The sequence below is a fragment of the Sparus aurata genome, chromosome 19, assembly GCF_900880675.1.
Source record: "Sparus aurata chromosome 19, fSpaAur1.1, whole genome shotgun sequence".
NCBI lineage: Eukaryota > Metazoa > Chordata > Actinopteri > Spariformes > Sparidae > Sparus > Sparus aurata.
In genome coordinates this window covers 12,301,606-12,445,784 of record NC_044205.1, presented here as the reverse complement: position 1 = coordinate 12,445,784, position 144,179 = coordinate 12,301,606, and the positions used below count along the sequence as shown (strand labels likewise).

General features: G+C 40.1%; 5 protein-coding genes and 2 pseudogenes across 6 annotated transcripts in view; 6 read left to right on the top strand and 1 right to left on the bottom strand.

Annotated features, from left to right (window-relative positions):
* Window positions 1-14,033, top strand: part of LOC115570316 (sialic acid-binding Ig-like lectin 12) — a 19,230-nt gene extending 5,197 nt beyond the window's left edge. The window contains 6 exon segments of the mRNA XM_030398808.1: window positions 11,759-11,964; window positions 11,966-12,065; window positions 12,179-12,427; window positions 12,626-12,701; window positions 13,052-13,091; window positions 13,462-14,033. Coding sequence (XP_030254668.1) covers window positions 11,759-11,964; window positions 11,966-12,065; window positions 12,179-12,427; window positions 12,626-12,701; window positions 13,052-13,091; window positions 13,462-13,701 — 911 coding nt within the window. The 3' untranslated portion in view covers window positions 13,702-14,033.
* An 8,219-nt stretch (window positions 14,034-22,252) lies between these two features.
* LOC115570315 (myelin-associated glycoprotein-like) lies at window positions 22,253-39,299 on the top strand. Its single transcript, XM_030398807.1, has 7 exons — window positions 22,253-22,325; window positions 22,459-22,842; window positions 23,171-23,476; window positions 23,591-23,839; window positions 24,310-24,388; window positions 24,499-24,535; window positions 39,149-39,299. Exons 1-7 carry the CDS (start codon window positions 22,253-22,255, stop codon window positions 39,200-39,202), a joined length of 1,182 nt encoding a protein of 393 aa, XP_030254667.1. The 3' UTR covers window positions 39,203-39,299.
* A 2,624-nt stretch (window positions 39,300-41,923) lies between these two features.
* LOC115570476 (B-cell receptor CD22-like) lies at window positions 41,924-51,527 on the top strand (annotated as a pseudogene).
* A 13,867-nt stretch (window positions 51,528-65,394) lies between these two features.
* LOC115570475 (B-cell receptor CD22-like) lies at window positions 65,395-68,154 on the top strand (annotated as a pseudogene).
* A 20,223-nt stretch (window positions 68,155-88,377) lies between these two features.
* On the top strand, window positions 88,378-108,182 carry LOC115570312 (sialic acid-binding Ig-like lectin 7). Its single transcript, XM_030398803.1, is given in 9 exon segments — window positions 88,378-88,386; window positions 88,577-88,652; window positions 88,786-88,944; window positions 88,947-89,168; window positions 89,490-89,795; window positions 89,910-90,155; window positions 106,370-106,454; window positions 106,731-106,770; window positions 107,677-108,182. Coding segments are annotated over 8 exon segments (1,371 nt in total). The 5' UTR covers window positions 88,378-88,386; window positions 88,577-88,579; the 3' UTR covers window positions 107,917-108,182.
* Window positions 108,183-119,000: 10,818 nt separating this feature from the next.
* LOC115570313 (sialoadhesin-like) lies at window positions 119,001-122,993 on the top strand. Its single transcript, XM_030398805.1, is given in 8 exon segments — window positions 119,001-119,077; window positions 119,242-119,505; window positions 119,508-119,594; window positions 119,835-120,140; window positions 120,255-120,503; window positions 120,701-120,776; window positions 121,127-121,166; window positions 121,537-122,993. Coding segments are annotated over 8 exon segments (1,335 nt in total). The 5' UTR covers window positions 119,001-119,004; the 3' UTR covers window positions 121,777-122,993.
* Window positions 122,994-125,005: 2,012 nt separating this feature from the next.
* Window positions 125,006-136,133, bottom strand: LOC115570310 (phosphoenolpyruvate carboxykinase, cytosolic [GTP]). Of its 2 annotated transcripts, none has more exons than XM_030398798.1 (11): window positions 135,708-136,133; window positions 130,427-130,639; window positions 130,144-130,328; window positions 129,340-129,410; window positions 129,002-129,137; window positions 128,684-128,871; window positions 127,731-127,893; window positions 127,418-127,633; window positions 126,942-127,079; window positions 126,679-126,774; window positions 125,006-126,469 (listed from the first exon to the last, which is right to left on the bottom strand). In XM_030398798.1, exons 1-11 carry the CDS (start codon window positions 135,737-135,739, stop codon window positions 126,000-126,002), a joined length of 1,908 nt encoding a protein of 635 aa, XP_030254658.1. In that variant the 5' UTR covers window positions 135,740-136,133; the 3' UTR covers window positions 125,006-125,999. The 2 variants fall into 2 exon arrangements, with proteins under 2 accessions (XP_030254658.1, XP_030254657.1); XM_030398797.1 differs by lacking the exon at window positions 135,708-136,133 and adding an exon at window positions 134,513-134,562.
* Between the last annotated feature and the right edge of the window lie 8,046 nt (window positions 136,134-144,179).

Here is a 144,179-nt window from a genome sequence, read left to right as displayed (position 1 = left end):
TATTGAAATGTCTCTTTTACCATAAGATATTGAAGAAGAGTGATGCTTCATCTTACAGTAAGGTGGGTTTCTTAATACATGAGCCGGTGGTAAAAGGGTTACATTTTTGGGGGCTCGTCCGGGATTTATTTTTGTTATGACTGACCTGTTTTTCCTGGAAAAAATTTTTTGAGACAACTTATGTCTTTTGCTAATAACGAGAAGTACTAAGGTAGCTACATTTACTGTGAAGTTTTTTTTTTTACTGTTTTGAGTTAAGAAAAATGGAAGCAGTTGAAATTGAAGCCTGGTGTAAAAGGAAGCAGTTGGCTTATGGAAACACTGTCGTTTTAAGTGGTGTTAACCCAGATGCCACCGATGCAGTTTTGCTAACAGCTTTGAATCAAGTTAAAGCATTTGGTAATCCTGAGATAGTTGATCGCTGTCTTGATGTAGCTTCTAAAACACAGTTTATACTGATTAGGCCTCTACTGACTTGACTAATCAAACCGTTCCTAACGTTGTTGGACTTCCTGGGGAGGCTGGTCCATGGCCTGCTCATGTGCTCACTGCTCCTGCAGACAGTGGAGGGTTTCAAGCTAAACTAATGTCATTTCTGAAGAATGAAGGTAAAACTCTCACTGATGTCAGTGGCATACTCAGCCCTTCACCCCTTGACATGAACACTGCGCTAATACATGCTATCAGCTCCCTAGTGGATAAATGTAACACTACATCGGTTGATTCCCAGAGTTATCGCAAGCTCCGCATGTTCTCTGGTGTGAAACCTACGCCCAGTGGGGAGGAAGAGTATGATGCTTGGGCGGAGCAGACAGCGCATTTGCTAGAAGAGTGGCAGTGCAGTGACAACATAAAAAAACAGAGGATAGTAGAAAGCCTGACAGGTCCAGCTGCTGACATTGTGAGATTTTTGAGAGTACAGAAGCCCACTGCAACTTCATATGACTACATGCACGCTTTGGAAACAGCTTTTGGAACCACTGAGAGTGCATCTGATCTCCTGGTAAAATTTAGACACACATATCAAAATGTTGGTGAAAAACTGTCTACTTACCTGTTGAGGTTGGATAAACTGTTGCACTGTATTTTCAGGAAAGAAGGTGTGGCACTCTCTGACATGAATCGATTACGCATTGAGCAGGTTGTAAGAGGGGCACTGCAACAAGACATGATTGCTCTCCGCCTCCGTATGACCCACAAGCTGCGAGAATCTCCTTCTTTCAATGAGTTGCTGAAAGAGGTGAGGGAGGAGGAAGATTTGCTCCAGAGCAGAAATGATGTCAGGAACCCAGTAATGTCACAGTCTGTAACTCCTGTTGCCAAGCCTGCACCTGAAACGGAAGTTGATTCTGAAGTAGAACAGCTAAGAAAAGAGATCAGTGTCATGAGAGCTGAAATGATTAATCTTAAAGCTGCTACAGTTGCATCACATTCAAACACCCAGAGTCCACCACTCGAAATCCCTGCCAAGACAAAATATAAAACAAATGCTACCCCACAAAGGTCTGGATATCGAGAGGATAGACCTGGGATATTTTGCTATAGATGTGGGGAGGATGGACACTTTAAGAGAGAATGTGGAGGTGAAGAAAATCTCCTCAAAGTCAATAAGCGTCTCATTAAACTGTCAAAGAAATCGGGAAACTACCGCGGGGTCCAGTAGAGGAACGGCCTGGTATCCCGGTGGTTGCAACACGTTCCACCAAGTGCAGAAACACAGATAGGAAAGTGGATGACACTATACCTGAAGGCTTAGTGGGCCCTAGCTCTGTCGTGTCTGTACAGATTGAAGGCATCTACTCTAAAGCCGTACTCGATTCTGGTTCTCAAGTAACTTTGCTGTACAGATCCTTCTACGACAGATATTTGACACACCTGCCATTGACATCCATCAGCACTTTGCAGATATGGGGTCTTAGTCCTGCTGAATACCCTTATTATGGCTATTTGTCACTTAAGCTGGAGTTTTTGGAAGCTGACGTAGGAGTGAGTGAGACCATTGATGCACTTGCGTTGGTGTGTCCCGACCCAGTTTCGAAAGGCGAAGCTTCTATGCTTGTTGGCACAAACACACCCACTGTGAGACGACTGCTTAGCCACTGTAGAGAAAAGGGAGGAGAAAACTTTGTGAGAACTCTGCGCATTCACCCAGCTTTCAGAAAAGTTTTCGATGAGATCTCATATCTGCCACCGGACTCTGACAACAACAAGAGAGGAACTGTGTGGTTCACTCAAACCAAACCTGTCACCTTACGGCCAGGAGGAGTCGCCAAGGTGACAGGTGCGCCAAAGTTTCAGGGAGTGCCAAGCACTCAGGCCCTCCTTGTGGACTCACCTGATGACCCTGCAGATGAACCACGGTTTCCAGAGGAGCTCCTGGTAAGACCAGAGTTGCAGGCATCCACTGGTGTGATGGCTAAGAGAATCACTGTCCTAGTCAGAAACATGTCAGCACGAGAAATTACTTTGACCAGAGGAATGCCGATAGCTCATCTGTTTCCAGTCGACGTTGTGTCATCACCTCCTGGAGAGAAAGAGTTTGATGTGGAGTCACCTGGAAGGTTGACCCCGTCCTCTTTCAACTTTGGAGACTCACCAGTCCCTAAGGAATGGAAAGAAAGATTAGTGACAAAAATGATGGAAAGGAGCGAGGTTTTCTCTCTGCATGAGTTTGATGTAGGATGCAGTAAAAGCACCCAGCACACTATCAAAACCACAGATGACAAACCATTTCGTGAGAGATCTCGTCGACTGCCACCTGCCGATGTGGAGGCAGTGAGGCAGCATCTGTCGCAGTTGAAAAATGCTGGTGTCATTACAGAGTCACGGAGTCCTTATGCCTCACCCATTGTGGTCGTGAGGAAGAAGAATGGGAAAATAAGGATGTGTGTGGACTTCAGGACTCTAAATCGCCGCACTGTTCCTGACCAATACACAGTGCCAAGAATTGAAGATGCTTTGGCCTGTCTCAGTGGAAGCAAGTGGTTTAGTGTGCTCGATCTTCGCAGCGGATACTATCAAGTGCCTATGGCAGACTCCGATAAAGAGAAGACAGCTTTCATCTGCCCGGCTGGATTCTTCCAATTTGAAAGAATGCCACAAGGAGTGACAGGGGCTCCCGCTACGTTTCAGAGAATAATGGAACAGACTGTCGGAGATATGAACTTGCTTGAAGTCTTGGTCTATCTTGATGATCTCATTGTGTTTGGAGCTACACTAGAAGAGCATGAAACCAGATTGTTAAAGGTGCTTGACCGTTTGAGGGATGAAGGACTTAAGTTATCACTGGATAAATGCCAGTTTTGTCAGCCATCAGTCACCTATGTAGGACACATTATATCTCAAGAAGGGGTATCCACTGATCCAAAAAAGACTGAAGCCGTGACTACATGGCCCAGACCAAGCACTGTGACTACTTTGCGTTCATTTCTTGGATTCTGTGGGTACTACAGGCGCTTTGTAAAGGATTATTCCAAGGTGGCGCACCCGTTGAACCAACTGTTGTCCGGTTACCCACCAGCTGCAAAGACATGCAAAGGGAAGCAGGAGAAACCTTACCTGAACCCCTCAGAGCCTTTTGGCAGTCGGTGGGACGACCAATGTGAAGCAGCGTTTGAGGAGTTGAAGCGACGGCTTACTCAAGCCCCTGTGCTAGCTTTTGCAAACCCTCAGCTACCTTATGTGCTGCATGTAGATGCTAGTCGAGAGGGGCTAGGAGGAGTGTTGTACCAGGATCAGGGTGAAGGATTTAGACCCGTGGCTTTCATCAGTCGAAGCTTGACTCTTTCAGAGAAAAATTACCCTGCCCATAAATTGGAATTGTTGGCGCTGAAGTGGGCGGTAGTAGATAAGCTGCATGACTATCTGTATGGGATCAAGTTTGAGGTGCGGACAGACAACAACCCATTGACATACGTATTGACGTCTGCCAAGCTGGATGCAACGGGTCACCGTTGGCTTGCTGCGCTGTCTACCTATGACTTCAGTCTCAGATACAGATCAGGAGTCCAGAATATTGATGCTGATGCTCTCTCTCGTCGCCCACATCCCAGCCCAATACAAACATCAGAGTGGAAAGACATCCCTGCAGCAGGTGTGAGAGCCATGTGCCAGATGTCTGAGGTGGCAAAACAGAGAAGCCCACAGTCTGGAAGAGCCATTGACCTTTTGGGGATTTCTCCACAATCTATTCCACAAGTCTATTGCAATCTGGCTTCTTTGAGTGTCAAAAATATGCCTGTTTTGAGTTTCATGGAGTTGTCAATCGCTCAGCAGGAAGACCCTGGCATAGGACAAGTGTGGTCAGCTCTGAGAAATGGCAATATCACCCAAGTTGACAAGACAAAACATCGAGATTGCTCTTTGCTGTTAAGAGAGTGGCGTAGATTAAAGATGCAGAAGGGTGTGATGTATCGAATTGTAAATCCACCAGGAAAATCCCGCTGTTCTCAGTTAGTACTACCAGCAAAGTATAGAAACACCGTAATGAAATCACTGCATGATGACTCAGGTCATCTGGGCCTCGACAAAACGTATGGCTTGATCAAAGATCGATTCTACTGGCCTCGGATGAAGTCAGAGATTGAAGAGTATTGCCAGTCTTGTGTCAGGTGCATAAAAAGAAAGACTTTACCCAAAAGAGTTGCCCCATTGTCTCATTTGCAAATTGATGGGCCATTGGACCTTGTTTGTATGGACTTTCTGTCTATTGAACCAGATTTGAGCAACACAGAAAATGTCCTAGTCATCACTGATCACTACACCCGCTACGCTCAAGCTTTTCCAACAAAGGACCAAAAAGCCTCTACAGTGGCAAAAGTGTTGCTGGAAAAATATTTTGTCCATTATGGATTGCCCAAGAGGATGCACAGTGATCAGGGGAGAGATTTTGAGAGTCGCCTTGTCCATGAGGTATTGAGTTCACTGGGAGTTGAAAAATCAAGAACGACGCCCTATCACCCTCAAGGGGACCCCCAACCTGAGAGGTTTAATAGGACATTGTTGGACATGTTGGGAACTCTGGAGCCAACCAGGAAGAGAAAATGGAGTCAGCACATTGCACATTTGGTCCACGCCTATAATTGCACTCCGAATGAAGCCACAGGGTTTTCGCCCTATTTTCTCATGTTTGGGCGTGAAGCCCGACTACCTGTGGATCTATGTTTTGAGACTTCCAGTGATGGCACACAACAGAAAACTTACCTCAAGTATGTTTCCGACATGAGGAAGGAGTTGAAGGCTGCCTATGAACTAGCAGAGTCCATTGCTGCCAAGCAAAATGATAACAATAAGCAGAGGTACGACAAAAGAATCAGATTTTCACAGTTGTTGCCTGGAGATAGAGTCTTGCTACGGAACCTTGGATTACAAGGGAAGCATAAACTGGCAGATCGCTGGACATCAAACCCATACATTGTGGAAAGCCAGATGCCAAACTTACCAGTGTTCCGGTTGAAACCAGAAGATGGCAAGGGTCCAATCAAAATCCTCCATCGAAATCACCTCCTGCCTCTTGGGGAGAGGATATGTCCCAATCCTGTATCTAATACAGATCCTATACCTACAAGGAGAGTGCTTCGACGGAAAAGACGAAAAGAGTGCGCAGACGAGCCTGGAAAGGAAAAGGCATCACGGAAAGCGCCGGATAAAGACTTTGAGAGAGGGGAGGTTGGACCCAGAGATTTTGTTGAAAAAGAGAACACAGACTCAGAAGATGAGGGCTATGGACTATGTTATGATCCAACTATTGAACCTCTCAGGAATAACATGGATGATGATTCGCTGGAACCATTCAGCCTGGATTTGGATATTTCCAGTGACCTGACTGGACAACCAGAAGTGGTTGAGCCCGCAGTAACACCAGAATCTGTGGAAGAATCTGAAATGGACAGTAGAAAGGAACCAGAGTCTACTGAGACAACAGAATCTGAGTTGCAAGAGACAGGTGGGAACCATGAAGAGACTGAAAGAGACAAAACACTGACTGATGACATTCCCTTGCAACAAGAAGATATTGACCCTGACTCTGAGACTGACGCTGACTTTGACACTAAGACCCGACGACCCCAGACACTAAAGAGGGCTCCTTTAAGGTTCACTTATGACACCCCAGGTTATCCAAGTGTCATAGCAGCCCCTAGAGTGAACTATGTTTCTTGTATTTACAAGGGGCTAGGTACGCCCATTATTGCTTGATTATGTGTTTTTTTTGTGCTTCAATCACCAGATGTGCCATGGTTGGTTATGTTTTTTTCAACGGTGCAAAGTCATGAGGGCATGCTTTTATTTTGGTGAGGGGAGAGTGTAATGCTCTGATAAATATCAGTTGTATTTATTTGGATTTGTGTCCTGGGAAGTTAAACTTTGCATAAATAATACTTTGAGACTAATAAGATGTTGAAATGTACAAATGATTTTTTGGTTCAGATGTTCGATTTTGAAATATGATTTCATGTTGTCTGAATGCATTTAAAGTTAAAAGGTCATTCTCATCACGTGTGAAAGTTCATGAACTTTGAGAGTTTTTTTGCACTTCCGGGTTCCCGGTAAAGAAGGAGAGAGCGGAGCCTCGTGGGCTAACCGGGGAGAAGCTAGCGGACGAGGGTTTGTTGTTGCTGGAGAGAGAGACAGAGCTTCTTGCTGCTACTGAGAGAGACAGAGCATCTTGCTGCTGCTGAGGGTGACGGAGTTCTTTCGCCGCTGCTGAGTGAGACGGAGTTCTTGCTGCTGCTGCCGTAGGGGACCGGAGTTTCTCGCTGAGAGCTGCTGGGTGCGGAGACGGCCGCCAACGCGACGAGGGAGCGAGTCATCAGCCGCAACCGGGTCCGGCTAACTGCACAGATACACGGAGGTACTGCTAGCAAGAAGGGTTTCTTTCATGAGCTCCAACTAAGCGTGCCAACGAACTAATTAAGAGTGCACTCAAACAAAATAGACAGTTGAGAAATAAGAAAACTTATTATTACCTGGGTCTTTCCCCCCCCCCCCCCTTTTTTTTATGTTTCTCTGGTTCATACCTAAGATGTATGTGTTATCGTGCACATGTTTAATACATTGGCTGAAATCGCTAATCTGAGTTTGTGTGATTCAATTGTGTTAATTATTTGAGTATTTGAGTCTGTATTGAGTGTTTTCAAGTCAAGGTGTGTTCCCACTTGTCTACACATAGTTGCTATTGAGAGTGAGGATCATACGTCACCCTAGACAGTTATTTACTATTGAAATGTCTCTTTTACCATAAGATATTGAAGAAGAGTGATGCTTCATCTTACAGTAAGGTGGGTTTCTTAATACATGAGCCGGTGGTAAAAGGGTTACAATAACAACCAGCATAAAGGTCATATCAATACTAAATGAAAATGAAATAGGATGATTAGTTAGTTCAATGTTGCTGAAAATGCTAATTTCAATGGGCCTCATTCATGAACCGTTCTTACGAACAAATTTGTTCTTAAGTCCCACTTACGAAGATTTTACGAAGATTGTGGCATTCATGAATTTTTTTCTTATCTAGGATTTTTTCTTAGGCAAGAACAAATCCTACGAACACTCAGGAGTACTCTTACGCACATTTCAGTGCTGAAATGTTGGCATGGTTGTGTTCTTCTCTTGTGTAGTTCAGTAAAATGCAATATTAAAGTGATAATTCTCTCATATTTATTCATTTATTTATTTATTTCATATTTTTGGTAATTTACAAAGAATTTAAACTCTAAAATAAATTTAATGTGCCAATGATAAAATGATTACTGAAAAATTCATGTAAATTGGAAACATGCCATCAATTAGTAACCCCCCCAGCCTATTTATACGTGGCATTTCTCCATCCAGGGCCCGCAAAACAATGGCATATATATTGCTCCTGTGGCTTTCATCAATGTAAGAACACAGCTGCGAACAATTCTGAGGCTTACGAACGAGTTGGTGAATCTGACGTAGGGTTTTCTTCAGGAACCTCTTAAGAACAACTTAAGAAAGAATCTAAGAGGATTCTTAAGAAGATATTGGTGAATGAGGCCCAATGTTATTATTATTTATTAATATTTATTATTATTATTCAGTCAAACACTCTTGGCTACATGAGGCTCGTGGTCATTCTATCATGTGTGTATGGTTTACATGTGGAGACGACTGCTGAATTAGAAGCAGTCATAGAATTTCGTGGCTGATGAATTAAAGTTATTAAAGAGGAGTGTTGGACAGTAAACTGATGATGTCATGAACGGAGTGCTGAGAAAACACTGAGAACTTTTACTAAACAGGAAGTTGATCATTTCACTGTCAGTAAGGACATGGATTAATTATTAAAGTAGAACTGTAGATCTATGTAGCTGAAACATTATGATCTCTGTGTAAAGTTTCAACTCATCCTTTTTATGATTTAACATGAACACGGCTTAAAAGCTGTGTGCTGCAAACACAAGTGATCAAAACTGGGTGATACCAACATGCATGAGACCATCTTTGTCTCATTGTTAACACTTTAAAATAACCAAAAGCATTTGGTGTGAGGTTGCATTTATACATATATATGCAGATGAAGGAGACCTGTTTCTGTGTGTGGCTGATAAACCAAAGTGACAATGCTAAAGAGAAGTGGTGGGTTGAACCCGATGAAGTCATGAACAGAGCTCTGAGAAAAACCTGAGAACTTAAAGTAAATAGGGAAGTTGGTTTGCTGCTTCTGTCAACAAGTCCTCCACACAGCTCTCTGAGACAAAATGTCTTCATCATGTGTTCCACAACTGTGTTTATTGTCCATGTATTGACTATTTATTCTTTGACTGGGACACTTTCCTTCAGTTACTCTTTGCTAACAGATCTTTACCTCCTGTGACTCAGTTTCCATTAAAATACCTGATCACTGCAGTATTTAATCCAACAATCCCAGCTGGTGAGATGTCAGCTGTATGAGAAGCAGCTCTGTGTGAAGGTCCAATTTAAAAAGGTAAAATACATGTGATCAGTACATGAAGTTGTCATGGTGCTGTGGTTTCTGTCTCCTTTTATTTGAGTTTTATTGAGTTTTTGTGTTTTAATCTTTGTTGTGTTTCCTCCTGTGTTCCTGTGCTCCTCCTCAGCCTGATATTTCCTCCACACCTGCCCTGCATCAGCTTTATTAGTCCTGTCCTGTTCCCAGTGTTGTTCTCAGCCCATCAGCTCCTTCCTGCTCTCTTGCTTCCTCCACTCATTCCTCTCACCTGTGTTTCTCCACCTCTCTCCACCTGCACCTCTTCCCCTTGTTACTTTAGTTTGGATTAAGTCAGAAACCGCTTCTATCAAGTCCCATCCTTGCCAACCCCTTTTTTCCTCCCTCTCTCATAGATCCAGCATTTAAGCTGTGGAAAAGTAGAGGTCTCATATGTGTAAAGGATTTCTTTAAAGATGGCCTTTTTATTTCATTTGACTATCTAAAGGTGCGTTTTGACATTCCAAACACCCATTTCTTCAGATACCTGCAGATTCGAAATTACACTAAGACATGTTTTTCACTTTCCCTAGTAGCCATAGAGGAAGATTGGATCCATGATTGTGTTAACAGGGATCCACAAACAAAAGGCTTTGTTTCATTCGTATATGATACAATCCAAAATGTAGCTGCTCCTTCACTTCACCATATAAAGACCAAATGGGAGGAGGATCTTAATCTGCAGATACCGGATGTGACCTGGCAACTAGCAATAAATCGATGTGAACGCATCATCTATCTGTATCAGACATGGTCTAATTCAGTTTAAGATAGTTCATAGGCTTCACTTCTCCCGGAGCAGACTGGCTAAACTATATGCCGATGTAGATCCAAGATGTGAAAGATGTCACCAGGTGGAGGCCACCCTTGGCCACATGTTTTGGTCGTGCCCGGTGGTGAGCTCCTTCTGGCTGTCTATCTTTGATGACATCTTCTATCTCTGTAAGAAAAGGATCAGCCCCAACCCAATTATGGCAATTTTTGGTGCCTCACCGGAAGGGATCACACTCTCAGCAAATCAAGCAAGTATGGTTGCTTTTGTCACACTCCTTGCCAGGAAATTAATTCTTGTTAATTGGAAAAGCCCTAATGCTCCAACACATAAACGCTGGCTTGAGGAAGTACTTGCACATTTAAAGCTGGAGAAATTGAGATACTCCTCTCAAGGCTGTACTCAGAAATTTTACAATGTGTGGCAGCCATTTATTGACTATTTCAATGAGAAATTTTCTGTGCCTGCACAAGATAACAAGAACCCTGACGCTTAAATCCTCCACTTTTCTGACCCAGTGTGATAAAGTACGTTTTTTTGTATCATTTGAAATATGTTGAATATCATCGTTATTAATAAAATATGTACTGAAGCAGAAGTTAAGACATACAGGCTCCAGTAAGTTTCCTGATCAAAATCATATTTAAGAATAAGTCATCTGCATTCTGATAAGGTGAAGACTTCCTCACTCACAGAGTGTGAACAGGAAGGATGAAGACTTCTCTTATTTCTACAGTATCTTAGTCGTGTAAAACCAGAAGTCTGTTTGCTTTTATACTGCGTCTTAGTATGGACGTCTGTTACTGGGTCTGTTGGGGCTCTGCTCATCTGATGTTTAAATTGGTACGGTCAAATTCTACAGCTTTTTATATCTTAACTTGATCATTTCAAAAACATGCTCACTTTGAATTCGTATTCAAACTGTTTTCAGAGCAACTCTGCAGATATTATTCATCACTACACACACAACACTTGGTGACAAGTTTATGATTTGAATGTTTGACTTTAAGGTTGAAAGAACATCAACGATCAGTATAAAATGTGTTTTGATTAAAATTTTGTTTCAAATCCAGGTGATGAGTGTCCTGTCAGTCCTGTGTGTGAATCTGGTGACAGCCAACATGTTGCTGAGCCTCTTCTTTCTCTCAGGTGAGCTGTTTGTTCTCTCACTTTTATTTGGAGACATTGATTATTCACACTTTGGACTTCATTTAGAAACAAAGCAGAAAGAGCAGACTGAGTTACTTTATTCAACTGTTCATCTCCAGACTGCAAAGTGAAATGTTTTCTACTGATATCATTAACAGAAGAGGGAAAAAGACCAGCAAACAACCTACTGCTGCTTCAGTTATCATCAACTTTACATTACAAATTGTGTTAATCATGATTCTTAATTTACAGGGGCTTTGGCTGTTTGTCCTGAAGTTTCAGACCTCTTTATTACTGCACCAAAGAAGATGGAAGCACTAAGTGGATCTTGTTTGCAAATCCCATGTAACTTTAGTGCTAAACCAGGAAAAGGGTTTGACAGTGAAAGCAAAATCTTTGGAGTGTGGTATAAAAGTAATCCCTTCAAACCAAATAATGTGATTTTCATCAGCAGTAGGACAAATAACATCTATCCAGTGAAGATAACTGGAAACCTGATTGAGAAAAACTACACCACTTTATTTTCCCGTTTAATCACTAGTTACACAGACACATACTACTTCAGGATTGAGACCGACTCATTCAAGGCAACAGCTTATTGTGATCCTCTTCAAATAACAGTTGAAGGTAAGAAAGTTTAGTTTCTGTCAGTCAGTCTATAATGTTATTGTTCGGAATAAAAAGGAAATCAGTTACACTTAAACACATTTTATTTCTATCATTACAGTTTGACATTAAATGGTCATATTATAGGGAAATTGTGTGATTGTAAGATTCTGTTTCAGTTTTGGCATTTAAAAACACAAATTAATGAATGTAACATGATTTCTTTGATTTTTAAAAAATATGTGTGTGATTTGAACCCACAGATTCTCCTCGTCGCCCCACAATTGAGATCTCAGGTGATCTGAAGGAGAAGGAGTCTGTCACTATAACCTGCTCAGCTTTCACTCCCTGTCCACACTCCCCTCCTAAACTCACCTGGAATCTCCAACAAGACTCTCACAACAAAATAGAGGAAAACACAGATGGAAACTTTACAACTAAAATCCAGGAGACCACCACTCTGTCAGACCAACAATGATGGATACAACATCAGCTGTTCTGCCACATATCCTGTGAATGAAGGAAAACATGTCAAGACAGCAGAGGAGACAAAGACTCTCAGTGTTTCATGTAAGACAACCAGAGTTGTTATTGGATCCTGTCAGCACATGATACAAATAAAGGATCTTGTTCAGGCTCTGATGTTACTCTCATATCTCACATCTCTGTCACATTTTCCTCAGATGCTCCTAAAAACACCTCAGTGTCCATCAGTGCATCAGCAGGTAGCTGGGTGAACCTGACCTGCTCCAGCAGAGCCAAGCCTCCCGTCAGCAGCTTCACCTGGTTCAGGAACAGCAAAGATGGACTGATGAATGTAGCTGAAGGACACATTTACAGCTTTAATGTGACAGATGGAGGAGATTATTACTGTGTGGCCACAAATGATCTCGGTAACCAGACGTCCTCACAGATCTGTTTGAATGTTGCAGGTAAATGTAGAACTGGACTGAATCTGCTCATGTAATCTAACCTGCTCTCTTTTGTTTCAGTTCCCTGTAAAGCTCTTTTAAGTGCAAGTGTATGAAATGATTCTATCCAAATAATAACTACATCAATATTGTCACATGTTTACATCCAGCCTTTTTTTTTGTCACCATTGTTTACTGTATTTCCTTTTTGTTGAACAGAGAACTCTGTAGTCTGGGGTTCAGCTCTTGGAGGGATCATGGTTGTCATACTCATCTGCCTTGCAGTCTGTGTTTGGTGAGTATCACAAACCTTCATTCATGGTGAAGACATGGATAAAGATGTGATGTGTTTATTAATTCCTTTCTGCACCAACAGATTCCTCATGTTTACATTTTTATACTAATTAAAGTGACTTATTCCCAAACTCTAAAAAAAACACGGGGAACAAAACTATTATTCAAGCTTTTCTGTGACCTACCTTCAGCAAACTTTTTACTTTCAACGCTAATATCTTTTTAGTGTAAATTGATCTAGATTGATTTTGTTTTTTCCCCACTGATGCACCTCAGATAATCCCATCAGTCCATACACTCCTATCGTCCTTTTAACCTAAAACCTGTAGAATTGTTCATTATGTCTTCCAGGTGGTTTCAGACTAAACATCAAACTACTCAACAAACTGAGGTGAGTGAAGAAACTTCATTGCACTGTACTAAAATGTTTGTCTCACATCTGTTCATAGTGATTGTGTCCTCTATTTTATGTGAAAACATTCCTTTAACAGTACATAGAATCTGCCAAGTAACAGCAGATGTAGCTGCTAACTGAGTGAAGCTATTGATAAAGCTAACATGAGCCTCCTAGTATATGACCTGTTTAAAGAGAAGAGCAGCAGCTGAGAGGGACAGACACATTCTCCAAGTCAAATATTTACTACTGACTGGTCACCAGCAAGACCAGCATATGTTGTGCTTTGAGTCCAATTTATCAAAAAGACCATTTAGTAAACTTTAGTATCCAGCTGACAACATTTCTTGTTTGACTCATTTTTCAGAGTCAAAGAGACGACGAGCTGGCTCCTCAACTTCCATCCAGCATAGCAGCAGAAAACATCCACTATGGAGAGATCGACTTCTCCAAGCGCAGACCTGAACCGTCCTCTGACTCAGTGCAGGACAGTGGACAGCAGCAGGACACAGTGTATGCACAGGTCAATGTGTCCGAGCCAGCAAACACCTCGAGACAGACTGCTGACAGGCCAGAGGATCTCTACGCTCAAGTGAAGAAAAAATGAGTATTGTCTTGAAATCATATTTGTCTTGGATTCATAACATAGATTCATTTTTTACGTATGCAAGATGTTTTATGTCAGTTAATGCAGAAAAGACACTGGAGCCTAGACAAGAACATGTCATCTTCACTGCCTACAGTTAAATAAAGGGAAGTTAAAGACCTCCACACCCTGCAGCTCAGCCCATGTAAGATTACATTGAGTAGTTCAATAGATCTATTAAATCCTGATATAAACTGTATGTTCACCATTCTAAATAAATGCGCTATAGCCTAAAAATTAGTGGCACTGGCATCCGCTGGTTGCAGAGGCCTGGATATTAGAAATTATCTTTAATTTACACAATAGATGTATTTCAGTATTGAAGTGAATTGCATATATTTGCATGTAAGTACTGTATATACTGTATAATATGGTTTATTAGATCTGAAATTCAGCATTTTAATTATTATCATATGTAGATTTTCTTTTTTTTATTCTGATAAAATAAATACATTTAAACTTTGCTACTTGCTCTGCTGCAGCTGGCACTCTGTAAAGTTACTAGTAACTAAAGGTATAGAATCAATGTAGTGGAGTAAAAAGTACAATATTTGTCTCCAAAATGTAGTGGAGAGGAACTATAAGGTGGCAGAAAATGGAAATACTCAAGTAAAGTACTTGAGTTCATGTATTTAGTTTCATTCCATCACTGTTTAAAACTAGTCAAGAGCATCTAGAAGACACTTGAACTTATAATTATTTACAATTCACATCTGTGATAGTTTATGACTGTTGATATAGAGCAACAACCCAAAGAAAACAAAATTACAAAACGTACAGATTTGGTTTTCATACAAAGTAAGGACTGATGAACATTTTAATGTAAATTCCTCTTAATATAAACGTCTTTCTGCCTGGTGGGCAGATGTAAGAGAACAAATCCAGCTCTCTGTACAGTCGGGTTGTTTTCAGACACTTTTTCAAGGAAACATTATTCTTCTTTCCCTCGCTGGTGTTTCTTCGAGTGCAAAAATATATATTCAAAAGTTACGAAAAAGAGAGTCTAAGATATCTAAGATGAAGCACTTTTATAACTCATCCTGTCATTTGTTTTTGTATATAGACGACTGAAGAGTTCAAAACATTCAAAGCATGTTGTGGTTGATGACTTTAAGTGTGTATAAGAGAAGTGGTGGATGGTAAACTGTGGATGACGTGTGCAAAATAAAAGACTTGGAGACTTAAAGTTTCTATTTCATCTTCTTTGTGACTCGACACAAACACGGAACACTTTTTACAGCTGTGTGCTGCAAAAAGTGAACAAATCTGCCCCTTTTTTCAAATCATACTTCTGATGTGCACCTATTTGTTTGATTGTAATTTGAAAATATCACAACAGGACTGGTCACCTGATCCAACAGAAGGAGCCCACCGGCTGTCTGTTGCCTCCATCAGTGTTTATACATTGACTCTGTAAACTGTACATTTGTTTAAATGTCACTATTGTATCATAGTATGATGGTGATGCTGCATTCGAAGCACTGCAGAGCAGCAGTGAGAAACACCCAAAATGAGTTACCAGAACTCAGATGGTAGTTGAGGCATTAGGTGTGAAGAAGCAAATCAAATGTGAGAGGCCTGCGTCTGTGTGTGGCTCATAAACCAAAGTGAGAATACTAAAGGGGAGTGGTGGGAGCTATAAACTGTTCTGAGTAAAACAGGGAAGTTGGTTCGCAGCTTCTGTCAAAAAGTCCTCCACACAGCTCTCTGCAGAAAAACGTCTTCATCACGTGCTCCACAACTGTGTTCATTGTCCATGTATTGACTATTTATTCTTATTGAGAAGCATCTCTGCATAAAAGGCCCATTTCAAAACAAGACAAGGTCTCACTCAGGAATATTATTATTAATGAATATCAGAGTGGCACACATTAACCCTCAAAGTCAGTCACGGCTGAGCAATAAAACTCTGTAGAAATTGTTTCTGTCAGACTATTTCCAAAAGACAGATGTGGTAATTTTGACATCTAGAAAGTGTTGGTAATCCAAGATCTTATCCGTTAGAGAAGACGGTACATGAATTTAAATATGAGAAAGACCTTGAAAGCGCCTCTTCATCGCCTGATCACATCATAACAAATGTAATCAATGAATCTGGAAAAATGCTCCATATATTGACTGTTCCTGTTGTTTCTGTGAATGAAATCTTCCTCAAACTTGCCCATGAACAAGAAATCTACACTTTTTAAGGATCTTCAAAGGTCTTTAAAGTTGACTTTTCCTTCATTGTTCATGAGGTTTTCACACCGCTCACAAAGAATGACACAAACAGCCTTTTTTACTCCAATAAGTTTATATTACAGCTGTAGTTGATCGTCACATGTTTGCTTTAGTTACCTTGTGTGTGATTATGTAAATATAATCTCATTATTTGACCTGTATGAGGGCGCTTGTCACTACTAAAGTCTCAAAGACCAAGTAATAGCAAATAAATTAGAAAGTATTTTGATGCAGATCAATCAGTGCTGTTTTTTTTTTTTTTTTTTTACATTTCTCCGTGCTGCAGGAATGACTTTAATAAAATATGAACTTGTGGCTCTGAGTCTCTGTCTGAGCTCTGATTAGCAGTGAGCTTTTTGTACTTTAAGTCATGAGTGGTTCATACACCACTAGCTGGTCATGGTGACACTTTGAACTGCTCCTATTCACAACTCCTCTGATCTAAATTCATCACTAGTCACCACCACAGACATGAACAGTGATGCAGATTTTTGTGTTTGTGTCAGAGCTTTTAGAATTAATAGTTTGTGTCAAAATCATCTGACATCCTCAAAAAAGGCTGAATATCTCATTCATCACATTCATCATACTGTTGCTCAGTTTATCATCAATTTTATCTTCCACAGTTTGTTAAGCATGAGTCTGCTTTACAGATGTTTTGGCTGATTGTACTAACAAAACAGCCCTCTTCATTACTGCACCAAAGAAGATGGAAACACTGAGTGGATCTTGTTTGCAAATCCCATGTAACTTTAGAGCTAAATCAGTACAAGAGTTTGACAGCAGCAGAGAAATCTTTGGAGTGTGTATTAAGAGTGACCGCAAATTTGAAAAATATCCAAACAATGTGATTTTCAACAGCAGTAGGACAAATACTATCTATCCAATGAAGATAACTGGAAACCTGAGAGAGAAAAACTACACCACTTTATTTTCCAGTTTAATCACTAGTTACACAGACACATACTACTTCAGGATTGAGACCGACTCATTCAAGGGAACAGCTTCTTGTGATCCTCTTCAAATAAAAGTTGAAGGTAAGAAAGTTTAGTTTCTGTCAGTCAGTCTATAATGTTATCATTCAGAATAAAAAGCGAAATCAGTTACATTTGAATAGATTTAAATTCTGTCCTGTCATTAAAGTTTGACATTAAACGGTCATATTATAGGAAATTGTGTGATTGTAAGATTCTGTTTCAGTTTTGGCATTTAATAACACAAAATACTGAATTCAACATGATTTCTTTGATTTTTTTTAAATATGTGTGTGATTTGAACCCACAGATTCTCCTCGTCGCCCCACAATTGAGATCTCAGGTGATCAGACGGAGAAGGAGTCTGTCACTATAACCTGCTCAGCTTTCACTCCCTGTCCACACTCCCCTCCTAAACTCACCTGGAATCTCCAACAAGACTCTCACAACAAAATAGAGGAAAACACAGATGGAACCTTTACAACTAAAATCCAGGAGACCATCACTCTGTCAGACCAACATGATGGATACAACATCAGCTGTTCTGCCACATATCCTGTGAATGAAGGAAAACATGTCAAGACAGCAGAGGAGACAAAGACTCTCAGTGTTTCATGTAAGACAACCAGAGTTTGTTATTGGATCCTGTCAGCACATGATACAAATAAAGGATCTTATTCAGGCTCTGATGTTACTCTCATATCTCACATCTCTGTCACATTTTCCTCAGATGCTCCTAAAGACACCTCAGTGTCCATCAGTGCATCAGCAGGTAGCTGGGTGAACCTGACCTGCTCCAGCAGAGCAAAGCCTCCCGTCAGCTTCACCTGGTTCAGGAACAGCAAAGATGGACTGATGAATGTAGCTGAAGGACACTTTTACAGCTTTAATGTGAAAGATGGAGGAGATTATTACTGTGTGGCCACAAATGATCTCGGTAACCAGACGTCGTCACAGATCTGTTTGAATGGTTCAGGTAAATATAGAAACTGAACTGAATCTGATCATTTTAATTCATGCGTTTTTCATAATTTCTTCTTTTGCACTGCTTATTTATTTGTTTGTGTATTTGTTTAATTACCCTGCACTGATTTTTATGAATTGATCGTGATTAATAAACTCTTACTTGGAGACAAAAGAGCTGCTCAGCATCTCGTGGTGGCTGGAGAGCATTTGTTGTTGAATAAAGTTTGTTCCATTAATGAAATTCAGCTTTGTGAGAACTCAGTCATGGAAAGATGCTCTGAAAACATTTCAGCTGAGTCACTTTGACTCTCAGTGTTTTATGTAAGACATTTTATTTTGGTTAATGAAGTGTTGAAGGTCGTGTTTTATGATGTACAAGTTTACATTTGAAGTTAACAGAAGGAATTAAAGTTCAGGATGTTTCAGAGTCATAACATTTTCCATTAAGGAGAAGCTGACCGTGCTGTCTTGTTACAGAGTTTGGGCTTTCTGTCTACATTACAGTGAAGATCCTGGGAGTCATCATGCTCTACAGTACAATCGTCATCTTTGAGTGGTGAGACCAACTTCTCTATGATGTGATCATTTCCAGCTACAGACTTATTGTTCTCTTTAAAATGTTTCACTTGTATTCATGTTTATTTATTCCTTCTCCTTTTCTTTCAGCTGCTTCAGATCAAGATGCTGCAACAAACCAGTGAAGGTAAGCTGCTAGATGAGGACAGCTACATTATTCTGTCAACAGTCAGTTGTCTTCATCTCATTAAGGAGAGCTAATCTCACTTTATATCAGACTTTGATTTACCAAGACAAGCTCAAGGTGCTGCTGGCATTTCTCTTTGAGCTGCATTAAACTCACTGCAGAGAACCAACATCTCTCATATTTTTTTTTTCAATTCAAAGGGGCTTTATTATATAAACAACAATATTGCCAAAGCATCTTGTCCAAACACTCGGAGTCGGCTTGCAGCTCAAACAGAGAAGTCACTCACTCACTGTCCCTCAGGTTGTAGCATGTTGATGTATATTGGGCAGCCAGATATGCCCTGTCTCCTTCTCCCAGGAGTATCTTTAATTTTTATTGGTCATTCAGCTCTTTGAAATCTGACATTATAGAGCTGGATTTGTCAAAATAAATGTTTCTTCTTTTGTTGAATGTTTCACATTGTAGGAGAAAGTGCATCTCTTTCTCAACCTCAGTCTTCCTGTTTGGATTGTCAGTTTGTGGTCACTGAGCCTGTACCTGGTCAGGATCTGTCTCTGCTTTCTATCTCTGACACTAGAGAGATATTCTGCTAATTCATAATTTCTTTTTAGGTCTAGATGACATTCTAATCTACTTTGGCTTTTAGTTTCTTCTTCCCAATGTTCCAGATAGTTTTCTTTACATTGTGTTATAAATTGCATCCTAAAGGAGAAGAGGAAGACTTCATGTTCACCATGAATTGAATATTTCTCTGTTTCATCATTACTTTGTGTAAGATTGAGCTGATTTCTTGCATTTTTATCTTAATTCTTGTTCTTTGGCTGAATGGTGTTTTTTCTTATGTGCAAAAAACTTGATTATGTGAAACATTTGAGATAATTAAGAGGCAGAAAGTGTGAAGGAGTTGTATTTATTCTAACAGCTTGTTTTAATGTAGCAATGAATCATAGTAATGATCATATGAATGTAAAATCTTTCTACAGAGTCACTCTAGCTGCCACAGAGGTAACAGAGGTCAAGGCCTCATGTTTTGGTGTCCCCTGATGAGAACTTTACCTTCTGTGACTAACATTTACACTTTTTAAGGATCCTCAAAGGTCTTTAAAGTTGACTTTTCCTTCATTGTTCATGAGGTTTTCACATCGCTCACAAAGAACGACACAAACAGCCTTTTTTTACTCCAAGAAGTTTATATTACAGCTGTAGTTGATCGACACATGTTTGCTTTAGTTACCTTGTGTGTAATTATATAAATATTATCTCATTATTTGACCTGTATGAAGGCGCTTGTCACTAATTACTAAAGTCTCAAAGACTGATGTAATAAAAATTAGATTAGAAAGTATCTTGTGTTTGTGAGGATTTGAAGATTTCATTTGAATCAGTGCTGTTTTTATTTTTTACATTTTTCTGTGCTGCAGGAATGACTTTAATAAAATATGAACTTGTGGCTCTGAGTCTCTGTCTGAGCTCTGATTAGCAGTGAGCTTTTTGTACTTTAAGTCATGAGTGGTTCATACACCAGCAGCTGGTCATGGTGACACTTTGAACTGCTCCTATTCACAACTCCTCTGATCTAAATTCATCACTAGTCACCACAACAGACATGAGCAGTGATGCAGATTTTTGTGTTTGTGTCGGAGCTTTTAGAATTCATAGTTTGTCTCAAAATCATCTGATATCCTCAAAAAAGGCTGAATATCTCAATATAACAACCAGCATCAAGGTCATATCATTACTGAAGACTAAATGAATACTATGATTTGTTAGTTCAATGTTGCTAAAATGCTAAATTCAATGTTATTATTAATATTTATTGTTATCATTCAGTCAAACACTCTTGGCTACATGAGGCTCGTGGTCATTCTATCATGTGTGTATGGTTTACATGTGGAGACAACTGCTGAATTAGAAGCAGTCATAGCATTTTGTGGTTGATGAATTAAAGTTATTAAAGAGGAGTGTTGGACAGTAAACTGATGATGTCATGAACGGAGTGCTGAAAAAACACAGAACTTTTACTAAACAGGAAGTTGATCATTTCACTGTCAGTAAGGACATGGATTAATCATTAAAGTAGAACTGTAGATCTATGTAGCTGTAAAATGATCATTTCTGTAGACAACTTAGACATTTAAAGTTTCAGCTCACCCTTTTTATGGTTTAACACGAACACTGTTAGAAGCTGTGTGCTGCAAACACAAGTGACCAAAACTGGGTGATACCATGTATGAAATGATCTTTGTCTCTTCATTAACACTTCTGAATAACCATAAGCATTTGGTGTGAGATTGCATTTACAATGCTAAACAGAAGTGGTGGGTTGAACCCGATGAAGTCATGAACAGAGCTCTGAGAAAAACTTGAGACATTAAAGGAAACAGGGAAGTTGGTTTGCTGCTTCTGTCAACAAGTCCTCCACACAGCTCTCTGAGACAAAATGTCTTCATCATGTGTTCCACAACTGTGTTTATTGTCCATATATTGACTATGTATTCTTTGACTGGGACACTTTCCTTCAGTTACTCTTTGCTAACAGATCTTCACCTCCTGTGACTCAGTTTCCATTAAAATACCTGATCACTGCAGTATTTAATCTAAGAGTCCCAACTGGTGAGATGTCAGCTGTATGAGAAGTAGCTCTGTGTAAAGGTCCAATTTAAGAAGGTAAAATTAAAATATTTTATTTGTCTTATGAAACACTGTCTTACTGTCCTGATGGTCTCACGTCCTCCTTTGTCCCTCTGATATGTGTCTTTGTCTACATCTGATATCTACTGATCACCTAAATCATGACTACATGTGATCAGTACATGAAGTTGTCATGGTGCTGTGGTTTCTGTCTCCTTTTATTTGAGTTTTATTGGGTTTTTGTGTTTTAATCTTTGTTGTGTTCCCTCCTGTGTTCCTGTGCTCCTCCTCAGCCTGATATTTCCTCCACACCTGCCCTGCATCAGCTTTATTAGTCCTGTCCTGTTCCCAGTGTTGTTCTCAGCCCATCAGCTCCTTCCTGCTCTCTTGCTTCCTCCACTCATTCCTCTCACCTGTGTTTCTCCACCTCTCTCCACCTGCACCTCTTCCCCTTGTTACTTTAGTTTGGATTAAGTCCAATCATTAGTTCAGTCTTTGTCAAACTGTCGTGTTCTTGTTCCTGCTGTTACTTTGATTAAATGTGCTCATCATGTGCTAAAGTAGAAGTTAAGACATATAGGCTCCAGTAAGTTTCCTGATCAAAATCATATTTAAGAATCAGTCATCTGCATTCTGATGAGTTGAAGACTTCCTCACTCACAGAGTGTGAACAGGAAGGATGTAGACTTCTCTTATTTCAACAGTATTTTAGTTGTGTGAAACCAACGTCTGTTACTGGGTCTACTGGAGCTCTGCTGACACAAATTATCAGATTTTTAAAACAAATTATTTCTCCGTTTTAGCTGCAAGTTGATTTGGTAAGGTCAAATGTTACTGCTTTTTATATTTTCAATTGTTTAGATATTCCTGCTTTTAAAGATAAAACATGACACATTCTATTTGTTGGTTACACAAATTAGAAGTTGCTTCAGTGACATTTTATTACATCTATGATATCAATCTAACTCACAATGGTACATTTTGATTGTTCTTTTTCTTCTGTCAAATCCAGATGATGAGTGTCATGTCAGTCCTGTGTGTGAATCTGGTGACAGCCAACATGTTGCTGAGCCTCTTCTTTCTCTCAGGTGAGCTGTTTGTTCACTCACTTTTATTTGGAGACGTTGATTATTACAGTTCAGACAGCATTCATCATACTGGTGCTCAGTTTATCATCAATTTTATCTTCCACAGTTTGTTAATCATGAGTCTGCTTTACAGGTGCTTTGGCTGCTTGTACCCAGAAGTCAGGCCTCTTCATCACTGCACCAAAGAAGATGGAAGCACTGAGTGGATCTTGTTTGCAAATCCCATGTAGCTTTAGAGCTGAACAAGAACAAGACTTTGACAGCAGCAGAGAAATCTTTGGAGTATGGATTAAGAGTGACCCCAAATTTAAAGACTATCCAAACAATGTGATTTCCAACAGCAGTAGGACAAATAACATCTATCCAATGAAGATAACTGGAAACCTGAGAGAGAGAAATTGCACCACTTTATTTTCCAGTTTAAACACTAGTTACACAGACACATACTACTTCAGGATTGAGAACAGCCCATTCAAGGCAATAGCTTCTTGTAATCCTCTTCAAATAACAGTTGAAGGTAAGAGAGTTTAGTTTGTATCCGTCAGTTCATAATGTTGTCACAGCTGAAGGCTTAAAAAGCCATGAATCTTAACCTGACTGGGATTTTTTCATTGCTATTAATCGCCCTCATATGTGAAGACATGTTTAGAAAAAAGGGAAGTCTCCTGTGGTGAAATTATTATAGGATAAATTCTACAACAAGGTATAAATATCAACAATAACTTTAATGTCTGATGATGAAGCTGACTGAATTTAATGTAAAAGGCTCAAATTTGAACCTATGTAACAAATTGAACTGTACTGAATTTTTCAATGTAAAATATGTGTGCGATTTGAACCCACAGATTCTCCTCGTCGCCCCACAATTGAGATCTCAGGTGATCTGAAGGAGAAGGAGTCTGTCACTATAACCTGCTCAGCTTTCACTCCCTGTCCACACTCCCCTCCTAAACTCACCTGGAATCTCCAACAAGACTCTCACAACAAAATAGAGGAAAACACAGATGGAACCTTTACAACTAAAATCCAGGAGACCATCACTCTGTCAGACCAACATGATGGATACAACATCAGCTGTTCTGCCAAATATCCTGTGAATGAAGGAAAACATGTCAAGACAGCAGAGGAGACAAAGACTCTCAGTGTTTCATGTAAGACAACCAGAGTTTGTTATTGGATCCTGTCAGCACATGATACAAATAAAGGATCTTATTCAGGCTCTGATGTTACTCTCATATCTCACATCTCTGTCACATTTTCCTCAGATGCTCCTAAAGACACCTCAGTGTCCATCAGTGCATCAGCAGGTAGCTGGGTGAACCTGACCTGCTCCAGCAGAGCCAAGCCTCCCGTCAGCAGCTTCACCTGGTTCAGGAACAGCAAAGATGGACTGATGACTGTAGCTGAAGGACACTTTTACAGCCTCAACGTTAGAGATGGAGGATATTATTACTGTGTGGCCACAAATGATCTCGGGAACCAGGCGTCATCACAGATTCACTTTAATAGTTCAGGTAAATATAGAACTGACAGAATCTGATCATTTTAATTCATGCTCTTTTCTTCTTTTCTGCTTCTGCTTTGCTTCTTTGTTTGTTCATTTGCTAATTTGTTTACCCTGTACTGAATATTAATTGAATGATTCTAGATTAATGAACTATATCCTCGAGAGAAAAGAGCTGCTAAGCATCTCATGGCGGTTGGAGAGCATTTATTGTTGAATAAAGTTTGTTCCATTAAAATTAAAATTCAGCTTTGTGAGAACTCAGTCATGGAAAGATGCTCTGAAAACATTCCAGCTGAGTCACTTTGACTCTCAGTGTTTCATGTTAGACATTTTATTTTGGTTCATGAAGTGCTGAAGGTCGTGTTTTATGATGTACAAGTTTACATTTGAGGTTAACAGAAGGAATTAAAGTTCAGGATGTTTCAGAGTCGTAACATTTTCCATTAAGGAGAAGCTGACCGTGCTGTCTTGTTACAGAGTTTGGGCTTTCTGTCTACGTTACAGTGAAGATCCTGGGAGTCATCATGCTCTACAGTGCAATCGTCATCTTTGAGTGGTGAGACCAACTTTTCTATGATGTGATCATTTCCAGCTACAGACTTATTGTTCTCTTTAAAATGTTTCACTTGTATTACTGTTTATTTATTCCATCTCTTTTTCTTTCAGCTGCTTCAGATCAAGATGCTGCAACAAACCAGTGAAGGTAAGCTGCTAGATGAGGACAGCTACATTATTCTGTCAACAGTCAGTTGTCTTCATCTCATTAAGGAGAGCTAATCTCACTTTATATCAGACTTTGATTTACCAAGACAAGCTCAAGGTGCTGCTGGCATTTCTCTTTGAGCTGCATTAAACTCACTGCAGAGAACAACACCTCTCTCTCTCTCTCTCTCTCTTTGAGTGAATGACGGAGTGAGTGTGCTGAGTGGTGTGAGAACGACTGTTTTGAGTTGTTTCAGTCTATTTCTAATCCTTTTGCTGTCTTTTTTCCTTTTTTTTATGGTTTAGTGTAGTCGTGTTGGTGTGTTTTTTGGGGTTTTTTAGGGTGTTTTTGTGAGTTTGCCGGTCAGGCTTTGTCTGGCTGGTTGGCGCCTCACACACAACGGTGGTCGGCGGCGGTGATCTCTCCCGGTTGTCGCGGAGACACGGCATCAAGGTGGGGGCTGGGTCTCCGTACACCGTGGAGGAGGTCGCCTTAGCTGTGGGAGAGGTGGTCGGATTTGAGAGCATCAAATCGGCCTCTCGCATTAACAGCGCCGTGGTTATGTTTCTGGATGAAGTGAGGAAAGTGGAGCAGGTGGTTGAATGTGGAATTGTTGTTAGAGACACTTTCACTCCGGTGTTTCCACTAGTGAGTCCTGCCAAAAAAATAATGATCTCCAACGCTCCGCCGTTTATAAAAAACGAGGATCTGTCCACAGCGCTGTCCCGGTACGGACAGCTGGTGTCCCCCATAAAGATGGTTCCGTTGGGATGCAGATCACAGAAGCTAAAGCACGTCGTCTGTCACAGAAGGTCTGTTCACATGCTGCCAAAAGATGCTACTTCTCTCCTGAACCTGACTCTAACTTTTAATATTGAGGGGTTTAATTATGTCATCTTTGTAACTTCAGAGACAATGAAGTGCTTTGGGTGTGGGGCTGAGGGGCACGGCAGGAGGCCGGCGGTTCGGGCTCGGATCGGCCGGCGGCTCGGGACGGGCTCGGATCGGCCGGCAGGGGAAGCCGGCGACTCGGGACCGAGTCCGCCGGCGGTGGAGGCCGGCGGCTCGGGACCGGGTCTGCCGGTGACAGAGGCTGCTGTCTCGGGTTCGGATCGGCCGGTGGCGGGGGTGGTGGCGGATCGAGCTGAGCAGGAGCATCCAGGTGAGACATGCTCACCTGTTGCATCCCAGGATGCAGAGAAAACTGGGCAAGATGGGTTAAACATGCAGGAGGGTCAGACTGTAAAAGGAACGAGCGATAATTCAGTGAAAAAGAAACAAATGGAAGAAAAGGAAGGGCAGAAAGTGTACAGTAATGGTGACAGTGTTTTATATAACGTGGTGATTGAGGACATCTGTGATGACACAGGTCTCACAGTAAAAACGAACAAACGGAAAAAATGGGGTGGTAGAAAGACGCAGAACGAGGCTAAAACAAGGAGGGTGCTCCAAGCTGCCTCTGAGGAGGAAGAGGAGGAGGAAGAGCTGACTGCCTCTCAGGCAGCGCAAACTGCCTCATATTCTGTAGAGGCCATCAAACAGTTTTTAGCACAGACTAAAGGTCAGAGGCATGTTCAGCTGCAGCACTTCTTCCCAAATCTCACTGGTTTTATTGGATCTGTGGCTCAGTTCAGGAGACAGGATGCTTTTGATAAACTGGAGGTGTTCAGGCTAAAGAAACTGGTGACCAAAGCCAGAGCTATCTGCAGTGGTACTGGTGTGGATGGTGTTGCTGATAACGATGACGGTGATGATGATGATGATGAAGAGGAGTATTATGAGGATTTTTAAATACATCCTCCTCTTAATTGTTGTCTGTCTCTCTGTTAGAGCCGCAGAATCAAATAAAACCATGGCAGATATTAACATTGGGTCCATTAACATTAATGGAGCACGTAGTGCCGCAAAGAGAGCCTCTGTTTTTAAACTGTTCCAGTTTTTAAACTGTTCCAGTTAAAAAACCTGGATGTGGTGTTTGTCCAGGAAACCCACAGTGACTCTGCCAACGAGGGGGACTGGAAGAGGGAGTGGCCAGGGGAGGTCTTCCTCAGCCACAAGCGGTCCAACAGTGCCGGGGTGGGGATCCTCTTCTCCAGAGCTTTTACTCCTCGCTCTGTGGAGGTGATGGACATCATGTCCGGACACATTTTAAGGGTGAACGCTCTATATGAAAATGTAAAAGTTGTTTTTATTTGTGTTTATGCCCCGGTTTTAAGTGCTGAAAGGATGAACTTTTTAAATGTTTTATGTGATGTTGTACACAAGTGTGCTGAAGATTATTTATTCTTGGGTGGTGATTTTAACTGCACTGAGGATTTTAAACTAGACAGGAATCATCTGGAGCCTCATCCTGCTTCCTCTACCCGGCTCAGGCGTCTCATGGAGACTCATGAACTGAAGGATGTGTGGAGAGGTTTTAACAGCACGACTAAACAGTACACCTGGACTCACTGCAGAGACAACGTCCTGTCTCTGGCCAGGCTGGACCGCTTTTACTGTTTTAAACATCATTTTAGTATTTTTAAAAACTGTCACATCACCCCAGTTGGTGTGTCAGATCACTTTCTGGTGCAGTGCTGTTTTTACATTCGAAATGTGAAGACCTCCAGCGCTTATCGGCATTTTAACACAGCTCTTTTATCAGATCGTTCTTTTAGAGAGGCTTTTAGTTTTTTATGGGTTTTACACAGGGAAAAGAAATCCTCTTTCTCCTCAGTGCAGCAGTGGTGGGATATTGGGAAAACCCTGATTCAACAATTTTGTAAACAGTATACTCGCAATGTCACCAAGTACATTACCAGATCCCTTCAGGACCTGGAGACTGAGGTACAGATGTTACTGGGCTGTACAGGAGATCAGGGGAATGTTGAAGTCCTTAAAAGTAAAGGCTGCTTTAGCCAACCTGTTGGGTGTAACCGCACAGGGAGCTCTGGTCCGCTCACGCGTCCTGAACGCCTCCCTGATGGACGCCCCCACACAGTTTTTCTTTGGCCTGGATCGCAGGAACGGCCAGAGGAAGATCATACATTGTCTGCGCTCCGGAGATGGCTCCTCTTTCACCGAAACCAACGACATCAGAAGGTACGCCACCCAGTTCTACAAAGGACTGTACAACACGGAGCTGGTGGAAGACCCAGAGCTGGACGCCTCCTTCCTGTCCGACGTACCACAGGTAGAGGCAATAACCAATAGCCAACTGGACGCCGAGCTGACCGTCGAAGAGCTCCATATGGCCCTCATGAGCCTAGCCAACGGGAAGGCTCCAGGCATCGACAGTCTACCTGTGGACTTTTACAAGGCTTTCTGGCCGATACTGGGTCGGGACATGTTGGAGGTGTTCCAGGACAGCTTTCAGGGCGGGCGTCTACCTTTGAGCTGAAGGAGAGCCGTCATCACACTGCTTCCAAAGAAAGGAGACTTACAACACATAAAGAACTGGAGGCCGGTCTCTCTGCTGTGTGGGGACTACAAGATCCTGTCCAAGGCGCTGGCGTTGAGGCTCAGGGAGGTGATGGCTGAGGTCATCCATGTGGACCAGACTTACTGTGTGCCCAGCAGGCTGATAAGTGACAACGTCACTTTAATTCGGCACGTTTTGGAAGTCTCCGGCTCATTGGCTGTAGATACTGGTCTTATTTCCACAGACCAGGAGAAGGCTTTCGACCAGGTTGAACACAAATACCTGTGGCGGACGCTCAGTGCGTTCGGGTTCAGCCCAGGTTTTATAGCCAGGATCCAGGTACTGTACCGTGAGGTTGCGAGCATACTGAAAATAAATGGTGGTCTGGCTGCCCCTTTTGAGGTCCAGAGGGGGGTGCGGCAGGGGTGCTCGCTGTCAGGAATGTTGTATTCTCTGGCCATCGAACCCCTGCTGCACAAACTCAGACAAGAGCTAACGGGAGTGGCAGGCTGAAGAGGTGGAGGTGGCTCTTGCCGAGTGTGTCATTCAGAGGACGGACACTGATCATTAATAGTCTGGTGTCCTCCTTTTTATGGCACCGGCTGGCTTGTGTCGACCCCCCCTCAAATCTGCTCTCAGAGGTCCAGAAGATCCTGGTGGACTTCTTCTGGGACAGACTGCACTGGCTTCCACAGGCTCTCCTCTTCCTTCCGAAGGAGGAGGGAGGACAGGGAGTGGTGCACCTGGCCAGCAGGGGCGCCGCTTTCAGGCTCCAGTTCATCCAGAGGCTGCTGTATGGACCAAAGGACCTGGTGTGGAGGCCTCTGGCTCGGCTGGTCCTGCAGCGTGTCGGTTCCCTGGGATTACAAGACTCTGTGTTCTTAATGGATTTTAAAACTGTGAGGTTTGCCTGGTTTTTACCGTGGACTTTTCACCATGTGGAGGCTGCTGCAGAAACAGAGGGGTCAACACGACTCTCTCTTCTGGCTGCTGCAGGAGCCGCTGGTCCACGGAGGATGCCTGAGCGCCCCCTGCTGGGTGGGAGCAGCAGTCACAGAGGCCTTCAGCAGAGCAGGGATTTTAACACTGGGAAATATGGTCACCTTCACTGGACCTGAGTTAAAGAATGCAGTGGGCCTGGCGGCTGGTCTGGGAGGAAGGTCGGAGAGGATCGTGGGCAGACTGCTGGACCACTGGAGGAGCTGTCTGACGGGGCATGAGCACCTCCTGCTGACGGACTACAGCAGTGGCGTGACCGTCCCTCGCCCTGACGACCCGTTCCCTCCTCTCAGTGCCCGTCCCTGTTGGATGGACGGTCAGAGCTGTGACCGCAGACAGTGTGAGGTGAACCTGCAGGAGGCAAAGGGCAAAGCTCTGTCTGTTCTGATGGTGGAGTGCTTGCACAGACAGAGGATACAGCATCGGGCCGACTCGCCCTGGAGAGCTCACCTGGGCTCAGGTGAGGAGGTCCGGCCCGAGAGGAGGAGCCTGTACAAACCTCCGCTCACAAAGAGGGGGGCTGACCTGCAGTGGAGGCTGATTCATGGGATTTTAGCAGTAAACGCATTCATTTCCATCATGAACCCTGCTGTCTCAGACAAGTGTCCCTTCTGTGGTGCCGTAGAGACAGTGTTCCACTGCTTCTCAGAGTGTGCTCGGCTCGGCCCTCTCTTCTCTTTGCTGGGCAGACTGTTCAGGAAGGCAGGGGAGGTCTTCTCTGTACAGACATTCATCCTGGGCTTCAGGTACAAGAAGATGACCAAATACAAGTGCCAGCTGCTGAACTTTATTCTGGGGCAGTCAAAGATGGCTGTGTACGTCAGCAGAAAGAGGAAGGTAGAGGACGGTGTCGATGCTGACGTTGTTTTATTGTTCAGCAGGATGGTCAAAGCCAGAATCATGATCGATTTTAAGTACTATAAGGAGATGCAGGACTTGGACCAGTTTAAGCTGACATGGACTCACGGACTTGTTCTGTGTGGTGTTAAGGAGCATCAGCTCACATTTTCAGATCAGTTGATCTGATCTGTTTGTGTTTTTTTATCTATTTATTCAGTTTTAATTAGTGTAACCGGATTTTCAGAAGACGAGGCTTTTAATATACTGGAGGTGTACAGGCTAAAAAAACTGGTGACGAAAGCCAAAGCTATCTGTAATGGTAACTGGTGTGGATGGTGTTGATGATGATGATGATGATGATGATGATGATATTAATATCGGGTCCATTAACATTAATGGGGTACATAGTGACGCAAAGAGAGCTTCTGTCTTTAAACTGTTCGAGTTAAAAAACCTGGATGTGGTGTTTGTCCAGGAAACCCACAGTGACTCTGTCATTGAGGGGGAGTGGAGGAGGGAGTGGCCAGGGGAGGTCTTCCTCAGCCACACAAGGTCCAACAGTGCTGGGTGGGAATCCTCTTCTCCAGAACCTTTAGTCCGCGCTCTGTGGAGGTGCTGGACATCATGTCTGGGCTCATTTTAAGGGTGAACGCTCTCTATAAACGCTCTCTGTGTTTATGCTCCGGTTTTAAGTACTGAGAGGATGAACTTTTTAAATGTTCTATGTGATGTTGTTCATGACTGTGCTGATGATTATTTATTCTTGGGTGGTGATTTTAACTGCACTAAGGATTATGAGTTAGACAGGAATCATCTGGAGAAAAGAAATCCTCATTCTCCTCAGCGCAGCTGTGGTGGGATATTGGGAAAACCCAGATTCAGCAATTTTGTAAACAGTATACTCGCAATGTCACCAAGCACATTACCAGATCCTTTCAGGACCTGGAGACTGAGGTACAGATGTTATTAGGCTGTTATTGAGTCAGGACATGTTGGAGGTGTTCCAGGACAGCTTTCAGGGTGGAGTTTTACCTTTGAGCTGTAGGAGAGCGATTGTTACACTGCTCCCAAAAAAAGGTGACTTACAGGAACTAAAGAACTGGAGGCCGGTCTCTCTGCTGTGTGGGGACTACAAGATCCTGTCCAAGGCGCTGGTGTTGAGGCTCAGGGAGGTGATGGCTGAGGTCATCCATGTGGACCAGACTTACTGTGTGCCCAGCAGGCTGATAAGTGACGTCACTTTAATTCGGCATGTTTCGGAAGTCCCCGGCTCATTGGCTGTAGATACTGGTCTTATTTCCATAGACCAGGAGAAGGCTTTTGACCGGGTTGAACTCAAATACCTGTGGCGAACGCTCAATGCATTCAGGTTCAGCCCAGGTTTTATAGCCAGGATCCAGGTACTGTACCGTGACGTTGCGAGCATACTGAAAATAAACGGTGGTCTGGCTGCACCTTTTGCAGTCCAGAGAGGGGTGCGGCAGGGGTGCTCGCTGTCAGGGATGTTATATTCTCTGGCAATCGAACCCCTGCTGCACAAACTCAGACAAGAATTAACAGGAGTGGTTTTCCCTGGATGTCCTGCAGCTGTAAAGCTGTCAGCATATGCTGATGATGTGGTGGTGGTTTTAAATACACAGAGGGACATATGTGTTTCAGAGGAGAATGTGGGGCTTTTTAACAGACTGTCTTCAGCTAAAGTGAATTGGGAAAAAAGTGAAGCTGTTTCAGTGAAAAAAACTCTCTGAGTGAGTTGGTTTTACCGGGAGGGTTGTGTTGGAAGACGGGTGGGATAAAGTATCTGGGAGTGTTTTTAGGAGATGAACTGTTTTTAAGGAAGAACTGTGAGGGGGTCCTGGAGTCCTACAGGGCAGACTGAAGAGGTCGAGGTGGCTCTTGCTGAGTGTGTCATTCCGAGGACGGACACTAATTATTAATAGTCTGGTGTCCTCCTTTTTATGGTTCCGGCTGGCTTGGGTTGACCCCCTCTTGAATCTGCTCTTAGAGATCCAAAAGGTTCTGGTGGACTTCTTCTGGGACAGACTGCACTGGCTTCCACAGGCTCTCCTGTTCCTTCATAAAGAGGAGGGAGGACAGGGAATGGTGCACCTGGCCAGCAGGGGCGCTGCTTTCAGGCTCCAGTTCATTCAGAGGCTACTGTATGGACTGAAGGACCTGGTGTGGAGGCCTCTGGCTCAGCTGGTCCTGCACCGTGTCGGTGGTCTGGGACTACAGGACTCTGTGTTCTTAATGGATTCTAAAAATGTGAGGTTTCACACCCTGCCTGGTTTTTATCAAGGACTCTTCACCATGTGGAGGCTGCTGCTGAAACAGAGAGCTCAACATGACTCGGCTGGCTGCTGGAGGAGCTGCTGGTCCACGGAGGATGCCTGAGCGCCCCCTGCTGGGCGGGAGCAGCAGTCACAGAGGCTGAAAGCCTCTGTGACTGCTGCTTTTTTTTTTTTTTTTTTTTTTTTTTTTAGTGAACAAGGGGTACATATATTCGACTCAATTAGAGGATCCAAAGGCTTTGTGGAGAAGATATAGTGGATAAATAAAAATTCACAAAGAGGATCTTAAGGCTCTGTAGAGAGCTACAGTCCGGATGGCCTTTCTGTGCGTTAGTCCTGATAGTGCATCAAAGTATATCCTCATTTCATTTTTAAATTGGTGTATATTGGGTTTTCTTTCAGTCCATTTGCATTTATGTACATAAAATCGTCCAAGTGATATAAAAAGGTTTAACAAAAATACATGACTTTGGTCCATAACTTTTTCTCCAAAGTGAAAAATAACATCCCTTTTTTGCAGGCTGATCTTAATTCCACATAGCAATTCAAACATATTTTCAACATCAATCCAGAAGAACTTTACATAGATACAATCAAAAAATAAATGTACAATCGTTTCTGTCTCAGCTTTACAGAATACACAGGAATCAGAGAGATCAGGTCTGTATTTTTTGAGAAAATGGTTCGTTGGGTAAATTAGGTGTATCATTTTATAATGAACATCTTTCACCTTATTGTTGATCAAATATTTTTTATAGTAAGTCCATACCAATTTCCAATTAATTCCATCCAAAAGACCATTCCAATAACTTTTGGCACGAGAATTAATAGAGCATTGCAACATATGTCTAAACAATTTATTATTGCATTTTTTATCTTTAATATTGATGCCATTCAGCAGGATATCAGTCTTCCAAATTGGTTGTTCAGTAAACACAATGCTGCCTTGTAATAGTCTTAAGAAGCATGTTGGTATCGCATCAAACACTATACAATATTCTCGTGCCGGTATTGGAATACCAAAGGTCTTTAAAAATTCTGCGTATGAAAGTAATTGACCATTCTCATTGAGCAATTGTGATATGAACAGAATCTTGTTTTTTATCCAGTTATCAAAAAAGATTGATTTATTTTTATATCTGATGTTTTTATTGTTCCAAATTAAGTGTTTGTGGGGAGAGAAATTATGTTTGTATATAAGAAGCCAATATAAAAGCGCCTGCCTGTGAAAATTAGATAGCCGAATCGGGAGTTTATTTATGTCAAAGTCACATTTGAGAAGAAATTCTATACCACCTATTTTTTCAAAAATAAGATTGGGAAATAAGTACCATAATTTATCTTTATTTTGGATGTAATGTTTAATCCAGTTTACCTTAAAGACTATGTTAGATGAATGAAAGTCCAGCATATTTAATCCTCCTTGACAGTCTGAATTACATAACACACTCCTCTTTAGGTAGTGAGACTTGTTTCTCCATAGAAAGTTGAATAAGGTAGAATCTATTTGTTTTTCAATTGATTTGGGTACATCTAATACTTTCGCTGGATAAACAAGACGTGATAAACCTTCAGTTTTGGACAAAAGTACCCGACCTTTGAGTGATAAATCCCTCATGAGCCACATGTTAAATTTATTTTTAATTTTTGGAATAAGGGCTTGGAAGTTTGATTCTATTCTGTTTGTTTGATTTTTACAAATATTTATTCCTAAATATGTTACTTCCTCTTTAACAGGAATACCTTCAATTTCTTCTGATTGAATATTGCCATCTTTAAGAGGAAAAAGAGTGCACTTTTTAATGTTTAGACTTAGACCTGTCACTTTAGAGAACAGATTAAGACAATTTATGATTTTCTTAATCTGCATTTCGTCCTTTAAAAAGATAGCAGTATCATCAGCCAGCTGGCAACATTTAATTTCTTTACCTAAAATTTGAATACCTTGAAAGGAATCATTATATATATGTAGGGCCATTGTTTGCATGACCAAAAGAAACAAGAAAGGGGCTGCTGGATCTCCTTGTTTTATACCCCGAGAGATGTTGAACCTGTGAGTGGTCCCCCATGGAAGTTTAACTGAGCTGTTGCACTCACTATATAAAGTTTGTATTGCCCTTTTAAAGTACTGACCAAACCCAAAGAAATCTAACACCTCCGATAAGAACTCATGCTTTACAGTGTCAAAAGCTTTATATATGTCTATGAATAATATATAACTGTTGTCTGCGATGTATTCATTGTAGTCAATCAAATCTAAGATCAGACGAATATTGTTGCTTATGTGTCTGCCTTGCATAAATCCAGACTGACCATCGTCTATAAGTGTGTCTAAACAAAATTTTAATCTTTCTGCAAAGATGTGAGACAATAATTTTGCGTCATTGTTAATTAAAGTTATTGGTCGCCAATTCTCAATCTGTAGTCGATCTTTATTGGGCTTAGGTATCAAGGTGATTAGGCCTTGGCACATTGTTGCAGGAAGCTTACCGATTTCTATGGCCTCCTTCAAAACACATAATAAAAATTCAGAAATGTGGTCTTGGAATGCCTTATAAAACTTGCTGGAAAGTCCATCGTTCCCTGGGGATTTATTATCTTTTAAGCATCTAATATTATTTTCAATTTCTCTTAGGGATAAATCTTGATCACAAAATTTTTTCTGCGTTTGGTCAATGCATCGTGCCTTGTTATATATAGAAGAAAAAAAATGAGATGGGCTATAAATGTCATTTGGTTCAGAATATAAGTTTTTATAAAACTCTTCCACAGCTTTAGAAATTTTTTGAGGGTTTTCAGAGATCTGCTGATCAACTTTGAGTTTATACATGTTATTCACAGAAGCATTTATTTTTTCTAGATTATGAAAATATTTGGTATTTTTTTCACCGTGTTCCATCCATTTCCGTCTGGAACGGATAAATGCACCACGTGCCATATTTTGATATATATTGTCCAAATCAGATTGTAGCTCAGCTAACCTGTTGATTTCAATCTGAGAGAGTGTGTTATTTTCATAAATAGAAATTATATCCTTTAAAATAGTCTCTTGTTTAGTTCTTTTTTCCTTAGCCAATTCCTTTCCCCTTTTAATTGCCATGTTACGAATCAAAAATTTTGTATATTCCCAGTGTTTGCCATATATTTTCTCTTCTTGAGCTTTCTTCCAATTATCATGTATGAATTCTATGACTTTTTCTTTGAAAGACTTATCACACAAAAGTGTATTGTTTAATTTCCAGTAGTCAGAATTACCTTTAACTGGAAGGTTCCTTATATACAATGTCAACGAAACAATTTTGTGATCCGTGAGTATTGAAGGTTCTATTTTGGTTTCCTTTACTTTATCTATTAAATCATTTGAGATAAGCCAAAAGTCAATCCTGGATCTCTTTGATAAATCTTTGTTATTCCAAGTGAACTGGATTTGAGATGGGTTCCTTAATCTCCATATATCACAACAGTTTAATTGTAAACATAGGTTATTAAATTCTCCACATGGGCTCCTCAAAGGTCTTTGTGGGTGACAGTCAATTATGGGATCATTGATGCAATTCCAGTCACCTCCAAATATCAATTTAGCATTCATGAAGGAGTTTAATAAGATAGTGATTTCTTCTTCAAATTCTTCAAAGAGGATTGTGTTTCTATGACTGCTGTTGTACCCATATATATTTCCCAGAATGAAAATTTCATTCATAAATTCAATAACTAAAATTAACCATCTTCCAGAGTTATGAGCAATGTTTTTGAGGATTTTTCCTTGAAAGGATCCTTTCAATATAGCTACACCAGCAGAATTACTATTGCCATAAGCCATCCAAATATTATCACCCCACTGATTTTTCCAAAAATTTAAGTCTGCAGCTAATGCATGTGTTTCTTGTAGAAAATAAAAATCTGCTTTCAAGCTTTTACAAAACAAAAAAACAGCCTTCCTCTTAGTCTGTTCTCGAATACCCCTCACATTAAATGAAAAAAATGACAAAGACATATGAATCAAAAAAACACTAGGTTATCTAGATAGTTTCGAAGTTTTCCAAAAACAAAACAATATGGAAATGACCCTTTTCACCCCCAAATATTAGTAAGCTGAACAATCAAGTATGGGCTAAATTAAACTGTGTATCTTTAACCATAACATTGCCCATATCTTCGAAATCTCTGGTTTAAGAGTAATACTATACTTTCAATGAACATATATAATAACAAATGAACGGTAGTGAGTAACCTGTAAGGCAAGGTATTATCATTTTAACTTTTTCTTTGTTTTAGATGTTAAACATGTATTACTGTTTCACACTCTAATTTCTATGCCATCAATGATGGCTTTGGCCCCTACAAAGAATGCTTTTTTCCCCTGCTTACGTGCCTCTTCGATTTGTGGCCACAGCTTGTTGCGTATTTCTTTGTCTTTTGTAGTTAGATCTTCTCCGAATTTCAATTTCTTAGCCTTGAGAAAGCCAGAGTCCTTTGCAGCTTTCCACAACATTTCTTTCGTCGATCTGCATGTGAATCTTGTTATCACCGGTCGAGTCTTGCCGCTCTCTTTTCTTCCAATCCTATGGCTCACATCAATGTGGAAGCGTAGGTCTCCTCCTGCGTCCGGGATGACTGCTCTGCAGACGTCTACCATGCGCTGTTTAACGTCCTCACCTTCCTGCTCCGGCAGACCGTACAGCCTCAGGTTCCATCTCCTGTGATAGCGCTCCATGTCGTTTATCTTGTCTTCCGCGGCCGTTATTCTTTTCTGATGAACGTCGCTGGCTTGCTTGACCGTTGCAACAACCATTTTCACGTCTTGGACTTCTTTATAGAGGAACTCTGACGTCTCCTTCAGGGCCTCAATGGTGTCAGTGTTTTTCTTTATCAGTAATGCAAGACTGTCGGCGTTTTCTTTTATCTTTTCCGCCACCAACCTCACAATGTTGTCTTGTAGTTCGGAGAGTGTCGGTTCAATTTTGCCTTTCTTTGTAACTGGGGTACTTGGCGCCGAATCCGGGCGCGGGTCGCCGCCCACCTCCATCTCGGAGCTGCCGGCATAAGAGTGCATGTCTCCCGTCTTCACAACTTCCATGTCGTTTTCAGTTGAATCTTCAATGAATGAAAGCGACTTGCATGCCTTGTTACCTTGATTTCTGTGTCTTTTCTCCGCCATTGTTATCAAGCTGTCCACTACCGTGTAAAAGTCCACTTCTTCCTATATGAGTTGAAATTTCAAATTGACGGTAGAGTTCAAAAAAGCGTCGAAGTCACTCCACGGTTGCTTATTCTACCAAAGGGCGACAAAAATAACAGGCGACAACTGTTCTGAGTGAGCAAAGTCCACTTTTAGGGTGAAAAAAAACATTTCCATCTGTTAGTGAAAAAGTTCTCCCTGCGCCTCGGCCGCCATCTTGCGCGCCTCCTCTCTGTGACTGCTGCTTCAGCGCACTGAAGTAGCTCCCCCGACGTCACCGCTGTAGAAAATAGTTCCCCTCAGAAGCAACGTAGCGTGCGCGTCACCGCTCTTTATAAGTTTGGCGCAGTGACTGTTTCGAGCACAGCAATGACGGCACCTCTAACTCATGAGCTGAGGGAAGTTGTACTTAAGTTGTGCATAATTTCTAAACAACTTCCTTCAATTAGGTTTCAGTATGATAATCAAGTGGCTTAATATGAGAACAGTTGTCACGTCACAAAACGTGTAAAACCATGGGTCTATCAAATCCAGTGTAAATGTTATTATGGTACAGTCGCCACTGACAAGTCTATTACAGAGCCTGATAGTTAATTAATGAGTGTTTTCTTTGTCAAAGTTTTGCACTGTTCAATTTGCAATGTTATGAAATGTAATTAATAATATTACATTTTATTTCTAAATAATACTTTGGCCTCTTTTCTAAGCATGTATTGGTATATAATAGTGTTATCTCCATGAAAAGTACTGAAACAGATGTATATGCAACAAAAAGAGGCAATTTATTATTTGGCCGGTAAAAAATTTACTTGGCCGGTAGATTCTTTCATCTACCGGTCCCCTTGGCAGGTGAGCCAAAAAGTTAGTTTACAGCCCTGCTTTCAGCAGAGCAGGGATTTTAACTCTGGGAGATATGATCACCTTTTCTGGACCTGATCTACAGAACACAACGGGTCTGGTGGCTGGTTTGGGGGGAAGGACAGAGAAGATTGTGGGCAGGCTGCTGGACCACTGCAGGAGCTGTCTGACGGGACATGAGCGCCTCCTGCTGACGGACTACAGTGGTGGCTGTCCCCCGCCCTGACGACCTTTTCTCCCCCTCAGTGTTGTCCCTGTTGGACAGACGGTCAGAGCTCAGTCAGACGGCGTGAGATGAACCTGCAGGAGGCCAAAGGTAATGCTCTGTCTGTTCTGATGGTGGAGTTTCTGAACAGACAGAGGATGCAGCGTCAGGCCGACTCGCCCTGGAGAGCTCACCTGGGCTTGGGTGAGGAAGTCCGGCCTGAGTGGAGGAGTCTGTACAAACCTCTGCTCACAAAGAGGGTGGCTGACCTGCAGTGGAGACTGATCCATGGGATTTTAGCAGTAAATGCCTTCATCTCCATGCTGAAACCTGCTGTCTCAGACAAATGTCCCTTCTGTGGTGCCGTAGAGACAGTGTTCCTCTGTTTCTCAGAGTGTGCTCGTCTGGACCCTCTGTTCAGGAAGGCAGGCTCGGTCTTCTCTGTACAAACGTTCATCCTGGGCTTCAGATACAGAAAGGCTGCTCAACATAAGTGTCAGCTGTTGAACTTCATTCTGGGACAGTCAGAGATGGCGGTGTATGTAAGCAGGAAGAGGAAGGTAGAGGACGGTGTGGACACTGATGTTGTATTATTGCTCAGCAGGATGGTCAAAGAGTCATGAATGGTTTTAAATGTTATAAAGAGATGCAGGACTTGGATCAATTCAGATTGATATGGACTCATGGACTCATTTTGTGTGGTTGATCTGACCTGTTTGTGTTTTATTATTTATTTAGTTTTAATCAAATGATGTGACCTGAATTTTAAATAGATTAATAATTCATACAGTTACTATTTAAAAATCAAAAATCTCTCTCTCTCTCTGTCTCTCTCTCTCAGGACACAGATGAAGCAGACTATGTCAACAGAGTGATTGAGATTGAAGCATCATGAAGGAGAAGAGGAAGACATCATGTTCACCATTAATGGAATATTTCTCTGTTTCATCATTAGTTTTTGTAACAATGAGCTGATTTATTGCATGTTTATATTAATCCCTTTTCTTCCGGTGTTTACTTATGCTTTCTTATTTCTTCTGTGACTAACATTTACACTTTTTAAGGATCCTCAAAGGTCTTTAAAGTTGACTTTTCCTTCATTGTTCATGAGGTTATCTGTATGTACTGTCTAGAGCTTGAATTCAGCTCTGTATGCTACTGCTGTAATATGTTTTGTCAAAGGTCATAACAAAAGAAGTTGTTAGGTAAAAAAAAAAAAAAAAAAAAAAAATGTAAAATGCAAAAGACAAGAAAAGATCAGGATGAAGATTTTATCCTGTGGGTAATGGGGGCGGGACTTGATAAGCTTTGGCTTCTCCCGCTTTTCCCTTTCGGCCATGTGTATTGTATTATTTGAACAATGATGAAATGTGATGTTTATGAATTGACATGCCCGAAATAAACAACATAAATAAACAACATAAATAAATAAATAAAAAAGAATGACACAAACAGCCTTTTTTACTCCAATAAGTTTATATTACAGCTGTAGTTGATCGTCACATGTTTGCTATAGTTACCTTGTGTGTAATTATGTAAATATAATCTCATTATTTGACCTGTATAAAGGTGCAATAGTCACTAATTACTAAAGTCTCAAAGACCAAGTTATAACAGTTAATTAGAAAGTATCTTGTGTTTTTGAGGATTTGAAGATTTCATTTGAAATAATTGGATCACTGTTGATGCAGATCAATCAGTGCTGTTGTTATTTTTTTTACATTTCTCTGTGCTGCAGGAATGACTTTAATAAAATATGAACTTGTGGCTCTGAGTCTCTGTCTGAGCTCTGATTAGCAGTGAGCTTTTTGTACATTAAGTCATGAGTGGTTCATACACCACCAGCTGGTCATGGTGACACTTTGAACTGCATCACTAGTCACCACAACAGACATGAGCAGTGATGCAGATTTTTGTGTTTGTGTCGGAGCTTTTAGAATTCATAGTTTGTCTCAAAATCATTTGATATCCTCAAAAAAGGCTGAATATCTCAATATAACAACCAGCATCAAGGTCATATCATTACTGAAGACTAAATGAATACTATGATTTGTTAGTTCAATGTTGCTGAACATGCTAATTTCAATGTTATTATTATTCACTAAAACACTCTTGGCTACATGAGGCTCGTGGTCATTCTATCATGTGTGTATGGTTTACATGTGGAGACGACTGCTGAATTAGAAGCAGTCATAGAATTTTATGGTTGATGAATTAAAGTTATTAAAGAGGAGTGTTGGACAGTAAACTGATGATGTCATGAACGGAGTGCTGAGAAAACAATGAGAACTTTTACTAAACAGGAAGTTCATCATTTCACTGTCAGTAAGGACATGGATTAATCATTAAAGTAGAACTGTAGATCTATGTAGCTGTAAAATGATCATTTCTGTAGACAAGTTAGACATTTAAAGTTTCAGCTCACCCATTTTATGATTTAACACGAACACTGTTAAGAGCTGTGTGCTGCACACAAAAATGACCAAAACTGGGTGATACCATGTATGAAATGATCTTTGTCTCATCGTTAACACTTCTGAATAACCATAAGCATTTGGTGTGAGATTGCATTTACATCGCTAAAGAGAAGTGGTGGGTTGAACCTGATGAAGTCATGAACAGAGCTCTGAGAAAAACCTGAGAACTTAAAGTAAACAGGGAAGTTGGTTTGCTGCTTCTGTCAACAAGTCCTCCACACAGCTCTCTGAAACTAAATGTCTTCATCATGTGTTCCACAACTGTGTTTATTGTCCATGTATTGACTATTTATTCTTTGACTGGGACAATTTCCTTCAGTTACTCTTTGCTAACAGATCTTCACCTCCTGTGACTCAGTTTCCATTAAAATACCTGATCACTGCAGTATTTAATCTAACAGTCCCAGCTGGTGAGATGTCAGCTGTATGAGAAGCAGCTCTGTGTGAAGGTCCAATTTAAAAAGGTAAAACTAAAATATTGTATTTGTCTTATGAAACACTGTCTGTCTGTCTGTCTGTCCTGATGGTCTCACGTCCTTCTTTGTCCCTCTGATATGTGTCTCTGTCTACATCTGATATCTACTGATCACCTAAATCATGACTACATGTGATCAGTACATGAAGTTGTCATGGTGCTGTGGTTTCTGTCTCCTTTTATTTGTGTTTTATGTGTTTTTTGGGTTTTTGTCTTTTAATCTTTGTTGTGTTTCCTCCTGTGTTCCTGTGCTCCTCCTCAGCCTGATATTTCCTCCACACCTGCCCTGCATCAGCTTTATTAGTCCTGTCCTGTTCCCAGTGTTGTTCTCAGCCCATCAGCTCCTTCCTGCTCTCTTGCTTCCTCCACTCAGTCCTCTCACCTGTGTTTCTCCACCTCTCTCCACCTGCACCTCTTCCCCTTGTTACTTTAGTTTGGATTTAAGTCCAGTCATTAGTTCAGTCTTTGTCAAACTGTCGTTTTCTTGTTCCTGCTGTTACTTTGAATAAATGTTCCTCCACCTTTTCTGAGCCAGTGTGAAAAAGTTATGTGTTGAATTCTGATGAGCTGAAGACTTCCTCACTCAGTGTGTGAACAGGAACGACTTCCCTTATTTCTGCAGTATTTTAGTCGTGTGAAACCAGAAGTCTGTTTGCTTTTATACGTCTTCGTCGGGACGTCTGTTACTGGGTCTGTTGGAGCTCTGCTGACACAAATTATCAGATTTTTAAAAGACAATTATTTCACCGTTTGAGCTGCAAGTTGATTTGGTAAGGTCAAATGTTACTGCTTTTAATTTTTCAAACGTTTAGATACTCTGCTTTTAAATATAATACATGGCACATTTTATTTGTTGGTTACACAAATTAGAAGTTGCTTCAGTGACATTTTAGTACATCTATGATATCAATCTAACTCACAATGGTACATTTTGATTGGTTTTTTTTTTCTTCTTTCAAATCCAGGTGATGAGTGTCATGTCAGTCCTGTGTGTGAATCTGGTGACAGCCAACATGTTGCTGAGCCTCTTCTTTCTCTCAGGTGAGCTGTTTGTTCACTCACTTTTCTTTGGAGACATTGATTATTCACAGTTTAGACAGCATTCATCATACTGTTGCTCAGTTTATCATCAATTTTATCTTCCCACAGTTTGTTAATCGTGAGTCTGCTTCACAGGTGCTTTGGCTGGTTGTACTAACAAAACAGGCCCTCTTCATTACTGCACCAAAGAAGATGGAAGCACTGAGTGGATCTTGTTTGCAAATCCCATGTAACTTTAGAGCTAAATCAGTACAAGAGTTTGACAGCAGCAGAGAAATCTTTGGAGTGTGGATTAAGAGTGACCCCGAATTTAAAGGCTATCCAAACAATGTGATTTCCAACAGCAGTGAGACAAATAACATCTATCCAATGAAGATAACTGGAAACCTGAGAGAGAACAACTGCACCACTTTATTTTCCAGATTAATCACTAGTTACACAAACAGATACTACTTCAGGATTGAGAGCAAACCATTCAAGGCAACAGCTTCTTGTGATCCTCTTCAAATAACAGTTGAAGGTAAGAGAGTTTAGTTTCTTTCAGTCAGTCTATAACGTTATCATTCAGAATAAAGATGGAAATCAGTTACACTTGAATACATTTAATTTCTATCATTACAGTTTGACATTAAATGGTCACATTATAGGTAAATTGTGTGATTGTAAGATTCTGATTCATATTTGGCATTTAAAAACACAAATTAATTAATTTAACATGATTTCTTTGATTTTTTAAAATATGTGTTTGATTTGAACCCACAGATTCTCCTCGTCACCCCACAATTGAGATTTCAGGTGATCTGAAGGAGAAGGAGTCTGTCACTGTAACCTGCTCAGCTTTCACTCCCTGTCCACACTCCCCTCCTAAACTCACCTGGAATCTCCAACAAGACTCTCACAGCAAAATAGAGGAAAACACAGATGGAACCTTTACAACTAAAATCCAGGAGACCATCACTCTGTCAGACCAACATGATGGATACAACATCAGCTGTTCTGCCACATATCCTGTGAATGAAGGAAAACATGTCAAGACAGCAGAGGAGACAAAGACTCTCAGTGTTTCAGGTAAGACAACCAGATCTGATCTTGGTAACCATCTGTTGTCACAGATCCATTTTAATAGTTCAGCTAAATGTAGAACTGGACTGAATCTGCTCATTTAATCTGACCTGCTCTCCTTTGTTTTAGTTCCCTGTAAAGCTCTTTTAAATGCAAGTGTATGAAATGATTCTATCCAAATAATTACTCAATATTGTTACATGTTACATCCAAACTTGTTTTTATTAGTCACTGCAGTTTGATGTATTTCCTTTTTGTTGAACAGAGAACTCTGTAGTCTGGGGTTCAGCTCTTGGAGGGATCATGGTCGTCATACTCATCTGCCTTGCAGTCTGTGTTTGGTGAGTATCACAAACCTTCATTCATGGTAAAGACATGGATAAAGATGTGATTAAAGTGACTGATTCTCAAACTCTATAAAAGAAACAAGGGAACAAAAGTATTTCATAAGCTTTTCTGTGACCTCACCACTAATCTGTTCCAAGTAGAATTTAATCTGGATTTTTCATTTTCCACTGATGCACCTCAGATAATCCCATCAGTCCTTACACTCCTATCGTCCTTTTAACCTAAAACCTGTAGAATTGTTCATTATGTCTTCCAGGTGGTTTCAGACTAAACATGAAACTACTCAACAAACTGAGGTGAGTGAAGAAACTTCATTGCACAGGACTGAAATGTTTGTCTCACATCTGTTCACAGTGATTGTGTCCTGTATTTCATGTGAACACATTCCTTTAACAGTACATAGAATCTGAGCAGCAGCTGAGAGGGACTGACACATTCTCCAAGTCAAATATTTACTACTGACAGTGAGCATTTAATCAAGAACTTAGAAGGACTTAAACAAATATTAGTAGTAACAGAATCATAAACAGCTGGTGAAAACCACTCTTGTTCTTGTGTTTAGTCTTTTTATTGTAGGCTGGTTCTTTAATCAAGTGGAGCAATAACTTTAAGTCGATCCAGCAGCATCAAAACACATTTTTATCCTGAATCAGTAATCAGATCACTGTGACCTTTACCAGCGCTGTGAGTCCAATTTATCAAAAAGACCATTTAGTAAACTTTAGAATCCAGCTGACAACATTTCTTGTTTGACTCATTTTTCAGAGTCGAAGAGACGACGAGCTGGTTCCTCAACTTCCATCCAGCATAGCAGCAGAAAACATCCACTATGGAGAGATCGACTTCTCCAAGCTCAGACCTGAACCGTCCTCTGACTCAGTGCAGGACAGTGGACAGCAGCAGGACACAGTGTATGCACAGGTCAATGTGTCCGAGCCAGCAAACACCTCGAGACAGACTGCTGACAGGCCAGAGGATCTCTACGCTCAAGTGAAGAAAAAATGAGTATTGTCTTGAGATCATATTTGTCTTGGATTCATAATATAGATTCATTTTTTACGTATGCAAGATGTTTTATGTCAGTTAATGCAGAAAAGACACTGGAGCCTAGACAAGAACATGTCATCTTCACTGCCTACAGTTAAATAAAGGGAAGGTAAAAACCTCCACACCCTGCAGCTCAGATGGTTTTGTGGGTTATCTCATCATCATAATTTGTATTCATGTGCTGACCTTCATGCAGCTGTTACCAGGTGATGAGTGATCTGTAGGTCAGATATGTACAAGAAAAAGTCCCAACGCTCTAAATAGATACAAACACATCACCAGTGTAGTACAAGATTACAGTCGATTTCATTTTTAATGTCTTTGTGATTAAATCTTTATGTTGCATTATGGTTTGGGTGAAAGATTTATTTAGATATAGCCTGTATATAAAATGAGCATTGGTTCAGATGGCTGCAGTCACCTCAATGTTCGAAATGAATTAATTTCATCAGATGAAAAAATGGGTGAATATATTAAGTGAATAAGTGAATATATTATTTACAGCACTGATTGTTATCCTTCAGTGCATCATCCTCTGAGCGCCACAGGATGGCGCCCGTAACACAAGCTGACTAAACTGTTCAGTGTTCAGTAATGAGAAAGGTGGGTAATCTGAGTCTGTGCCAACAAACACATGGACTATCATCTGTTAGTGAAAATCTTATTGATCTCTCACAGTCGTTCAGTTTGTTTCATAAAGTTTGTGTCTTGTTAAAATATTTAACATTAATCATTTCACTGTACTTGTCAATTGCGTTCATGCTGTATAGTGTGTGTGTGTGTGTGTGTGTGTGTGTGTGTGTGTGTGTGTGTGTGTGTGTATGTGTGTGTGTGAAGGCTGGTTGTAATGGGTGTAACTACTACAGCGGCTGCATACACTTGATGGTTTGTTACAACTCATTGTTTTAAGTCTTAGTGAGAATAAATCTTGAAAGATGTGTTTGTCTTTTTATGACTTTAATTATTTCATACAGGTTTTAATCTGAAAGCAGAGAATTTTAACTTGTAACTCAGAAACTCACTAATTCAGCATATTTTTAATGATCAGCTTTATTCAGACAGACATACAGTGGGTAAACAACACCTTCTGTGTATCTCCTGAGTCTACCATCACAAACAGGCCTGGGGGACCAAAAGTTGTAGCAGAAGTAAGATAAAAAGGAATCAAAATGAAAAACTAAAAGGATTCAAATAATTATGAAGATTTATAAAGGTGATATGTTGCAACAGATTTTCTGTGAGAACATTCAGATATGGAAAAAGTGCATTGTTTGTTAAAGCAGCCAGCTCCAAAAAGCTTTACTTTTTGTTTATGAATTTGAGAATATAAAATTTGGTCAAAATAGTTAGCAAATGAATCACATAGAACTGTGAACACAGACTGTCAGATCCTCTGTACAGCTGACTGTTGAGGTGTGTATAGGTGAGCACAGGTAGTCATCATGTATTATATAATACCCATCAGTCAGTCTCTAGTTTAAAAGTAGTCGAGAACATCCACGAGACGTCTGAACTTCTAATTCATTACAAGTCACATCTATATTTTGATACAGTGCAACAAAACTCATTATGTGTGTCTATGACTTTAGTCATGAAACATTATGAATGCATTATAATTCACTATGAACGCTCCCGAGGCTCAGGGAGTAACAGGATTACATAATTCGGATACACAGAAAAGGTAACTGTATTCCAGTAAAGTTACAGAAACAAAGGTCTAATTAGATTACAGATACATTCAGTAAACAGTTGAAGTCTGTAACTATGCACATGTGCACAATGACAACACTCTCTGTCCTGAAGTTAAACCAAATACATTCTAACAGAATACACACCTGTTATCAAGATGAACATCTTATTCATATTTATTAATATCTTCCTCTTAATATTCCTCCGAATTGTGAAATGTATCTGAGATCAGTTTATTTACTTGCTCTACACACTGACACATTTAATCTATCTGCTGTGGTTGAATAGTAGAGTGGCCCAAGAGTCAAACCCTGGTCTCATCTGCACTCTGATGAGCTGAAGACTTCCTCACTCACAGTGTGTGAACAGGAAGGGTGAAGACTTCTTTTATTTCTGCAGTATTTTAGTCGTGTGAAACAACAAGTCTGTTTGCTTTTCTATTACAAAGTCTGAGTGAGGACGTCTGTTACTGGATCTGTTCCTGTTCTGCTGACATTCACAACATTCTATGATTTTAAAACTAACGTCTTCTATGTTTAAGCTGCAGGATCGTTTGGTGAGGTCAAATGTTACTACTTTTATATCAAAACTTCATAATATCCAAAACTTTTCATTTATATTGAAGCCTTTTCCGTTCAACTGTACAGATATATCTGTATAGTTGATCTGAAAAAAGCTTGAATTCATTATTCATCCCTACACAATGATTTGATTAAAATATATTTTAATTAAAATATTAAAAAGTACCTTTTTCTTTCAGATCCAGATGATGAGTGTCCTGTCAGTCCTGTGTGTGAATCTGGTGACAGCCAACATATTGCTGAGCCTCTTCTTTCTCTCAGGTGAGCTGTTTGTTCACTCACTTTTATTTGGAGACATTACTTGAATCATTGGAGTGTTTGTGTCTCTGGGTTTGGTCACCAGCGGGGGTCAGACTTGTGTGGGATTAAGTGGAGATTGTTATCTGCTTCTTGTAAAGTGATAAAATGACCATTAACAGACTGTACAATGAAACCGGCCATTATGTAAAATATTACTGCTGAAGTATATTTTGTCTTAATAAAGATCTTCTTAAACATTTTGTTTATCATGATTCTGGTTTACAGGTGCTTTGGCTGCTTGTCCTCCGAAGACAGCCCTCTTCATTACTGCACCAAAGACGATGGAAGCACTGAGTGGATCTTGTCTGCAAATCCCATGTAGCTTTAGACCTAAACCAGGACGAGAGTTTGACAGCAAAAGCAAAATCTTTGGAGTGTTGATTAAAAGTAGTACCTTCATTCCAAACAATGTTATTTTCAACAGCAGTAGGACAAATAACATTTATCCAGTGAAGATAACTGGAAACCTGAGAGAGAAAAACTGCAGCACTTTATTTTCCAGTTTAATCACTAGTTACACAAACACATACTACTTCAGGATTGAGACCGACTCATTCAAGGCAACAGCTTCTTGTGATCCTCTTCAAATAAACGTTGCAGGTAAGAGAGTTTAGTTTCTGTCAGTCAGTCTATAATGTTATTCTTCGGAATAAAAAGGGAAATCAGTTACATTTGAATAGATTTAAATTCTGTCATGTCATTACAGTTTGACATTAAATTGTCACATTATGGGGAAATTGTGTGATTGTAAGATTCTGTTTCAGTTTTGGCATTTAAAAACACAAATTACTGAATTTAACATGATTTCTTTAATTTTTTAAATATATGTGTTTGATTTGAACCCACAGATTCTCCTCGTCGCCCCACAATTGAGATCTCAGGTGATCTGAAGGAGAAGGAGTCTGTCACTATAACCTGCTCAGCTTTCACTCCCTGTCCACACTCCCCTCCTAAACTCACCTGGAATCTCCAACAAGACTCTCACAACAAAATAGAGGAAAACACAGATGGAACCTTTACAACTAAAATCCAGGAGACCATCACTCTGTCAGACCAACATGATGGATACAACATCAGCTGTTCTGCCACATATCCTGTGAATGAAGGAAAACATGTCAAGACAGCAGAGGAGACAAAGACTCTCAGTGTTTCATGTAAGACAACCAGAGTTTGTTATTGGATCCTGTCAGCACATGATACAAATAAAGGATCTTATTCAGGCTCTGATGTTACTCTCATATCTCACATCTCTGTCACATTTTCCTCAGATGCTCCTAAAGACACCTCAGTGTCCATCAGTGCATCAGCAGGTAGCTGGGTGAACCTGACCTGCTCCAGCAGAGCCAAGCCTCCCGTCAGCAGCTTCACCTGGTTCAGGAACAGCAAAGATGGACTGATGAATGTAGCTGAAGGACACTTTTACAGCGTTAATGTGACAGATGGAGGAGATTATTACTGTGTGGCCACAAATGGTCTCGGTAACCAGACGTCGTCACAGATCTGTTTGAAAGGTTCATGTAAATATAGAACTGACTGAATCTGCTAATTTAATCTAACCTGTTCTCCTTTGTTTTAATTCCCTGTGAAATACCACAACAGATTTGTTACAAGTCAACATTCAACCTTGGTTTTCTTTCAGTCACTGAGTTTTACTGTACTTTTCTCTTTTGTGAACAGAGAACTCTGGAGTATTGGGTCCAGCTCTTGGAGGGATTATTGTCACTTTAATCATCTTAATCATCTGCCTCGCAGTCTGTGTTAGGTGAGTATCACAAACCTTCGTTCATGGTGAGGGTATGGATGAAGATGTGATGTGTCTGGTTTGATAATTTCTGCACAAACAGATTCCTCACGTTTACAGTTTTGCAGTGTTTAAAGTGACCGACTCTGAAACTCTAAGAAAAGGCAACAAACAAAGAAGTTGCTCTGTGACTTAATTTTAACGTAACTTTTTCTTTTAATTCTACTGATACACATCCAGAACTGTCTGCTTCAGTCCTTAGTCTTTATTATTCTGACTGCTCTCTGTTGCTTCCAGGTGTTTTCAGTTGAAACATCAAACTCCACAACAGACTCAGGTGAGTAAATACTAAACTTCATTGTACAGTACTGAACTGTTCCGTTCACAGTGATTGTGTTTTCTATGTGAAAGCAGACAATCTTTGACAGGTTACTGAGCGGGTTAATTATTAAAAAACACAAGAAATGGGACAAAACAATCTGTTAGCAACACACTGGTTGGATAATGTGAAGCAATCACCCTCCAACACGGTAAAACCGACACAGTAGACAATTTATGTTTGTTGCAAATTGGTTTCATCTGTTAACAGCACTGTAGCTAAAAACAAAACTCTAGTGGAGAAGAGCTGGTTCAAACCATTTCTTGCTGGTCTTTAGTCTTTTTATTGTAGATTAGTTCTTGAATCAACCAAATAATTGTTTCCTCCTCATTGTAAATGTGACTAATGAAAATGTCTCATTATCATCATCAACCACTTATCCATGAGGGTCGCGGGGATGTCACCACTTTATCCCCCCTTTTTCAAGGGGTCGCGGGGTTAATGGAGCCAGTGAAAATGAATTAATGAAATATGTTCTATCAGTTTATTTACTTGCTCTACACACTGACACATTGAGTCTATCTGCTGTGGTTGAATAGTAGAGTGGCCCAAGAGTCAAACTCCTTCATCCAGATTAATGATCACTGCAAAACATCATCGCCAAAACAACTAGTGAGGATTGCTCCAGATAATCATAATCACTTTACTTTCAATAATATTAAAGGTCACAGTTTAATCGACAGCATCAGAGCTTATTGTTAATCAATATTTAGATTTTTGTCATTTAACACCGTTACCAGTGATGTGCTGTGGTCAGAAGACCAGATTTAAATTAAGACCTTTACCAGCGCTGTGAGTCCAATTTATCCAAAAGACCATTTAGTAAACTTTAGTATCCAGCTGACAATATTTCTTGTTTTCAGAGTCAAAGAGACGACGAGCTGGCTCCTCAACTTCCATCCAGCATAGCAGCAGGAAACATCCACTATGAAGAGATCTTCTTCTCCAAGCGCAGACCTGAACCGTCCTCTGACTCAGTGCAGGACAGTGGACAGCAGCAGGACACAGTGTATGCACAGGTCAATGTGTCCGAGCCAGCAAACACCTCGAGACAGACTGCTGACAGGCCAGAGGATCTCTACGCTCAAGTGAAGAAAAAATGAGTATTGTCTTGAGATCATATTTGTCTTGGATTCATAACATAGATTCATTTGTTACATATGCAAGATGTTTTGTGTCAGTTAGTACAGAAAAGACACTGGAGCCTCGACAAGAACAACATGTCATCTTCACTGCCTGCAGTTAAATAAAGGGAAGTTAAAGACCTCCACACCCTGCAGCTCAGATAATGTAAGATTACATTGAGTAGTTCAATAGATCTATTAAATCCTGATATAAACTGTATGTTCACCATTCTAAATTAATGCACTATAGCCTAAAAATTAGTGGCACTGGCATCAGCTGGTTGCAGAAGCCTGAATATTAGAAATTATTTAATTTAATTTACACAATAAATGTATTTCAGTATTAAAGTGAATTGCAAATATTTGCATGTAAGTACTGTATATACTGTCTAATATTGCTTATTAAATATGAAATTCAGCATTTTAATTATTATCATATCTAGATATTTCTTTTTTTATTCTGATAAAATAAATACATTTAAACTTTGCTACTTGCTCTGCTGCAGCTGGCACTCTGTAAAGTTACAAGTAACTAAAGGTATAGAATCAATGTAGTGGAGTAAAAAGTACAATATTTGTCTCCAAAATGTAGCGGAGGAACTATAAGGTAGCAGAAAATGGAAATACTCAAGTAAAGTACTTGAGTTCATGTATTTAGTTTCATTCCATCATTGTTTAAAACTAGTCAAGAGCATCTAGAAGACACTTGAACTTATAATTATTTACAATTCACATCTGTAATAGTTTATGACTGTTGATATAGAGCAACAAGCCAAAGAAAACAAAATTACAAAACGTACAGATTTGGTTGTCATACAAAGTAAGGACTGATGAACATTTTAATGTAAAATCCTCCAAATATAAATGTCGTCTTTCTGCCTGGTGGGCAGATGTAAGAGAACAAATCCAGCTCTCTGTACAGTCGGGTTGTTTTCAGACACTTTTTCATTATTCTTCATTTCCCTCACTGGTGTTTCTTTCGAGTGCAAAAATATTATTCAAAAGATGACGAAAAAGAGAGTCTAAGATATCTAAGATGAAGCACTTTTATAACTCATCCTGTCATTTGTGTTTGTATATAGACGACTGAAGAGTTCAAAACATTCAAAGCATGTTGTGGTTGATGACTTTAAGTGTGTATAAGAGAAGTGGTGGATGGTAAACTGTGGATGACGTGCAAAATAAAAGACTTAGAGACTTAAAGTTTCTATTTCATCTTCTTTGTGACTCGATACAAACACGGAACACATTTTACAGCTGTGTGCTGCAAAAAGTGAACAAATCTGCCCCTTTTTTCAAATCATACTTCTGATGTGCACCTATTTGTTTGATTGTAATTTGAAAATATCACAACAGGATTGGTCACCTGATCCAACAGAAGGAGCCTCACCGGCTGTCTGTTGCCTCCATCAGTGTTTATACATTGACTCTGTAAACTGTACATTTGTTTAAATGTCACTATTGTATCATAGTATGATGGTGATGCTGCATTCGAAGCATTGCAGAGCAGCAGTGAGAAACACCCAAAATGAGTTACCAGAACTCAGATGGTGGTTGAGGGATTAGGTGTGAAGGAGCATTGCTATATATATATATAACTTTAAAAGTGAGAGGCCTGCGTCTGTGTGTGGCTCATAAACCAAAGTGAGAATACTAAAGGGGAGTGGTGGGAGCTATAAACTGTTCTGAGTAAAACAGGGAAGTTGGTTTGCGGCTTCTGTCAAAAAGTCCTCCACACAGCTCTCTGCAGCAAAACGTCTTCATCACGTGCTCCACAACTGTGTTCATTGCCCATGTAGTGACTATTTATTCTTATTAAGAAGCATCTCTGCATAAAAGGCCCATTTCAAAACAAGACATGGTCTCACGTGGGAATATTATTATTAATGAATATCAGAGTGGCAAACATTAACCCTCAAAGTCAGTCACGGCTGAGCCATAAAACTCTGTAGAAATTGTTTCTGTCAGAGTATTTCCAAAAGACAGATGTGGTCATTTTGACATCTAGAAAGTGTAGGTAATCCAAGCTCTTATCCATCAGAGAAGACGGTACATGAATTTAAATATGAGAGAGACCTTGAAAGCGCCTCTTCATCGCCTGATCACATCATAACAAATGTAATCAATGAATCTGGAAAACTGCTCCATATATTGACCGTTCCTGTTGTTTCTGTGAATGAAATCTTCCTCAAACTTGCCCATGAACATGAAATTTACACTTTTTGAGGATCCTCAAAGGTCTTTAAAGTTGACTTTTCCTTCATTGTTCATGAGGTTTTCTCACCGCTCACAAAGAATGACACAAACAGCCTTTTTTACTCCAATAAGTTTATATTACAGCTGTAGTTGATCGTCACATGTTTGCTTTAGTTACCTTGTGTGTGATGATGTAAATATAATCTCATTATTTGACCTGTATGAAGGCGCTTGTCACTAATTACTAAAGTCTCAAAGACTGATGTAATAAAATTAGATTAGAAAGTATCTTGTGTTTGTAAGGATTTGAAGATTTTATTTGAATCAGTGCTGTTTTTATTTTTTACATTTCTCCGTGCTGCAGGAATGACTTTAATAAAATATGAACTTGTGGCTCTGAGTCTCTGTCTGAGCTCTGATTAGCAGTGAGCTTTTTGTACATTAAGTCATGAGTGGTTCATACACCAGCAGCTGGTCATGGTGACACTTTGAACTGCTCCTGTTCACAACTCCTCTGATCTAAATTCATCACTAGTCACCACCACAGACACGAGCAGTGATGCAGATTTGTGTGTTTGTGTCGGAGCTTTTAGAATTAACAGTTTGTCTCAAAATCATCTGATATCCTCAAAAAAGGCTGAATATCTCATAACAACCAGCATAAAGGTCATATCAATACTAAAGACTAAATGATTGCTATGATTTGTTAGTTCAATGTTGCTAAAATGCTAATTTCAATGTTATTATTAATATTTATTGTTATTATTCACTCAAACAATCTTGGCTACATGAGGCTCGTGGTCATTCTATCATGCGTGTATGGTTTACATGTGGAGACGACTGCTGAATTAGAAGCGCTATGAAAACACAGAACTTTTACTAAACAGGAAGTTGATCATTTCACTGTCAGTAAGGACATGGATTAATCATTAAAGTAGAACTGTAGATCTATGTAGCTGTAAAATGATCATTTCTGTAGACAACTTAGACATTTAAAGTTTCAGCTCACCCTTTTTATGATTTAACATGAACACTGTTAAAAGCTGTGTGCTGCAAACACAAGTGACCAAAACTGGGTGATACCATGTATGAAATGATCTTTGTCTCTTCGTTAACACTTCTGAATAACCATAAGCATTTGGTGTGAGGTTGCATTTACATAGCTAAAGAGAAGTGGTGGGTTGAACCCGATGAAGTCATGAACAGAGCTCTGAGAAAAACCTGAGAACTTAAAGTAAACAGGGAAGTTGGTTTGCTGCTTCTGTCAACAAGTCCTCCACACAGCTCTCTGAAACTAAATGTCTTCATCATGTGTTTCACAACTGTGTTCACTGTCCATGTATTGACTATTTATTCTTTGACTGGGACACTTTCCTTCAGTTACTCTTTGTTAACAGATCTTTACCTCCTGTGACTCAGTTTCCATTAAAATACCTGATCACTGCAGTATTTAATCTAACAGTCCCAACTGGTGAGATGTCAGCTGTATGAGAAGCAGCTCTGTGTAAAGGTCCAATTTTAAAAGGCGAAACTAAAATATTGTATTTGTCTTATGAAACACTGTCCGTCTGTCCTGATGGTCTCACATCCTCCTTTGTCCCTCTGATATGTGTCTCTGTCTACATCTGATATCTACTGATCACCTAAATCATGACTACATGTGATCAGTACATGAAGTTGTCATGGTGCTGTGGTTTCTGTCTCCTTTTATTTGTGTTTTATGTGTTTCCTGGGTTTTTGTGTAATCTTTGTTGTGTTTCCTCCTGTGTTCCTGTGCTCCTCCTCAGCCTGATATTTCCTCCACACCTGCCCTGCATCAGCTTTATTAGTCCTGTCCTGTTCCCAGTGTTGTTCTCAGCCCATCAGCTCCTTCCTGCTCTCTTGCTTCCTCCACTCATTCCTCTCACCTGTGTTTCTCCACCTCTCTCCACCTGCACCTCTTCCCCTTGTTACTTTAGTTTGGATTAAGTCCAGTCATTAGTTCAGTCTTTGTCAAATTGTCGTGTTCTTGTTCCTGCTGTTACTTTGAATAAATGTTCATCCACTGATCTGCCTGCTTTTAGTCTTCTGCATTTGGTTCCGCCTTTTCTGAGCCCGTGTGAAAATGTTAGTTTTTTTGTATTTGTTAAAAAAAGTTAAATATCATTGTTATTGATAGAATATGTACTCAAGCAGAAGTTAAGACATATAGGCTCCAGTAAGTCTTCTGGTCAAAATCATATTTTAAAATAAGTCATCTGCATTCTGATAAGATGAAGACTTCTCTTATTTCTGCAGTATCTTAGTCGTGTGAAACCAGAAGTCTGTTTGCTTTTATACTACAACGTCTTAGTATGGACATCTGTTACTGGGTCTGTTAGAGCTCTACTGACACAAATCATCTGATGCTTAATTTGGTAAGGTCAAATTTTACTGCTTTTTGTATCTGAACTCCATCATTTCAAAAACGTTCTCACTTTGAATCTACATTCAAACTGTTTCAGAGCAACTTTGCAGATATTATTCATCACTACACACACACACACAACACTTGGTGGCAAATTCCTGGTTTGAATGTTTGACTTTGAGGTTGAAAGAACATCAACGATTTGTTTAAAAAGTGTTTTGATTAATATTTTAAAAAGTACCCTTTTCTTTCAAACCCAGATGATGAGTGTCCTGTGAGCAGGGCTGGACTGGGACAAAAAATCGGCCCTGGCATTTTTGTCTTAGACCGGCCCCTCATAAATAGTGGAGCACAATTGACTAGTAATTTATGTATGTGTTCCCTGAAGGAATGTATTTTACTATTATCCCAAACCCAACTCTAATTATTGTGGTTAGGTGTGCATATGTTTACTCACTTGACTGGAAAAAACGCTGACAAACCCTTTCAATCATGAACAACTATGTTACACCCCTGCTGACTTTAGAAGTCTATCAAATAACTATTGTGGAAAGCAAATAAGTAAATTTACTCAACACATAGTTCTTCCTCCTTAGGTATATTCTATTTCAAGCATAATGTATCATCAACATCCTAAATCTCAGAAGTTTAGCATCTTTGTTACCCTCCACTACTTCTGTCTGCTCTGTGTAGTTAAATTGATTCTTTTATCCTTTTTATTGAAATCATCTCAAATATGTTTTTTCTGAATTTCCCTATAGCAGCTCAATTCTAATTCTTCAGGTTAAAAGGTCCTCCCTCCTTTAAAAAGCTATAACATTGTTATATCAGGCTTAAGACAGGGCTGCTTTATGAAGTCATGCAAAGCAACTATGTCTTAAAAGCAGTTTACTCTTATTCAATGTGGGCATAACTTTTGCTAATAATACTTTTATACTTTTATTTACACCTACTTTAGTAATGCTTAAATTGCAAAGCTTTTACTTATCATTCAGCAGTTTTAAAATCTGTTTTATCTCAGATTTTAACTTACCTACATCACATTTGTTTCTTTATTTTCAGATTAGACATTGTGCTTCTTCTCTTTTTCCTTCTTACCCCTCCTTACCTGTTAATCAACCATGGGACGACCTCCTGACATTGAAACCCCTCCAGAAATCGCTAATATCCAAAATTTACAACATGCTCATGGCTCTTGACACTCATTCAGTTGTCAAAACCAAAAACGCTTGGGAGCGTGAGCTTAGTACACATCTGACAGATCAATTTTGGAATAAGGCTGTACACTGTATACGCTCAACTACTCCTTGTGCCAGGCTTCAGCTTATACAGTTCAAAGTATTGCACAGAATCCATTTCAGCAAATCCAGACTGTCTGAAATATACTCTAATGTTCTAGACCAGTGTGATAGATGCCATGCCTCTGCCTGTAATTTAAGTCATATGTTTTTTTTCTGTCCCACGTTACACAAATTCTGGGCTGATTTATTTACGATTTTGACAAAGGCTCTAGGCACCCAAATTAAGACAGACCCCTTTATTGCTATATTTGGGGTCTCACCGGTACAACTTGGTATTAACCCCTTACAATCAGAAGTTCTTTCCTTCACCTCTCTTTTGGCAAGACGACGCATTTTACTCCTCTGGAAGTCTCCTAAACCCCCTTCTATATCTCTCTGGCTCAAGGATGTTATGTTCTCTCTCAAAGTGGAGAAGATGCGTTGTACAGTGAAAGGCTGTTCCAATAAATTTTTCTGGAAATGGAATTCCTTCATGAACTATTTTAATTCAATGCCAACTTTTCCTTCAGACTAACCCCCCCTTACCCCTTTTTTCATTGATTTATTATTTTTTATTATTATTATTATTCTGTGTCATTTTATTTATTCTTTCCTTTTCTTCAGCAGAGTGTACTTTAATCTTTTATCTTCAACCGGACTGTGTCCACACGATAGTCTATTGTATAGTTTTATTTCTTGGAAAATATTCACCATGTTTCTTTGTTGTTTTTTTTTTTTTTGTCTTTTTGTTTTATATAGGTTATTTTTCTATTCCTAATGCGGAGACAATGTTCAGTGTTTCTATTATGTTAAAAGAAAAAACAATAGGGCAATACCTGTATTTCTATAATGTGCTATGTAATGTGTCCCTAATAAAACATTTAAACAAAAAAAAAAAAAAATCTGTTTTATAAAACATGTTTAACCACAGCATAGAGGGTTGCAACAAATTCAAACTACTATGCAGCCTTTCAACACACCTTTAACCTAAATATCTAAAATGCCATGAAGTAGCCTAAAATGGACACTTGCTGCCTGGGGCGCCGAAAAGGGGGGGATAAGGGGAAGGATTCTAGGGGCCCATCATTGACAGGGGCCCAGAAAGGCCCCTAATAATATTATAACACTGACAAAAATAATATGACACTAATTTGTTAGTTTATAATCATAAATATGCATCACTTAATGCACTGATAATAACACTAAGTTTATTTTGGAAACATTTCTCAAGGCCCCCCCCCCCCCCCCCCCCCCCCCCCCCCCCCCCCTTGAGTAAAATGGTTCGGTCCTCCCATCGAATCAACTGAACTGCTGCGCGGTGTGGTGTATTCAGTCAGTAAGGAGACCGAGAGAAGTCGGGTAGACAAAAAAGGAAAGACAAAAAGATTAGGCAGGAGAGAGAAGCAAAGGGGCGTCAGTATGTCACCCAGTTTTTCCAGAAACAAGGTGGGTTTGGTTCATGTGGTGGAAAGTTCTGGAACACATTAGCATAGTTGCCAACTCTCCCGATTCACGCGGGAGACTCCCGATTTTTAACCCTATCTCCCTCGACGCTCCCGGTCAGTAATTTCTCCTGTTAATCTCCCGATTTTACAGTAAAGGAAACAAGTAAGATTGTGTCCCTATATTTGTTGCAGTATCTGGCAACCCTGGTCTGCCAAAATCATTTGATTTTGATGATGACGTGATTTTTGTCTGTTTAATATCACGAGCGAATGGGGAATTTAAGTTGCACACAATATTCTGTGGATATCTACTCGGGTCCAGCTGAGACTTTACTGAGGTTCCCCCAGTGTCAGCAGCAGGAGGACGGTTAGCTCACCTCTCAGAGTCTTGCGCTGAATCACTGGAGACTGATTTAGGGACCGTCATTAAATTACTTAGCATAAATATATTAATACAAAATAACTGCTGTTTTTTAGAATATCTTTCATGTCATGTGACCCAGTGACTCCAAACCAGCTGCAGATTGTATCAGTAAACTGGACGAGTAAGACACCTATTGTTATTGTATTTTGGTGCTTCCTCTATTTAATATGAATATTAATATGCAGAAATTATGATTATTTTTCTCAATAGCTTCCATGGCATGTGGCTCACTGACTTCTGAAATGCTCAGGATGAACATATTTTCAAGCAGCAATGTCAGCTTCTACACTATTTTGTCTCATGTCTTAGATTCTGATTCTGAAATTCTGAAAATGGTTTTCTTTTCCAAAATCTCACGAGTAGGTGAGATTTAAAGGGTAATTTTTCAAAAATTTTTCCGGAGAGGCATGCCCCCAGACCCCCCTAGTGTTGCTAGGTTATCAACTCAGAGCACAGCTGCTATAAAAAAAATTAGGGGAAACACTGTTCTAAGAATTTTGGACATGTGTGGTTTAAAATACAAGGCAAGAAATTATGACAAATAAATCACACACCTGGCGAAGGAACCTTGTTACTTGGGCCGATACACCAATGAAAAAAATCTCCCTATTTTTCACAACCCAATGTTGGCAAGTATGCATTAGTCTGTTGTTTATCTTAACCTTGTGGTTTCTAAGCTAGCTCACTTTTCTCCCCATATTAGCTCATATTTTGGAAGAAAACTCTGGATTTTTAGATTTCACTGTTCACATTTAGCAAGCTGCCCATATTTAATCAGTTGACCACCCCTCCTGTCAAAAATGATGCATGTTTGAACAGACACGTCAAGTGCAGCAGCAGCCGCAGCCACGGCGGTCTGTGAGCCCCGTGAGCCCCCTACCCCTGAACCAGCCCCAGTACACCCACCTACCCCTGAACCAGCCCCAGTAGGCCTACCCACAACTGAGGAAGGAGGTGAGCAGCTCTGTGTTGAATTAATCTATTATCATGGAAAAAAAGATAAATTGAAATTAATGAATAAAGATCATTCTGAAATAAAAACACATAGTCTGTATTTGTTTCAGAATGATTTAGATAGTTTAACAAGCATATAGCCTATAACTTTATTTTGTTTTGTTGAAATTTAGCTATCACTGAAACTGAACTATAAACTCACTGAAATACTATGTTTGGTCAGTAGTTTGGGACTCTCACCCCTTGCTTTGCAGTAGGAAAAGAGGAGAATAATCTGGTGCTTGCAGACGAAGTGACTGCTCCATAGAGCCTCATTTATGTATTTTTTTTCCACCCCAACTCTAATTCCACCACGTACAGTTTGAGATAAATTATTATTGTTATTATTTTAATAGATTTGTTTTAACAAAATATAAACGTATATAACAAACTTAATAAAAACAACAACAAAAACATAATGTAAGACAGCATACAGTTTTTACATTGAGTGCAGTGGCTGGTCTAAGTGTGTGAGTGGGGGGTGATGTGCATGTTTGAAAGAGAAATTGTGTGGTATTGCTATAATAGTAATTTTGGAGATAAATTAGACCTAAATGCAGGGCTACAAGAGGGAGACAGTGAGCAGTGGGGTACTGGTTGTGAAAATCACATTTTCTTTTGTTATTTTTGATCAAATCATTGACAGTAAAACAGAATGGTGGGAGGAAACCTGAATCTGGTGATGGTGATGCTATTTCAAATGGTATTACAGGAAATTCTATATAATTCATGTATGTCATGCATTTGTATTTTTCAGGTAATTTAATTTAAGAGAATTTTATATTTTAACCATTAGCGTTGCAGACTTGCAGACAATGAATCTAAATTCCATTGTATTCTGAGTGTTCAGTGCTTCCCCTACCAAGGAACTGTCATGTTGTTCTTTTCACACATATAGGAAATTATAGTCAAACATATCATTAAAATGCACAGTTTTATGTAAACAGCATAACAAATTTTCGCCGGCCTTACGGCCAGCTATATAGGGGCCCAGTAATATTTCTTTTCATGGGGCCCAAAATCCCTGGCAGCGCCCCTGCTTGTTGCTCATCAACACTTCTCAGCCTTGACTGTTTGCTATTTTATCAGAATAAGGTGCCGTGTGTACTGGTGTGTCGGCACTGAGCAGGGGTCCGTTTCACAAAGCAGGTTTAGTGAAAACTCTGAGTCTGTTAACCCTGAAATGAGGGAAACTCTGAGTTTTCCGTTTCACAAAGGGAGGTAACTCAAACCACAGAAAGAGGGGTAACTCTAGCCTGTTTCACAGAGAGAGGTAACTTAAGCTCTCGGTCAGTTACCATGGTAACATACTCTATGAACCTAACCTGGTCGGGACCAGGTTTTTCTCAACAAACCTCGAGTTTCTCTCTGTCTCCGCCCTCTTTCAGCCACACACGGTATTTGATTTCCTCATTCATTCAGTCAGCAGGCGAGTTTTGGCGTAGTGTAGTACTGTTTTTTGTAAACAGTACTATACTACGAAAATCATTAGAAGTTATATTAGGTGGCGACTATTTTCACGACCATGGCATGTCCTTTTGATAATGATCCCGTGGATGAAGGTGCAGCATTACTGCGCAGAGAATTAAATATTCGTCGGGAGATGATTATCAGACCGTGCATTGATGTTCTCGCCTTTCCAGACAATTATCTTTTTGAGCGGTACCGTTTCACGTCACAGTCCATCATTTACATACACAACCTAATCCGTCCTTACATTTCCAACATTACCAACCGAAGTCATGCTCTCACATCCCAGCAGATATTGTGTGTTGCGCTGCGTTTTTTTGCAAATGGGAGTTTTTTATACAACATCGGAGATGCAGAGCAGTTGAGCAAGACAACTGTATGCAGAGCAGTCAGTGAAGTGTGTCTCGCCCTGAAACGGCTACTACCCATCTTTATCATTTTCTTATCACGGGCCACCACCCGTTTTATCTGCTTTCTTTCTGTTGGCTGAGGAGAAGTCTGTGTTAGTTTAAATAGGCTTCATTATTAAACAGAACATGATATAGATGAGAAGACATTTATGTGTGTGAAATCAGCATTATGTTGGGGATAAAACAACTGTACAGTCAAACAGCCACTTAATATTTACTTTACAATGTAAAACATGATCAAAATGAGGTACCCCCATGAGACTATGCCGAGGTCTAATGTTTTTATGTTTTATCTTAAGCTGCTGCCAAGTGCGCTTCTCCCCCGCGGGATTGCACCTAAATGAAATAAATTAATAAGCTACCGCTCAAGTTTCCCCCTGTAATGTTATTGTGATTGCAAAGGACTACATTTAAACTTACGCATTGACCCGAGCACCAATGTTCTCCCACGCCGTCTCCCTCTCTTTGCTGCTGCAGCGGTGTTACACTTCCTTTTAAAAACGTGCTCAAACTCACCGTATGACAGCATTAATATTTCTAATTCTAGTGGGGTGAAAAACGTAGCCCTCCTCTTCCCCGTTGCCATGGTGACTCGTCAATCGGGGCTCCATTGATGCTGTCTTTTTATACTTGTGATGCATGCGCTTAACTCCAGGTGAAACTACTCCGAGTTGATCAAACTAACTCAAATCAGCTGTTCTGGAACCGAAAACTCAGAGTTTGCTATCTCAGAGTAGATCAACTCAGAGTTCAGGGTTAGACTCAGAGTTTGTTGAACCTGCTTTGTGAAACAGACCCCAGCTGTAAGTCTGACAATAAGAAACTAATGAAGAGAGAATCATCTACATGTCCAATGGAAATATCCTCCTCACAACATACTGTAATAATTGTGTTTTTTAACCCTTTAATAGCCAGCCCTTTTAAAATGCCACCATTGTGATATATATCATATACTTGAGAAAAACAGGGCATGTGGGCTTGCGATTGATACACAACATTAGTGTGTAAAGTGAAGTCAGTCGTAAAAGTAGAAAATAATCAAAATACAAGAATAACTCATCACACCTGTGTGAGGTTAAGATGTATCAAAAGCTGACTTCCTCCCTCTCTATAATAATAATAGTTCTGCATTATTCTAGCTATGTGACAAATAGTCTGAAACAGTTTGTTTTTATCTGTGTGTTACTGAGTCTGTTGAAGTTCCGCTGAAGCTCACAAACCTTCTGGTTTTAAAACTAATTACGGTACTTCTCCAACTTTGCTGCAGGATTGTTTTGTAAGATCAAATGTAAAGGTTTTTTGTGTGTGTGTTTGAAGTTTTTCACTCAGAGGGGTTTTTATTTTGCTGCTTTTTAGGAAAAATCATGATATATAAAATTTTTGGGGTTACGGTTAAGAAGAAATGAGCCACAAAGAAGAAGACAAAAATGACTGAAAATAGATTTTAACCTATTTAAAAATGAGAATAACTTCTTTTATTTCCTCTTGATCTGTTTTAATTATTAACTTTTTGCATTAAATTGAATTCAACTTGATAGAATATCATGCCAGTAGAGCCTTTGTGGTTTGTATTGTGTGAGTACAATTACAACAGGAATGGCACTCAGTAGAGTGTATCGCACTTTATTTTACAGTACATTAATAAGATGTAACAGGCCGTACTTCGTATCAAATCAGACAAAAACAATACGATATAACATGGCAGTACATTCATCTGATTAAGCTGTAGACTGATGTTGGTAGCATTAAAAGCAATTTGGTAGTACGGGTAGAATAGTGTCTAACTAGCTATTTTGGATCTTATATGGCATCGTGTGTGACTTCTAATTAGACTGAGATCTTGTTAAATGGTGTCTCATAGTGTATGAGGATCTCCGATTTGGTTTGTAATTACAGTATAATTTGGTATAATATTGTCTAAGTATAGTAGCTTATATTTTGAGTAATACGACTTTATGTGCGGCTTCTGATTACAGCGTAATTTGGGTAGGATATATGATGTTACGTCTTATTAATGTACTGTAAAATAAAGTGTGACCATAGAGGGCATGCATCTGCCAACACCCCAACGGTTCCCTTGTGTACTCACTCAGACGAAGTTGTGGATGTTCTCTGGTCATTTAGGAGGAAGTAGACATGGTTAAATTGCAAGAGCTGAACAGAGAAGCTGATGATGGTTGTCACTGCAGTCCTGTCATTGCATATGGTAACAGCAACAGTAACAAAGTGACCCACAGTGACTGTGCATGAGTCAGCGACATCACTGTGGTAGCTACATGTGAACAAAGTGGTAGTTAATGTTATAAATGCTTTAAATATCTTTACAATTAATACATGATATCATTATATTATTATTCTACACACTAGTAAAGATTTGACATTATACAGACTTGCAGTAAGTCATGCGAATAAAAATACTCACAGGATATCAGCAGGAAAGAGAGAACCAATATGAAAATAAGGTCATAAATTCATAAAGGAGGAAGTTGATGTGGTATTAATAACAACAGCTTAACAAGGAACCTGATGATGAGTGTCCTGTCAGTCCTGTGTGTGAATCTGGTGACAGCCAACATGTTGCTGAGCCTCTTCTTTCTCTCAGGTGAGCTGTTTGTTCACTCAATTTTATTTGGAGACATTACTTGAATCATTGGAGTGTTTGTGTCTCTGGGTTTGGTCACCAGTGGGGGTCAGACTTGTGTTGTCTGGTTTACAGGTGCTTTGGCTGCTTGTACCCAGAAGTCAGGCCTCTTTATCACTGCACCAAAGACAATGGAAGCACTGAGTGAATCTTGTTTGCAATTCCCATGAAGCTTTAGACTTAGATATGAACAAGAGTTTGACATCAGCAGAGAAATCTTTGGAGTGTGGATTAAGAGTGACCCCAAATTTAAGATATATACAAACAATGTTATTTTCAACAGCAGTAGGACAAATAACATCTATCCAGTGAAGATAACTGGAAACCTGAGAGAGAAAAACTGCACCACTTTATTTTCCAGTTTAATCACTAGTTACACAGACACATACTACTTCAGGATTGAGAACAGCCCATTCAAGGCAACAGCTGTTTGTGATCCTCTTCAAATAAACGTTACAGGTAAGAGAGTTTAGTTTCAGTGAGGCTATAATGTTATTTTTCAGAATAGAATAAAAAAATAAAAAGGGAAATCAGTTACATTTAAATACAGTTTAATTCTGTCGTTACATTACAGTTTGATATTGAATAGTTACATCAAAAACAGCTACTGTCTACATCTGATATCTACTGATCACCCAAATCATGACTACATGTGATCAGTACATGAAGTTGTCATGGTGCTGTGGTTTCTGTCTCCTTTTATTTGAGTTTTATTGGGTTTTTGTGTTTTAATCTTTGTTGTGTTTCCTCCTGTGTTCCTGTGCTCCTCCTCAGCCTGATATTTCCTCCACACCTGCCCTGCATCAGCTTTATTAGTCCTGTCCTGTTCCCAGTGTTGTTCTCAGCCCATCAGCTCCTTCCTGCTCTCTTGCTTCCTCCACTCATTCCTCTCACCTGTGTTTCTCCACCTCTCTCCACCTGCAATTCTTCCCCTTGTTACTTTAGTTTGGATTTATGTCCAGTCATTAGTTCAGTCTTTGTCAAACTGTCGTGTTCTTGTTCCTGCTGTTACTTTGAATAAATGTTCCTTCACCTTTTCTGACCCAGTGTGATAAAGTTTGTTTTTTTGTATCATTTGAAATATGTTGAATATTATTGCTATTAATAAAATATGTACCGAAGCAGAAGTTAAGACATACAGGCTCCAGTAAGTCTCCTGATCAAAATCATATTTAAGAATAAGTCACCTGCATTCTGATGAGCTGAAGACTTCCTCACTCACAGAGTGTGAACAGGAAGGATGAAGACTTCTCTTATTTCAACAGTATCTTAGTCGTGTAAAACCAGAAGTCTGTTTGCTTTTATACTGCGTCTTAGTATGGACGTCTGTTACTGGGTCTGTTGGGGCTCTGCTCATCTGATGTTTAATTTGGTAAGGTCAAATTCTACAGATAGTTAAAGATGATACATGACACATTTTATTTGTTGGTTACACAAATTAGAAGTTGCTTCAGTGACATTTTATGACGTCTATGATATCGATCTAACTCACAATGGTACATTTTGATTGTTTTCTTCTTTCAAATCCAGGTGATGAGTGTCCTGTCAGTCCTGTGTGTGAATCTGGTGACAGCCAACATGTTGCTGAGCCTCTTCTTTCTCTCAGGTGAGCTGTTTGTTCACTCACTTTTATTGGAGACATTGACTATTCACACTTTGGACTTCATTTAGAAACAAAGCAGAAAGAGCAGACAGAGTTACTTTATTCAACTGTTCATCTCCAGAATGCAAAGTGAAATGTTGTTTTACTGATATTGTTAACAGAAGAGGGAAAAAGACCAGCAAACAACCTACTGCTGCTTCGTTTATCATCAACTTTACATCACAAATTGTGTTAATCATGATTCTTAATTTACAGGGGCTTTGGCTGCTTGTCCTGATGAGTCAGCCCTCTTCATTACTGCACCAAAGATGATGGAAGCACTGAGTGGATCTTGTTTGCAATTCCCATGTAACTTTAGAGCTGAACCAGGAAAAGGGTTTGACAGCAGCAGAGAAATCTTTGGAGTATGGATTAAGAGTGACCCCAAATTTAAAAAATATCCAAACAATGTGATTTTCAACAGCAGTGGGACAAATAACATCTATCCAATGAAGATAACTGGAAACCTGAGAGAGAAAAACTGCACCACTTTATTTTCCAGTTTAATCACTAGTTACACAAACACATACTACTTCAGGATTGAGACTGACTCATTTAAGGCAACAGCTGTTTGTGATCCTCTTCAAATAAACGTTAAAGGTAAGAAAGTTTAGTTTCTTTCTGTCAGTCTATAATGTTATTGTTCTGAATAAAAATGGAAATCAGTTACACTTGAATACATTTTATTTCTATCATTACAGTTTGACATTAAATGGTCCAATTATGGGAAGAATTGTGTGATTGTAAGATTCTGTTTCAGTTTAGGCATTTAAAAACACAAATTAATGAATTTAACATGATTTCTTTGATTTTTTAAAAATATGTGTTTGATTTGAACCCACAGATTCTCCTCGTCGCCCCACAATTGAGATCTCAGGTGATCTGAAGGAGAAGAAGTCTGTCACTATAACCTGCTCAGCTTTCACTCCCTGTCCACACTCCCCTCCTAAACTCACCTGGAATCTCCAACAAGACTCTCACAACAAAACAGAGGAAAACACAGATGGAAACTTTACAACTAAAATCCAGGAGACCATCACTCTGTCAGACCAACATGATAGATACAACATCAGCTGTTCTGCCACATATCCTGTGAATGAAGGAAAACATGTCAAGACAGCAGAGGAGACAAAGACTCTCAGTGTTTCATGTAAGACAACCAGAGTTTGTTATTGGATCCTGTCAGCACATGATACAAATAAAGGATCTTATTCAGGCTCTGATGTTACTCTCATATCTCACATCTCTGTCACATTTTCCTCAGATGCTCCTAAAGACACCTCAGTGTCCATCAGTGCATCAGCAGGTAGCTAGGTGAACCTGACCTGCTCCAGCAGAGCCAAGCCTCCCGTCAGCAGCTTCACCTGGTTCAGGAACAGCAAAGATGGACTGATGAAAGTATCTGAAGGACACTTTTACAGCGTTAATATGACAGATGGAGGAGATTATTATTGTGTGGCCACAAATGATCTTGGTAACCAGACGTCATCACAGATTCACTTGAATGTTGCAGGTAAATGTAGAACTGAACTGAATCTGCTCATTTAGTCTAACCTGCTCTCTTTTGTTTCAGTTCCCTGTAAAGCTATTTTAAATGCAAGTTTATGAAATTATTCTATCCAAATAATGACTACATCAATATTGTCACATGTTTACATCCAAACTTGTTTTTATTAGTCACCGCAGTTTGATGTATTTCCTTTTTGTTGAACAGAGAACTCTGTAGTCTGGGGTTCAGCTCTTGGAGGGATCATGGTCGTCATCCTCATCTGCCTTGCAGTCTGTGTTTGGTGAGTATCACAAACCTTCATTCATGGTGAAGACATGGATAAAGATGTGATGTGTTTATTAATTCCTTTCTGCATCAACAGATTCCTCATGTTTACATTTTTATACTAATTAAAGTGACTGAATCCCAAACTCTAAAAAAGCCACGGGGAACAAAAGCATTATTCAAGCTTTTCTGTGACCTACTTTCAGCAAACTTTTTAGTTTCCCCGCTAATCTCTTTTTAGTGGAAATTGATCTAGATTGATTTTATTTTTTCCCCACTGATGCACCTCAGATAATCCCATCAGTCCATACACTCCTATCGTCCTTTTAACCTAAAACCTGTGGAGTTGTCCATTTTGCTTCCAGGTGGTTTCAGACTAAACATCAAACTACTAAACAAACTGAGGTGAGTAAAGAAACTTCATTGCACAGGACTGAAATGTTTGTCTCACATCTGTTCACAGTGATTGTGTCTATTTCATGTGAAAACATTCCTTTAACAGTACATAGAATCTGAGCAGCAGCTGAGAGGGACTGACACATTCTCCAAGTCAAATATTTACTACTGACTGGTCACCAGCAAGACCAGCATATGTTGTGTTTTGAGTCTAATTTACCAAAAAGACCATTTAGTAAACTTTAGAATCCAGCTGACAACATTTATTGTTTGATTCATTTTTCAGAGTCGAAGAGATGACGAGCTGGCTCATCAACTTCCATCCAGCATAGCAGCAGAAAACATCCACTATGAAGAGATCGACTTCTCCAAGCGCAGACCTGAACCGTCCTCTGACTCAGTGCAGGACAGTGGACAGCAGCAGGACACAGTGTATGCACAGGTCAATGTGTCCGAGCCAGCAAACACCTCGAGACAGACTGCTGACAGGCCAGAGGATCTCTACGCTCAAGTGAAGAAAACATGAGTATTGTCTTGAGATCATATTTGTCTTGGATTCATAATATAGATTCATTTTTGAAGTATGCAAGATGTTTTATGTCAGTTAATGCAGAAAAGACACTGGAGCCTAGACAAGAACATGTCATCTTCACTGCCTACAGTTAAATAAATGGAAGGTAAAAACCTCCACACCCTGCAGCTCAGATGGTTTTGTGGGTTATCTCATCATCAAAATTTGTATTCATGTGCTGACCTCATGCAGCTGTTACCAGGTGATGAGTGATCTGTAGGTCAGATATGTACAAGAAAAAGTCCCAACGCTCTAAATAGATACAAACACATCACCAGTGTAGTACAAGATTACAGTCTATTTCATTTTTAATGTCTTTGTGATTAAATCTTTATGTTGCATTATGGTTTGGGTGAAAGATTTATTTAGATATAGCCTGTATATAAAATGAGCATTGGTTCAGCTGGCTGCAGTCACCTCAATGTTCGAAATGAATTGATTTCATCAGATGAAAAAATGGGTGACTATATTAAGTGAATAAGTGAATATATTATTTACAGCACTGATTGTTATCCTTCAGTGCATCATCCTCTGAGCGCTACAGGATGGCGCCTGTAACACGAGCTGAATAAACTGTTCAGTGTTCAGTAATGAGAAAGGTGGGTAATCTGAGTCTTTACCAACAAACACATGGACTGTCATCTGTTAGTGAAAATCTTATTGATCTCTCACAGTCATTCAGTGTGTTTTATAAAGTTTGTGTCTTGTTAAAATATTTAACATTAGGGGGACGCACGTGACCTGCAGACGGGATGGCTGCGTAGCGCGGTTGCTCTTGCCTTTCCCCCCAACTTTTACACATTATCCATCCACCTCGCACTGTTTAACTTGACGGCCCTTTGCACTGAGTCTCAGTATATCTCGTGTATACCATGGCTGAGGGTTTGAGAAGTAAAACCGGGTCTGACCCTCTGAAAGACGACGACACTCTGAAAGACGACAGGAAGCTTGAGTCATTTAAGCTAGCTGTATCATCCATGCTAGCTACCGCGATGAAAGAGCAGCAAACCTTCATTGAGGAACAGTTTGCTAAGTTTGAAGAACGGCTGGACAATATTATAGCAGAGGTAACGAAGAACTCAGTTGAAATTAAGAAGCTGAAAACCGATCATAAGGGGCTCTCCACTCAGCTGACTAAATCCGAACAGGCTCTCCAAACGACATGCTGTAAACTCGAAGCAAACATCGCGGAGCTAGAGGACAGATCTCGCAGGGATAATGTTCGCATTATCAACCTGCCGGAAAAAGTTGAAAACGGCGACGCAGCGGACTTTGTTTCATCCTCGCTCTCTAAATGGTTCCCCACTCTTGCCGGTGGAAAGATGGAGGTGATGCGGGCGCACCGTATAGGACCAGAGCGTAACACCGGTTCCCGCACCCTGATTTGCAAGATGCTACGTTACACAGACCGGGACCGCATCTTGAGGGCAGCCAGAGGCTCTCGGATTGAGGTCAGTGGCAGAGAGGTTCGCTTCGCCGCGGACTACAGCAACTACACCATTAAACGGCGCCGCTCATTCTCCCAGGCGATGGAGACAGCGAGGAAACAAGGTTTCACTCCATTCCTGATTTACCCGGCTAAACTAAAGCTGTCCCGCGGCTCAGAAGTACACCTTTTCGAGACCCATGCAGAGGCAGAGGACTTTCTTGGTGCTCAGACCCGGCCAGCGGACTAACGTAGGACTCTGATGTCTGGTGTACTGATCCACTAACACGGGATTTCTGAGTAATGTATTATCTCATTCAGCCATAACATACCTCAGGGTAACGTTATACTTAAAGTATATATAACTATATGTTACCTGCCAAGTGAGGGATGCTGTTTTTGTTTGTTCATGATAATTTTATTTCTGGCCCAATCCCCACAGTGGTCCGTGGAGCAGGGCGTTTTAGCAGATTGCTCAGTCTCCACAGCTGGCTCCAATCAGCCTGCACAGCCCTCAACATTGGTTTTATTGACAATTTTAACCTGTTTTGGGGGCGTTCAGCCTTCTTCAGGAGTGATGGCCTCCACCCCAGCACGCTGGGTAGCCGCATGCTTGCGGCTAATATACAGTACCCTCCTCCTACACTACACACGCCCCCTGTTCAGTCGCCCCTGAGGCACAGAACAACATCCACACCATCAAAACCAGAATTTCCCACAGACAAATTACACCCAGGACTGTTTTTAGACCAAACTGTGTTTTTAACATTCCTTTAAAAAGACATGATGAGCGCACGTTCAATACAGACATTAAATTGGCTGTGCTGAACGTGCGCTCTCTTTTAAACAAATCCTTTATCATAAACGATGTAATTTTAGATAACAACCTCGACAGCATTCTCCTTACAGAGACATGGCTTGGCACTGATGCACCTGTTGTTCTCACTGAGGCTTCCCCACCAAATTTTAACTTTTTATTTTCTACAAGAGGAGGACAAAAGGGAGGCGGAACTGCGTCAATCACCAAAGACACCATGTTGTCAAATGAAGTCTTTTTTAACAAATATTTATCATTTGAATACCATGCCTTTGTTTTTAGCAGCCCCCCCCATCCTCTGTATGACAGTCTACAGACCACCCCGCTATTCCACCTCTTTTAAAAGTGAATTCTCAGAGCTATTGTCAATAACACATAGCAATTATAACAGAATACTAATAACCGGTGATTTTAATTTACACATTGATAATTCCTCAGATCCTATGTCGAGAGAATTTTTAAACCTTCTCCATTGCCTTGATTTTAATCAACATGTCACACAGCCAACCCACAGCAGGGGGCGCACCTTGGACCTGGTCATAACCTATGGCCTGTCCGTTGGTGCCCCCTCTGCTGTGGACCTGGCTGTGTCTGACCACTTTTGTGTGTTTTTTACAATCACCAGTTTTAACCAGCAGGAGGCCCCAGTGAGAACAGTGAGGAAACGCTACCTAACTTCTGAAGTGGCTGCAAATTTTATCCAGATTTTACAGAGCACTCCTGCAGAAATTTTACCAGCACCATGTGATTTTATTGTTGACAATTTTAACCATATAATAAAATCAACGCTGGACTTGGTGGCTCCACTCTCAATAAAAATAATTAATACAAGACCTACACCCCCGTGGAGAAATGCAGAAACTAAAAAACTAAAGAGAAACTGCAGGAGTGCTGAGAGGAGATGGAGAAAAACAAAATTAACAGTTCACTATGAAATTTTACGTGGACATCTCAAAACATACAATAACGCAATCAAACAGTCAAGAATCTCCCATTTCCAAAAACTAATCGACGAACATAAAAACAACCAAAAATTCCTCTTCTCCACAATTGACCTTTTAACAAACAAAAATTTTAATAGATCCTCCAAAACACCAACTGATGCCCTTTGCGAGGACTTTGCAGACCACTTCAGAAGTAAAATCAATGACATCAGATCGAGTCTTTTACCCCAACAGATTTTAAATGTTGACACACCTGAATCGTTGATTTTACCCGAGGAAACACTGGAGAGTTTTGCCCTGGTTGATGCGAGGACACTTGGTCGAGTCCTCTCCCAAGTAAAGCCCACAACCTGCCTATTAGACCCAATTCCCACACCGTTTTTTTAAAAGACTTTGTGGATTCTTTGAGGATCAGCTGTTATACATGGTGAATTGCTCTCTTCAGACGGGGGTCTTCCCCGCCTCCTTTAAAACGGCGGTGGTGAAGCCCCTTCTGAAGAAGAGCAACTTAGATCCCAACATCTTTAATAATTATCGGCCTGTATCCAACTTACCGTTTTTAAGTAAAATTTTAGAAAAACTTGTTTTTAATCAAGTAAATGACTTTTTAATTGCAAACAACATTTTAGAGAAGTGTCAGTCTGGTTTCAGGACGAACCACAGTACAGAGACAGCCCTTTTAAAGATTTTACACGACATCAGGTGCAACTTGGATAACAATAAACTCACAGTCTTGGTACTACTGGATCTAACCGCCGCCTTCGATACAGTAGACCATCACATTTTATTAGATAGACTGAAGACCCTGGTCGGCCGCTCTGGTACTGTTCTTAACTGGTTCATTTCTTACCTCACAGATCGACACTTCTTTGTAAGTATGGATACATGTTCCTCAGAAACCCACAAAATAAAGTGTGGGGTTCCCCAAGGGTCAATTTTAGGTCCAACTCTTTTTAATCTTTACATGCTTCCCCTTGGGGACGTCATCAGGAGGCACGGCATCAGCTTTCATAGTTATGCTGACGATACGCAACTGTACATCGCCGTGTCTCCTGATGACACAGGGCCTATTGATGTCCTTTTTAACTGCATTTTAGATATCAAGACATGGATGGCAGCGAATTTCCTACAGCTCAACCAGGACAAAACAGAGGTTTTACTCATTGGTCCTGAGGGCCAGAAAGAGAAACTTTTACCAAAACTAAAGGATTTTAAACCATCACAATCTGTAAAAAATCTGGGTGTGATTTTTGACTCTGAGCTCAGTTTTATTCCACACATCAAAAATATAACAAAAATAGGTTTTTACCATCTTAAAAACATAGCCAGAGTCCGCCCGTTTCTCTCTCAGGCCAGCACGGAGGTGATGATGCATGCTTTTATCTCTTGTCGTTTAGACTACTGTAATGCCCTGCTCTCTGGCCTTCCAAAAAAGAGCATTTCGAATCTACAATTATTACAAAACTCAGCTGCACGAGTGCTGACAAGGACCAGAGGGCGGGAGCACATTACACCAGTTCTAAAGTCGCTGCATTGGCTCCCCGTGCGTTTCAGGATTGATTTTAAAGTTCTTTTACTAGTTTTTAAGTGTCTTACTGGTCTTGGGCCTTCTTACCTATCTGATTTGCTTTTAGCTTATCAGCCGCCGCGGACCCTGAGGTCCTCCGGCACCGGCCTTTTAACCATACCACAGGTAAAGTCAAAAAAGCACGGGGAGGCGGCTTTCAGTTGTTATGGGCCCCGACTGTGGAACAGCCTGCCGGAGAACCTCAGGGTCGCGGAGACTGCTGAGGTTTTTAAAAAGAGGCTTAAGACCCATCTTTTTAACCAGGCTTTTAATTGAAATCTTAACTCTTTTTAATTCCTTTTAGGCTGTGCTAATCAGAGCACTTTTTATCCTTTTTTACTGTTTTATTCTCTGTGTTTTAGCCTTTATGCTTTTATTTTTTATAGTCTCTCATGTCTTATGCTCTTATGCTTTTATGTTTTAGTCCCTCATGTTTTTAGCCTCTATGCTTTTATGTTTTAGTCCCTCATGTTTTTAGCCTCTATGCTTTCATGTTTTAGTCCCCCATGTTTTTTGCCTCCATATTTTAACCAATATTTAACCCTTACTGTTTTAGACTATCAGTTTTAATCTCCAGTGTTTCCTCAGGGGGGCCTGCCAGATTGGGAGTTGTCTCTGGTCTGGCCGCGGGGGGTGCTGTCCCGTGGACGGTTCCGGCCTGGGCGACTAGAGGGCTCTGCACTTTGGTGCGGGGCCTCCTGTCTGCCCGGGTTGGGGTGGTCTCTGTGGTGGGGCTCCCTGCGACCTTGGACTGGGATCTCTCCCAGTGTGGTTGGCCCCCCAAAGGTAGCTTCCTAAAGCTTCCTCTGTGCCTCAGGTCTCGCTGCCCAGCCATGTCTCTGTAGTGACAGCTAGCGTTTGTGTAGGTGTGAGTGTGTGTGTCTGTGTGTCTGCGTGGCTGTGTGTGTAGGTGTGAGTGTGTGTATGAGTGTGTATATATTTGTGTGTGTCTCTGTGCATGACTATGGGGGTGGGAGGGTTGGGTTCTTTTAAGCTTCTTCTCCTGATTTTATTTGCTGTTTCTCTTTTTCTGCTGTAAGGCACTTTGTGATACTTTCTGTATGAAAAGCGCCATATAAATAAAGGTTGATTTGATTTTGATTTGATTTGATAATATTTGCTTTATATGAGTATAATCTCAAGAGGCTCTGTTATAGATAAGCAACTATAGTTATGTAGTAATGTTTCATATTTTTGCTTGGTAAACGATCTCAGATCTATATCTTTGATGGATAATTTTCATTTTGCATTGAGGACTTCTCTTTTATTTATTTATATATATATATATATATATATATATATATATATATATATATATATATATATATATATATATATATATATATATACATACATACATACATACATACATACATACATACATACATACATACATACATACATACATACATATATATATATATATATATATATATATATATATATATATATATATATATATATATATATATATATATACATATATATATATATATATATATATATGACTTTTGACTGTCCATTCAGAATATTGTACGGGGGGTGGGCTTTTGTGATGGTGTGATAGCCAGCTCTCTCAGCTCAAGTGCCCAAATAGTGGGTGTTGTGTGTGTGGCCACTGCCACCTTGTTTTACGTTATGTTAGTTGCGAGTTCGTTTTTTCTCTCTTTTTTCCCCCCTTTTTTCTCTGGCGTCATGGGGTTTTATACTTGGATCTCCACATTTCGGACTAATATGTATGCAGGAACTCAAAGTTTGCCCAGTCCCCTTTGAAATAATGACTATGCTACACATAGCTAGTTGGAATATTAATGGTCTTAATGCCCCCATCAAACACTCAATGTGTCTTGATTGGCTGAGGAGGCACAAGATAGACGTGGCTTTCATTCAAGAGTCACATTTTAAACACTCTGATAAACATCGCTTGTCAAACCGTTATTACTATACTTCAGCTGCAGCTACTTTTAGCTCTAAAAGCCGCGGGGCTCTGGTGGTGTTGAGACGCAGCCTATCCTTAACAATAATCGGAAGCTATGGAAGTGAAGATGGTCGTATTGCTTACATTAAAACAAGTATATATGGACAGAAAGTTGCATTTCTATGTATATATGCCACTAATCACTTTAGCCCAGAGTTCTTTGGTACAATTAGCAAAACTTTATGTGACCTGCAGGACTTTTCAGTTATTATTGGCGCTGACATGAACGCTGTCCTTGACCCCTTACTCGATAGATCTAGTACACCGTCTCAACATACTCCTCCTTCTACAGCTGCTTTCAAAGGTCTAGTTGACGATTTCAGTCTTACAGACCTATTTAGAGCTGTAAACCCTACTTTAAGACAATATAGTTTTTATTCGTACAGACACAAAACCTATTCAAGGATAGATCATTTGTTGGCTTCGGCAATTTTATACTCTGAAATTCACTCAGCTATGATTTATCCTAACTCTCTATCTGACCATTGTGTTATTACATCACAGCTCACACTTGCCCAGACTCCAACTAAGGCCACAAGATGGCGCTTTAACACCACATTACTGAAAAACAATGACTATTGTGACCATTTCAGAAATACTTTTAAAACATTTATTTCAGAGAATGCTAACTCAGTAGAGGACCCTCGAGTCTTATGGGCCGCAATTAAAGGCTTTGTGAGAAATACAACTATTTCGTTCGCTTCCTACCTTAATCGAACAAGGCTAGGCAAAATTAACTCACTGGAAAATGAATTACGAAGACTCGAACAAACTCAACAGGGGAATGGCGCCACAGAGGACAGCAAAAAGAAAATTGATGCAGTCAGAATGAAGTTGAACAACATTTTGAGATTACGGGCTGAATTTCAAATCCATAGGACCAGAAGGAATTATTATTTCAATGGCCCGAGGCCAAGTCACCTGCTCTCTCTTAGTCTGCAAAAATGTGAAAAATACTCCAACATTGCAGCTATCAGCTCAAACCAAAAAGTGCTGACTGCTCCCAAAGACATTAATACTGCTTTCAAAAATTTTTATGCAGAGCTATACAAATCTGAAATAGTATTAGATAAAAACAAATGTGCAACCTATTTGCAAGATTTAGAGCTTCCTACGCTTACGCAAGAAGATGCAGAACGCCTTGGGGAACCAATAACGCTGACTGAGTTGAGGGGTGCTATAGCTGGAATGAAAACGGGCAGGTCTCCGGGATGGGATGGGATTCCCCCAGAGTTTTATCTCACCTTTTGGGAGGAGTTGGGGCGGTACTTCTTAGCCATGGTTCATAAAGCTGTTGAAGTTGGTGCCTTTTTCAATGATATGAACGCCGCCCTGATAGCTGTATTGCCCAAACCCAATAAGGACGCCTCCAAATGCGGGAATTATAGACCATTGTCTATCCTCAATGCAGAAATAAAGATTTTTGCCCGCATACTGGCCTTCCGATTAGAACCTCATATAACTATGCTAATCAAGAATGACCAGACGGGTTTTGTGAAGTCACGACTTGCTTCTGACAACGTACGGCGTCTGCTTCATGTAATTCATGCTGCCAAAGATATTCCCTCTCCATGTGCAGTATTGAGTCTTGACGCAGAAAAAGCCTTTGATAGGCTAGAATGGGAATATCTGTGGATGGTTCTACAGCGCTTTAATTTGGGTCCAACTTTTATCAATCTTATTAAACTGCTATACAGTAACTCATCGGCAATGATAAACACGAATGGTGTCATATCAGATAAGTTTAATCTATCACGCTAATGCCGGCAGGGTTGTCCGTTAAGCCCTTTTCTTTTTTATTTTGTCAATAGAGCCCCTCGCACAGAAAATTCGCCAACACCCAATTATTTCGCCCATCACTTTTAATAACACCACACACTCCATATCGCTGTATGCTGATGACATATTATTATACTGTGATAGAGCAGCCATATCACTGCTGCATATTTTGGATACTTTTGACGAATTTAGCTCTCTATCTGGATATAAAATAAATTGGACAAAATCTGCGCTTCTCCCCTTAAACTCTCAACTGAACTTGAGCTCACTACCTCAGCACATCCCAGTGGTCAAACATTTTAAATACTTGGGGGTGGACATTTTTCCTTCATTGTCCATCACTGCCAATAAGAATTTTCAGAGCATATATAATAATATTGAGGCAGATCTTAATAGATGGTCTCACTTGCCAAAATCACTACAAGCTCGTGTGTCAATTGTTAAAATGGATATTCTTCCACCCATAAATTTCTTTTCTTCAATGTTGCCTTTAGCACCTCCATCTGATTACTGGAAAAAAGTCCATTCTTTGGTCTCTAAATTCATATGGGGAGGGAAACGGCCGCGCGTGAAGCTAACTACACTTCAACGACATAAAACACAGGGAGGTCTTTCCGTACCTAATTTTAAATACTATTTTTGGTCATTTGTATTGAGACCACTTACAGATTGGCTTAACCCCAATTCCGATCCCTGTTGGAAACCTATAGAAAAGAACCTAGCATTCCCACACAGATTGGAGGATCTGATTTACTCCGCTGTCCCTTTGAAACGAGCTAAGCTACGGCTTGGTCCCATAATGAGTTTCCTCTTATCAACGTGGGTTATTGCTGAGAAGGAATCTAAAAGTTCATGTAAATGGCACCTGTATAGTCCACTCTTTAACAACTACTCCCTACTCACTGGGGGGGTCCCATTCTCATCCCTGGACTGGAGTTCTAGAGGCATCCATGTCTTAGCTGATGTATGTAACGAAAATGGGCTTTGTGACTTTAATGATTTGAGATTGTCTTATCAATTGCCTGGAACGTCTTTATTTCTGTACTTTCAACTACGATCATCCATGAAAGCATATGGAGTGCCATGGAGCTCTCCTATTACTATCCACCCTTTGCACTCCATTCTGTACAATAGAGGACAAAAAAGAGGTTTGGTCTCTCGAGTATATTCACTTATCCGGGATGCCTCCTATAAGACCCTTCCTCTTTTGCATGTATGGTCTAACGATCTGAAGCACTGCATCGGAGGTGACTCACTGGACTGGGAAAAGATTTGGTCCTCAATTGCTTTTGCTTCTAAAAACCCAGATCATCAACAGATCCATTTCAACTATATCCACAGAACTTACCTCACTCCAAGAAGAAATTTTCTCATGAAACGTTTAACATCTCCAATCTGCACCCTGTGCTCAGATGGACTTATAGGCTCATATATGCATATGTACTGGGAGTGCAAAGACGTGAGGCTTTTTTGGGGTCAGATCTGTACTACTCTATCAAATGTACTGGAAGTCATTATACCTTGTTCTCCCACTGTGCTACTCTTGAATGATACCACCCCACTGAAAACACGTGTCCTTCTAACGGGCATCACTGCTGCTAAAAAGATGTTGGCCTTACGCTGGAAACCTCCGCATGTAGTTTCTAAGCCCCAATGGTTAAATACATTTATTGACATAATAAATATGGAGTTGTCAGTGGCAAGAATGCACAGTGCTGGAGCTGATACTATCCTAGCATGGCAAACAATGGCAGAAAAGATCAAGGAATTGCTGTAATATCCTTTTTTATTAACTTATTTTGTTGTTAAATTGCGATGTCTCATGTCCTGCTTAAGTGAAATGGAGATCCAGGGGTTTTTGTGTGTTTTTTTTGTTTTGTTTTGTTTTTTGTGGGGAGGGGGGGGGGGGGGGGGTTCGCCGCCAGACTTTTTCCCCTTTTTTTTTTTTTTTTTTTTTTTTTCTCCCCACATGATTGCAGTGTACCTGTACTGTTTCCGGACTGCTATACATGTTTATATTTTAAAAGCAATAAAAAGTTGTTCACAAAAAAAAATATTTAACATTAATCATTTCACTGTATTTGTCAATTGCGTTCATGCTGTGTAGTGTGTGTGTGTGTATGCGTGTGTGTGTGTGTGTGTGTGTGTGTGTGTGAAGGCTGGTTGTAATGGGTGTAACTACTACAGCAGCTGCATACACTTGATGGTTTGTTACAACTCATTGTTTTAAGTCTTAGTGAGAATAAATCTTGACAAGTTGGGTTTTGTCTTTTTATGACTTTAATTATTTCATACAGATTTTATTCTGAAAGCAGATAATTTTAACTTGTAACTCAGAAACTCACTAATTCAGCATATTTTTAATGATCAGCTTTATTCAGACAGACATACAGTGGGTAAACAACACCTTCTGTGTATCTCCTGAGTCTACCATCACAAACAGGCCTGGGGGACCAAAAGTTGTGGCAATAGTAAGATGAAAAGGAATCAAAATGAAAAACTAAAAGGATTCAAATAATTATGAAGATTTATTATGGTGATATGTTGCAACAGATTTTTTGTGAGATCATTCAGATATGAGAAAAGTGCATTGTTTGTTAAAGCAGCCAGCTCCAAAAAGCTTTACTTTTTGTTTATGAATTTGCGAATATAAAATTTGGTCAAAATAGTTAGCAAATGAATCACATAGAACTGTGAATACAGACTATCAGTCCTCTGTACAGCTGACTGTTGAGGTGTGTATAGGTGAGCACAGGTAGTCATCATGTATTATATAATACCCATCAGTTAGTCTCTAGTTTAAAAGTAGGCGAGAACATCCACGAGACGTCTGAACTTCTAATTTATTACAAGTCACATCTATATTTTGATACAGTGCAACAAAACTCATTATGTGTGTCTATGACTTTAGTCATGAAACATCATGAATGCATTATAATTCACTATGAACGCTCCCGAGGCTCAGGGAGTAACAGGATTACATAATTGGGATACACAGAAAAGGTAACTGTATTCCAGTAAAGTTACAGAAACAAAGGTCTAATTAGATTACAGATACATTCAGTAAACAGTTGAAGTCTGTAACTATGCACATGTGCACATTGACAACACTCTCTGTCCTGAAGTTAAACCAAATACATTCTAACAGAATACACACCTGTTATCAAGATGAACATCTTATTCATATTTATTAATATCTTCCTCTTAATATTCCTCCGAATTGTGAAATTTAACTGAGATCAGTTTATTCACTTGCTCTACACACTGACACATTTAATCTATCTGCTGTGGTTGAATAGTAGAGTGGCCCAAGAGTCAAACCCTGGTCTCATCTGCACTCTGATGAGCTGAAGACTTCCTCACTCACAGTGTGTGAACAGGAAGGATGAAGACTTCTCTTATTTTTGCAGTATTTTAGTCGTGTGAAACAACAAGTCTGTTTGCTTTTCTATCACAAAGTCTGAGCGAGGACGTCTGTTACTGGATCTGTTCCTGTTCTGCTGACATTCACAACATTTTATGATTTTAAAACTAACTTCTTCCATGTTTAAGCTGCAGGATCGTTGAGGTGAGATCAAATGTTTCTGATTTTTATATTCAAACTTTATAATATCAAAAACTTTTCATTTATATTCAAGCCTTTTCTGTTCAACTATACAGATATATCTGTATAGTTGATCTGAAAAAAGCTTGAATTCATTATTCATTCCTACACAATGATTTGATTAAAAGATGTTTCTTCTTTCAAATCCAGGTGATGAGTGTCATGTCAGTCCTGTGTGTGAATCTGGTGACAGCCAACATGTTGCTGAGCCTCTTCTTTCTCTCAGGTGAGCTGTTTGTTTACTCACTTTTATTTGGAGACATTACTTGAATCATTGGAGTGTTTGTGTCTCTGGGTTTGGTCACCAGCGGGGGTCGGACTTGTGAGGGATTAAGTGGAGATTGTTATCTGCTTCTTGTAAAGTGATAAAATGACCATTAACAGACTGAACAATGAAAACAGCCATAATGTAAAATATTACTGCTGAAGTATATATTTTTTTCCTGTTAATGAAGATCTTCTTAAACATTTTGTTCATCATGATTCTGGTTTACAGGTGCTTTGGCTGCTTGTCCTGATAATTCAGGCCTCTTTATTACTGCACCAAAGAAGATGGAAGCACTGAGTGGATCTTGTTTGCAAATCCCATGTAGCTTTAGACCTGAACCAGGACAAGACTTTGACAGTAAAAGCAACATCATTGGAGTGTGGCTTAAGCCGCTACCAGAGACCAGAGACCAGAGCTCCCCTATAAACTCAGTTCATGTGAATAATATCACTATTCCTACAATGACTCCTTTGAGTCGAAGCGAATAAACTCAATAAGTCAGTGTGCGGGGAAAGTCAGCTGTGATTGTGCTACTGTGGTTCATAGTAAAGTACAACAGACGGCTGTAATCAAGTAACAGAAACATATTTTCATAACTGACTGACTTTTCTCCCAGCACTCTCCTTTATTGTCCGGTCTCTGTATGCGTGTGCAGCGGTGCGGTGGCACAGAGCTCGGGGAGCAGACGGAGCGCTGCAGTCGGCGCTGTGGCCCCGGCTCGGAACAACACAACTGGGGCTAATGCTCGTTAGCTCCATACTACTACCACACTCCATACGCATATAGAGACCAGAGCTCGGGAGCTCCGGTCTCCGGTAGCGGTGCAGTGGCACAGAGCTCGGAGAGCAGACCAGAATGCTGCAGTCGGCGCTACAGCCCCGGCTCGGAGCGACACAGCTGGGGCTAATGCTCGTTAGCTCTGTACTACTACCGCACTCCATACGCATATAGAGACCAGAGCTCAGGAGCTCCAGTCTCCGGTAGCGGTGCGGTGGCACAGAGCTCGGAGAGCAGACCAGAGCGCTGCTGTTGGCGCTGCAGCCCCGGCTCGGAGCAACAGGCTGTTCTACTGTTGTGCTAACTGTGGCTAATGCACCGTGCTAGGCGCCCCAGTACTACCACCACACTCCATACGCATATAGAGACCGAAGCTCAGGACCTCCGGGACAGAACCAGATACACAGAGACTTGGACACATCAGGAGAGTCCTTGAAGAAAAGTCCGAGAGGTAGTTGGACTCTGTGTTGCCCAGAGACGGCCGGGTACAACGGTATTATGGCTGGACCGTCCAGCCCCACCTTCCCGCAGGCTGCTGCCATTACCTTCTCAAATGATATGCAAACCACGCTCTACTTGCCCCTCATGAGTGGTTCATACACCACCAACTGGTCATGGTGACACTTTGAACTGCTCCTATTCACAACTCCTCTCATCTAAACTCATCACTAGTCACCACCACAGACATGAACAGTGATGCAGATTTTTGTGTTTGTGTCAGAGCTTTTAGAATTAACAGTTTGTCTCAAAATCATCTGATATCCTCAAAAAAGGCTGAATATCTCAATATAACAACCAGCATAAAGGTCATATCAATACTAAAGACTAAATGAATACTATGATTTGTTAGTTCAATGTTGCTGTAAATACTAATTTCATTATGTTATTATTATTTATTAATATTTATTATTATTCAGTCAAATATTTTTGGCTACATGAGGCTCGTTGTCATTCTGTCGTGTGTGTATGGTTTACACGTGGAGACGACTGCTGAATTAGAAGCAGTCATAGAATTTTGTGGTTGATGAATTAAAGTTATTAAAGAGGAGTGTTGGACAGTAAACTGATGATGTCATGAACAGAGTGCTGAGAAAACACTGAGAACTTTTACTAAACAGGAAGTTGATCATTTCACTGTCAGTGAGGACATGGATTAATCATTAAAGTAGAACTGTAGATCTATGTAGCTGAAACATTATGATTTCTGTGTAACAGACAACTTACACATACGTAAATCATCCTTTTTTATGATTTAACACGAACACTGTTAAAAGCTTTGTGCTGCAAACAAAAGTGACCAAAACTGGGTGATACCATGTGTTACGTCCCTATTGGTGGTATCCAGGGGAAGAGACGAGCAACAAATTAATAGTAAACCGGGTGTTTCGAGGAGGAGAGGAAACAGAAAGATTTGTACAATTAAACTATTTATTTATACACAAATAAGCCCAACGATAACACAAAGCTACTCCCTTATGGAAGCGAAGTCGAAAAACCATTCAGACTGGACCCAACTGTGGTCTAACCAACAACAAAGATAAACACTAAGGCCAAAGCCTCGAGGGAATAATAATATGAAAAGTGACACAGCTTCAGGTTCACAACCGACAGCACTCCACGACACTATCTGGCGGCTTGGCCCACTGGCCCCGTCTGCTTCCATCCCTGCAGCTTTATAGCAATCCACCTGATTGCTGAGGTGCTGCAGGTGTGCCTGACCAGTCAGGTGGGGAGGGCGCCACCTGAAGCAGGACACAGGAGAACAGAGCAAAACATGCACACGTTACACCATGTATGAAATGATCTTTGTCTCTTCGTTAACACTTCTGAATAACCATAAGCATTTGGCATTAGCATTGTGAGGTTGCATTTACATCGCTAAAGAGAAGTGGTGAGTTGAACCCGATGAAGTCATGAACAGAGCTCTGAGAAAAACTTGAGACATTAAAGGAAACAGGGAAGTTGTTTTGCTGCTTCTGTCAACAAGTCCTCCACACAGCTCTCTGAGACAAAATGTCTTCATCATGTGTTCCACAACTGTGTTTATTGTCCATGTATTGACTATTTATTCTTTGACTGGGACAATTTCCTTCAGTTATTCTTTGCTAACAGATCTTTACCTCCTGTGACTCAGTTTCCATTAAAATACCTGATCACTGCAGTATTTAATCTAACAGTCCAAACTGGTGAGATGTCAGCTGTATGAGAAGCAGCTCTCTGTGAAAATCTAATTTAAAAAGGTGAAACTAAGATATTTTATTTATCTTATGAAACACTGTCTGTCTTAGTCTTTGTCTGAGTTTCGATTCTCTGCCCGAGCCCGAACCCGACCCTGACCCTGACTCTGATCGCCCGCGGGCTGGCCCGGCCGATATTTCCCGTCACTATCCTCGGGCCGGGTCGGGCCAGGCCCTTGATCAAGCATTTGTGTGTGTGTGTGTGTGTGTGTGTTTTGATAACTCAAAATAATGACTGTATTTCCAGCTACAAAACGCTCATCTCCCTCCTCCCTCCAAGATGCTTGTGTCGCTGCGTGGTGTTACATGTGAGTTGTCCTCGTGCTGAAAACGTGACTTCTCGCGCACGTGACGTCCAGGGGCGAAAATCCCATTTTCATAGTTGGGGGGGACAATAAACTGTAAAAATTTTAGAGAATAATTCCAGTTGTAGCCTGTCTTTTATACAGCATATTTTACCGCAATTTGATGCTTTAGTCTCTCTGTCTCTTCAAACAGGCAGGCAGAAGACCTTTCTTAGCACTGGCTGAGCCCACCTGCACATGTCTAGATTCAAAACAAAATGATTGAAATCAAGTTAACATGTACACATGCAGTGAATAAACTAATTATCAGGCAAACAACTAAGTTTGTTTATCAGATTTCTCATAATCAAATAACTGCCTTTTTCCAGATGACAGATATCAGATTATGCTATTTTTTCTCTCTCGCAGTGTTGCACTCTTGCACTGTCAGCATGTTCAAATCAAATGTTTTAAAAAATGTTATCAAAAGTAATGATAATTACAGGTGGAAGGTGGCAATAATACACTTTATGTGAACAAATCTGACATAATGCCTTTGTTCACTGTTCTAACTTCCATCACAGTCCATTAAATATCTTCACAAGAGGTAAAAGCTCCAAACAATCCCAAAACTAAAGGAAATACCTTCAAGAATAATCCAACATAGGGGTCAGGGTATTAATACATTTATTCATAAAGACAATAACAACCAATTTGGTGTATTAACAGAACTGGAAAAATGTATGTTTTGCAATCTGATCCGAATTACTATTGAACTCACACACACGCACCCCCGATGCTGATTGCATAAAAGTTTAAATATTTGACCAACAGTGTTTTGGATGATCTGATGAGGATGATCTGAACAGCTGTTCTATTCACACTTAAAATGTTTTTTGTCTTTTCAATGTAATTTTTAATCTATGAAATCAAACTGTGCCTTTTTTAAGTAAGCCTTGTCAGTCTGATGGCGAGTTATCACCTTTTCTATCATCACTCACATACTGTTCATAAGAGGCTCTGAGGCTTCACATTTGTTCTATATGTTATAATACAGGATTTCAGCATTGAGCTACAATCAGGCTACATTCATGATTTTGTACAGTCAAACTAACCAAAAACTTATTATTGATCATCATTATGAAGTTTCGGGGCATTCCTGTAACCATGGGAACTCACAGTGCCAGAGGGGAGGGTCGCTGAATGAAGCCGCTTACACAGATACACTGCAGACAAAGTCCAGTCTATAGATGTCATTTCACACGTAGCACACAACAGGAGACTCTCTTTGTCAGACGAGTTCTCACGTGTTGACTAAACTCAAAAACTAATTGATAACGTAGCAGCGCGACGAGTCCTTGCTGGCTAAGCAGCTAAACATTATCGGTGCTCCGTGTTTAGATCCTGCCCTGTGTGGGTCACTACACTGTCATTGGTCAGGCGCACACGCTGTTAACGATACCATTGGCTGCAGAGTGTGACAATCTGTCAATAACGATCAGCCAACACTTGTTCTCCTCCGATCTACATTGATCTGCATAAGTCGCCTCTGTGAAGTTTGAATGACGGAAATCGTAGCGACGGAGAACTTTAATCCATGTGTCTTTGATGGGAACCTTTCTGCACTACAGAACGAAGGGAATCAAATTAAGGTTTAACATTTTCCCCACAAAAACGGGACAAATTGTGTCCCGGGAGAGATTTATGTTTTCCAGGGACAGCTGATGAAAAAAGAGAACAATTCTGGGAAAAACGGGACGGGTGGCAACACTACCTGGACCTGGCGCTTTTAGTAAATGGGATGTGTGTTGTTGTAACTTATGTAACTATGTCTGTGTGGTATAGACCTCTTACCCCGCGAAGCACGGTGTGAGTAGCAGACTCCGTCCACACGCTGCTGCAGCTGCTAGCTCCGCCCGTTGGAAAGAGTGTGGGGTGGACTCAACCATTTGGGAATGGGAGTGGGGGGGGGGGACTAAATCTTTACAGATGTAAATAGCACATTATTGCGCGATTATAATGAGCACCGCTTACATTGTGCTTTCAATAAATGCTACTGCATTGTTCAAAAATTATTAAATGTGTCTCAAATCAGAGTCCTGCACGGGTCTTATTTTGCAAACCCGCACCCACCCGTACCCGTCGTACTTAAAACCGCATCCGACCCGTTTCCCGACAGTAGCACAAATTACATTCCGCACCCGAGCCGACCCGCAATAAATTGATACCGACGCCGACCCGCACCCGAAGCAAAATTAGACTTACGCAATTTTTAAAAATGAAAGTAAGCCAGCGTGGGGAATGGGAGTTCTGGGACTGCTCAAGCACGCATGAATGAGCTCATATGAAATATACCATATTGACCCTAATATAGGACGACCCTGATTATAAGACGACCCCTCTTTTCAAGACTAATCTTCAGAAAATAACTCTGATAACCAAAATTCGTCTCTCAATAACAAACTAACATACCCTCCTGTCAGTCTCTTGGAAGCGGCCGCTTTGAGGACCACGATAAGCTTTTCTCTTACTGTTAGCATTTTCAGACGGTCTTTTTGGACCCACCATCTTCGGACGTTACACTCCGTAACTCCATATTTCTTGGCTGGCTGACAGTTGTTTGGCGCCTCCGCTTCATTGACCACCATTATCTTAAAATTAGCATCATAGCTCCGCCTCAGATGTCTGTTAACTTGCCCCACACTTGATCCACTTTGCTCCGTAAAATCACTGCGTCTCTCCATTTTTCATCTCCTGTCACTGCTGTGATTGACAGATAACCCCAGCCACAGTGTCAGTGACGTCTCTACAATAAGCTGGCGCCCTCTGCTGTTGCGGTCGTGTAGCGACCCAGACAACTATCAGCATGTGTCAACGGTTAGACCCCGATTATCAGACGACCCCACTTTTTCACATAATTTTCATCGAAAAAAACCTCCTATATTCGGGTCAATACGGTACATGCTTATCATTTTGAAATGCAGGCATATTTCTGTAGATGTGTCGCTAATGATTTTGGTTTTTTTTGCACCTGACGCCATGAAAATGACAATCGCAAAACCCGACCCGCGCTCTCTAGGCGTCCGACCCGATCCGCACCCGTGTCCGACACAGGACATTATTTTTCACCCGTTTCATCCAAATTGTGCGGGTCACCCGTCGGGTACCCGTGGGTACCCGAACCCGTGCAGGACTCTGTCTCAAATTATTCTAAGGGGGGGACAGCTTTACTGGAGGGGGGACTTGTCCCCCCTGTCCCCCCTGGGATTTCCGCCTATGGTGACGTCACTCCTCGAGACGCAAGAAGGAAGCAAAGTATGTATTTTTACTAAGGAAAATGACAAAAATGATTGTAACGCACAGTTACTTGAATAAGTAACTTTAATCTGATTACTGGTTTTTACCGGCGTCACTGATTGTGTAGTTTAAGTGCAACATGGAGCTTGAGAACGTCAATTATAAACGCCCACGTATTAAGAAAATGTCGGGTTTAAATCGGGCTCAGGCTCATAATTACAGTTAATGTGTCGGGCTGGGCCGGGCCGGGCTCGGACACAACGTGCACAGGCTCGTGTCGGGTGGGCTTGATATTTTGGGCCCGATCTAAGCTCTAGTCTGTCTGTCCTGATGGTCTCACGTCCTCCTTTGTCCCTCTGATATGTGTCTCTGTCTACATCTGATATCTACTGATCACCTAAATCATGACTACATGTGATCAGTACATGAAGTTGTCATGGTGCTGTGGTTTCTGTCTCCTTTTATTTGAGTTTTATTGAGTTTTTGTGTTTTAATCTTTGTTGTGTTTCCTCCTGTGTTCCTGTGCTCCTCCTCAGCCTGATATTTCCTCCACACCTGCCCTGCATCAACTTTATTAGTCCTGTCCTGTTCCCAGTGTTGTTCTCAGCCCATCAGCTCCTTCCTGTTCTCTTGCTTCCTCCACTCATTCCTCTCACCTGTGTTTCTCCACCTCTCTCCACCTGCACCTCTTCCCCTTGTAACTTTAGTTTGGATTTAAGTCCAGTCATTAGTTCAGTCTTTGTCAAACTGTCGTGTTCTTGTTCCTGCTGTTACTTTGAATAAATGTTCATCCACTGATCTGCCTGCTTGTCGGCGCCTTCATTTGCTCCACCTTTTCTGACCCCGTGTGAACATTTTTTAGTATTTGTTGAAATATGCTTAATGTCATTTTTAGTCATAAAATGTGTGCTAAAGTAGAAGTTAAGACATACAGGCTCCAGTAAGTTTCAGTAACCAGTAACCCATATGTAAGAATAAGTCATCTGCATTCTGATGAGCTGAAGACTTCCTCACTCACAAAATGTGAACAGGAAGGATGAAGACTTCTCTTATTTCTGCAGTTTTTTAGTCGTGTGAAACCAGAAGTCTGTTTGCTTTTATACGTCTTCGTCGGGACGTCTGTTACTGGGTCTGTTGGAGCTCTGCTGACACAAATTATCAGATTTTTAAAACACAATTATTTCTCTGTTTGAGCTGCAAGTTGATTTGGTAAGGTCAAATGTTACTGCTTTTTATATTTTCAAATGTTTAGATAATCCTGCTTTTAAAGATAAAGCATGACACATTTTATTTGTTGACTACACAAATTAGAAGTTGCTTCAGTGACATTTTATTACATCTATGATATCAATCTAACTCACAATGGTACATTTTGATTGTTTTCTTCTTTCAAATCCAGGTGATGAGTGTCCTGTCAGTCCTGTGTGTGAATCTGGTGACAGCCAACATGTTGCTGAGCCTCTTCTTTCTCTCAGGTGAGCTGTTTTTTCACTCACTTTTATGTGGAGACATTGATTATTCACAGTTTAGACAGCATTCATCATACTGTTGTTTGGTTTATCATGTATTTATCTTCCACATTTTGTTAATCGTGAGTCTGCTTTACAGGTGCTTTGGCTGTTTGTCCTGATGATTCAGCCCTCTTCATTACTGCACCAAAGAAGATGGAAACACTGAGTGGATCTTGTTTGCAAATCCCATGTAACTTTAGAGCTAAATCAGGACAAGAGTTTGACAGCAACAGAGAAATCTTTGGAGTGTGGATTAAGATTACCCCAAATTTAAAGGCTATCCAAACAATGTGATTTACAACAGCAGTAAGACAAATAACATCTATCCAATGAAGATAACTGGAAACCTGAGAGAGAAAAACTGCACCACTTTATTTTCCAGTTTAATCACTAGTTACACAAACAGATACTACTTCAGGATTGAGGCCGACTCATCCAAGGCAACAGCTGTTTGTGATCCTCTTCAAATAACAGTTGATGGTAAGAGAGTTTAGTTTGTATCCGTCAGTTCATAATGTTGTCACAGCTGAAGGCTTAAAAAGCCATGAATCTTAACCTGACTGGGATTTTTTCATTGCTATTAATCGCCCTTATATGTGAAGACATGTTTAGAAAAAACTCATGTGGTGAAATTATTATAGGATAAATTCTACAACAAGGTATAAATATCAACAATAACTTTAATGTCTGATGATGAAGCTGACTGAATTTAATGTAAAAGGCTCAAATTTGAACCTATGGTACAAATTGAACTGTACTGAATTTTTCAATGTAAAATTTGTGTGTGATTTGAACCCACAGATTCTCCTCGTCGCCCCACAATTGAGATCTCAGGTGATCTGAAGGAGAAGGAGTCTGTCACTATAACCTGCTCAGCTTTCACTCCCTGCCCACACTCCCCTCCTAAACTCACCTGGAATCTCCAACAAGACTCTCACAACAAAATAGAGGAAAATACAGATGGAACCTTTACAACTAAAATCCAGGAGACCATCACTCTGTCAGACCAACATGATGGATACAACATCAGCTGTTCTGCCACATATCCTGTGAATGAAGGAAAACATGTCAAGACAGCAGAGGAGACAAAGACTCTCAGTGTTTCATGTAAGACAACCAGAGTTTGTTATTGGATCCTGTCAGCACATGATACAAATAAAGGATCTTATTCAGGCTCTGATGTTACTCTCATATCTCACATCCCTGTCACATTTTCCTCAGATGCTCCTAAAGACACCTCAGTGTCCATCAGTGCATCAGCAGGTAGCTGGGTGAACCTGACCTGCTCCAGCAGAGCCAAGCCTCCCGTCAGCAGCTTCACCTGGTTCAGGAACAGCAAAGATGGACCAGTGAATGTAGCTGAAGGACACTTTTACAGCGTTAATGTGACAGATGGAGATTATTACTGTGTGGCCACAAATGATCTCGGCAACCAGACGTCATCACAGATCCGTTTGAATGGTTCAGGTAAATGTTAAGCTGCTCAGCATCTCGTGGTGGCTGGAGAGCATTTGTTGTTGAATAAAGTTTGTTCCGTGAATGAAATTCAGCTTTGTGAGAACTCAGTCATGGAAAGATGCTCTGAAATCATTTCAGCTGAGTCACTTCGACTCTCAGTGTTTCATGTAAGACATTTTATTTTGGTTAATGAAGTGCTGAAGGTCGTGTTTCATGATGTACAAGTTTACATTTGAGGTTAACAGAAGGAATTAAAGTTCAGGATGTTTCAGAGTCGTAACATTTTCCATTAAGGAGAAGCTGACCGTGCTGTCTTGTTACAGAGTTTGGGCTTTCTGTCTACGTTACAGTGAAGATCCTGGGAGTCATCATGCTCTACAGTGCAATCGTCATCTTTAAGTGGTGAGACCAACTTTTTTATGATGTGATCATTTCCAGCTACAGACTTATTGTTCTCTTTAAAATGTTTCACTTGTATTCAGTGGCGGAGCCAGAACATAGCTAATGGGTAGGCCTGGAAAAATCAGGATGGGCCTGATTATTTTTAAAGCTGATATGAGATGTATGTAAACGATTTATGATAGGCTATAATAAAATCTGCCGAGCCACTGAAAATTAGCCTATGGTACAAATAATATACCTATGAGTGGATATGCAGTAGAGACCGCTACTCCACAACTGGACCTCTGTTCTGTTAAATTTCACTGTTAAGACCCAAAGGGGAAAAAGAGGGAGAGAACGAGAGAGATCGAGTTTATGTAGGCTATTTGATGAAGCTTTATTGTTTTGCTGCTATTCAGCGAGACAAGAGACATGATTTTCTCTGTTCACTCTGTTAATAGCACAAAACTTCACACTACTGTACGAGACAGAGAGCATGCGCCGCTCCGGGTTAAGCACCTTGGACAGTTCAGTGCGCACAATCAGCGCACAGGTATTTAAATGTCTGACAAATTGAATATGTACACAACTACAATCACAACATGCCTCGGCGGGCCAGAATACATTTATTATAAAAAAAATAAAATAAAACAAACAACACTGTCCTACCGGCAGGTTTTACACAAGGTGGAGTCTTCTGGGCTTTGAGTTAAACGCATTGATTATGTCATCATAATCTGAACTGTCAGTCATTTCCTTTCCAAATGACAAAAGTGTCAAGTTATTGAGGCGTCCAGTCAGCATGGATGACCTCAGGAGCGTCTGGATCCTGTTTGTTGCGGAGAAAAGTCTCTGGACACTGCAGGAGGTCAAAGGAAGCGTTATGATGGCCCTCAACAGACTGTTCACATTGGGGAAAATGTCTGTAGGGCAGCTGTCCAGTATTTCCATCAGTGTGGGGAAGTTTTCCAGAACACACTTCCACAGAGCTTTTAAATCATTGTTGCTTTTGATAGCCGATGTTTTCCCCAATGTTGTGGTGACAACAGAAGTGTGAAACTTTGAAGGCAGCTTGCACTCACGAGAGACAGCCACATCCCAGTTAGCTATCTGTGCTTTTCCATTGATTAAAGGTTGAATATGTAATATGCTTATTAAAAGCTACATTTTTTCAAAAATAATACATCCACGGGCGTTTAGAGGGGCGCAGATTAAAAGTAATGCGTTTCCTTGAAAAATTATATTTAGTCTGAAATAAATAATTTAAGACATTTTGACGGGTTCGACAATGACTTCCTGTTAACATCGTACCAGCCAAATAGCGGCCGGCATTGCGGGTTGCCAATTTCACAACCTCGGCAATGCTCGGCAAAGCTCGGCACAGCTAGGCTGACACTGGGTAAAATGGCGGAGTCTGCAAGCTCTTCAGAGCCCCAGCGAACAGTGCGTTATCTGTCCCAGCAGCTGAGTGACCGGAGAAGAGCAAAAACCAGAGTAAATATCGGTGAAGCATACGCTCGATGGACTCAGGTAAAGGATTTCCACGGCATCAAAACACACGCGGAAATGGCGAACTTTCTCCTGGATCGGTAAGCTAACTCGCCTGCTAACTTAGCTAACGTTACCTGTCGGTCAAACTCCTTTGCTATACTTATTTTCATTATATCACGTTGATCCTAGATATGAGAATACTGATCGTGACCCATCGACCTCCACACCCAGTAAACGGAGGAAACGGAGGCGGCTCAATCCTCCTGCCCTGTCCAAACCTGGCAACCCGACCGCTGGAATTACCTTTTTGTTGTTGCGACTACGATCTTGAGACACTAGATGGCGGCATTCAGCTCATATTCCATGTTCCACCTTTAATTAATTTAACTTTTTTCTTTTTATTTCATGAATCTCACTGGGTGGGCAATCTGTCAATCTGGTGGACCTGTGCACATCCAGGCCCACCCATAGCTCCGCCCCTGCTTGTATTCATGTTTATTTATTATTTATTTATTCTTCTTTTCTTTCAGCTGCTTCAGATCAAGATGCTGCAACAAACCAGTGAAGGTAAGCTGCTAGATGAGGACAGCTACATTATTCTGTCAACAGTCAGGTGTCTTCATCTCATTAAGGAGAGCTAATCTCACTTTATAACAGACTATGATTTACCAAGACAAGCTCAAGGTGCTGCTGGCATTTCTCTTTGAGCTGCATTAAACTCACTGCAGAGAACAACACCTCTCTCTCTCTCTCTCTCTCTCTCTCTCTATCTCTGAGTGAATGGAGTGTGCTGAGCGGTGTGAGAACAGTTGGATTGAGTTTTTCTATCTTTTCTAATATTTTTTCTGTCTTCCTTTCTTTAATGTATTGTTTAGTGTAGTTTGTTGTTAAGTGTCGGTGGTGCTTTGGGGTTTTCTGGGGTGTTTTTGTGAGTTTGCCAGTCAGGCTTTGTCTGGCACAGAAGATGTATTTACATGCTCCCAAAAGACGCAAATTCTCACCTGAATCTGACTCTGACCTGTAATGTTGAAGGTTCGGGTTTGAATCAGCCGGCGGTGGGGGTGGTGGCGGATCAAACTGAGGAGGAGCATCCAGTTGAGTCATGCTCACCTGTTGCAACGCAGGATGCAGAGAAAACAGGGCAAGATGGTTTAAACATGCAGGAAAAAACAAAGGAGGGTGAGACTGTAAAAGGAACGAGTGATAATTCAGTGATGAAGACGCAAATGGAAGAAAAAGGGAAGAAAGTGTGCAGTGATGGTGACAGTCCGTTAAATGACGTGTTGATGGAGGACATCTGTGATGACACAGGTCTCACATTAAAAATGAATAAACAAAAAAATAAGGTGGTAAAAAGACGCAGAATGGGGCTAAAACAAAGAGGGTGCTACAACCTGCCTCTGATGATGATGAGGAGGAGGAGGAGGAAGAGCTGACTGCCTCTCAGGCAGTGCAAATTGCTTCCTGCTCTGTAGAATATATAAAACTGTTTCTAGCACAAACTAAAGGTCGGAGGTTTGTTCGGCTGCAGCACTTTTTCTCTGATCTCACTGGTTTTATTAGATCTGTGGCTCAGTTCAGAAGACAAGATGCTTTTAATATACTGGAGGTGTACAGGCTAAAGAAACTGGTGACCACAGCCAAAGCTATCTGTAAAGGTAACTGGTGAGGATGGTGTTGATGATGATGATGATGATGATGATGATGATATTAATATCGGGTCCATTAACATTAATGGGGCAAGTAGTGAGGCAAAGAGAGCTTCTGTTTTTAAACTGTTCGAGTTAAAAAACCTGGATGTGGTGTTTATCCAGGAAACCCACAGTGACTCTGTCATTGAGGGGGAGTGGAGGAGGGAGTGGCCAGGGGAGGTCTTCCTCAGCCACAAAAGGTCCAACAGTGCTGGGTGGGAATCCTCTTCTCCAGAACCTTTAGTCCTCGCTCTGTGGAGGTGCTGGACATCATGTTTGGGCACATTTTAAGGGTGAATGCTCTCTATAAACGCTCTCTGTGTTTATGATCCGGTTTTAAGTACTTTTTAAATGTTCTATGTGATGTTGTTCATGACTGTGCTGATGATTATTTATTCTTGGGTGGTGATTTTAACTGCACTGAGGATTATGAGTTAGACAGGAATCATCTGGAGAAAAGAAATCCTCATTCTCCTCAGTGCAGTAGTGGTGGAAAACCCGGATTCAGCAATTTTGTAAACAGTATACCCGCATGTCACCAAGCACATTACCAGATCCTTTCAGGACCTGGAGACTGAGGTACAGATGTTATTAGGCTGTTATTAGAACAGGACATGTTGGAGGTGTTCCAGGACAGCTTTCAGGGTGGACTTTTACCTTTGAGCTGCAGGAGAGCGATTGTTACACTGCTCCCAAAAAAAGGTGACTTACAGGAACTAAAGAACTGGAGGCCGGTCTCTCTGCTGTGTGGGGACTACAAGATCCTGTCCAAGGCGCTGGCGTTGAGGCTCAGGGAGGTGATGGCTGAGGTCATCCATGTGGACCAGACTTACTGTGTGCCCAGCAGGCTGATAAGTGACGTCACTTTAATTCAGCATGTTTTGGAAGTCCCCGGCTCATTGGCTGTAGATACTGGTCTTATTTCCATAGACCAGGAGAAGGCTTTTGACCGGGTTGAACTCAAATACCTGTGGCGAACGCTCGATGCATTCAGGTTCAGCCCAGGTTTTATAGCTAGGATCCAGGTACTGTACCGTGAGGTTGCGAGCATACTGAAAATAAACGGTGGTCTGGCTGCACCTTTTGCAGTCCAGAGAGGGGTGCGGCAGGGGTGCTCACTGTCAGGGATGTTATATTCTCTGGCAATCGAACCCCTGCTGCACAAACTCAGACAAGAGTTAACAGGAGTGGTTTTCCCTGGATGTCCTGCAGCCATAAAGCTGTCGGCATATGCTGATGATGTGGTGGTGGTTTTAAATACACAGACGGACATATGTGTTTCAGAGGAGAATGTGGGGCTTTTTAACAGACTGTCTTCAGCTAAAGTGAATTGGGAAAAAAGTGAAGCTGTGTCAGTGAAAAAAACTCTCTGAGTGAGTTGGTTTTACCGGGAGGGTTGTGTTGGAAGACGGGTGGGATAAAGTATCTGGGAGTGTTTTTAGTAGATGAACTGTTTTTAAGGAAGAACTGTGACGGGGTCCTGGAGTCCTACAGGGCAGACTGAAGAGGTGGAGGTGGCTCTTGCTGAGTGTCATTCAGAGGACGGACACTAATTCCACAGGCTCTCCTGTTCCTTCCTAAAGAGGAGGGAGGACAGGGAATGGTGCACCTGGCCAGCAGGGGTGCTGCTTTCAGGCTCCAGTTCATTCAGAGGCTACTGTATGGACCGAAGGACCTGGTGTGGAGGCCTCTGGCTCAGCTGGTCCTGCAGCGTGTCGGTGGTCTGGGACTACAAGACTCTGTGTTCTTAATGGATTTTAAAAATGTGAGGTTTCACACCCTGCCTGGTTTTTATCAAGGACTCTTCACCATGTGGAGGTTGCTGCTGAAACAGAGAGCTCAACATGACTCGGCTGGCTGCTGGAGGAGCTGCTGGTCCACGAAGGATGCCTGAGCGCCCCCTGCTGGGCGGGAGCAGCAGTCACAGAGGCTTTCAGCAGAGCAGGGATTTTAACTCTGGGAGATATGATCACCTTTACTGGACCTGATCTACAGAACGCAACGGGTCTGGTGGCTGGTTTGGGGGGAAGGTCAGAGAGGATCGTGGGCAGGCTGCTGGACCACTGCAGGAGCTGTCTGACGGGACCTGAGCGCCTCCTGCTGACGGACTACAGTGGTGACTGTCCCCCGCCCTGACGACCTTTTCCCCCCTCAGTGTCCGTTCCTGTTGGACAGACGGTCAGAGCTCAGTCAGACGGCGTGAGGTGAACCTGCAGGAGGCCAAAGGTAATGTATTGACTATTTATTCTTTGACTGGGACAATTTCCTTCAGTTACTCTTTGCTAACAAATCTTTACCTCCTGTGACTCAGTTTCCATTAAAATACCTTATCACTGCAGTATTTAATCTAACAGTCCCAGCTGGTGAGATGTGAGCTGTATGAGAAGCAGCTCTGTGTGAAGGTCCAATTTAAAACCTCTCATCTTCTGTGATAATCAACAATCAACAGTTGACAGGGAAATTCATAGATCTTTTCCAGCTACAGCTGTCAGGGTTACGACCAATCATGAGATCATGTTTTGTCTTACACAATTCTGTCGCCATGATCACAGCTGGAAAATGTCCCGACTTCTAATTAAAACTATCAAGTGGTTTGTAGCTTACAGATATTCAAACACAGTCTTCATTTCTCACTTGGTAGCAATCAGCAGTCATGCCACCACCACCATCCTGTGTACCTCCTAAAATTAAAAACTAAAATCAAATTGTATACAAATAATAAATGCTGTACACATCAAATGTATTATTAAAGGACGTTGTTCAAGTCGACTTTGGCTTTGTTTTTTTCAATATCGTGATAAAGTCAGTCTTTGGTATTGTTGCCTCCCTCGTGGAAAACAAGAAGTTACTGAAGAACAGACTAGAAGAAACAACATTAATGAATTATTAGGTAATGATTAGATATCTCTGAATCGACATACCGACCACTTTTTTCAAGAATTGTTCCTGATAAACTATGAACCAGCTGCAGAGTGGATCAAACTAGCAACGACTTATTAATTACTAGTTGTGCAACTCACTGTCTGCTTTCCATCCTTTCTAATCCTCAGCAGTATGTGCTGTATAGTCCTGGAGTCAAATTTATTCAAGAACTATTCATTAATGATTCATTAACCATCAAGTCGTTCCTGATTCCTTCCTTACCTGTTCCTCAGTAACCACTAATATTTTTCTACCTTTGTGTAAAGTGGTATTCTTTCTCCTCCAGTGCGACTCCTCTGTATTTGTCTTACTAGTGCATTGCCCGTAGGAAGCATGTATTCCTATAGAAAAGTGGGAGGTTAAGTAGCTTTTTCATGGATGGCCAAATGAGGCTGTGTTTGAAGGTGGGACGTCAGGGATATAATTGGCTGTTTTTGACTACTTTTGATTATACCATTATGTTTCACCTTAAAAACTATTTACCTTGCCTTACTTGGTGTAATTATTTTTAGCACAACCTCACATGTGTGACTGTACAGTTATTTTTTCATTTTAAGGTACTATATCAACACTATGGACCTAAAATCACAAAATAACATAAAATCAGAGAAGAAAAAGTTAGTTTTTTTACTTTGAAAACCACAAATATGTTTAATGAACCAATCGCATTAGTTATAATGCAAATATAAATTGTTGTTTACTAAATAGGTGCATAAGTTTTTGAAATTTACAAAGTTATGTGTAATTATTTAGGCTACATGTAAATGCAGGCAATGCCTCAGGCTCCTCAGCTCATTCCTGCCTGTTCCACATTCAGCCGTCTCCTCCTTGGTTTGCCTCACAACACGACTCCACTACTCACTAAACACACCACACCAAATACTACATAACACACTAACTATACACTCCAAACATGCTATATGCCACAAATCTCTCAACTCTCAAAACTCGCTATCTCTGTCGCCGTCTCCAACACATCACTGCTGCTGTCAATCATCCGCCAATGTCCCTCCCACATCTTCCTGTTCCTCAACAACCAAACTTGCTGCTTGGACACTTTCGTGACAAAAGCACATTTTTACTGTTTCTTCTTGCACCAGACATAAAGCAAACGTAACGGCAATATTCGCGAAAAAGCGTGTTGGACATTATTTACCCTAAATCCAGTTTTGGACGTGCCAGTGCATCCGCTCCGTCAACTCGGGAGGTGGGCCGTGTGGGTCGGTTAGCGGCTAACAGCTAGCTACACACTAACATCCACAGATTCCGATCCCACTTTGTTGACCGCGCGTCTCCGGATCTCCTCAGACCCGAACAGACTCAGTCTGGACTTGTTTAATCTCATTACAACCCACAACAGTCAGTTTAGATGAACAGAACAGAACAGAATGGGACCGAACCGCCGGCAAAATCCCGGTCCAGCTCACGCTGCTGCAGGTATAAATCCGCTTGTGACAAAAGCGCATTTTTACTGTTTCTTCCTGCACCAGACATAAAGCAAACGTAGCGGCAATGTTCGCGAAAAAGCGTGTTGGACATTATTTACCCTAAATCCGGTTTTGGACATGCCAGTGCGTCCGCTCCGTCAACTCGGGCGGTGGGTCGTGTACACGAACATCCACAGATTCCGATACCACTTTGTTGTCCGCGCGTCTCTGGATCTCCTCAGACCCGAACAGACTTGGACTTGTTTAATCTCATTAATCCACAACAGTCAGTTTAGATGCACAGAACGGAACCGAACCGCCGGCAAAATCCCGGTCCAGCTCGTGCCGCTGCAGGTATAAATCCGCTTGTTTTTTAAGGTATGTCGTGGGCTTGAGCTCTGCAGTGGTTGGCTCTGGTGCGCACGTGACTGTGGTGGCTCCGGTGGACAATGCTTGCAGAATTTGTAAAGCATTTATGAAATAATTTATTCACATTATCATTGCAGTCCAAGCAAATGCTTAGTTGCACACCACTGAACCACGCAGCAGCCATGTTGAAAGTCTCAGGTCAGTCTGATCCTGATCCGCAGAGATATTTGAGGAACACACACACACACACACACACACACACACACAGACAGAGATTTCTTGCTTTTATAGAGAGATGAAACACTGTCTGTCTGTCCTGATGGTCTCACGTCCTCCTTTGTCCCTATGTTATGTGTCTCTGTCTACATCTGATATCTACTGATCACCTAAATCATGACTACATGTGATCAGTACATGAAGTTGTCATGGTACTGTGGTTTCTGTCTCCTTTTATTTGAGTTTTATTGGGTTTTTGTCTTTTAATCTTTGTAGTGTTTCCTCCTGTGTTCCTGTGCTCCTCCTCAGCCTGATATTTCCTCCACACCTGCCCTGCATCAGCTTTATTAGTCCTGTCCTGTTCCCAGTGTTGTTCTCAGCCCATCAGCTCCTTCCTGCTCTCTTGCTTCCTCCACTCATTCCTCTCACCTGTGTTTCTCCACCTCTCTCCACCTGCACCTCTTCCCCTTGTTACTTTAGTTTGGATTAAGTCCAATCATTAGTTCAGTCTTCGTCAAACTGTCGTGTTCTTGTTCCTGCTGTTACTCTGAATAAATGTTCCTCCACCTTTTCTGAGCCAGTGTGAAAAAGTTATTTTCCTGGTATGTGTTGAATTCTGATTAGCTGAAGACTTCCTCACTCAGTGTGTGAACAGGAACGACTTCTCTTATTTCTGCAGTTTTTTAGTCGTGTGAAACCAGAAGTCTGTTTGCTTTTATACTACAACGTCTTCGTCGGGATGTCTGTTACTGGGTCTGTTGGAGCTCTGCTGACACAAATTATCAGATTTTTAAAAGACAATTATTTCTCCGTTTGAGCTGCAAGTTGATTTGGTAAGGTCAAATGTTACTGATTTTTATTTTTTCAAATGTTTAGATATTCCTGCTTTTAAAGATAATACATGACAAATTTTATTTGTTGGTTCCAAAAATTAGAAGTTGCTTCAGTGACATTTTATTACATCTATGATATCAATCTAACTCACAATGGTACATTTTGATTGTTTTTTTTTCTTTCAGATCCAGATGATGAGTGTCATGTCAGTCCTGTGTGTGAATCTGGTGACAGCCAACATGTTGCTGAGCCTCTTCTTTCTCTCAGGTGAGCTGTTTGTTCACTCACTTTTATTTGGAGACATTGATTATTTACAGTTTAGACAGCATTCATCATACTGTTGCTTGGTTTATCATCTTTTTATCTTCCACATTTTGTTAATCGTGAGTCTGCTTTACAGGTGCTTTGGCTGATTGTACTTACAAAACAGACCTCTTCATTACTGCACCAAAGAAGATGGAAGCACTGAGTGGATCTTGTTTGCAAATTCCATGTAGCTTTAGACATGAACCAGAACAAGAGTTTGACAGCAGCAGAGAAATCTTTGGAGTGTGGATTAAGGGTGACCCCAAATTTAAAAAATATCCAAACAATGTGATTTACAACAGCAGTAAGACAAATAACATCTATCCAATGAAGATAACTGGAAACCTGAGAGAGAAAAACTGCACCACTTTATTTTCCAGTTTAATCACTAGTTACACAAACAGATACTACTTCAGGATTGAGACTGACTCATCCAAGGCAACAGCTTCTTGTGATCCTCTTCAAATAAAAGTTAAAGGTAAGAGAGTTTAGTTTCTTTCAGTCAGTCTATAATGTTATTGTTCAGAATAAAAAGGAAATCAGTTACATTTGAATACATTTCATTTTTATCATTACAGTTTGACATTAAATGGTCACATCATGGGGAAATTCTGTTCTGTTTCAGTTTTGGCATTTAAAAACCCAAATTACTGAATTTAACATGATTTCTTTGATTTTTTAAAATATGTGTTTGATTTGAACCCACAGATTCTCCTCGTCACCCCGCAATTGAGATCTCAGGTGATCTGAAGGAGAAGGAGTCTGTCACTATAACCTGCTCAGCTTTCACTCCCTGTCCACACTCCCCTCCTAAACTCACCTGGAATCTCCAACAAGACTCTCACAACAAAATAGAGGAAAACACAGATGGAACCTTTACAACTAAAATCCAGGAGACCATCACTCTGTCAGACCAACATGATGGATACAACATCAGCTGTTCTGCCACATATCCTGTGAATGAAGGAAAACATGTCAAGACAGCAGAGGAGACAAAGACTCTCAGTGTTTCATGTAACACAACCAGATCTGATCTTGGTAACCAGATGTCGTCACAGATCCATTTGAACAGTTCAGGTAAATGTAGAACTGGACTGAATCTGCTCATTTAATCTGACCTGCTCTCCTTTGTTTCAGTTCCCTGTAAAGCTCTTTTAAATGCAAGTGTATGAAATGATTCTATCCAAATAATGACTACATCAATATTGTTACATGTTTACATCCAAACTTGTTTTTATTAGTCACCATAGTTTGACGTATTTCCTTTTTGTTGAACAGAGAACTCTGTAGTCTGGGATTCAGCTCTTGGAGGGATCATGGTCGTCATCCTCATCTGCCTTGCAGTCTGTGTTTGGTGAGTATCACAAACCTTCATTTATGGTGAAGACATGGATAAAGATGTGATTAAAGTGACTGATTCTCAAAATCTAAACAAAACAAGGGGAACAAAAGTATTTTATAAGCTTTTCTGTGACCTCACCAGTAATCTGTTCTGAGTGGAATTTAATCTGGATTTTTTTATTTTCCACTGATGCGCCTCAGATAATCCCATTAGTCCATACACTCCTATCGTCCTTTTGACCTAAAACCTGTAGAATTGTTCATTATGTCTTCCAGGTGGTTTAAGACTAAACATCAGACTACTCAACAAACTGAGGTGAGTGAAGAAACTTCATTGCACAGGACTGAAATGTTTGTCTCACATCTGTTCACAGTGATTGTGTCCTCTATTTTATGTGAAAACATTCCTTTAACAGTACATAGAATCTGAGCAGCAGCTGAGAGGGACTGACACATTCTCCAAGTCAAATATTTACTACTGACAGTGAGCATTTAACCAAGAACTTAGAAGGACTTAAACAATTATAAGTAGTAACAGAATTATAAACAGCTGGTGAAAACCACTCCTGTTCTTGTGTTTAGTCTTTTTATTGTAGGCTGGTTCTTGAATCAAGTGGAGCAATAAGTACCAGTCGATCCAGAAGCATCAAAACACATTTTTATCCTGAATCAGTAATCAGATCACTGTGACCTTTACCAGCGCTGTGAGTCCAATTTATCCAAAAGACCATTTAGTAAACTTTAGTATCCAGCTGACAACATTTCTTGTTTGATTCATTTTTCAGATTCAAAGAGACAGCAAGCTGGCTCATCAACTTCCGTCCAGCATAGCAGCAGAAAACATCCACTATGAAGAGATCGACTTCTCCAAGCGCAGACCTGAACCGTCCTCTGACTCAGTGCAGGACAGTGGACAGCAGCAGGACACAGTGTATGCACAGGTCAATGTGTCCGAGCCAGCAAACACCTCGAGACAGACTGCTGACAGGCCAGAGGATCTCTACGCTCAAGTGAAGAAAAAATGAGTATTGTCTTGAGATCATATTTTTCTTGGATTCATAACATAGATTCATTTGTTACGTATGCAAGATGTTTTATGTCAGTTAATGCAGAAAAGACACTGGAGCCTAGACAAGAACATGTCGTCTTCACTGCCTACAGTTAAATAAAGGGAAAGTAAAAACCTCCACACCCTGCAGCTCAGATGGTTTTGTGGGTTATCTCATCATCATAATTTGTATTCATGTGCTGACCTCATGCAGCTGATACCAGGTGATGAATGATCTGTAGGTCAGATATGTACAAGAAAAAGTTCCAACGCTCTAAATAGATACAAACACATCACCAGTGTAGTACAAGATCACAGTCTATTTCATTTTTAATGTTTCTGGGATTAAATCTTTATGTTGTATTATGGTTTGGGTGAAAGATTTATTCAGATTAGCTGCTGGGTATCAATTAAATCCTGATGTAAACTGTATGTTCACCATTCTAAATCAATGTGCTATAGCCTGTATATATGAAATGAGCATTTGCATCAGCTGCCTGCAGACACCTCAACGTTAGAAATGAATTAATTTCATTAAACCAATAAAAGTGAATATATTATTTACAGCACTGATTGTTATCCTTCAGTGCATCATCCTCTGAGCTCCACTGGATGGCGCCTGTAACACGAGCTGACTAAACTGTTCAGTGTTCAGTAATGAGAAAGGTGGGTAATCTGAGTCTGTGCCAACAAACACATGGACTATCATCTGTTAGTGAAAATCTTGATATTGATCTCTCACAGTCGTTTAGTGTGTTTCATAAAGTGTTGTGTCTTGGTCTCAAGTCTGTGTGTGTGTGTGTGTGTGTGTGTGTGTGTGTGTGTGTGTGTGTGAAGGCTGGTTGTAATGGGTGTAACTATTACAGCGGCTGCATACACTTGATGGTTTGTTACAACTCATTGTTTTAAGTCTTAGTGAGAATAAATGTTGACAAGTTGTGTTTTGTCTTTTTATGACTTGAATTATTTCATACAGATTTTATTCTGAAAGCAGAGAATTTGAACTTGTAACTCAGAAACTCACTAATTCAGCATATTTTTAATGATCAGCTTTATTCAGACAGACATACAGTGGGTAAACAACACCCTCTGTGTATCTCCTGAGTCTACAATCACAAACAGGCCTGGGGGACCAAAAGTTGTGGCAATAGTAAGATGAAAAGGAATCAAAATTAAAAAAAAAATGGATTCAAATAATTATGAAGATTTATAAAGGTGATATGTTGCAACAGATTTTTCATGAGATCATTCAGATATGGAAAAAGTCCATTGTTTTGGTCTTGGATTCATTTGGTCAAAATAGTTAGCAAATGAATCACATAGAACTGTGAACACAGACTATCAGTCCTCTGTACAGCTGACTGTTGAGGTGTGTATAGGTGAGCACAGGTAGTCATCATGTATTATATAATACCCATCAGTCAGTCTCTAGTTTAAAAGTAGTCGAGAACATCCACGAGACATGAACTTCTAATTCATTACAAGTCACATCTATATTTTGATACAGTTTAACAAAACTCATTATGTGTGTCTATGACTTTAGTCATGAAACATTATGAATGCATTATAATTCATTATGAACGCTCCCGAGGCTCAGGGAGTAACAGGATTACATAATTGGGATACACAGAAAAGGTAACTGTATTCCAGTAAAGTTACAGAAACAAAGGTCTAATTAGATTACAGATACATTCAGTAAACAGTTGAAGTCTGTAACTATGCACATGTGCACAATGACAACACTCTCTGTCCTGAAGTTAAACCAAATACATTCTAACAGAATACACACCTGTTATCAAGATGAACATCTTATTCATATTTATTAATATCTTCCTCTTGATATTCCTCCGAACTGTGAAACTGAACTGAGATCAGTTTATTTACTTGCTCTACACACTGACACATTTAATCTATCTGCTGTGGTTGAATAGTAGAGTGGCCCAAGAGTCAAACCCTGGTCTCATCTGCACTCTGATGAGCTGAAGACTTCCTCACTCACAGTGTGTGAACAGGAAGGATGAAGACTTCTCTTATTTCTGCAGTATTTTAGTCGTGTGAAACAACAAGTCTGTTTACTTTTCTATCACACAGTCTGAGCGAGGACGTCTGTTACTGGATCTGTTCCTGTTCTGCTGACATTCACAACATTTTATGATTTTAAAACTAACTTCTATTTTTAAGCTGCAGGATCGTTTGGTGAGGTCAAATGTTTCTGATTTTTATATTTAAACTTATAATATCAAAAACTTTTCATTTATATTCAAGCCTTTTCCATTCAACTATAGAGATATATCTGTATAGTTGATCTGAAAAAAGCTTGAATTCATTATTCATTCCTACACAATGATTTGATTAAAATATGTTTTGATTAAAATATTGAAAAGTACCTTTTTCTTTCAAATCCAGGTGATGAGTGTCATGTCAGTCCTGTGTGTGAATCTGGTGACAGCCAACATGTTGCTGAGCCTCTTCTTTCTCTCAGGTGAGCTGTTTGTTCACTCACTTTTATTTGGAGACATTACTTGAATCATTGGAGTGTTTGTGTCTCTGGGTTTGGTCACCAGCGGGGGTCAGACTTGTGAGGGATTAAGTGGAGATTGTTATCTGCTTCTTGTAAACTGATGAAATGACCATTAACAGACTGAACAATGAAATCAGCCATTATGTAAAATATTACTGCTGAAGTATATTTTGTCTTAATAAAGATCTTCTTAAACATTTGTTTATCATGATTCTGGTTTACAGGAGCTTTGGCTGCTTGTCCTGATAATTCAGCCCTCTTTATCACTGCAACACAGACGATGGAAGCACTGAGTGAATCTTGTTTGCAAATCCCATGTAACTTTAGACCTAAACCAGGAAAAGGGTTTGACAGTAAAAGCAAAATCTTTGGAGTGTGGATTAAAAGTAGTACCTCCATTTCAAACAATGTGATTTTCAACAGCAGTGGGACAAATAACATCTATCCAATGAAGATAACTGGAAACCTGAGAGAGAAAAACTGCACCACTTTATTTTCCAGTTTAATCACTAGTTACACAAACAGATACTACTTCAGGATTGAGACTGACTCATTCAAGGCAACAGCTGTTTGTGATACTCTTCAAATAACAGTTGAAGGTAAGAGAGTTTAGTTTCTTTCAGTCAGTCTATAATGTTATTGTTCGGAATAAAAAGGGAAATCAGTTACATTTGAATACATTTAAATTCTGTCATGTCATTACAGTTTGACATTAAATTGTCACATTATGGGGAAATTGTGTGATTGTAAGATTCTGTTTCAGTTTTGGCATTTAGAAACACAAATTACTGAATTTAACATGATTTCTTTAATTTTTTAAAATATGTGTGTGATTTGAACCCACAGATTCTCCTCGTCGCCCCACAATTGAGATCTCAGGTGATCTGAAGGAGAAGGCGTCTGTCACTATAACCTGCTCAGCTTTCACTCCCTGTCCACACTCCCCTCCTAAACTCACCTGGAATCTCCAACAAGACTCTCACAACAAAACAGAGGAAAACACAGATGGAACCTTTACAACTAAAATCCAGGAGACCATCACTCTGTCAGACCAACATGATGGATACAACATCAGCTGTTCTGCCACATATCCTGTGAATGAAGGAAAACATGTCAAGACAGCAGAGGAGACAAAGACTCTCAGTGTTTCATGTAAGACAACCAGAGTTTGTTATTGGATCCTGTCAGCACATGATACAAATAAAGGATCTTATTCAGGCTCTGATGTTACTCTCATATCTCACATCTCTGTCACATTTTCCTCAGATGCTCCTAAAGACACCTCAGTGTCCATCAGTGCATCAGCAGGTAGCTGGGTGAACCTGACCTGCTCCAGCAGAGCCAAGCCTCCCGTCAGCAGCTTCACCTGGTCCAGGAACAGCAAAGATGGACTGATGAATGTAGCTGAAGGACACTTTTACAGCGTTAATGTGACAGATGGAGGAGATTATTACTGTGTGGCCACAAATGATCTCGGTAACCAGACATCGTCACCGATTCACTTTAATAGTTCAGGTAAATATAGAACTGGACTGAATCTGCTCATTTACTCTAACTTGCTCTCCTTTGTTTTAGTTCCCTGTAAAATAACACAACAAACTTGTTACATGTCAACATTCAACCTTGGTTTTCTTTCAGACACTGAGTTTTACTGTACTCTTCTCTTTTGTGAACAGAGAACTCTGGAGTATTGGGTCCAGCTCTTGGAGGGATTATTGTCACTTTAATCATCTTAATCATCTGCCTTGCAGTCTGTGTTAGGTGAGTATCACAAACCTTTGTTCATGGTGAGGGTATGGATGAAGATGTGATGTGTCTGTTTTGTTCATTTCTGCACAAACAGATTCCTTTCGTTTACAGTTTTGCAGTGTTTAAAGTGACCGACTCTGAAACTCTAAGAAAAGGCAACAAACAAAGAAGTTGCTCTGTGACTTAATTTCAACGTAACTTTTTCTTTTAATTCTACTGATACACATCCAGAACTGTCTGCTTCGGTCCTTAGTCCTTATTATTCTGACAGCTCTCTGTTGCTTCCAGGTGTTTTCAGTTGAAACATCAAACTCCACAACAGACTCAGGTGAGTAAATACTAAACTTCATTGTACAGTCCTGAACTGTTCCGTTCACAGTGATTGTGTTTTCTATGTGAAAGTAGACAATCTTTGACAGGTTACTGAGTGGGTTAAATATTAAGAAACACAACAAATGGGACAAAACAATCTGTTAGCAACACACTGGTTGGATAATGTGAAGCAATCACCCTCCAACACGGTAAAACCGACACAGTAGACCATTTATGTTTGATGGAAATTGGTTTAATCTGTTAACAGCACTGTAGCTAAAAACAAAAGTCTAGTGGAGAAGAGCTGGTTCAAACCATTTCTTGCTGGTCTTTAGTCTTTTTATTGTAGATTAGTTCTTGAATCAACCAAATAATTGTTTCCTCCTTATTGTAAAATGTGACTAATGAAAATGTCTCATTATCATCATCAACCGCTTATCCATGAGGGTCGCGGGGATGTCACCACTTTATCCCCCCTTTTTCATGGGGTCGCGGGGGTTAATGGAGCCAATGAAAATGAATTAATGAAATATGTTGTATCAGTTTATTTACTTGCTCTACACACTGACACATTGAGTCTATCTGCTGTGGTTGAATAGTAGAGTGGCCCAAGAGTCAAACTCCTTCATCCAGATTAATGATTACTGCAAAACATCATCGCCAAAACAACTAGTGAGGATTGCTCCAGATAATCATAATCACTTTACTTTCAATAATATTAAAGGTCACAGTGTAATCGACAGCATCAAAGCTTATTGTTAATCAGTATTTAGATTTATGTCATTTAACACCATTACCAGTGATGTGCTGTGGTCAGAAACAAGATTTAAATTAAGACCTTTACCAGCGCTGTGAGTCCAATTTATCCAAAAGACCATTTAGTAAACTTTAGTATCCAGCTGACAACATTTCTTGTTTTCAGAGTCAAAGAGACGATGAGCTGGCTCCTCAACTTCCATCCAGCATAGCAGCAGAAAACATCCACTATGGAGAGATCTTCTTCTCCAAGCGCAGACCTGAACCGTCCTCTGACTCAGTGCAGGACAGTGGACAGCAGCAGGACACAGTGTATGCACAGGTCAATGTGTCCGAGCCAGCAAACACCTGGAGACAGACTGCTGACAGGCCAGAGGATCTCTACGCTCAAGTGAAGATAAAATGAGTATTGTCTTGAGATCGTATTTGTCTTGGATTCATAATATAGATTCATTTGTTACAAGATGTTTTATGTCAGTTAATGCTGAAAAGACACTGGAGCCTCGACAAGAACATGTCATCTTCACTGCCTACAGTTAAATAAAGGGAAGTTAAAAAACCTCCACACCCTGCAGCTCAGATAATGTAAGATTACATTGAGTAGTTCAATAGATCTATTAAATCCTGATATAAACTGTATGTTCACCATTCTAAATTAATGCGCTATAGCCTGTATCTAAAAATTAGTGCCACTGGCATCAGCTGGTTGCAGAAGCCTGAATATTAGAAATTATCTCATTTAATTTACACAATAAATGTATTTTGGTATTAAAGTGAATTGCATATATTTGCATGTAAGTACTGTATATACTGTATAATATGGCTTATTAAATATGAAATTCAGCATTTTAATTATCATATCTGGATATTTCTTTTAAACTTTGCTACTTGCTCTGCTGCAGCTGTGAAGTTAGTAGTAACTAAAGGTATAGAATCAATGTAGTGGAGTAAAAAGTACAATATTTGTCTCCAAAATGTAGTGGAGAGGAACTATAAGGTAGCAGAAAAATGGAAATACTCAAGTAAAGTACTTGAGTTCATGTATTTAGTTTCATTCCATCACTGTTTAAAACTAGTCAAGAGCATCTAGAAGACACTTGAACTTATAATTATTTACAATTCACATCTGTAATAGTTTATGACTGTTGATATAAAGCAACAAACCAAAGAAAACAAAATAACAAAACGTACTACAGATTTGGTTTTCATAGAAAGCGAGGACTGATGAACATTTTAATCTAAAACACTCTTAATATAAATGTCGTCTTTGTGCCTGGTGGGCAGATGTAAGAGAACAAATCCAGCTCTCTGTACAGTCGGGTGGTTTTCAGACACTTTTTCATGGAAACATTATTCTTCTTTCCCTCGCTGGTGTTTCTTCGAGTGCAAAGATATTTATTCAAAAGAGACAACAAAGAGAGTCTAAGATATCTAAGATGAAGCACTTTTATAACTCATCCTGTCATTTGTGTTTGTATATAGACGACTGAAGAGTTCAAAACATTCAAAGCATGTTGTGGTTGATGACTTTAAGTGTGTATAAGAGAAGTGGTGGATGGTAAACTGTGGATGACATGTGCAAAATAAAAGACTTGGAGACTTAAAGTTTCTATTTCATCTTACTTGTGACTCAATACAAACACGGAACAGTTTTTACAGCTGTGTGCTGCAAAAAGTGAACAAATCTGACCCTTTTTTTAAATCATACTTCTGATGTGCACCTATTTGTTTGGTTGTATTTTGAAAATATCACAACAGGACTGGTCACCTGATCCAACAGAAGGAGCCCCACCGGCTGTCTGTTGCCTCGATCAGTGTTTATACATTGACTCTGTCAACTGTACATTTGTTTAAATGTCACTATTCTATCATAGTATGATGGTGATGCTGCATTCAAAGCACTGCAGAGCAGCAGTGTGAAACACCCAAAATTAGTTACCAGAACTCAGATGGTAGTTGAGGCATTAGGTGTGAAGGAGCAAATCAAATGTGAGAGGCCTGCGTCTGTGTGTGGCTCATAAACCAAAGTGAGAATACTAAAGGGGAGTGGTGGGAGCTATAAACTGTTCTGAGTAAAACAGGGAAGTTGGTTTGCGGCTTCTGTCAAAAAGTCCTCCACACAGCTCTCTGCAGCAAAACGTCTTCATCACGTGCTCCACAACTGTGTTCATTGTCCATGTAGTGACTATTTATTCTTATTGAGAAGCATCTCTGCATAAAAGGCCCATTTCAAAACAAGACAGGGTCGCACTCAGGAATATTATTATTAATGAATATCAAAGTGGCACACATTAACCCTCAAAGTCAGTCACTGCTGAGACATAAAACTCTGTAGAAATTGTTTCTGTCAGAGTATTTCCAAAAGACAGATGTGGTCATTTTGACATCTAGAAAGTGTAGGTAATCCAAGCTCTTATCCGTCAGAGAAGACGGTACAATAATTTAGATATGAGAAAGACCTTGAAAGCGCCTCTTCATCGCCTGATCACATCATAACAAATGTAATCAATGAATCTGGAAAAATGCTCCATATATTGACCGTTCCTGTTGTTTCTGTGAATGAAATCTTCCTCAAACTTGCCCATGAACAAGAAATTTACACTTTTTAAGGATCCTCAAAGGTCTTTAAAGTTGACTTTTCCTTCATTGTTCATGAGGTTTTCTCACCGCTCACAAAGAATGACACAAACAGCCTTTTTTACTCCAATAAGTTTATATTACAGCTGTAGTTGATCGTCACATGTTTGCTTTAGTTACCTTGTGTGTGATTATGTAAATATAATCTCATTATTTGACCTGTACGAAGGCGCTTGTCACTAATTACTAAAGTCTCAAAGGCTGATGTAATAAAGTTAGATTAGAAAGTATCTTGTGTTTGTGAGGATTTGAAGATTTCATTTGAATCAGTGCTGTTTTGATTTTTTACATTTCTCTGTGCTGCAGGAATGACTTTAATAAAATATGAACTTGTGGCTCTGAGTCTCTGTCTGAGCTCTGATTAGCAGTGAGCTTTTTGTACTTTAAGTCATGAGTGGTTCATACACCACCAGCTGGTCATGGTGACACTTTGAACTGCTCCTGTTCACAACTCCTCTGATCTAAACTCATCACTAGTCACCACCACAGACATGAGCAGTGATGCAGATTTGTGTGTTTGTGTTGGAGCTTTTAGAATTAATAGTTTGTCTCAAAATCATCTGATATCCTCAAAAAAGGCTGAATATCTCAATATAACAACCAGCATAAAGGTCATATCATTACTAAAGACTAAATGAATACTATGATTTGTTAGTTCAATGTTGCTAAAATGCTAATTTCAATGTTATTATTAATATTTATTATCATTATTCAGTCAAACACTCTTGGCTACATGAGGCTCGTGGTCATTCTATCATGTGTGTATGGTTTACATGTGGAGACGACTGCTGAATTAGAAGCAGTCATAGAATTTGTGGTTGATGAATTAAAGTTATTAAAGAGGAGTGTTGGACAGTAAACTGATGATGTCATGAACGGAGTGCTGAGAAAACACTGAGAACTTTTACTAAACAGGAAGTCGATCATTTCACTGTCAGTGAGGACATGGATTAATCATTAAATTATAACTGTAGATCTATGTAGCTGTAAAATTATCATTTCTGTAGACAACTTAGACATGTAAAGTTTCAGCTCACCCTTTTTATGATTTAACATGAACACTGTTGAAAGCTGTGTGCTGCAAACACAAGTGACCAAAACTGGGTGATACCATGTATGAAATGATCTTTGTCTCTTCATTAACACTTCTGAATAACCATAAGCATTTGGTGTGAGGTTGCATTTACATAGCTAAAGAGAAGTGGTGGGTTGAACCCGATGAAGTCATGAACAGAGCTCTGAGAAAAACCTGAGAACTTAAAGTAAACAGGGAAGTTGGTTTGCTGCTTCTGTCAACAAGTCCTCCACACAGCTCTCTGAAACTAAATGTCTTCATCATGTGTTCCACAACTGTGTTTATTGTCCATGTATTGACTATTTATTCTTTGACTGGGACACTTTCCTTCAGTTACTCTTTGCTAACAGATCTTTACCTCCTGTGACTCAGTTTCCATTAAAATACCTGATCACTGCAGTATTTAATCTAACAGTCCCAGCTGGTGAGATGTCAGCTGTATGAGAAATAAAATATTGTATTTGTTTTATGAAACACTGTCTGTCTGTCCTGATGGTCTCACATCCTCCTTTGTCCCTCTGATATGTGTCTCTGTCTACATCTGATATCTACTGATCACCTAAATCATGACTACATGTGATCAGTACATGTAGTTGTCATGGTGCTGTGGTTTCTGTTTCCTTTTATTTGAGTTTTATTGGGTTTCCTTGGTTTTTGTGTAATCTTTGTTGTGTTTCCTCCTGTGTTCCTGTGCTCCTCCTCAGCCTGATATTTCCTCCACACCTGCCCTGCATCAGGTTTATTAGTCCTGTCCTGTTCCTAGTGTTGTTCTCAGCCCATCAGCTCCTTCCTGCTCTCTTGCTTCCTCCACTCATTCCTCTCACCTGTGTTTCTCCACCTCTCTCCACCTGCACCTCTTCCCCTTGTTACTTTAGTTTGGATTAAGTCCAGTCATTAGTTCAGTCTTTGTCAAATTGTCGTGTTCTTGTTCCTGCTGTTACTTTGAATAAATGTTCATCCACTGATCTGCCTGCTTTTAGTCTTCTGCATTTGGTTCCGCCTTTTTTGAGCCCGTGTGAAAATGTTAGTTTTTTTGTATTTGTTAAAAAAAGTTAAATATCATTGTTATTGATAGAATATGTACTAAAGCAGAAGTTAAGACATACAGGCTCCAGTAAGTCTTCTTGTCAAAATCATATTTTAAAATAAGTCATCTGCATTCTGATAAGATGAAGATTTCTCTTATTTCTGCAGTATCTTAGTCGTGTGAAACCAGAAGTCTGTTTGCTTTTATACTACAACATCTTAGTATGGAAATCTGTTACTGGGTCTGTTAGAGCTCTACTGACACAAATCATCTGATGCATAATTTCAAAAACGTTCTCACTTTGAATCTACATTCAAACTGTTTCAGAGCAACTTTGCAGATACTATTCATCACTACACACACACAACACTTGGTGGCAAATTCCTGGTTTGAATGTTTGACTTTGAGGTTGAAAGAACATCAACGATTTGTTTAAAATGTGTTTTGATTAATATTTTAAAAAGTACCCTTTTCTTTCAAACCCAGATGATGAGTGTCCTGTGAGCAGGGCTGGACTGGGACAAAAAATTCGGCCCTGGCATTTTTGTCTTAGACCGGCCCCTCATAAATAGTGGAGCACAATTGACTAGTAATTTATGTATGTGTTCCCTGAAGGAATGTATTTTACTATTATCCCAAACCCAACTCTAATTATTGTGGTGAGGTGTGCATATGTTTACTCACTTGACTGGAAAAAACGCTCACAAACCCTTTCAATCATGAACAACTATGTTACACCCCTGCTGACTTTAGAAGTCTATCAAATAACTATTGTGGAAAGCAAATAAGTAAATTTACTCAACACATAGTTCTTCCTCCTTAGGTATATTCTATTTCAAGCATAATGTATCATCAACATCCTAAATCTCAGAAGTTTAGCATCTTTTGTTACCTCCACTACTTCTGTCTGCTCTGTGTAGTTAAATTGATTCTTTTATCCTTTTTATTGAAATCATGTCAAATATGTTTTTTCTGAATTTCCCTATAGCAGCTCAATTCTAATTCTTCAGGTTAAAAGGTCCTCCCTCCTTTAAAAAGCTATAACATTGTTATATCAGGCTAAAGACAGGGCTGCTTTATGAACTCATGCAAAGCAACTATGTCTTAAAAGCATTTTACTCTTATTCAATGTGGGCATAACTTTTGCTAATAATACTTTTATACTTTTATTTACACCTACTTTAGTAATGCTTAAATTGCAAAGCTTTTACTTATCATTCAGCAGTTTTAAAATCTGTTTTATAAAACATGTTTAACCACAGCATAGAGGGTTGCAACAAATTCAAACTACTATGCAGCCTTTCAACACACCTTTAACCTAAATATCTAAAATGCCATGAAGTAGCCTAAAATGGACACTTGCTGCCTGGGGCGCCGAAAAGGGGGGGATAAGGGGAAGGATTCTAGGGGCCCATCATTGACAGGGGCCCAGAAATGCCCCTAATAATATTATAACACTGACAAAAATAATATGACACTAATTTGTTAGTTTATAATCATAAATATGCATCACTTAATGCACTGATAATAACACCAAGTTTATTTTGGAAACATTTCTCAAGGCCCCCCCCCCCCCCCCTTGAGTAAAATGGTTCGGTCCTCCCATCGAATCAACTGAAATGCTGCGCGGTGTGGTGTATTCAGTCAGTAAGGAGACCGAGAGAAGTCGGGTAGCCAAAAAAGTAAAGACAAAAAGATTAGGCAGGAGAGAGAAGCAAAGGGGCGTCAGTATGTCACCCAGTTTTTCCAAAAACAAGGTGGGTTTGGTTCATGTGGTGGAAAGTTCTGGAACACATTAGTCTGTTGTTTATCTTAACCTTGTGGTTTCTAAGCTAGCTCACTTTTCTCCCCATATTAGCTCATATTTTGGAAGAAAACTCTGGATTTTTAGATTTCACTGTTCACATTTAGCAAGCTGCCCATATTTAATCAGTTGACCACCCCTCCTGTCAAAAATGATGCATGTTTGAACAGACACGTCAAGTGCAGCAGCAGCCGCAGCCACGGCGGTCTGTGAGCCCCGTGAGCCCCCTACCCCTGAACCAGCCCCAGTACACCCACCTACCCCTGAACCAGCCCCAGTACCCCCACCTACCCCTGAACCAGCCCCAGTAGGCCTACCCACAACTGAGGAAGGAGGTGAGCAGCTCTGTGTTGAATTAATCTATTATTATGGAAAAAAAGATAAATTGAAATTAATGAATAAAGATCATTCTGAATTAAAAACACATAGTCTGTATTTGTTTCAGAATGATTTAGATGGTTTAAAAAGCATATAGCCTATAACTTTATTTTGTTTTGTTGAAATTTAGCTATCACTGAAACTGAACTATAAACTCACTGAAATACTATGTTTGGTCAGTAGTTTGGGACTCTCACCCCTTGCTTTGCAGTAGGAAAAGAGGAGAATAATCTGGTGCTTGCAGACGAAGTGACTGCTCCATAGAGCCTCATTTATGTATTTTTTTCCACCCCAACTCTAATTCCACCACGTACAGTTTGAGAGAAATTATTATTATTATTATTTTAATAGATTTGTTTTAACAAAATATAAACGTATATAACAAACTTAATAAAAACAACAACAAAAACATAATGTAAGACAGCATACAGTTTTTACATTGAGTGCAGTGGCTGGTCTAAGTGTGTGAGTGGGGGGGTGATGTGCATGTTTGAAAGAGAAATTGTGTGGTATTGCTATAATAGTAATTTTGGAGATAAATTAGACCTAAATGCAGGGCTACAAGAGGGAGACAGTGAGCAGTGGGGTACTGGTTGTGAAAATCACATTTTCTTTTGTTATTTTTGATCAAATCATTGACAGTAAAACAGAATGGTGGGAGGAAACCTGAATCTGGTGATGGTGATGCTATTTCAAATGGTATTACAGGAAATTCTATATAATTCATGTATGTCATGCATTTGTATTTTTCAGGTAATTTAATTTAAGAGAATTTTATATTTTAACCATTAGCGTTGCAGACTTGCAGACAATGAATCTAAATTCCATTGTATTCTGAGTGTTCAGTGCTTCCCCTACCAAGGAACTGTCGTGTTGTTCTTTTCACACATATAGGAAATTATAGTCAAACATATCATTAAAATGCACAGTTTTATGTAAACAGCATAACAAATTTTCGCCGGCCTTACGGCCAGCTATACAGAGACCCAGTAATATTTCTTTTCATGGGGCCCAAAATCCCTGGCAGCGCCCCTGCTTGCTGCTCATCAACACTTCTCAGCCTTGACTGTTTGCTATTTTATCAGAATAAGGTGCCGTGTGTACTAGTGTGTCGGCACTGAGCAGCTGTAAGTCTGACAATAAGAAACTAATGAAGAGAGAATCATCTACATGTCCAATGGAAATATCCTCCTCACAACATACTGTAAAAATTGTGTTTTTTAACCCTTTAATAGCCAGCCCTTTTAAAATGCCACCATTGTGATATATATCATATACTTGAGAAAAACAGGGCATGTGGGCTTGCGATTGATACACAACATTAGTGTGTAAAATGAAGTCAGTAGTAAAAGTAGAAAATAATCAAAATACAAGAATAACTCATCACACCTGTGTGAGGTTAAGATGTATCAAAAGCTGACTTCCTCCCTCTCTATAATAATAATAGTTCTGCATTATTCTAGCTATGTGACAAATAGTCTGAAACAGTTTGTTTTTATCTGTGTGTTTCTGAGTCTGTTGAAGTTCCGCTGAAGCTCACAAATCTTCTGGTTTTAAAACTAATTACGGTACTTCTCCAACTTTGCTGCAGGATTGTTTTGTAAGATCAAATGTAAAGGTTTTTTGTGTGTGTGTTTGAACTTTTTCAGCCAGAGGGGTTTTTATTTTGCTGCTTTTTAGGAAAAATCATGATATATAAAATTTTTGGGGTTACGGTTAAGAAGAAATGAGCCACAAAGAAGAAGACAAAAATGACTGAAAATAGATTTGAACCTATTTAAAAATGAGAATAACTTCTTTTATTTCCTCTTGATCTGCTTTAATTATTAACTTTTTGCATTAAATTGAATTCAACTTGATAGAATATCATGCCAGTAGAGCCTTTGTGGTTTGTATTGCGTGAGTACAATTACAACAGGAATGGCACTCAGTAGAGTGTATCGCACTTTATTTTACAGTACATTAATAAGATGTAACAGGCCGTACTTCGTATCAAATCAGACAAAAACAATACGATATAACATGGCAGTACATTAATCTGATTAAGCTATAGACTGATGTTGGTAGCATTAAAAGCAATTTGGTAGTACGGGTAGAATAGTGTCTAACTAGCTATTTTGGATCTGATATGGCATCGTGTGTGACTTCTAATTAGACTGAGATCTTGTAAAATGGTGTCTCATATTGTATTAGGATCTCCGATTTGGATTGTAATTACAGTATAATTTGGTATAATAGTGTCTAAGTAAAGTATCCTATATTTTGAGTAATAAGACTTTATGTGCGGCTTCTGATTACAGCGTAATTTGGGTAGGATATATGATGTTACGTCTTATTAATGTACTGTAAAATAAAGTGCGACCATAGAGGGCATGCATCTGCCAACACCCCAACGGTTCCCTTGTGTACTCACTCAGACAAAGTTGTGGATGTTCTCTGGTCATTTAGGAGGAAGTAGACATGGTTAAATTGCAAGAGCTGAACAGAGAAGCTGATGATGGTTGTCACTGCAGTCCTGTCATTGCATATGGTAACAGCAACAGTAACAAAGTGACCCACAGTGACTGTGCATGAGTCAGCGACATCATTGTGGTTGCTACATGTGAACAAAGTGGTAGTTAATGTTATAAATGCTTTAAATATCTTTACAATTAATACATGATATCATAATATTATTATTCTACACACTAGTAAAGTTTTGACATTATACAGACTTGCAGTAAGTCATGCGAATAAAAATACTCACAAGATATCAGCAGGAAAGACAGAACCAATATGAAAATAAGGTCATAAATTCATAAAGGAGAAAGTCGATGTGGTATTAATAACAACAGCTTAACAAGGAACCTGATGATGAGTGTCATGTCAGTCCTGTGTGTGAATCTGGTGACAGCCAACATGTTGCTGAGCCTCTTCTTTCTCTCAGCTGAGCTGTTTGTTCACTCACTTTTATTTGGAGACATTACTTGAATCATTGGAGTGTTTGTGTCTCTGGGTTTGGTCACCAGTGGGGGTCAGACTTGTGTTGTCTGGTTTACAGGTGCTTTGGCTGCTTGTACCCAGAAGTCAGACCTCTTTATCACTGCACCAAAGACAATGGAAGCACTGATTGAATCTTGTTTGCATTTCCCATGTAGCTTTAGACTTAGATATGAACAAGAGTTTGACATCAGCAGAGAAATCTTTGTGGTGTGGATTAAGAGTGACCCCAAATTTAAGATATATACAAACAATGTTATTTTCAACAGCAGTAGGACAAATAACATCTATCCAGTGAAGATAACTGGAAACCTGAGAGAGAAAAACTGCACCACTTTATTTTCCAGTTTAATCACTAGTTAGACAAACACATACTTCTTCAGGATTGAGAACAGCCCATTCAAGGCAACAGCTGTTTGTGATCCTCTTCAAATAAACGTTACAGGTAAGAGAGTTTAGTTTCTTTCAGTGAGTCTATAATGTTATTTTTCAGAATAGAATAAAAAAATAAAAAGGGAAATCAGTTACATTTAAATACAGTTTAATTCTGTCGTTACATTACAGTTTGACATTAAATAGTTACATTAAAAACGGCTACTGTCTACATCTGATATCTACTGATCACCTAAATCATGACTACATGTGATCAGTACATGAAGTTGTCATGGTGCTGTGGTTTCTGTCTCCTTTTATTTGAGTTTTATTGGGTTTTTGTCTTTTAATCTTTGTTGTGTTCCCTCCTGTGTTCCTGTGCTCCTCCTCAGCCTGATATTTCCTCCACACCTGCCCTGCATCAGCTTTATTAGTCCTGTCCTGTTCCCAGTGTTGTTCTCAGCCCATCAGCTCCTTCCTGCTCTCTTGCTTCCTCCACTCATTCCTCTCACCTGTGTTTCTCCACCTCTCTCCACCTGCACCTCTTCCCCTTGTTACTTTAGTTTGGATTTAAGTCCAGTCATTAGTTCAGTCTTTGTCAAACTGTCGTGTTCTTGTTCCTGCTGTTACTTTGAATGAATGTTCCTCCACTTTTCTGACCCAGTGTGATAAAGTTTGTTTTTTTGTATTATTTGAAATATGTTGAATATCATTGTTATTAATTAAATATGTACCGAAGCAGAAGTAAAGACATACAGGCTCCAGTAAGTCTCCTGATCAAAATCATATTTAAGAATAAGTCATCTGCATTCCGATAAGGTGAAGACTTCCTCACTCACAGTGTGTGAACAGGAAGGATGTAGACTTCTCTTATTTCAACAGTATCTTAGTTGTGTAAATCCAGAAGTCTGTTTGCTTTTATACTGCTTCTTAGTATGGACGTCTGTTACTGGGTCTGTTGGGACTCTGCTCATCTGATGTTTAATTTGGTAAGGTGAAATTATACTGCTTCTTATATCTTAACTTGATCATTTCAAAAACATGCTCACTTTCAATTCATAGTCAAACTGTTTTCAGAGCAACTCTGCAGAGATTATTCATCACTACACACACAACACTTGGTGACAAGTTCATGGTTTGAATGTTTGACTTTGAGGTTGAAAGAACATGAACGATTTGTTTGAAATGTGTTTTGATTGATATTTTGTTTCAGATCCAGGTGATGAGTGTCCTGTCAGTCCTGTGTGTGAATCTGGTGACAGCCAACATGTTGCTGAGCCTCTTCTTTCTCTCAGGTGAGCTGTTTGTTCACTCACTTTTATTTGGAGACATTGATTATTTACAATTTAGACAGCATTCATCATACTGTTGCTTGGTTTATCATCAATTTTATCTCCCACAGTTTGTAAATTATGACTCTGCTTTACAGGGGCTTTGGCTGTTTGTCCTGATGAGTCAGCCCTCTTCATTACTGCACCAAAGAAGATGGAAGCACTGAGTGGATCTTGTTTGCAAAGTCCATGTAACTTTAAAGCTAAACCAGAACAAGAGTTTGACAGCAGCAGAGAAATCTTTGGAGTGTGGATTAAAAACGACCACGCATTTGCTAACAAACCAAACAATGTGATTTTCAACAGCAGTGGAACAAATAACATCTATCCAGTGAAGATAACTGGAAACCTGAGAGAGAAAAACTGCAGCACTTTATTTTCCAGTTTAATCACAATTACACAAACACATACTACTTCAGGATTGAGACCGACTCATTCAAGGCAACAGCTGTTTGTGATCCTCTTAAAATAAACGTTACAGGTAAGAGAGTTTAGTTTCTGTCAGTCTATAATGTTATTGTTCAGAATAAAAAGGAAATCAGTTACACTTGAACACATTTTATTTCTATCATTACAGTTTGACATTAAATGGTCACATTATGGGAAGAATTGTGTGATTGTAAGATTCTGTATCAGTTTTGGCATTTAAAAACACAAATGTCTGAATTTAACATGATTTCTTTGATTTTTTTTTAAATATGTGTTTGATTTGAACCCACAGATTCTCCTCGTCGCCCCACAATTGAGATCTCAGGTGATCTGAAGGAGAAGGAGTCTGTCACTATAACCTGCTCAGCTTTCACTCCCTGTCCACACTCCCCTCCTAAACTCACCTGGAATCTCCAACAAGACTCTCACAACAAAATAGAGGAAAACACAGATGGAACCTTTACAACTAAAATCCAGGAGACCATCACTCTGTCAGACCAACATGATGGATACAACATCAGCTGTTCTGCCACATATCCTGTGAATGAAGGAAAACATGTCAAGACAGCAGAGGAGACAAAGACTCTCAGTGTTTCATGTAAGACAACCAGAGTTTGTTATTGGATCCTGTCAGCACATGATACAAATAAAGGATCTTATTCAGGCTCTGATGTTACTCTCATATCTCACATCTCTGTCACATTTTCCTCAGATGCTCCTAAAGACACCTCAGTGTCCATCAGTGCATCAGCAGGTAGCTGGGTGAACCTGACCTGCTCCAGCAGAGCCAAGCCTCCCGTCAGCAGCTTCACCTGGTTCAGGAACAGCAAAGATGGACTGATGAAAGTAGCTGAAGGACACTTTTACAGCTTTAAAATGACAGATGGAGGAGATTATTACTGTGTGGCCACTAATGATCTCGGTAACCAGACGTCCTCACAGATCTGTTTGAATGTTGCAGGTAAATGTAGAACTGAACTGAATCTGCTCATTTAGTCTAACCTGCTCTCTTTTGTTTCAGTTCCCTGCAAAGCTCTTTTAAGTGCAAGTGTATGAAATGATTCTATCCAAATAATAACTACATCAATATTGTCACATGTTTACATCCAGCCTTTTTTTTGTCACCATTGTTTACTGTATTTCCTTTTTGTTGAACAGAGAACTCTGTAGTCTGGGGTTCAGCTCTTGGAGGGATCATGGTCGTCATACTCATCTGCCTTGCAGTCTGTGTTTGGTGAGTATCACAAACCTTCATTCATGGTGAGGACATGGATAAAGATGTGATGTGTTTATTAATTCCTTTCTGCACCGACAGATTCCTCATGTTTACATTTTTATACTAATTAAAGTGACTTATTCCCAAACTCTAAAAAAAACACGGGGAACAAAACTATTACTCAAGCTTTTCTGTGACCTACCTTAAGCAAACTTTTTACTTTCAACGCTAATCTCTTTTTAGTGTAAATTGATCTAGATTGATTTTGTTTTTTCCCCACTGATGCACCTCAGATAATCCCATCAGTCGATACACTCCTATCGTCCTTTTAACCTAAAACCTGTAGAGTTGTCCATTATGTCTTCCAGGTGGTTTCAGACTAAACATCAAACTACTCAACAAACTGAGGTGAGTGAAGAAACTTCATTGCACAGGACTGAAATGTTTGTCTCACATCTGTTCATAGTGATTGTGTCCTCTATTTTATGTGAAAACATTCCTGTAACAGTACATAGAATCTGCCAAGTAACAGCAGATGTAGCTGCTAACTGAGTGAAGCTATTGATAAAGCTAACATTAGCCTCCTAGTATATGACCTGTTTAAAGTGAAGAGCAGCAGCTGAGAGGGACAGACACATTCTCCAAGTCAAATATTTACTACTGACTGGTCACCAGCAAGATCAGCATATGTTGTGCTTTGAGTCCAATTTATCAAAAAGGCCATTTAGTAAACTTTAGAATCCAGCTTACAACATTTCTTGTTTGACTAATTTTTCAGAGTCAAAGAGACGACGAGCTGGTTCCTCAACTTCCATCCAGCATAGCAGCAGAAAACATCCACTATGGAGAGATCGTCTTCTCCAAGCGCAGACCTGAACCGTCCTCTGACTCAGTGCAGGACAGTGGACAGCAGCAGGACACAGTGTATGCACAGGTCAATGTGTCCGAGCCAGCAAACACCTGGAGACAGACTGCTGACAGGCCAGAGGATCTCTACGCTCAAGTGAAGAAAAAATGAGTATTGTCTTGAGATCATATTTGTCTTGGATTCATAATATAGATTCACTTTTTACAAGATGTTTTATGTCAGTTAATGCAGAAAAGACACTGGAGCTTAGACAAGAACATGTCGTCTTCACTGCCTACAGTTAAATAAAGGGAAGTTAAAAACCTCCACACCCTGCAGCTCAGCTCATGTAAGATTACATTGAGTAGTTCAATAGATCTATTAAATCCTGATATAAACTGTATGTTCACCATTCTAAATAAATGCGCTATAGCCTAAAAATTAGTGGCACTGGCATCAGCTGGTTGCAGAAGCCTGGATATTAGAAATTATCTTATTTAATTTACACAATAAATGTATTTCAGTATTAAAGTGAATTGCATATATTTGCATGTAAGTACTGTATATACTGTATAATATGGCTAATTAAATATGAAATTCAGCATTTTAATTATCATCATATGTAGATTTTCTTTTTTTTATTCTGATAAAATAAATACATTTAAACTTTGCTACTTACTCTGCCTCGGCTGGCACTCTGTAAAGTTACTAGTAACTAAAGGTATAGAATCAATGTAGTGCAGTAGAAGGTACAATATTTGTCTCCAAAATGTAGTGGAGAGGAACTATAAGGTAGCAGAAAATGGAAATACTCAAGTAAAGTACTTGAGTTCATGTATTTAGTTTCATTCCATCACTGTTTAAAACTAGTCAAGAGCATCTAGAAGACACTTAACTTATAATTATTTACAATTCACATCTGTAATAGTTTATGACTGTTGATATAGAGCAACAAACCAAAGAAAACAAAATTACAAAACGTACTACAGATGTGGTTTTCATACAAAGTAAGGACTGATGAACATTTTAATGTAAAATCCTCCAAATATAAATGTCGTCTTTGTGCCTGGTGGGCAGATGTAAGAGAACAAATCCAGCTCTCTGTACAGTCGGGTTGTTTTCAGACACTTTTTCATTATTCTTCATTTCCTCGCTGGTGTTTCTTTGAGTGCAAAAATATATATTCAAAAGTGACGAAAAAGAGAGTCTAAGATATCTAAGATGAAGCACTTTTATAACTCATCCTGTCATTTGTGTTTGAATATAGACGACTGAAGAGTTCAAAACATTCAAAGCATGTTGTGGTTGATGAATTTAAGTGTGTATAAGAGAAGTGGTGGATGGTAAATTGTGGATGACGTGCAAAATAAAAGACTTAGGGACTTAAAGTTTCTATTTCATCTTCTTTGTGACTCAACACAAACGCGGAACACTTTTTACAGCTGTGTGCTGCAAAAAGTGAACAAATCTGCCCCTTTTTTCAAATCATACTTCTGATGTGCACCTATTTGTTTGGTTGTATTTTGAAAATATCACAACGCCTGATCCAACAGAAGGAGCCCCACCAGCTGCCTGTTGCCTCTATCAGTGTTTATACATTGACTCTGTAAACTGTACATTTGTTTAAATGACACTATTGTATCATAGTATGATGGTGATGCTGCATTCAAAGCACTGCAGAGCAGCAGTGAGAAACACTCAAAATAAGTTACCAGAACTCAGATGGTAGTTGAGGCATAAGGTGTGAAGGAGCATTGCTATATATATTCCTTTGTGAGAGGCCTGCGTCTGTGTGTGGCTCATAAACCAAAGTGAGAATACCAAAGGGGAGTGGTGGGAGCTATAAACAGAGTTCTTAGTAAAACAGGGAAGTTGGTTTGCGGCTTCTGTAAAAAAGTCCTCCACACAGCTCTCTGCAGCAAAAAGTCTTCATCACGTGCTCCACAACTGTGTTCATTGTCCATGTAGTGACTATTTATTCTTATTGAAAAGCATCTCTGCATAAAAGGCCCATTTCAAAACAAGACAAGGTCTCACTCAGGAATATTATTATTAATGAATATCAGAGTGGCAAACATTAACCAGTCAGTCACGGCTGAGACATAAAACTCTGTAGAAATAGTTTCTGTCAGAGTATTTCCAAAAGACAGATGTGGTCATTTTGACATCTAGAAAGTGTAGGTAATCCAAGCTCTTATCCGTTAGAGAAGATGGTACATGAATTTAAATATGAGAAAGACCTTGAAAGCGCCTCTTCATCGCCTGATCACATCATAACAAATGTAATCAATGAATCTGGAAAAATGCTCCATATATTGACCGTTCCTGTTGTTTCTGTGAATGAAATCTTCCTCAAACTTGCCCATGAACAAGAAAAAGAACCTAAATGAACCTCAAAGAAATGAGAAGCTGCTTCGTAATATCATGAACTCACTCACTCTAAAATTCAGATTCAAACTGGTTTTCGACCAACTCTGCACACACTATTAAATAGCAGTGACATCCGGTTGTTCATGACAAGTTCCCGGCTGTAATGTGTGAAGTTGAAGTTGCTTCAAAAGAATGCTTAATTTAAATATTGAAAAGGAACTTTCTTTTCAAATCCAGGTGATGAGTGTCATGTCAGTCCTGTGTGTGAATACATTTACAGGTGCCTTGGCTGATTGACGTAACCTGCTCATTACTGCACCAAAGGATATGGAAGCACTGGATGGATCCTGTCTACAGATCCCATGTAAACTTAGTGCTAAAGCATAACATTTCTTGTTTGATTCATTTTTCAGAGTCAGAGACGACGAGATGGCTGATCAACTTCCATCTAGCATAGCAGGAGAAAACATCCACTATGGAGAGATCAACTTCTCCAAGCGCAGACCTGAACCGTCCTCTGACTCAGTGCAGGACAGTGGACAGCAGCAGGACACAGTGTATGCACAGGTCAATGTGTCCGAGCCAGCAAACACCTCGAGACAGACTGCTGACAGGCCAGAGGATCTCTATCTCTAAGTGAGGAAAAAAGTATCATTGTTCTGTGATCACATTTGGTTATTTATGTCTGTTTAGTTGGGCATGCACAGGAAAATTATCTTGATTTTAACTTATGACAGTTAAATAAGGGGGAGCTCAAAACTGCAGCTCAGGTGGTTTTGTTGTTTATCACACTGTAGTCATTCATATTTCTTTACTGACCACATATAGCAGGTGTTGTGTAACAACTGATTTGCTTCCCAAACCTCTGAATAGACACATTACCAGTGTGGTGCAAGATTACGTCTGAGTTTGAAATCATGTGTAATTGAACTTTGTGATATTTTACAATTTGTACTTTATATCTTATTTTCTTTCATTGTTTTTATATTTTGTATACCATATTTTTCAAAAATGGACATGAGACAGTTTGTGCATTTGAAGATATTTATTCATTGTAATAAAAACCTTGGCATACAACTTCTAAAAATACCTAATAATCTCCGTAGCATTTATTGGTCCAACATTTCACATATTGTGTGTAAACATCACCTGTAATCATACAGCTTAATCACAAAACATTTCAACAAAGTGGCAAAATGAATTATTCACAGTAATCCACAGGCTCACTGGAAAATTGCTACCGTATTTTGTGTAGTAAAAGGATTTTTGATATAGGCTCAATCTAAAAAAAATAAAAGGCCATTTAATGAGAGAAAGAGCTGGTGCTAAAAATTCACATAAGTAAAAAAATTAAAACTTCATCTACTCTTTGGGCTTTAGCTTGTAAACATTAGCAGCCTGGACACTTTACTGACAAATCTGTCACAGGCACTACTGAGCCATGTTGATTGTGCTTTAGTACTGTGCCAGGTGCTCTGAGTGAACGGAGGTAGTGACATGAGCTACTCTAAACGACAAGTCAGAAATCTAACCTTGATGTTGAAAGTTAAACCTCTTCCCTACCGCCAACCCAGCACCAGTCCCTCAGTGCTGCAGCATTAGTGTGAATTAGTGTCCAAAAGGTTGGTATTGCATTATAGATTATTATCCATATCTGACATTTTATTCCAAACAGATTTCTCTTCATACAAGAGAAAGACGAGAGTCACTGACTGTGTTTTCATACACAGAGGAAGTTACTGACCAAAATGTGGTTGCCAAGAAATAATAAGCTCTCATACTAGCCACTGCTTTTTGTAGGCATTGGAGTACACTGAAACCAAAGAGGAATGGGGTGTTTCTATGCCACTGTGACCTGCCAGGTATTTCATCCTGGTTGTCCGATCTCAGTTTTTATGTCTACATGGATAAAACCTAACCTGAACCAAATTCCCTGTGTATGATAACCCAGCAAGTGACTCTGATTGCACCCTAATGTACCCTATCCTTTCCTGGTTCTGGAGGAACTTCCTGTCAGTTGATTTTTAACTGTGAACTCTATCCTCCAGTGCCTTCAGCTCAGCCTCCACCTGAGCGGGCAGATCAGCTCCAACTTGCTGAGTAAAGTAGGCTCTCAACTCCTTCGTCTCATTCTGCCAGAAAGGCTTGGGCACGTCGAACAGAGCACCCATATCCACGTTGCCTCCAAGACCTTTGGTGTCAATGGCGTCATTTTCTGGCAGCCAGCCAATAATGCTCTTCTTGGCTGCTTCCTCCTCCCTCTCTGTGTTGCAGCGCTTGAAGATCCACTCTAGGACGCGGGCGTTTTCCCCAAAGCCTGGCCAGAGGAAAGCACCGGTCGCGGGGTCCTTTCTGAACCAGTTGACGTGGAAGATCTTGGGCAGCTGAGTGGGGGCCTTTCGGCTCTCCATGCTCAGCCAATGAGCGAGGTAGTCACCAAAGTTGTAACCGAAGAAGGGCCGCATGGCAAAGGGGTCGTGCATAATCACCTTACCTGAAGGGAAACATTAAATGCTTTGTAATTGCTGCAAATAATTGGCTTTAGTAATAGTAACTTCCTTATCTCCCCATTGTCCTAAAACACTTTATCGAGAGGATAGCCCTGTAATGTCTAAAGTATTCTAAAAAATGTTTAATCAACACAAAAACATTCATGTATTTGTAGGAATTTACACAAGAGGAAATCCAGGTGTGTTATTGTACCTTTATGCTCAGCAGCTGCCGTGGCCTCTGACCTCATGGCGGCTCCAACAAAGACTCCGTGTTTCCAGTTGAAAGACTCGTAGACCAAAGGGACTCCTGAAAACATCAACATTTTATCATACTTAACGCAAAGCTCACACCACAAAAGACTTTGAACTTATTTCTTAAAATGTGAAATGTGTGAAAATTCTTTCACATAAAACAATCTCTGTGACTAATCATAGAAAAACTCTCGATGTGTTTAAAATGAAAGCAGTACCAACCTTCTGGCCTCCTGCCACCAAAGATAATGGCATCAATGGGAACGCCCTCCTCGCTCTCCCACTGGGGATCAATGATGGGACACTGACCAGCCGGAGCACAGAAGCGGGAATTGGGATGGGCACATGGAGTTGAGCTTCCTTTATGAGGAAACAACAGTTTATTCTACAGTCGATGCTTTGTAAACATCTGAATATCATGGTGATATAATGGAACATCATGCTATTGCTTTAGCATAACACAAGATGGCAGTGTGAACACTACGGCTGCTCAGTTTACATCTCTTATGTTATTTTGATTTATTCAGAAAGCAAAAAGTCTGAGATACAAGTAAGAGCAAATTACACTGATGAGTCGCCGACTACAGACACAAAAACTTCTTAATATTCATTAAAAAACTAAGTGGTGAAAACAAATCATCTCCTCTAGAACTATACACATGTCTTTATAAATCCTCGACAGTCTGGGAAGATATTACCTTGCTTCCAGGTTTTGCCGTGCCAGTCCGTGAGTGTGACACCAGCTGCAGGGGGGGCCAGGCCCTCCCACCACACTCCTCCATCGCTGGTCTCACCAACATTGGTGAACACAGTGTTTTTGGCAATGGTGGCCATGGCGTAGGGGTTGGTCTTGTCTGAGGTGCCGGGAGCCACGCCAAAGAAACCGTTCTCAGGGTTGATGGCTCTCAGTTTACCTGCAGAGACGGATGGGATCATGTGAGGATTTCAGACACCACCAACTGAGTAACAAAGTGCATCCAAGTGTGTGTGAGGATTCCTCCTCCTTCTCACCCTGGCTGTCAAACTTCATCCATGCAATGTCGTCACCCACACACTCGACCTTCCAGCCTGGCAAAGATGGTTTCATCATGGCCAAGTTGGTTTTACCGCAGGCACTGGGGAAAGCTGCCGCGACGTAACGCTTCACTCCCTGAGGGTTGGTGATACCGAGGATCTGAGGAGTAGAGAGAGCGCTGAATAAATAAAATGCTAAAAAGGACTAATCTTAAGAGGTCTTCAAGATCAAAGATTTTTGAAAGAATGAGCACTGATAAATCTGCAACATATACAGGATAGAATGTTCTATTGAAAAGTAACTTCAAAATTGAAATTCATGTATTTTTATCACATATGTCTTGCTCATTTGTAGAATTTTGTAATGTAATCTAGAGTTGGTAATTTCCTGGAGAATGATTAAAAATAGATAATTACTAATCCTGCACTTGGACAAAAGCTAAGTTTGCATCAAGTGAAACACTTCTGAATTTTGAAGATGCCACCACAGATGTATAATGACATGGTTGCCACTGGAGTGGATTGTTTCTATGGGCTGGGCCTCACCGATTACTGCAGAAAAACACAACCTCAATGAGTGTCTTCACTGATTTAGGTGAAACTGAATTTCATTTGATTGAGGAAATATTTCCTGGTTTCATCTCTGATGTTGTCCAGCTGCTCTGCCTCAACTCTGGGCAGATGGCTTCACGTGTTGCTAAAGTAACCGCTAACAACGACAAACTAGCAGCCTCCCAATAAGCACTGAACACAAGTCTCCAAGACAGACAGAGGATACTTTGATGACAGGGAATACAGCACTGAGGTAAAAAAATAAAATAGATAGCACTCAGCTAGCTTTCTTGTGAAACTTCATCTCAAGTTTAGATAGCTACAAATGAGCATCTTCTAAGTTCTTTACTGTGGAGAATTGTGTGTCAGGCAGGCTTTAGGCAGCAACGTTAACTTACCAGCATGTGTTCGGCCAACCAGCCTTCATCCTTGGCAATGCGGGAGGCGATGCGGAGGGCGAAGCACTTCTTTCCCAGGAGAGAATTTCCTCCGTAGCCACTGCCAAAGGACATGATCTGCCTGTGGTCTGGCAGGTGAGATATCAGCACCTTTTCTGGGTTACAGGGCCACGAGTTGACCAGTGGGGCTGGAAAGCAGACACATGAGAGGTTATTTAGTTAAAGTGTTGGTGAAATGGGGTAGGGATGATGAAGTAAATAATAGCTTTTAAAGTAACACAAAGCACTAAATCAACTGGTGTCTTTTGGCATTTATACCTTTGAGAGGTAAAGGTCGTCCAACAGTGTGCTGACAACGGACAAAGTCCTCTCCTTCAGCCAGTTTGTTCAGGACAGGAGTGCCCATGCGCGTCATGACGCCCATACTGGCCACAACGTATGGTGAATCTGTCACCTTGAAGGAGAACAAAATGTTTATTACCCTGATCTACAACCGCAGACTTCCACTGAGTAATAACCATAAAGTGCTATAGTAATTTAATATAATATCCTGTCTGATAAGTTACTTTAATGAATTACAGTAACAAATCAGTGTTCGGTTCATCACGGCAGGTTTATGGCTTAGTATCAATTGTTGGGAGGAGCACAATAAGTACCTGGACACCGTATTTAGACAGAGCCGAGCCTACAGGACCCATACTGAAGGGAATCACATACATGGTCCGACCTACAGAGAAGACACAGAAGTATAAACAATCCATTAATGCTGCTTAAATTAGGTTATATGAGGATGCTGATATCATGGTCTTTTCTTGAAAAGGTCCCCTGTGGAGTTTTTGACCCATTGTAGCCCTACTGAGCAATATTTCTATCCCATTTGACCGTAACAGCGTTTTAAAGCGGGAACATGCAAAAAGTACTAGACTAAAAAAAACAGCAGTGAAGAAAAGGACTTGTATGTTAACAGTGGCGCAGGTTTTACAAATCAAGGATTCACACAATGCAAATGTGTCTTACAACAAAACTCCACAAGGAACGTTTAACAGAGTTTTGTGATCATTTCTGTCAAAAGCGCTGTCCTTATTTCTTATTTGTAATGATTTGTTATTGTTTGTTGTTACAGATGGGACTACTTTTTGAAAACATTGGCTTTGCTGACCTCCAGTGGTTTAATTCTCACTTTGCTGTATTGATCTACGGGTTTACTGTGGCATCACTGCTGTCCATGGTTACAGATGGAACAAAGCATCTTTCTGAACACATACATGCTTCAAACTCTAATGTTATTCTTTAATGACACAACTTGTTTTAATATATGTCATTTATTCTTAAATCTTAAAATAGTTGGGTAATGTTCAGGTTCAAATATCACTTTATCAGTCATATCACAAGGGGAATTAGGAACACACATCTCCTGGCAGCAAGGGACAAACATTTCATTTCCATCCAACAATACATACCTGCCATGCAGCCAGGGAAACGTTCCACTCTGGCTTTCTGCCAGTCAGACTCGCTCATCCAGCTACCCAGCTGGCTCTTCACCCCTCCAGCAGGTATGGGGATGGTGTCCCTCTGACTCTTGGTCACAATCACAGTCTTGCTTTCCACCCGAGCCACGTCCTTTGGGTCTGTGCGTGCCAACCAACTGAAAAACAACAGAGTGGGATTCACAAAGGAAATACAATCATTTGGGGGCCTAAAAACAATACACCAAAGAATGCATATTTTTGTGCAAGCCCTTACCAGTTCTCATATTTGGGAAGCCTCTTGACCATCCCCTCCTTCTCCAGACCTGCCAGGATGTTTGCTGTCTCCTCCGGCGTCCCCGTCACCACGTGCACATTGGCGGGCTTACATTCATCCACTGCCCCCTTCACAAAATCGGCCACCGCAGGGGGCAGCGAGGGAATGGAGGCCAGGGACCGAACCCCAACACTCGCCCCAACACCACCATGTCTGAAAGACAACGGGTTTTAAGTGAGAACTTTGTTTACCATTTATTTATGACCAGGAGAAAATGGAAACTAGACTGAATGAAAATGAAGTAACATGTGTCTGACATGACATGCTGTTTTTCCAGACGCAACCATCCTTACCGTTCCTAAAGGATTACACACAAAAAAGTCTAGAGCAGCATTTCGAATGCCCTGTGGCTGAGTTGGGTGTAACTCCACACAAATGGAACAGGCTGACAGATCCAGTGATCTATGATAGTCTACTGAAACTTTTCAAATTCTTCCTTTAATAGAAAGAGCTGACAGCTCCTTCTACTACTACTATGCCTTGATATTGGAGGTAGACTTCAAGAATTTATTATGAGTCAGAAAACAAACTGGAAGACGAGTGCAGATTAGCTGGTTGAACCAGCTAGGACCAGGATATAGTACAGCATGTCGTTCATTGCTTAATTGGAGACGATTGGTTTGGTGGTTAAGACAAGCAAATTAATGTTTTACCATATTTTAGATTAATCGATTAATGTCCATCCGTCCATCAAAAGCCCAAAAAGTCATCCTCAAATGTCTTGCTTCATCAACAGCCCAAAGTTATTCAGTTTTCTGTCATAGTGAGGTAAAGAAACTACTCGCATTTACAAAGCTGGGAAACAGCAAACTGGACTTTTACTTAACATATTCATCAATTTCAGGCAAGCTCAAAGTCAGTCTCTAACTAAGTTCATTTCTTTCAACTTATCACACTTCTGGTCATTATTTACTGCAGATTTTAATTACAGACTACAACAAAAAAGTCACGCTGCAACAAATATGTGAGGAAATGAGCAGTTTTGATACCAATGGATACTGGTGGCAGTTTTAGAAGTCACGAGGGAGCACAGACATGTTTAAATTACGCACCAAATTGGAGTCGTGTGCTTTTCATGTGACAGCACTCAATGCATTTGCTGCCATGGGGCGGTGATTAGTGAAACCTGAGCGCCTCACACAGACTCCTCCACATAAAGAGAGGCATGTGGGGGGCCTGCCTGTTGTTTGTTAGCAGCAATATATTCACAAACACAAGCCACTGGGAGGGCTGCAGCTAGGCAAGCTGTTAAAACAGAAGCCTGTGTGTGTGTGCGTGTGTGTGAACTGAATAGACAATAAACTGACACACATTCTCACTACAGTAAAAGTTCACTGGCTAATTTGACTGGAAACACAAATCACACTCCTCTACTTGTTGTATTAAAGCTGACCAGTCGTGGCTGTACTGTGTTTCATCACACATGCATCACACACTTCTGCTTGTGTGAGACGACACACGTAAATCTGGTCGGAACACTCCGAAGGCACGAGCAGCAGGCACAGCGAGAGGCAAACAGTGAGATAGCATGTAAGATGACAGTGAGGGCAAAGAGCTGTCTAATACCAGCCTCAGGGTCCAAACTCCCTCAGAACAGGAGACCTGACTGTTGTTTAACTATTGATGTGTGAGCAATTAATCCTGAAGACACTCAGTGCCGTGTGCTTTAACTGTACAGGCACCATAGCCCAGATAAGAGAAGATCTGAATGGATAAAATGTTGATACGCTCGTCTGAGTCGTCCTCAGTTATCAGGCAGAAACAAGCTGAATAAGCACGAGTGAGCGGTGCAACAATTGCAACGTTCGTTGCCCCGGATTTGACCCTTCAGGCTACACTAGCTAATTGTGGAGGTTGTTGAGGTCAGCTTGAAAGGAATACCTGCAAAGGCTGGCAAAATACCAGTTTGTTTTACTTTGCTACGATATAAGCTTTAAAGAATGATGTTTGGTAACTCTTCTGACACCACAAGAAACAGTAAAAAGTCCAAGGCAGACAAAATCGGATAGTATTGTTTTATCAACAATCTGCACACAGTGCGGGTACGAAAAAAAAGGCTTAGTGCATACCAGCATGTTCCACAAATGCATTTATTATATGACTGCCAGCTACATAACTACCAGTTTGGGATGATGGGCTTTCATCAGGCAACTGGACTAAGAGTCAACATTCATGTTAGTGGCTGTAATCGAGCACAGTACACACAAACACATAGTATCTGTCCTTACTACTCCTTAATATTTCAAAACATGTTACTTTAGTTTTAATGCATTTGAGGGGATTTTATTACTTTTATTTTGCATCATTGCACTGGGCCTTCCCAACATCACAAGACTGATTTAAACTGTAGCAAGACAAAATGATGTTAAAAGAGCCAACAAAACGGAAACAGACAGAAAGGGAGACTCGAATGGGGAGAAAAGGTGTGTTAGTGTCTTGTATCGCCAGAGATCCTGCAGCCCTCTGCCTGGATCATCTTATTTTCTCACATTTTTGCTTTACTCGGGACACCTGACCAAACCAAAATGACCATATTTGATGTCCAAGGAATGAGACTGAACACCCAACTAGCTTTCAGCAGCACAAACAGATTCCTCTGATTCTACCTTAGAGTTTAATAGTCTTTAAATTTGTGAGACAAACAGAACTGTTGACCTGATGATAGTACTAGATGAAATGCCACATGATTAGAAAAGATACTACAACTCATCTGGAATTTAAAAATCTGGACAAAATTTCAATTGGCAACCTTCCAGATAGCTGTCGAAATCTTTCACTCAGAACCACAAATATGAACCTCATGGTCATGCAAGAGCAAGTCTCTGGACATTATAGAAGAAACACTGCTCATGTTTTTCAGTTTTCAGTGAATCTTTACACTTTTGAACTAAACTCTGAACAGATAAATCATTAGCTGAAGGGGAAATCAAAGAACTACAGTGTCGCTGTTGACTTTTTGCCCCAGAAGATTAAAAAAATAGAGCCACTTTGTCTAAGTTATCTGGGATTTTAGCTGAACCAGTCTCACTAAATCTGCTCTACAGTCTCTTTCCCTCACACGGCAAATCAATTATCTATGCTTGCAATGATCCACACTGTCATGCCACTAATTACTGTAACCATCCGGGTGGTGCTGACTATTATCTCCACAGTGATTAGGATTAGGAGAGGAGATGACTGGAAATTAATGAACAGAAACTAAGAAATTCTCGATTCACTCATTTGCTTGCTGAAGTTCGGGCAGCGGTTGATAGAGACTTAGTCAAAGTCAAAGTCAAAGCAGCAGGATTGGATTAACAGCTCTGATTTCATTCTTTGCCTCTATAAAGCTGCAATATTACAAAACCTAAAGACACTCCAATGACCTTTGACCCTCGTTTCCCCCTGCAGTCATTCACCCTCTCTTGCCTTTGTCTCTGCCTCCCCATTCCTCACCCATCCCCCATATCGGATGAGGACAAGCATGCCTTCATTTGACTATTCGGCAGCATTAAAAGAGTGAACACCATGATCTATTTTAAGGGTGACAACTTTTAAATATGGTACATTATCTAGAAGGGAAACGAGGAATGTCAAGGAACAGATATCCCTAATGTGCTATCCATTCCCCTGGCTGCAACTTTTCCTGCAACCACACCTCCAAATCAGCGAGCCAATCCTCGCACACCACAGCCGGAAACGCCTACACTCCCCCTTCACATGGATCCTGGTAATTAGCCTCTTAAGGGCAGAGTCTACACACGAAGCACACTCAAGCCAGAGCTTCACTTAAAACATGCACACGTGCTGCATACATTATCCTCACACTGCAAGTACAGAGTGTACACTGGGAGAAAACACATGGAACATGCTCCGAAAGAGGAGTGATGACTCCAGCCTTTAACAATCCTCTCAAGCAGAAATGCAAACAAAATGCACATGAACATGGGCCATCCTGTCACCGACTCACATGCCCCTATCAGTGTCACTCGCATGCATCCTTAATGACGAAATAAGAGCAAACACACAAGGCTGTGGAGCGCTCACATTGACTCCAGAGTCCCTGACTGACGGGGTGTCATCACAAAGCCTGGAAGGGAAGAAGTGGTGGAGAGAAGGAATGCAGAAAGACAAAAAAAACCTCACATTTCACTGGGAGGTGATGTTTTAATCTATGAAAGACTGAAAAAGGTCTCTGCTCAGTGTAATCTGAACTGAGGCCTGTCTCTGAGATCAAGTTGGACAAGTTCCTGTTGGCATGCAGCAGACAGACAGTGACCTATCACCAAGACTTATTAAGAAGATTAGGTGTGTAAAGTAAATAAACTAATACTGGGTGAATGCTCGAATAGTGCCACATGTCTTATGTGAATTGGAAAGATCTATACATTATGTGTTCTTTTTTGTATCAACAATAGTTAGAATGGATGCAATATTGGGCTGTGAACCCTTAAAAATCGGGAGGAAGGGGAGTTGTCGCAATATATTTTCTGTATTAAAACAGAGTAAGTCATTTGGCACTTATTAAAAAACCTTAACTAAAGCTGTCTAATATACATTAAACTGAGCTCTTAGGCCACTGGGTCTGAAATAAAGGTTCCCGCTTCAGAAAAAGTGGTTAAAGGGGCATATGTAGTTTTGGAGAATATATAATAATATTTGCAATGTTAATGGAGGCAAGACTCAGAAATATAAATGTTTTTCCATTACTGAATCAACAAGCTGTTCTCTCTCAGAGGAAAGTAAAGTCCCCAGACCACTTTTTGGAGCTAGAAAGGTGGCAGGGTCCGCCAGATATAAACAAAGTAAAACAGTATGAAATTGTGTTGTCCTTAAAAGTCATTTTGTTTGTGTCTGTCATGAAAAGGAAGAGTTGTTCATAATGTTTGTTTAGGTGTGAAAAGTAAGCCAATAAATATCTTCAACTGTAAGCTCCTTCCCAAAAACTACATAGTGCACCTTTAACATGAATTCGAGGGACATGAAGTGTAAAAGTAAATTAAGAACAGGCAAAATTATTAGCACTCACTGAGTAAACTGAACTAAAACAGGCAACACACACATTTGAAAAGCAGATTTTGGAGGAATAGCATTGAAGCTAGCTGAGCTTTGTATTTTTACGCGCTTTAACTCTCTCAAGTTAGCTAAAATACAACGAAATGTATCGTCCACGAAGCTAAAACAAGATCTAAACCACACAACAACGGAGATAAACACACAAAACAAAGTCCCAGTTACTCACCTTCGTATGACTCCCAGCAACAGGCACGACATCTTCGGTGCAAATGTAAAACTAGCTTATAAAAAAAGAAAGAGTAAAAAGGCACATTTAAGGTAGCTGAGGAGGTAAAGGTGAGGAGCAGTCGGCTAGAGCTGGTCGCAGCTCATATCTGTTGCTCGGAGGGGACCTTGCACTTTGCTCAACGTGTACATTCACACAGAGACACCTTATGTCACTGGCAGGCTGCTGGGTGATGTCGACCACAGCCTCCAGGTCAAGTCTTCCAACTCCACAGTCTCACCGGTACCGCGTAATAAAGTCAAGCTTTAACTCTGCTAACCACCCGGTCCCGCGCCGAGGAGGAGGTGGCGCTTCAATATGCAAATGTCAGGTCGCAGGTTGCGTCCATTGTTGGATTTTCTGTCCTCCACACCGCGGACCGACCGGCTGCCTTCTTCCTCCTGGATGATGCAAGCTTCCACCAAAATCGCACGAGCTGTGGAGCGGCGCGCGGGACAGCAGCGACAACCCGGAAACGCGAGCTGCGGTACGGAAACACAAATCACCGGGGACACTGGATGATGTTCACATGAAGCTACTCCTCAACCAGAACATGTTCCTGGTTACAGAGTGACAGCACTGTCTGCCTTTATGTTAGTTTGCAAGGCTGTCCATATGTTCCTTTTTAGCTCCATTATGCAACAGGTGAGTATCAAAAGTGATTCACCTCAGGTTAATCAGTTAATTATCTATTGACAAGCAAATCTTAACACTTTACAACAACCACCATTAATAAATGACACATTTACAGTTAATTAAACAACATTGAGGAGTTGTTTTACTGATAACAAACAATGAAATGCTTCACAAACCATTTATTAAGCAGTTGTGAAGGATTATAATCACTGTTTACAAAACAGTTGCATCCTGGCCATCCAAATCATGTTTGTAGATGAACTACACAGTATTTATGAACTATTTACTAAGTATTATAAACATCAATATCAATGTAAAGTGTGATGAATGGTTTAAAAAGTGTTTCATTGTTTGTTAACAGTAAAATAACTGTTAACTTTAGCTAAACTAACAATAGATTTACTATGTATTAATGATGGTTGAGTGTTAAAATGTATTAGTTGACCTCAAGTTTCAAATACAAGCCATGAGTAACTGAAAAACGAAAGGCCCTAATTCAGTAAAATATTGATATATTTATACATTTTTCTTGTTATTATTTTTGGTTTTCTTGACATCAAGTAGGCTACTGATGTTCGCTGATTGTTGTCCGTCTGTTGTCACATCACGTCGAATGTTGTTTTTAGTGGACAGTTTAAAGGGCTGCTCCAGTGACTTATGTCATGCATGATGACATCATCAGGATTATATTTTACAAACTTTTAAGATCTGCAAAAGTCTTTAATGACTGTTCTCACTGGCTTCGGTTAGGTCACCTCATGAGACATACGATAGTCTTCCGATGTGAAATAGGTGGAGTGCCCCTTTAATTTTGTTGAATGTATTATCCTTATGGCTATCCATCAATTAGAAAATAAACCTTTACTTCTCCTTCCAATGGTAAAATGTTTCCTTAAATGTCTGAACAGTCAAAACCTTTAAGATGTACAGTTTCCTCTCGTAGAGGACAAAGCAAGGCAGAAAATGGTTTCCCCCCACCTCTTAGAGAAACGTGAATCTCGGACTTTGTGATTTTTGATATCATGTTACATAACTGTTGAGTACCGAAGCTCACTTTTCAAACAGTTCTGTCTCGCAGCCATCAAGGACTGTGCAACTGCTGAGGGTTTATAGTAGATCTTCTAAGACAATATTGTCGTAATTATTGCTTGTACAACCTTGATAAGCCTGTTTTATATGTAAAATAGTTTTACTTTCAGTCATGAGCCAGCAGGAGGCTTCCACTTTAGACAGTATACTGTAGGGCAATCAAGTGTGTCTGTGCATGCTTTTTAAATAGCTTCCTGTTAATGTTTCTTCCCCTGGGAAATGGGGGAGGGGTCTCACATACACAGATACAAACTATGAGAAAGGGGAAGTAAATGGGTGGGGTCTCAACTATGGGCTGCAGTGCATACATGAGATAAAGAGAGATACAACAGTCCAATGTGTCTGGTTAAACTTCAGCCCTCCCGTCTCATGTTCTCTAACGGGGCCTGCAGAGTCAGCAGGCGACCCGACAGACTCCCAAAGAGCACGCAGCACACACACATTCTCCGTGAATGAATGCATACATGCTATACGCCCACAACTGCAGCCTGCAGTTATGAAAGGGAACATTCAGAAGTGCAGCAACAGGCAAAAACTGCATGAAAGAAGCCATCAGCCATCTTTAATCATTCAACAGTGTGGACTTGATGACACCTCTGAAGTGCTGATCACACCGCTGTAGCTATTTGAAGTGAAGTTTCATTCTATTTCGGCCCGTCACTCTGGTTTTATAGCCCACAGGACACAATGTAATAGTCTCTTAAACAACATGTGACACACAAACAAAGACAACTTCTGGTGATGGAGCACAATCAAGACATAAATTGTTATATTTTTTTCTTCTAATGGGCTTACATCTGTTATCTCAAATTTCAGATCATACACTCACAAATGTCAGAGAAACATAACTACTTATTTCTGGGGGAAAAAAAGGCAGAAGACTGAATGCATAATCTTCTTTTCCCTGTTAATGATTTACTGATTTAATCAAGCAACTGGATGATTCATTAAAACCACTGTCTTTCTGCAATGAGACCAATTTGTTTGATCAAGGAATTAACAAAGTACAATTACCCAAGTACTGTAATTCAAATTTGAGTTAGCTGTATTTTATTTGTACTACTCCACTACACCTCAGAAGGAGATATGGTCCTTTTTTATTCCACTGCAATTTTCTGACAACCATAGCCACTAGTTAGTTAACGAATTGAGCTTTTGCACGCACCAAATTTATGAAGAGATTATAGAATATGATGCAGTTTCATAATTAAACTACATCATATTTTCATAGCACTGATAAGCATTAGTTAATATGTGATAAAGACCCAGGATCCTTTTTCAACATTATTATGTGTTAATAAGACTATCATTGTAAAAAAAAAAATAGCTTTATGAACATGATTATTGTGAGATTTTAAGAATTTTATAAGAACTCATAAGAAACTTTACAGTTTAGACTCCTAAACAATGTTAATAAAGGACTTATAGTTACACCATCATTGCAGACACATCCAGTGAGTTTAACCAACTTGCCTATAATAGTTGTAGTTTATTTGCACTTATTAGCAGTTTACAATGCTTTTTGCAGCTACTGCATCTAAAGCTAGAAGAAGGCCTCATTAAGATTAATAAATAATTTATAATGCACTCATTGACTGTTGAATAGTACCGGAGATGGAGGGGATGACATGCATGAGAGGGCTCCTGTCTGCAATATTGACCTATTAAATAACTACTATTACAAGAAACTTAATTTAAAGCGTTACCTTTTTTTTCATGCAAAAACATTTGATGGTTCCAGCTTCACAAATGAAAAGATTTGCTGCTCCTCCTGGATTTGTATTAATTTCTAATCATTTCGAAAGGTTTGGACTATTGGTTGGTAAAACAAGCAGTATGGAGGTGTCGCTTTGGGCTCTGGGTGACTGTAACAGCAATTCTCACTATTTTACGTCTTCATGTGGAATATTAATGGATATTTACAGTAAAATGAAATACATTTCCATTAGGTGATAAACTGTATATTGATTTAAAGTAGAACTTTTCATAGCGAGGGAGCCGTTAAACATAAACAAAACTGTCTCACTCATACATGTAATAAGTACATTCTGTTGATGCATTGAGTTAATATGGTCAGTGTGTAACTGTGGAGGCAGATGATGAAATCCTGCAACACATCAACGACGTAAAAATATTTTACAGATATTTTTACAGTGGCATGGCCACAAGTTCTCATCTCGTCCCTGCTTGGGTGTGACCTTCGTCCCCAGAATTTCACAACAGCCTCCCTGACATAAATAACACACAGTGTTTTAATCGCTAACTCAATCAAATCAAAGAGCCAATAACTAATGGTTCTCACACTGTAAACAAGTGTGCTCTTTGCCCTTTGAATCAAACTTTGAGTCACGACTGAGAGGAATGATGTGTTATTGTGTTCACTGTTTTAATACTACACACTGCACGCGCTCTGATATTTAACAGCAGCCAACAATTATAATTATACACCCGAAAACTGTTTTTATCTATGATTTCATTTTAAATAAATGTGATTGAATCTGTGTTTGTTCTGTTAGTCTCCTGGTGTGATTAACCATGACGGAGTTAACCTGATTTAATCTGGTATAAAACAGTGTGTTGGCTTAATGATAGCATGTAACAGTGCAGATGAGGGCTGTGTTTACAATGGGAGGCTCTGACGTCCTTTCTGTCTGCTCAGGATCCTGTATTTGTTTTAGGCTTTAACCTGACTGGGTCGACCCCGGCTCTGTCCACACAGCTTCTGATGAAACAGCCACATTTTGGCCTCAGGTAGGATCAATACAGAGCTGAAGAGCTGCTCTCCTGCTGCTGGGTTTGTTTGATTGATGCTGTTGAAGACCTGCGGGGCTTTGTCTTTAAATACAACTTCAAAGCTCTATGTCCTTTTTACAGGTGAATCAATGGAAAAATATTTTACATAAAAAATCTTTGTGGTGTGGGGTTAAATGGTTCACACACCCTTTGACTTAAGCATATGATTTAGATAACACACACACACGCAATAAATGACACTTATCTCCGAGTGTTTACTCTGGTGCTGTTAATCTTGTAACTACTTTCTGTACTTACCCACAAAACAGATTGATTCACTCCAGTTAAAACAGCAGCATCACCTAGTGGACACAGTCAGAACCTGCAGTAGAAGATGCTTGGCTGTAGGAAGGCCTGGTCAATGTTTGCTGATCCCAGCCACCCTCTGTCCACAAAGTTTACCATATGTTGCATCCATCTGGCCACAGACACATTTAGCCAAGATGCAGGACTAAACGGATGTAAGAGCTCACTCATCCCTGTGGCCAACAGCCTTTTGAATGACTTCATCCAATATGATCTTTTTGTATTTATTGTTGAATTTTATTTTTTGGTGATTGTTGCCTGATTGAAATGTGGTTGCTGCTGGCTAGTCAACTTACCATGAACCCTGAAGTTGGAATGTGTTGTGTCTTTAAATGATTGCCTTCATTCACAACATGCTTCAAAGGCTTAATAGAAAGATTACAGCATACATAGAATTGAGTTAGTGTGTGTTGATGTGTGTTTTGTATAGTAATTGGTGCTGCACAGCTGGTGGTAATCAGCCGGGTCATTCATAGATGGAGAACAGGTGTTGATGTGGGACATGTTAAAATGCATCGAGCCTGAATGTCTTTAATACAATATTTTGATTTGCCTCATATATTTTTTGCAGTTGATCATTTTCTTTGGACTTTATTTATTCATTGCATATACTTAAAGGTTTTTTAATTCTGTAGAGCACCACTACTCTGGGAGAAGCCATTTGGTGCAGTGTCACATCAATATAATTAAACAACATCATAGTGACACTTTGATTAAAAGAATTACATTTTTAGTTGAATCCAGTGAATAATTTTAATATAATTCTGAGTACCAAGGAATAAAGTTTTATAACATAGTACCCCCAATTATCTTCCACACATGAAGCCATGTCAAATAACCTGGTTTTATTAGACTGTACCTTATGGACAACTAATCCTTTGAAATGTGGGGGGTTTTATTTTTTAATATGATTCTATGACCCAAGGATTTCCTAATATCAGTGTTGTAAAAAGTTCCCAATGGTCATACTTGAGTAGCCAATAAGCAAAGATATAATGTTTAAATATCACTCTGGTAAAAGTGAGAGACACACGTACGAATAACGAATAAAGTCTTATGTCTTACCTGTACTTAGGTAACAATCTAAATTGTACATTTTACAGCTATGTATATTGGAAGCAGTGCTTTTTTTTCTCTTTTCTTTTAAAAATCCAATTGCTAATAAAAATAAATAATTTTAAAAAGTGCTTTTTATTTCTTTTAGCATTGAATCTGTGAAGTAACTACAGTTACTAATAAATGAATACATAAATGTAGTGGAGGGTATGAAGTAGCAGACAGTGGAAATACTCTGCTAGAGTAGTACTAACATGAAATACCTCAAAATTTTACTTGAGTAAGTGTACTTACTGTAGTAACATACCATCACTGCCTAACATAACATGCTTTAGTTTACTATAGGAGGCTAAATATTACATATTGTTATTATACAACACAAAATATAACGGAAGTTTTCCGCGTTATGAGAAATGAAAAGTCAAAACTTCCTTTTTAAAAAAAAAAAAATACAACTCCCACAATGCAACAGGATCATGCGATATGATATTGGGAAAGTACGGAACTGTCTGATTGTTCGCCTTTACTTTCGTTTTCGCTCTTTATGCTGAGTAACTGTGAGTATGTCTCCGTGTCGTGCACGATATTGAATTACACAGAATTAAGATCTTGTTTTCGTCTCTCTCCGCTGTTCGGACGTTTAAAACGCTTTTCTTAAACTTTTGCCCTGCAGAGACGACATGGCTTCTCTGGGTATTGGCGTCGAGTCGAAGAAACAGGTGAGCACGAGTGACTGCTAGCATGATATAAAAAGTGTCGGATAGCAGCCTTTAATCCTGCTTTAAAGTCCAGACCCCGCGCTGCTGTGTTAGTGAGGCTGACAGGTGGCGTTCAGATAACCGACGGTTTGTTCAGATAAGTAGGCAGACAGCAGGGTCACTCAGGTGAGTAGAGAGTTATCAGGCAATTAGCCTCAAAACGGCCTCGGAGGATGTTCCCTCATGTAGACACAGCGCCAAAACATCAAGGGAACTAATTGGTATCGTCTTTTCTTTGCAGGTGGATACTTTCTGTAAAAACCTCACCAAGGAGGTAATTTTTCTGCGATACTTCAAGATCTTTTCCACCAGTCCCATGAGATTAAGTGTGTCACATTGATATAAACATTATTGATTATTATTCTTTTCTTAACAACAGGCAGAAACCCTGGTTTCATCCTTCTTCCCTCAGAAGATTGAAGAGCTGCAGAACTTACTGAAGGTATTAGAAATACTGCTGTGTGCTCAGGGTTTCAGTTTTCCTTCTGACTTCCTGCCACTCGACTCAAACACTCTTTTACGGGGATCTTTCTTGAGACAAAATTTCAGCAACTCATGCTGTGTAATCTGAGATCTGTCTGGCACGTAAGCGTGTGTGTCAGTGCCAGGGAAGGTTGTCAGAATGTGTGTTTTCTGTCAGAAGTCTTTCAGCTGCGATGACCCTGGCGTCCCTGAAGGCCCCGCTGGACATCCCGATACCAGACCCGGCCAAGGAGGAGGCCAAACGCAAGAAGAAAGAGGAGGTATGTCTCACGACCAGCAGGTTTGAGGCAGAAAATGTGATACAAATCCGATTAAGTGAGCGGAATTCTATTTCATTGGTTGAGTACAGTTAATCCTTTTATTTTGCCATAAACTAACATCAACATCAGATCTCTCTACTTATGTTTAATTATGTATTTTTTTTAGAAGTATTAATGTGAACTGTTCAAGTGTACAATGATATGGGCTTACACTCACTCAGCAATTTCAGTTTGTTTGCACAGAGGCAGTTCAAACCTTTTCATAAACCGATCACACCCCCCCTGCATTTGTCCTGTGCATGCCCACCGTTTTAAGATAAATGCGTAGTGATTTGCATTTCTGTACTTACCAAAGATGGCGGCCTCTTCGCTGAACTGGCCTACTGATGAGAGTTTGCTCTCAATTCAAACTTAAAGGAGACATGTTGCGCTCATTTTCAGGTTCATAATTTTATTTTTGGTTGCTGCTAGAAGAGGTTTACATGCGTTAATGCTCAGAAACACATCAGTTTTCTCACAACTGTCCATTACCGCAGCACACTGTATTCCCTCTTTGTCCGAGAAGCTCTGTTTTAGCTCCTGTCTCTTTAAGGCCCCCCGTCTTAAAACCAAGACTGCATTGATTGGTCAGTTCGCACATGCCTGAGCCAGCACTGCTAACAAAAACGGGGCAGCTGTGCTAGATAAATTCTTACATCCATGGTGGCGGAGTGTGATGTCACAAAGTCACAGAAGAAAAGGCGGGACCTTCTGTTGGTGCGGACTGAGGAGGACGGTGACGTACTGAAGTAGAAGAAAATAATAGTAAATACTGCAGTAAATAGACAATAAGTTATCCACCTTCAGGACAGGAAGCTGATCAAACACACACAAAGAGAGTGAAAACATCCGACAAGGAAGAGGAGTGCATGATGTCACATTACGTTTGCACTGCAACACAGCTGGTTTCAAATTAAACTCACTGTTGCATGTAATCAAACGACCCTTTTTATCTCACTGCCTCTAACTGCTTGACACAAAAAATTGTCCATGGAAACACAGCTACTGGCCTC

Bases quoted from the DNA above. Each gene is read 5' to 3' on its own strand.
- LOC115570315 (XM_030398807.1), top strand. From the start codon at position 22,253: ATGAGTGTCATGTCAGTCCTGTGTGTGAATCTGGTGACAGCCAACATG. The intron at 22,843-23,170 runs GTAAGAGAGTTT...TTGAACCCACAG, and splicing joins TCTTCAAATAACAGTTGAAG to ATTCTCCTCGTCGCCCCACA. The intron at 24,389-24,498 runs GTGAGACCAACT...TTTTTCTTTCAG, and splicing joins GCAATCGTCATCTTTGAGTG to CTGCTTCAGATCAAGATGCT.
- LOC115570310 (XM_030398797.1), bottom strand. From the start codon at position 134,547: ATGACACCCCGTCAGTCAGGGACTCTGGAGTCAAT. The intron at 127,080-127,417 runs GTAATATCTTCC...TTCCTCATAAAG, and splicing joins CGGCAAAACCTGGAAGCAAG to GAAGCTCAACTCCATGTGCC. The intron at 126,775-126,941 runs GTTGGTACTGCT...TGATGTTTTCAG, and splicing joins TGGTGGCAGGAGGCCAGAAG to GAGTCCCTTTGGTCTACGAG.